Here is a 144,179-nt window from a genome sequence, read left to right on the forward strand (position 1 = left end):
GTAGATCTCATCAGAGTAGTGAAGCAACTTAAATCACTTAACAACAGCAAGTCTCCCAGATCAGATTGTATACCAGTTAGGATTCTTTCAGTGTATGCTGATGCAATAGCTCCATACTTGACAATCATACACAACCACTCGCTCGACAAAAGATCCATTTCTAAAGACTGGAAAGCTGCACAGGTCACATCAATATTCAAGAAAGGCAATAGGAGTAACCCACTAAATTACAGGCCCATATCATCAATATCAATATGCCACAGGATTTTGGAACATATATTGTGTTTGAACATTATGAATTAACTCTAAGAGAATGGTCTATTAACATACAGTCCACACAGATTTAGAAAACATCATTCTTGTGAAACGCAACTAGCTCTTTACTCACACGAAGTGTTCAGTGCTATCGACTGGAGATTTAAATTTGATTCTGTATTTCTAGATTTTCAGAAGGCTTTTGACACTGTAACTAACAAGCAGCTTGTAATCAAATTGCATGCTTATGGAATATTGTCTCAGATATGTGACCGGATTGGTGATTTCATGTGCATGGAAAGTCATCGAGTCAAACAGAAGTGATTTCCAGTGTTCACAAAGGTAGTATTATAGGTTCTCTGTAGTTCCTTATCTACATATATTATTTACGAGACAATCTGAGCAGCCATCTTAGGTTGCTTGCAGATGATGATGTTGTTTATCGTCTCGTAAAATCGTTAGGAGATCAAAACAAATTGCAACATATTTAGAAAAGATAGCTGTATGATGCGAAAATTGGCAGCTGACCCTAAATAATGCAACATGCGAGGTCATTCACATGAGTGCTAAAAGGAATGCGTTAAAACTTTGGATATATGGTAAATCGACCAAATCTAAAGGCTGTTCATTCAACTAAATACCTAGAAATTACAAACAACTTAAATTGGAAACAACTTAAACTGGAAAGAATGCAAGAAAATACTACAAGGAAGGTGAACTGAAGACTGCATTTTATTGGCAGAACATTTAGAAAATGCAACACATATGTTAGAGAGACTGGCTGTACTACGCTTGTCTGTCCTCTTTTGGAGCACTGCTGCATGGTGTGGTATCCTTACCAGATAGAATTAACACAGTACATTGTGAAACGTCCTGGCAGATTCTGGATACATTGTGAAAGTTCACAGAAAGGCAGCATATTTTGTATTATCGAGGAGTAGAGCAGAGAGTGTCATGATACAGGATTTCAGGTGGACATAATTAAAACTAAGGCTTTTCTCATTGCTGTGTGACCTTCTCACCACATTTCAGTCACCAACTTTCTCCTTCGAATGTGAAAATATTTTGTTGATGCCAACCTATGTAGGAAGAAACGATCATCATAATAAAATAAGGGAAATCAGAGCTGGCATGGGAAGAGATAGGTGTTTGTTTTTTCCGTGCACTTTTCGAGAATGTGATAATAGAAAATTATTATTATGGTGGTTCAATGAACCATTGGTCAGGCACTTAAGTGTGATTTGGAGAGTATCCATGTAGGTTTAGATAACACAGAATTTAAAGGAAAGCTATAAGGTCCAAGAAGTAACAAAATTAGCCACGTTGGCAAGATGAGCCTTAAAAAACTCCCCAGATCATTAATTTAAACCTTAAAGTAAATATCCTTACAACATTTTAGCAGGTACCTATGACAGGGTAATTCTGCAATATTACAGAAAAGTCAGTGAATCATGTTGCACAAAATTGTTTTGAAAGCACTGAGTTCGACAAACCATACAAAAAATTTTGTTCATGTATAACATGTTCAGAAATATTAGGTGTAACAAAGAATACACTTACACAAAAGAGCACACAAGAGTAATGAGTCATCATATCAAAATACAATAAAAATATAATTACCAAATAACTTAATATGTGAAGTATTTCAGGTGGAGTTACAAAGTTAAGACTGTAACAAAATACATTCTTTTCATTTAATAAACAATTAATACACACAACACAGCTCATGTAATATTTATATTTCTATACATCAAACTTAATTTGTGTAGCATTTATTTAACAAATATTTCACAAGCAATATATTTTATCTGGCGTTGTACACTTTATACATAAATTACATTTCAGTGAAATTAGGACATACAGTTACACATTTATCTGTGTATAACTTTGCCTACATAATAGTCTGATTTCAAAACACCAGTCAGTAGAGTTTAAAACAACTCTCTTAAAGAAATAACACAGCATTCACAACAAATGCAATTAACATATTTTGTCATATATCACATTCTTTCATTAAATGAGAAGAACATTCATAACTCACAGTTAAAACAGTTATGTATGCACAGTACAGCAACCACTCACTACCGTTACTGGCTATCACCTCCCACAGTATCCTCGGTATGAGTCTGTATATCGAGGGGTAGGCTACGATAGGAACACGAGTGGGGAACATCGGCAGCAGTAGATTCTCTACCAAAAGGAGCCGACCACCTCTGTGAGGAATTTGCGCTCACTTCCTTTGAATCTTGTGGCCTGTCATGATCAGTACGGTGCAACAAGCTGTGCAGCAGCAATGCACCACTCATTCCTTGTATAGCACAATTTGGCAGCAGAGAATTCGTGACACTTTCGTGCTCACTCACTTCTGGGAATGGAGAAGATATTTTTAAGCAATTAGTAGTCCAGTGTTACAGCAATAATTAATTATCTTACTATAGTATGACTAATAAGGTTGAAATCATTGGTTGAAAATTTATTTTATTGTGTTGTATCCACATATGGTTAAAATAAGATTCATTAAATTAGTGGCTAACAATATCACACAAAAATGATTTCTTGCCAGTCAAGCTCAGTCATTGCCTCCATCTGCTATGTTTTTAAAACATGACTAAAACTGGATCAAGCACAAAAAGCCTTAATTTTAAGTTACTATGCCAACAACACTCATGAAATCTATCAACAAAATTTAAAACAATACAACATATGGTAAATATGCTGCTGTGCCTATCTTTACATTTATTAACACAATGGTAAAATCTAAAATTTATTTTGAACTACTTTTCTATGTATCAAACAATATGTATTCTTACTTGTCACATTCATTTCGTGTATGTCACTCAATTCTGATGATAGCTAATTGTGCACCATAGCTACTAAACACATTAAATTGGTCTACTTGGCAGTTAAATCTATGACTATTATAAAACTAGCCTTTTCCCCATGGCTCCATTCATATACGAACGCAACGCACATATTGCAATCTTCTTCTGACCCCCGCTCCCCTCCTGGTGTTCGCCTCTCCTCCTCCTGCTGTCTGTCCACCTCATCCTCCTACCTCGATCTGTTCATCTCCTACTCCCCACTCTCTTTGTCCATCTCCTCCACCCCCTCTCTGGCCATACATTCCTCACCCCTTCCTCTGTCCATCTTCTCCCCCTTCTTCCACTTTCACCTGCCTCTACACCTTGCACTTGTCTACTGCATCTCTCTCTCCTGCCCCTATCTCTGTCCTCCTCCTCCTCCCCACTACTATCCATCTGCTCACCCCACCCCCTCTGCTCAGCTGTGCCCATATGCTCCCGCAAGGCATGCAGACACTAACAGCACAATATGCCTGTCATGAAGGGCAGCCTACATGTCAGGGAGTAGAAAACCCCATTTTGGCTGCATCTCTACTCCTATGACAGCTAGGACACCCACAGTGCTGATTCTCATACAGCAAGTAGTATGTGCAACAAATTTGGTTGAAATCAATGTAGTGGTTTAGAAGGAAATGCTGGACACACACACACACTCACTCTCTCTCTCTCTCTCTCTCTCTCTCTCTCTCTCTCTCTCTCTCTATTTCCTGCAACTTCAATTGTGTATGCATTCGTCACATCTATTGCCCCCTACTTCCTCCACTGTGTGTGTGTGTGTGTGTGTGTGTGTGTGTGTGTGTGTGTGTGTGTGTGTGTGTGTGTCCACCTCTCCTCCCACCGTTTCTATCCACCCGATTCTGCCACCTCTATCTATCTACTCCTTTCCCTCTCTTTGTCCATCTCTTCTGCCCCTCCCTCTGTCCATATCCTCCTCCACACACTCTTATCATCCCCCTTCTCTCTGCTCAGCAGTGCCCATCCTTGTGTGTAGCCCCTACAAGGTGTGCCATTACTGCATGCACATGCCACTCCCCTTTATCTCTGACCATCACCTCCTACCTGCTTTCTCTGTCCATTGCATTCTCTCCTTTTTTTTCTCTGTCTCTCCTCCCTGTCTGTCTATTTCCTCCTCCCCCTTTACTGTCTACATCATCCTTACCCCCTCTCTCACTCTCCATCACTCCCACCGCCAAGCTCCGCACGTGTAGCTCCTGCAAGGCATGTCGATACAACACTTACAACATGCAGGGCAGCCTACATGTCTGTGATTTGTGTACCACCCTGGCCCGTGCTGATGGCTACCTCCATGCGGCAGCATTACTCAATCACTGCTGGAGTACTGATTATTCTTTGTATTTTACAGTCCCTGTTATGACATGTCGATAAAATGAATATTGCACTAAACTATTTTGGGACTGCTCTATTGAATGGACATATAACACTCTCCTTTAAAAACTCTTTGTTTGTGATGGTAAATAAACTAATGCTTTCTGTTGACACTGTGAGTTGCATGATACACATGACAAGCAGTATTTGTTTGAGCAGTTTCCATCTACACATTGCAAAACTGAAATCGCAAATATCTAAAGGATAACTTTTAGAAGAGACACACTGTACAGAAGGCTGCATATTAGGAGTTTTTAATGCCCTGAATGCAAAATAAACACCACCGTGGGGGCCATTTTGGCAATAACAAAATCATGTCAGCTGAGGGAAAAAATACAGGTAGAGGAAAGAGAACAGTCAGAGAATACAGTAGGAAACTATTTTGCAAATTTCTGATCTACATATACTACCGCAAAGAGGGCAAAAGCAACTACCAAAGTGTTTTAAGAATTTTAATCACATACTCATACTTGAGAGCAACATTTCAGCTACTAACTGTAGTCCACAAAATGTACACTATATTCTGAATACAGTATGTACAATGACCAATTTCTGATTAGGGCACTCTATTTGTATTTAGTGTAATTTTTTTTTTATCCTTCCATTTTGCTTAAGTTATGAAGGGAGGAAGATCCAGGATTTAATGGCCCATTAAAAATTAATCATTGCATTCAGATTGGAAAAGGATGAAGCAAGACACATTGAAGCATTTGCCTGAAGTGATTTAAGGAAATCACAGAAAACCTGAATCTGGACAGAAATGCAGATAGATAGATATTTGACCCCTAGTCTCCAGATAGTGAGTCCAGCATCTTAACCACTGGGCTGCTTGTGTTACAACTTTCCACTGACAATCGGTATATGAGAGACAGATCCACACTGAGTGAAGTTACGAAATGTAGTTGGCAATGATTGATTCGAATGATTTTTGGTGGTATGGGAATTTGCTTGTGGTGAGCAAATTGTTATTAACTGAGAATTATTTATCAACAGTTTATTACAGAATCACTGCATTTATTGTTCCTGATCTTAAAGTCTTAGAAGTAACAAATAAAAGTCAAAGGGCTTTATGAAACCATAATATTGCACTGAGATGTTCTCTGTGATTCTCCACCATTACTGTTGTAGAACACTTGAGAACAGTGTCCAGAAAAGAAGTATGATGCCACATTTTGCATTATTTCAAAAGTAACAGTATTTCTACAACTTCATCAGCAATTTACATCTAATGGAGTGGACAATGGAAGAATAATGGAGCAGGGAAAAAAATGCTGATTGGAATAGCATGAAATGAAGTGAGCACATTGCTGAACAAGAATGCTGTTTCTGCTATCAATGTCACCTTCATACATGAAAATACAATTCAAGCCAATACAAATGCTACAAAAAAGGTTTTATTTGCCCAGTTGTTCTCTGACAAGGGTGTAGTCAGTCGTGAAAATAAAGGTTTCAGAAACCTTAAACATGAAATATGAGACAGTAATTGCTCAATAACTTGGGATATGATTTTATATTTTTTCCCAGCCAGAAACTTCTTTCACAATACCCTTTTGACCAAACAACATCAATATGTACAACCATCCATGCACTGGAGGTATATGTAAATTTGCATTTTCAGTGCAACGTGTCTTCAATCATGAATGAGACAATGAAGCTTGTATACAAAATCCAGAGTGTCACAACAACATCATTAGAACATTCTAATACTGTGATGAGACACAAAATGTTGAACATTTGTCTGTTAGTGACCAATCACTCAAAACCACCACCAGATTGCTGTCACCTACATATTACGAGTTGTAGTTATCTTGAGGAAAATGCAACAGAACAGCAAACTATTTTCTTAGAGGCAACTGGGAGGTTTATGTCAACCTGGACAGTAAGCAACCATCTCCACATGATCAATTTGACCTCCAGGCATCCATCTCAACCAACAATAAAAAGGCAACACCATGGTGAGGTTGGTTGGTTTAAAAAAAGGGGGAAGGGACGAAAGGTGCGTGAGGAGGGTGGGCAAATGAACACGTGAAATGGAACCCGAATCAATGACATATGGCATCACTTACAAGTACATGACTGGAGATCATCTGATGATCATTATAGAAGCGTGGAGAGGGAGCAGCTACCGATGGATATCTCAGGCATGCAGTATGCAGCTGCATAGTCTCAGCAGGGAAGTACGTCAGATGCCTCTCAATGCTATAGAGGCCAATCTGAGGGCTGTGCACATTGAGACAGGATCATCTAGCTGATTGTTCAGGCCTACAGTCAGCATTTTGGAGACAAGACAATAGTATGCAGACATGCCATGCTCACCTCCCACTTCACACACACATTCAACAGAAGGTAGGAATCAAGCAAATAGAAAAGTTTGTCATATCTGCTGACATAAACCCAACTGAATATCCATCAGGAAAGTTGGGGCTTGCAATGCAAAGTCGCAGAAACCCTCCTCAAACTTCAGGAGGGCTACCACCGAAGAGCAGGACAATATGAGGAGCAACTAATTATCGCCTTCTGGACAGCATGACGAGGAGAATCTAAGCATGTTACAGTGTACAAGGTGGAGCAATACAGTACTGAATGTTATCCAGATGCACAAAGATGTGCAGTTTAGTTCTTATTTCACCAAAGTTATGTTTTTAGTTTAAGAAGTTTTGAATCTAAGCTCACACACTTTCGCAGATATGCAGGTGGTATAAAATTTCTTTTTTACTATAGAAGTTAAAGTCAAATGTGTTACATTGAATAATGCCACAATGAAAACCAGCTGAAAGCTGACTATGTCCCATTCACTGAAACACGAGAGGGCCTGTAAGCACATCAAGGCACATCATCATAGTACTGCCACTGAGGGGTGAACAAGTCATGGTGAGCTTGCTCAGTGTGGCAATGTCCTTTGCAGGTATAAGCTTGTCAGTGTGTGTTGTTATACATCAGTAATTTTAGAATCTGATTGTAAAGTTCATCTTAAAAGACATATCAAAGACCAGTTGTTGATTATTAGCATATGTACCAGTGTTTGTAATTACACTCAGCACTCACTGTTTCTGTTCCCATTCAATAGCATCACACAGTGTTTCCACTCCCCCCCAAAATTAGTAGCACATAAAAGTAAACTCATTACGTCATCCTCCACACAGATACAGCAATCGAGATCAACATGTCAGTCAAACCAAGAAGCTTAAAAAAAAATCATTACATCCTTCAGAGAAACATGTGGTCCTTAATGTGTGTAAAATTGAGCTGTTGTATCCAGAGCAGCCAGTGACAAATACTCTTTTGAAAACAACTGCATCTACAAGTATTGGTCACTCTCTTTGAAGTCTCCCAAAACAGAAAAATCACGACAAAAGCTTTCCATGTCTTCGACAGAAGTGAGATACAAAGGGAAGAACATGTATTTTTTTTTTTTTTTTTAATGAATTGCCAATGACTGACAAAATGCTAGCTGCCACAAATGAAGATCCAGATAACTAGGCTCTACAGATTATTAAGAGGCATTTACTAGTTGGACGAGACATTGTTGAACACAGGGCATACCCAAAGTAACATTTGGGTAGATAACATCATAAAATCCTCAAAACAAGTGTTTCCATCCAGAAACAAGGGTCCATCGGGTAAAGTAAACTGACTGATTAGCACACACATTGGGAGCAAAACGGGTATGGTTGAAAGCTGTTTGTCGATTTTTGAATCCAAGAAGAGTGGAGATTTTCATGAGGAGAGGTGTGTCAATACGTTGAAGACGGGGTTTTGAGATGTCCTTCCTCCGCTACAGGAAAACACAGTTATGGCACTAGATGACGCCCCATAGCATTCTCATAGAAAAAAAAGTTCATAATTTGAATTCTAACACTCAAGATACATAATAATGGCTAAAATCCTAAAATAAAAGTTCATAATTTGAATTCTAACACTCAAGATACATAAGAATGACTAAAATCCTAAAATGTCACTTTTGAAGATAGTGTATTGATGAAAGGACTAATAGGTATCATTAAAGAAACACAAAGTTGTGCACAAAAAATACACTATAGATGAAATGGCTAATAACAGGGAAAACTGTTCTTCAAATTCTTCCCTACCACTGCAATTAAATGCTGCAGAGTTAGTTTGGGCCAGAAACAAACATTAACGACATACAAAATGTCAGAGATTAAAGAACTATTATAACAAGCAGTAAGAACACTGACTCCAGAAGAGTGGAACAAGTGTGTCCTTAATGTGATGAAAAAAGCTGGAACTCAAATGTGGAAATTAGTCAGCATTATAGAGGAGAGAGAAGAGCATTTTGTAATAAACTTGAATGACAATATTTCAAGTCTGACCGAATGAACTTAGTGTTTTTCTTCTCTAATATTATTGTAACTGGTACTGTTACCAAAATTGCTTGTATCTGAATCTGCTATGCCACTTGTAGGTGTTTTATGCTTTATTTAATTACATTGCAGCCCAAGTTAATAATACAGGGTTTTTCATGAGCGACACATGCTCCGCTGTGACGTCAGCCTGGTGGCGAACTGCACATTGAGCGCGAAGGATTTTTGACCCCACTACACATCATGTGAACACTGAATGCTTTCACTAGAACAGGTAGTGGCTGGTCACACGAAACTGTTTTGGCTTCGTCCCAGCTCTCAATAAACTGACTATATAAATGCAGCAGAAATGGAATACCTAAGACAGTATCAAATCCTCTGTCAAGTGACAAATTTATTCAAAGAAAAAAAGAGACAGGTAAATTATCCCTGTGTGTGTGTGTGTGTGTGTGTGTGTGTGTGGTGACCAAAGAAATTATAAATTTAAAACAGTTACAAAAACAGAATAATACGTTGACTATAAATTGAAGACATTATCAATACTATTATAGCCCAGAAAGAACCGGAAAGAAAAATTCTGAGAACTGGAAAAAGTTATTTAATGGCAACTACCAATATGACCATGGAGCTGCAGCTGTTGACGAGTAGGGAAATTAGGACTTGTAGCGACAGGCGGAAGGAGGAAAGTTGGCAGGAGTTGAGATAACAGCAAACATTGTAGAAGACACTTACTTTGTGAACTCTAGAAGAGATATTGAGAGTCTTACGATTGGGGGGAAATTATAAAATTACTGTTCAAACATAGGCATTACCTATGGAGGAACTGACTTACTGTTGCATGTTGTTAACTTAATGCTAGACTTGTTTCAAACAACTTACAAGAATAAAGCTGCTCATATTTCAATAGGTAATCACCCAGTCATTTTCAAGGCACAAATACAAAAATAGAGTGCTGTGCAAGGAAATTTAAACCCTCATCAGGCGGGGCCTTGCCGACCAAGAATCATAGTACAGCGTAAGTGGAAGTACAATAAACACACCATAAAAAAGACTGGCCTCACCACACAACCAAAGATGACCAATGACAGAAGTTACTGATTGTGAATGTTAATTACCAACAGATGAGCAAGTAGCATTAACTCAGTCATTTGTAGTTTGGCCAGGGAGAGTGCAGAATTCCTCGCAGAATTTAAGAAAACACCTCCATTTCTATAAGGCCACTTGCTAATTTAATCTCAACTGATTCATTAACAACACTATCTCAATAGTTTGAAGTGTACACCAGAACCTCTGTGTTGTTATACTACATAGGATGACTGATACCAAGGTAGTGTTCTGTAATAGCAGATTTGCTCTGCCGTTTCAAGTGTGTGAGATGATTATGCTCAGCAAACTGGTCCTCTGCCCTCCTTATGGTCTGACCAAAATATGATACGCCCAAGTTCATAGGATTCAGTAGACACCCACCTCACACAAACCAAGATAATACTTTACAAAACCTAAAAGGGTCCTAATCTTAGGTGGAGGTCAAATAACACACATCACTGTTTTTCTGCAAAATAAGACCAATCCTGTTGGAAATGCTAATTGCATATGGCAAAAAGGCTATAGATTTTAAGTGTCATCTTGTTGTTTTCATCACTTATCCATTTCACGGGTGGTCAATAGCACAAGCCGCATCTGATGTGTGTTTCGTATAACCATCTGGAGAAAGGTGAATTGGAGTGGGCTAACTCTGCTGCAAAATCTCGGAGTCTGAGATGATGTGGGTCCTGTGAACCAAGGTATGAAGTACCCCTCATGCTGAGCCAGATGGTGGCAACTATCATCCTGAAGGGGGTAGGAGGGGGGGGGGGGGAGAGGAGGAGGAGGAGGAGGAGGAGGAGACAGCGAGAGTGGTCTTCATATAAATATTATGCCCCAAACACCACCAACCTTTCTCCTGATAAACACATAAAGGAAAGGAGGGCCGCCATCCTTTTTCACCTCTATAGGGAGCCAAACAACAAATGTATTGTTCATGTATATTTAAAAAAGCATGGAACTGTTAGTGCCACCAACTCCAGAGCATGTTCCTTGATATCTTCTATGAACATATTAGCAATAATAGGTGACAGAGGGCTCCCCATCACAATTGCACCTGCCCTTGGTCACTGAATAAAAAGTAAGAAGAGGTCAACACAATGACAATTACCCATGACAACTCAGGCAGAGGAATGTGAGTGAAGAGAAAGACGACCAAACCAACATAGAAAATTCACCGAGTTCCTAATGTGATGAACACACTGGGCTACTAGTGGTCTCAACAGAGTAGCAATATGCGTTTCACTATGAAGGTGGAAAAGAACTGTTGCTTTCCCTTCCTTGATGTGTTAGTCCCAGGGGAGGTTGCTGATATGTTGGGACATACTTTTTATAGGAACCCAACTCACACTAATTTGTATCTTCAGGTCATTAGTTGTCAGCATCTGGCTCATGTAAAGGGGTACCTCCTACTTTGGTACATAGGGCCCATGTCATCCCATACTGACAGTTTGTCAGTTGAGTTAACCCATCTCAAAGTAACTTTTCACCAGAATAGTTGTAGTGAAAGACATTGGATGAGCATTGCACTATCGAGCAACTGTGAACTGCGTGAGTGATGAAAATAGTGAGGTGGCATCTAAATCTATGGTCTCTTTGCCTTATGCAACTACCATTTCCAACAGAATCTACTCTACATACATACTCTGCAAGTCACCGTATGCTGCGTGGTGGAGGGTACCTTGCACCACAGCTAATCAGTTCCTTTCCTGTTTCACTCAAAAATAGAGCAAGAGAAGAACGACTGTCTATACGCCTCCTTACAAACTCTAATTTCTCTTATCTTACCTTTTTGGTCCATATGCAAAATGTACGTTGGTAGCAGTAGAATTGTTCTGCAGTCAGCTTCAAATGCCAGTTCTCTCAATTTGCTCAATTGTATTTCTTGAAAAGATCACCGTCCCTCCAGGGATTCCCATTTGAGTTCCCAAAGCACCTCCGCAATCGAACCCACTAGTAACAAATCTAGCAGTACGCCTCTGTATTGCTTTAGGGTCTTCCTTTAATCCGACCTAGTTGGGCTCCCAAACACTCAAACAGTACTCCAGAATGGAGTCACATTAGTGTTCTATATGCTGTCTCCTTTACAAATGACTCACACTTTCCCAAAATTCTCCCAATATATCAAAGTCTACCATTTGCCTTCCCTACTATAGTGTTTGCATGCTCGTTTCATTTCCTATCACTTTGCAACATTACACCTAGATATTTAATCAATGTGACTGGGTCGAGAAGCACATTACTAATACTGTATTCACACATTACAGAATTGTTTCTCCTACTCATATAAATTAACATATATTTTCCTACATTTAGAGCAAGCTGCCACTCATCACACAAACTAGAAATTTTGTTGTGTCATCATGCATCCTCCTACAGTCACTCAATTATGACATCTTCTGGTACACCACATCATCATCAGCAAACAGCTGCAGACTGCTGCTCACCCTGCCCATCAAATCATTTATGTATATAGAGAATAATAGCATTTATCACATTTCAAAGGGGCAGTCCTGACAATACCCTTGTCTCTGATGAACACTCACTGTCGAGGACAATGTCCTGGGTTCTATTACTTAAAAAGTTTTAAAACCACTCTCATATCTGCGAATCTATTCCATATGTTCATACCTTCATTAACAGTCTGCAGTGAGGCATCATGTCACATGCATTTCAGAAATCTAGGAACACGGAATTTGCCAGATGCCCTATATCCATGGTTCACATGATATCATGTAAGAAAAGGGCAAGCTGAGTCATGCGTGAGTGATGCATTCTAAATCCGTGATGATTTTTGAACAAAGACTTTTCCACCTCCAGGAAATTTATTATACTTCAACTGAGAATATGTTCAAGAATTCTACAAAACAAATCTATGTTAAGAATATTGGCCTGTAATTTTGTGGGTCCATTCTTTTACCTTTATTATGTACAGGATTCAGCTGCACTTTTTTCCCCGTCTCTTGGGACTTTTTGCTGGGTGAGAGATTCATGTTATGCAAGCTAAGTAAGGGGCCAATGCTGTAGAGTACTCTTTGTAAAATTTGATTTGGATTCCATCCTGACCTGGTGACTTATTCATTATCAGCTCCTTCAGTTGCTTCTCTATGCCAGGGTTTCCATTACAGTGTCCTCCATATGGGAATCTGTGCAATGACCAACTGACTAAGTTTGTATGACCCTCCTGTGCGAACGATTTCTTAAATACAAAATTTAAAACTTCATCTTTCCTTATGCTATCTTCTATTACCACACCAGACTGGCCAATGAGTGACTGTATAGAAGCCTTTGGACTGCTAAGTGATTTTAAGTAGGACCAGAACATTCTTGTGTACTCCGCTAGATCCTTTACTAAGGTATGATGGTGTAATTGTTGTACGCTTTGCGCATCCATCTTTTTGAAGATGCATGAATCTCTACTAAGACTTTGGTTGAGACTCTCTACTCGGCTCTAAACCAAAGAACCCCAATCAACTATGGGAAAAATGCTGTAAATTGTGAGCTCTACTTGCACCCTGCATGTGAGACCAGCAGCCTTCACTACTTCTGCCAGATACTCGTATGAACTGAGAATGGCCTCAGTACCCAAGTGACAGGTGTCACTGGTGCTGAAATGAGCCACAACTTATAAGGCCTCCGCCACATTTTGCACGAATCCCCCCCCCCCCCCCCCCCCCCCTCCCTCCAATCCCAGCAGACATACTGAGTGTACATTGTCTTTCTTTCTGGCCCTGAACACATGGGGCTCCATTACACACTGAACACTAGAGCTTCTAATAACTAATACTCTTGATACTAATTGGTTATATTCTGCAGAAACATGGTGTTAAGTGCATTTCCTGACTACCACCTAAGATTAGCAATCTTTTAGGGTCTGTAATGGATGATATGAGCCTTGTTTACATAAGGTGGGTGTCTATTGTATTCTGTGTAGGAGTAGCATGTAATACATTGGTCAGACCATCAAGATCATGAAGGACAGTGTATAGAGCATAAAGGTCACAACACTAACAACTGCTCAGCAAAACTTATATTACAGAACACTGCCTTGGTATCTGTCATCTATGTGCACATTTTATATGTCTGGAAAAAGAACAAGTTTCACAATGCAAAACAAGCTGACAGTAATACTGAAGAGCTGAGCTAACATAAAAGAGAGAGAGACAGAGAGACAGAGAGAGAGAGAGAGAGAGAGAGAGAGAGAGAGAGAGAGAGAGAGAGAGAGAGAGAGAGAGGGGGGGGGGGGGGAGGGAAGAGAGGTGGTAGGAAGAGAGGTGGAAGGAACAGGGGGAGGGAAGAGTGGGTGGGCCGAGAGAGAGAGTGTGGGGGGGCCGAGAGAGAGAGAGAGTGGGGGGATAGAGCGAGAGTGGTGGGGGGTAGGGCGAGAGTGGTGGTGGCGGGGGGTAGGGCGAGAGTGGTGGGGGGTAGGGCGAGAGTGGTGGTGGCGGGGGGTAGGGCGAGAGTGGTGGGGGGTAGGGCGAGAGTGGTGGTGGCGGGGGGTAGGGCGAGAGTGGTGGTGGCGGGGGGTAGGGCGAGAGTGGTGGTGGCGGGGGGTAGGGCGAGAGTGGTGGTGGCGGGGGGTAGGGCGAGAGTGGTGGTGGCGGGGGTAGGGCGAGAGTGGTGGTGGCGGGGGTAGGGCGAGAGTGGTGGTGGCGGGGGTAGGGCGAGAGTGGTGGTGGCGGGGGTAGGGCGAGAGTGGTGGTGGCGGGGGTAGGGCGAGAGTGGTGGTGGCGGGGGGTAGGGCGAGAGTGGTGGTGGCGGGGGTAGGGCGAGAGTGGCGGGGGGTAGGGCGAGAGTGGCGGGGGTAGGGCGAGAGTGGCGGGGGTAGGGCGAGAGTGGCGGGGGTAGGGCGAGAGTGGGGGGGGGGGGTAGGGCGAGAGTGGTGAGGGGTAGAGCGAGAGGGGGAGAGGAGGAGAGGGGGAGAGGGGGATAGGAGGAGAGGGGGAGGTGGAGGGTGAGATGGGGAGAGGGAGGGAGGGAGAAAGAGGAGGGCGAAAGAGGGAGGGAGGGAGGGAGGGAGGGAGGGAGGGAGGGAGATAGGGAGAGAGGGATGGAGAGAGGGAGGGGGAGAGGGGGAGGGAGGAAGAGAGGGAGGGAGGGGGAGAGGGAGGGTGGGAGGGTGGGAGGGAGGGAGGGAGGGAGGGAGGGAGGGAAGCAGGCAGGGAGGGAGGGAGGGAGGGAAGCAGGCAGGGAGGGAGGGAGGGAAGCAGGCAGGGAGGGAGGGAGGGAGGGAAGCAGGCAGGGAGGGAGGGAGGGAGGGAAGCAGGCAGGGAGGGAGGGAGGGAGGGAGGGAAGCAGGCACGGAGGGAGGGAGGGAGGGAAGCAGGCAGGGAGGGAGGGAGGGAAGCAGGCACGGAGGGAGGGAGGGAGGGAGGGAGGGAGGGAAGCAGGCACGGAGGGAGGGAGGGAGGGAGGGAGGGAAGCAGGCACGGAGGGAGGGAGGGAGGGAAGCAGGCACGGAGGGAGGGAGGGAGGGAAGCAGGCAGGGAGGGAGGGAGGGAGGGAGGGAGGGAGGGAGGGAGGGAGGGAGGGGGGGAGGGGGCAGGTTTAGAAATGATTCAGTAATGACTGAGTAACTACGGTATAGAGGTACAAAAGTTGTCTGTGGCCTTCTGAACAAGTCTTAATTTCATTAAGTTTGCCACTTAACAGACCTCAAGATTAAAAAAATACACTTCTGAGAGTTGACCAAGTAGCAAAGACTGCTGTTTTACTGCCCCCCATGTTTAAGATTGTTGAGAGAGGAATGATACCTTTTGAACCCATAGTAAAACTAACTAAATAGCCCCCAATATTGTAGAACATAGGTTAGATGATAGTGCTAGTACCTTTCACACACAGCAGCTGATGGTAATACTCTAGCTGGTATGGTTCATTCCTTGTCAGAGTAGGTGTGACCAAAACTGCTTCTGTGTACGAACCACAACAATTACCACTCGGGAACATTCTATTAAAAGTATTTCTCAATTCTCATTTTTCAGGAGTTGTACCCTGCAAGAAAATGCAGTACCTAGCTCCCACATGAAGAATGGCTAGTTGTTTCTTTTCAGTGTTGGAGCGAGAGTGGGGGGGTAGAGAGAGAGTGGGGGGGGGGAGAGAGCGGGGGGGGGAGAGAGCGGGGGGGGGGGGAGAGAGCGGGGGGGGGGGAAGAGAGCGGGGAGGGAAGAGAGCGGGGGGGGTGGGAAGAGAGCGGGGGGGGTGGGAAGAGAGCGGGGGGGGTGGGGTGGGAAGAGAGTGGGGGGGGGAAGAGAGCGGGGGAGAAGAGAGCGGGGGGGGAAGAGAGCGGGGGGAGAGAGAGCGGGGGGGGGAGAGAGCGGGGGGAGAGAGAGCGGGGGGAGAGAGAGCGGGGGGGAGAGAGCGGGGGGGAGAGAGCGGGGGGGAGAGAGTGGGGGGGAGAGAGTGGGGGGGTAGAGAGTGTGGGGGGGTAGAGAGTGTGGGGGGGTAGAGAGTGTGGGGGTAGAGAGTGGGGGGGGGTAGAGAGTGGGGGGTAGAGAGTGGGGGGGTAGAGAGTGGGGGGAGAGAGGGGGGGGAGAGAGGGGGGGGAGAGAGAGTGGGGGGGAGAGAGTGGGGGGGGAGAGTGGGGAGGAGGAGAGCGGGGGGAGAGTTTTATTCTATCTTTGCAGCTTGCTTTTATGTGGAAATATCTGTCTTTACAACTAGATTTTTCATAAGTGATGCAAATTACGTGGCAAATGTTGGAAGCTATTTTGACTTACTCATTTTCTATGTCTCAAAGTCGTGCAATTTCCTATTAACTACAGAATCTTTTTCTCTTCTAGAGCTAGTAAAAATTTCTGGCTCTGCACTAGGTGTTTTGTAGGACAATATTTGCTATAAATGAAATGTACGCTGATCACGGCATCTGTGCCGAAATTCTCCCAATTCGTATTTTACAAGTCTTTTTGTGTTGTTATACTTAACATTTCCATTGTCACACAGAATTTCAAGAAAAATGAACATATTTAGCATGATAAATCAAGATTTTAAAGTATTACCGGACAATCATACAGATGAAGGTTCTTCTTGAAGTAGCTGTTTTCACTAGTTCATCACTGAGCAGCTTCATTATGTCTTGCGCAAACCACTTAATCTCTTACATTTATTGGAGATCTAATATTACAGAACCATGCACTTGAGAATGATCAGTACAGTCAAAGATTTTCTGTTTGGTTCTTGAGTACTAATGTGCATGTCTTAAGTCTAAAGGGTTGAGCCACAGACTATAGGAGGAGCTGTGATGAACTTTCCTATCAAGATACTGCATACTCATTGTGTGCCAGTTTCTATGATCCACAAACACGATATCCAATCTTCACAACTTCACATATCTATCTTCTTTATTCAAACTATCGATTACCATGTATTACCGCAGTATTTGAATGGTCCAATTAGTAAAATATTTGTATATTACCTTTCAGCATTTTGGCCAGTATGCTGTGAACGGGAATATAAGTTGTGTTTGGCCATTAAATGGAATTTACCATTTAAAGGGATAATGTAAATTTTATACTTCACTTGATAATGGTCTGTTGTTGAACCACATATTTCTTACATCAAGTGAAGCATTAGTATTATATTAAATGTAGTGTAACTGTTAACATCTATATTTATAGTCACGAAATGTACATGTTTACAACTTACCTTCTAGAGCTACAGCGTGCCCATTCTCTAACAGGAAATCATCACTACTGCGCTTTGCAGAATCACCTGTGCCACTATCTTTATCACTTGACTGTTCTGATGTTACATCAATATAGAGATTGGGAACAGAACCTCTGCAGTCCGGATGTGACCGCAAAAGTGTGCTCGGATAAGGACAGGCATCATTTCCGGCTTCCATTAAACCCATTCTTTTACGTGTATGATAGATAATGACAACCCAAATCACCGAAGTCCCAACTGCACAACACACTACAGTTATGATGATGATTCCTGTTATATCACCATCTGTCACACCAACAGCAGATGCTAAAAAGAGATGTATATATCAATTCATTGTATGAAACAATAAAAAATCACATTACCTAAAATTTTCTGGTTCTTGTACCACAAAATACATTATATATCCAAAAAATTACAGCTAATGAGAAACATGTGATGCATTTATTATAAAACACTTTGGCAAAAAACAGTAAAAAAAGAAGGAAAAGAAGAGGGAGGGCTCTTTCAATTGTTAGTATTTTGGTATCCCACAGGTTCTAGTGGTAAAATTAAATTCTGCAGTATTGTTATAAAACCCTTCCACCTTTCTGGCCAAAAAAAGGTGATTTAAATTATCCGAAGATCAGCTGAAAGATATTTCATTCAAAAAATTTAGTAAATATAATTTGAAAGAATAAAACCTTACTATTTATGAATAGCTAATTACATGACCTATTTCAGTAAGAGAAATCAGAAAACAATCAATAGTAATGTGGGTGAGCACTGACAAATGAACAGAACAGAATAAATCAGTAAGGCAAAATATTCTGATTAAACTATTTGAGAACTACTATCATATTTTTACAAAGCACTTACAATACAACAGTTCATTTTTCTAGGCAACATACACTTTTTACTAACATACCACTGGCCATTCAATTCGCAACACTACAAATGCAGCATGCACCAAAAATCAAATTGGCAGGAACTGTAAGCTTGGCTACGCAAATGATTAGCATTTCAGTGCACAAAGTAGATACAAGTAATGTCATTTACATTCTGTATTTTACATACGATTACGTGTCAGGTTTCTCACTGAGGAATCACATTAAAATGTTGTTTGTTAGTGAGAAGATCATTTCATGCAATATATAAGAAAGAAATGTCTACTAACATCTGCTGGAATTCAACAATGGCAGGATTGTGGCCTATTGAGCCTGTGGTTTATCATTTTGTAATACTGCTATTCACAACAGTCGGGATCCCACAACTATCACGTGAACACGGAATCGAAGAGGTCAGGAGGGACATACTTAATGTCATGGAGGATCAGAATGGCCCCATGCTGATAGCGTCCATGAAGAAAAACAAATAATTTGCTCGGTCACGATGTATCACACAGCTACGTCATATACCTCGAGTCAGAAATGGGCTTCTTTGCAGCAAGATAAATATCCAGATGAACAGTGCAAAAATGTCTGAAGCACCACAGACTGTCAGTACGGTGACCATTTTCATGGCTTCTCTCAATGCAGCAGCAGAGAGGTGCCAACAGGGGTGCACTCAATGACAACAGTAGACAATGGAAGTGTCAGTGTATGGAGGCTATGAGGAGAGCGAACATGGTGATTCTATTCATCATCACGATCATAAAGGCATCTAGTTCTCACCGTCAGTAATCTGGACAATAACCAGTGGATGCACCCTATTTTGAAAGTCTCCACGATGTTACCTTGCAACAAGAAAATACAAAATCACAAATTGCCCATGCTGTCCCAATCTACCTCGATACAGAGTGTCTTCAACTGGGGCCCTGGCCAACCTGTTTTCGAGATTTCTCAAGTCCCTACAATTGATGAACTCTGGCATAGTGTTGGAGCAGCATGGAATGATGTGCCCATATCTATCATCCAAGCTCTGTTTCACTTGATGCCCAGCCAGTTAGAGCTACTGTTGGTACCAGAGGTGGCAGATCTGTGTACTACAACTCACAAGCTGTGTACCACAAAATCACCTACATGTTTTATTCCTATATACTGTGTATATAATGTAAATAAAATTTCTTTATTTCCTATCCTTCCTTGTGATGTAATTTCAATGACCAGCAGTGAACTTGCAAATCACATGTGAAACTAAATTGCTGCTGTGATCCATGAATTAACCACACTTAGGATTTCTCCAATTGAAACATAATCATAAACTACAATGGCCAAAATTTGTATTCTGTAACTCTGAACTAAATGGCCATACATAACCTTCAAGCAAATGAGCACACGATCTGCATTTAATCTACATCTGATTCAAAGCTCACTTGTGTGTACTTTAACATTACTACTTTCATAAGTATTATTGTGAAGTTGCCAAACTTACCTGGAACAACAGTCAGCTTGGAGTAACCCCTTTCGGTTCCCAGAGTATTGGACATCTCGCACTCATAGGTTCCTGCATCAGAAGGTATTGTGTTAACAATCACCAACAGCTGATCTTCAGCAGTAAAAAAATGTCTTTCTGTTGTAATCAAATTTCCTCCATCTTTTTTCCAAACCAGTTTTGGTTTTGGTGAGCCCGATGCCATGCACTCTATAACAATTGGTTCTCCTGCTGTTATTTCCTTGCTCTCCATTGGCTTCACAAATGATGGAGGTTCTAAATTATAAACAAACACAAAACTTTAAGTCAAAATTATGCAATAAAATAATATATAATTGTACAATATATTAAAATGTAACATGAATATTGTAAACATGATTTCGAATCATTTGGACTACAGGTACCTGACCACTTAACGTATATGAACAGGTAACAAAACTGGCACCGTAGAAGTTAAATTGTGACTCTCAACAGCGCAGTTTCACCACGCTCACTCCATTTTTAGGGGATGAATGCGGTTAAAAGGTAAATATTTAAAAAGTTCCTATGATAAAAGTTCAGTTAAAATCTCATCCACTCTCACTCATTTACACTGATCATCATTTAATCACTCACAATCATCCATAATTTAAAACTACAAACAATGCCTGTCTGTCAAATCTGTTTAAAATGGGTAGAGTAAGTAAGAAATACCTAAAATAGCAGCTCAGGAAAATGTGGCTGGCCAATTACCTACAAAAACAATGGAAGAAACAGCCACAGCTAAAAAAAGACATTTTCCAAAAGCATAGCTACAAGTTTGATCTTGTTTATGTACCTGTCTACCAATCAATGCCTCAACTACACTGTTTAAGCTTTTGTGTCTCTGTATCTTCAGAATCCAGACCTCATTGTATAAATCCTCATCTGAAATGGCACTTTCACCTTACGTAAATGTTCTGCAGAATTATTCCTCGCTTTATTAGCCCATATTTGTACATAATTGAAAGCAAGCTTTTGCAGTGGATTTTTACTGGGCAGTTACAGTTTTTCAGAAAACCACTTAAAGGATTCATCCGATTATATTTATGAGTTCTTCTCAAATGACATCTCACAGCATGAAAAAATGAAGTTCTTCTTTAGGACATTACCATTTATCACATTTTATTTTCTATCAATAAAGCTGTTAGTGAGTTTCCAACCTATTTCAGGACACAGGAAGGAAGGAAGGAAGGAAGGAAGGAAGGTAGCTTAGGGTTTAACATCACATTGACAACAAATCATTAGAGACAAATGACAAGCTTAGATTGGGGATGGCAAGGAGTGAAATCAATTATTTATATTTCAAAGAAACCACTCCATCATTTGCTTTAAGTGGTTTAGGGAAACCATGAAAAACCTAAACCTGGATGGTCAGACAGGGATCTGAACACTGTCATACTGAATGCAAGTTCAGAGTCACTGCATCACCCTGTTCAGTTATTCAGCGTACATCTGATTTTTGCTACCTAAGCAAGTTATTAAGATAATTTTTCCAACTTTCTCCAGTTCTATTTTTTACGACCAATTACACAATTGTCTCTTAAATATTGTTTATCTGTGTGTCGGTCACATGATCAAATGATTTTAAATTGACTGAACAGTTTTCCCTCTCTAGTTTCCCATCCTGTCTGAAAACATGAAACCTTTAGGTAAGAGTAAAATTAATAAATATCTTTAAAGTAATGTAAGTACATTTTTATTATGTGTATTGGAACACCTGTCAAGAATTTGTTAACAAGCAAGGTTTGTACTCACCCAAAACACTTAAGGTAGCATTTGCGACAATGAATCCAGCCGTGTTCTTGGCAGTGCAAGTGTATACTCCCATATCAGATGCCTTAACATTAACAATGAAAAAGACATCATCTGTAGGCATTACATGCATGCGGCGTTCTCTTGCTGCTGGAAAGTCATTTCCACCATCTTTCTGCCACACTATTTCAGGAAGAGGCAGGCCAGTGGCTGCACATTCCAAACGGGCTGTACTCCCAGCCTTTGTAGTTACATCAGTAGGAATTTTTGTAAAACTAGGAAAGGCTGTGGAAAAAGAAGAAAGAGTAACTTTTGTCTTTGTGATGTAAAGTAACATTGGTGTAAAGTTTCTTCACACACCCCAAAAAGAAAAAAAATACCAGTGAATTAATACCAGTATTTCTGGAAAACAATTCAGTTTGTGAACTATGTTATCACAATATTTATTGCAACAAAAAGTCTGGAACAACATCTTCAACTGGTTAGACAAACCACACTGTAAACTCCTTATGCAACAAACCTCATAATTCCCTACACAAATAAAGTCTATCTCTGAGATTAGTTACTGTGTTGGAGAAAATGGTTATTTGCATATAGTTATGAGAAATGTTAATACAACTTTAATGGAATCCTCAGATCTGATGGAATATACAGGGTGTCCGAGGAGGAATGCTCAATATTCAAAGGTATGACAGGAATAATCATTCAAAGCAAAAAAGCCTAGTCAACATGGATTCTAAAAGGTATACCTTAAGAGCTACAAGCTCTTCTTCATCTTTGCTACTTTGAAACATCTCTCCTACTGAACAAGTGCTCATAGCTCTTACGGTATGCAGTTTACCATGTTTACTATACTTTTTTGCTCTGGATGGTAGTTCCTGTCATATCCCTGAATACTGACCCTTCCTCCTGGGACACCCTGTATACAGGAAAGACACTCTGAACTCAAGTGATGATGGCATACTATTTCCACCAAAACCACTGTCAACTACAAGAAGTTAAACAACAAAAATAAGCATTAAATATATACAAGAAAGCAGCTGATCAATTATATCAAACCAAGTAACAAAACAGCACAACGTAATTGTCAAGACTTTCACTGTCATTTCTCGATGTTTTGTCTATTTTGCAGTCTTGGGCTGACGACTGTTCTATCTATTATCTTTAGTTTTGTCAACAGAAGTGGCTGGTAATCTCAAAGAATCATCCTCCATCAGATGGGGCAAAATGTTTCAAAAATATTTATAGAATACCAAATATACATTTCCTGATCAAGCAAATTGTCAGGAAGTATTTTTTTTTATTTGTTAACAAATTACAGAGAGATGCATGTATTTGTAGACGTGGCAAAGAAAGAGATCTATGTGACACTGTATTTAAAATGCTTGTTAATTAATTATATAATCCACTAACAAGGACACTGTTCATTTTTTCATCAAAAACCTTTATCTCACACAACCTAGAATTTGAGGAACAACAGAAAACTGTTCCCAAGCTTATGCAGTCATTTGTAACCCCTGAAAACAAAATGGCATCAGGTGTTCTGATTGGGGCATTGGAATTTTTTCAGTCATTCCACAGAATGCATAATAACCTCTAAGACTTCATGAATGGGACATCAGTGAAGAGTGTTTCATGGCTTTGGTAGCAGCACTGAACACGTGTCAGAACTCACAGTGTTCACTTGACAATGATTTAACACCACACTAGAGTACTTAGGTCCTTATTCTGAAGTAAAATCATCCAAACAGTACTGACTGGTCTGCTGACCACACATCTATAAGAGCTGCATAAAGACCTGCTGTTTTCCTCACAACATAAGATGGAGCTACTTGACAGGGAACAACCACTGTAACTCCAGGGAAGAATGTTTGCACTCGGCAGTATAAAGGTTCTGGATGTTATAGCTACAATAATTGAACAAATGCCAAGTTTGCTTTGTACTACAAAATGCGCAGGTGTTTCTAAATAACACTGTGAAGTGTTATTATAAGAACGATTAACTGCAAGAGTTACATTCACAGTCAATGAAATGGGAAAATCCATCTAAATGTCTTGATCTATATCTGTTAAAAATTATGTTGCACTCCACATGACGGCTCACAATTATCGGCAGATCAAGCATACTAGCAAAGTAGTTCTACAGCAGTTTCTTCCAATCTGTCATTGCATGTTTACACACAACTCCTGTAAATAGCAGGTGTAGAGCTTATGCCAATAATGTCCTATATGAATTTAGATCGGATGATTTTGATGGCTAGGACCACAGTAGCATGATTTGAGACTTATACCGTCAATTAAAGGATGCTTGTGCAAGAAAATGCACTATAATAGTTCACACAGATGTGCGGTCAGTGTGGTGCAGCTTGTAGAGAACTTGTGGACGTTGTAGCAGCACGTTCATTCCATAGAGTCAGACAGTATATCCCATGGAAAATTAAGTAAGGTAGTTGCAGCAGATTCATAGTATAGTTTCAAATAGGTTCCCCACTAACTGTAGTAGTAGTAGTAGTAGTAGAAGAAGAAGATTCATACCATAGATTTTAAGCTAAGTGTACCACAATGGCCATACACTTATTTGTTAGAGAACAGTATTATTCTTCAACTAATACTGATTTTTGTTGTGGGTACGCCTTGATGTGGTGGAAATTTGATACTGATGTATACGAAATGTTAATCTCCAATCATCCTTGATATAAACTGAAAGTGACCTAACATCCATGCTAGCATCACATTCTTATGAGATTTTTACTTGATTCCTCACATCACTTGTGTTTTATGTTACACAAAAGACTTGTAAAACTTGCAGCAGATTCCTAAATAGCAACAGATGAGGAATCGGATGGTGTGAGCAATACATCCAAGGTTTTATTGATTGGTGGGGCAGTGAGGCTTCTATTTGCAAACTTCCACAGGATTTCTAAATCACTATCTTTGACAGTATCAGCGCATCCATTGTCAACATGTCTGGAGGTGATATGATGAGATTAATATCTCAAGACTCAAAACAGTGACTATATTTAAAGCATCCAAGTGTCGTGAACCCGCGCAGCTTATACGCTGCAATATGGATCGCCATGGACAGACAAAATCTATAATAACGCATGTTAAACCACTGTTTGATGATTATGTCAAGTACGTGTTGGAACATAGAGTTTAAAAAGAGGCATTAGAGAAGTGTGTAGGTGTGAGTACGTCTGCTAGTATTACTCCTATAAACAGAAATTCTAATCACACTTAAGTCTATTGGTGCTCCAATTGATTTCCATCCAATAGAAGCTAAATTTAAAGGATATAAAAACAGGAGTTATTTGGATCATGTAGTCTTTGATACATTTATGGAAGTGACTACCATGATGGGCAATCTGCTCCCATGGACCAACATCCCATGCAGTTATTCTGTGAAATGACATTTTTTTTTACAAACTGCACTTTCTTCTTATTATCACACAAAGTAAAATGTGCATTTAACAGTTTAAAGCTTCTTATACATGCTCCAAAATCCATGACGGTAACACCACCTGTGGCAGACAGTTGATCCCGTATATACTAGTCTAACATATGCCATATACCATGTGATAAGATGAATCACAATTGTGCGTAACTGGAATTATATGTATTGAACTGACTGGAATTGAAGTATGTACAGGTGAACTATACAAGATGTATATGGGAGGGAGATTGCTCAGTATCTCACCATATTCACACTTGGTACAAAATATTCAATGTCCAATCTTCATCCAAAATATTTCAGGGTAGCCTTCACAAAATCCAGCTCCCCACAGCCTAGAACAACTGTAAGTTCAATGATTTTCAGAAATATTTTACTACAGTCACACATATTTCAATGCCCTAAAACCTAGAAGGCTTATAGAATTTCTCCAAGCTTGCACTCACATCACATCTACTGACCATTGCTATTATGACCAGCAAAAGATCTCCTGCACGAAGTCTCTTGTTGAAGGAATCATACTGACATTCATCAAAAAATGATTTAGAAATCACGTGGAAGTTTGCAAACAGAGGTTCCACTATCCAATCAGTGTAATGGTATGAGCAATACATGAAAGGTTTTCATTATCATAATTGTACGATAATGAAAACCTTTCATGTATTGCTCATACCATTAGATTCCTAAACTGTCCCATTTGGAAATCTACTGGAAGCATTACATGCCTTATGTATAACATAAAACACTTACAATTTAAGTGAGGAATCGGCTTAAAATCACTTAAAATTGCAAAGCTGGCCTGGACATTAGACTGCTATTTGTTTAAAGGAAGGAATGGAGTTTACCATTTTGTCTACATCAATAACAAATTTCCATCACAGCAAGGCATAACAACAGTGGAAACCAGTGTTAGTCAAAGAACAATACAGTAGTGTCATCCATTAAAAACCATTTGCTCAATCCAGTAGGGCTGCTGCTGCTGCTGCTGCTGCTGCTGCTGCTGCTGCTACTACTACTACTACTACTACTACTACAACTACTACTGCAGCTAGTGGGCAACCTATTTGAATCACTAGTATAAATCAAATGCTACCATCTCATTGAATTCATCACAGGATCTGCTATTTGAATCTATGGGATGACTGTGCTCCTGCAACAACCACTAGTACTCTTATCAACTGCATCACACTGACCACACACCTGCATGAACTATTGTAGCGAGTTTTCCTGCATAAGCATCCTTTACCTGACTGTAGTATAAGGTGGTTTGAGGAGCACTCACAATGATGGCTTAACCATCAGATTCATGTAATATGAATGCTTCATGGATGTTATTGGATGTCAGCTCTACACCAGCAATTTACAGGACTTGTGTGTAAACATGCAATGACAGATTGGAAGCAACCACTGTAAAACTGCATCACTAGCATGCTTGATCTGCCACCACTCTAAGTCATCATCTGGAGTGTGATGTATGTTGTAACAACAGTAGATAGAGACAATGAGTTATATTTTCATTTGAATATATTTTGATTGACTGTGAATGTAACTCTTATAGGTAATCATTCTTACGATGACACTTCACAGTGATATCTAGAAAGAACTGTACATTTTGTAATTTGAAGCAAAAATGGCATTGGTTAAACATTATTGTAGCCATAACATCCAGAACCTTTATACCGCTGTGTGCAAACATTCTTATATGGAGTTACATTGCACTTTCTCTGTCAAGTAGCTCAGTCTACACTGCTGGCCACTGTAAATGCAACACCCTGAAGGAAGCATCCGAATCAAGTGAAATTTACACCATGGGTTTACAGCAATGAGATATGCAACTGATTAGAATTTCAGCGCAGACGCACATCACGCGCGCCTGTGGCGCCACCTCATAACGTCATTTAAGGCTTGGCGATTTCGACGAGTGTATGTTTGGCACGTGTGTTTACCTTGTGGTTGTTTCACAAGACGATCAGTTATGCCTCTTAGACAACAGCGAACATTGTTTGATCAAGTATCTGAGTTCGACAGAGGAAGGATAGTGGCTTACCGAGATTGTGGATTATCATACAGAGAAATCGCTAGTCGTGTTGGATGAAACCAAACAACTGTAATGCGGATATGTGACCGTTGGATGCAGGAGGGTACGACGGACCGACGTGGTCGATCGCATTCACCTTGGTGCACCACTGCACGTGCTGATAGGCAAATTGTGCACATGGCAGTGACGATCGCTCAGTGACATCCCGAACCATAGCACAGCACATTGCGTCTGTAACACATCATCCAGTGTCTGCGCGTACCATTCGACGCCGTTTACAGCAGAGTGGTCTGTCCGCAAGATGTCCATTGCTTCGTCTACCATTGACGCAGAACCACAGACGTCTCCGTCGCCAATGGTGTGATGACAGACGGATGTGGACGGCAGAATGGAATGACGTTGTCTTTACTGACGAGGCACGCTTCTGTCTGCAGCACCACGATGGTCGGAATCGAGTGTGGAGACACCATGGAGAGAGGATGCTGGACAGCTGCATTATGCACCGCCACACTGGTCTTGCACCGGGTATTATGGTATGGGGCGGTATTGGATATTACTCTCGCACGCCTCTAGTACGCATTGCCGGTACTTTAAATAGCCGGCGCTACATATCCGAGGTGCTGGAGCCAGTTGTCCTTCCTTACCTTCAGGGCTCGGCCACAGCCATATTTCAACAGGATAATGCGCGACCACACGTGGCACGCATTGTCCAAAGATTCTTCGTCAATAACCAGATTGAACTGCTTCCCTGGCCGGCTCGCTCTCCGGATCTTTCGCCGATAGAAAACATGTGGTCCATGGTTGCTCAACGAGTGACCCAGATTACACCTCCAGCTGCCACACCAGATGATCTTTGGCAACGTGTGGAAGCTACTTGGGCTGCTGTACCCCAGGAACACATCCAACGTCTCTTTGACTCAATGCCGAGACGTGTGGCAGTGGTGATCTCCAACAATGGCGGCTACTCTGGCTACTGATTCTGGCAGGAACCACATGTCACAGACGTCTGTAAACGTAATCATTTGATACTTGGTCAACATGTTATCTACAAAATAAATTTTGTTGTGCTACCTCTTGTCTTTCTTGGTGTTGCATTTACGGTGGCCAGCAGTGTATATCATGAGGAAAAGTCACACGTTTATACAGCGTTTAGAGCTGTGTCTCCAGCAGACCAAACAGTACTTCTTGGATGATTTTACTTTAAAATAAGGACATAAGTACTGTAACATGGTGTCAAAACATTGCCAAGTTAATGTTGTGTTCAGTTGTTGTTGTTGTGGTCTTCAGTCCTGTGACTGGTTTGATGCAGCTCTCCATGCTACTCTATCCTGTGCAAGCTTTTTCATCTCCCAGTACCTACTGCAACCTACATCCTTCTGAATCTGCTTAGTGTATTCATCTCTTGGTCTCCCTCTACGATTTTTACCCTCCATGCTGCCCTCCAATACTAAATTGGTGATCCCTTGATGCCTCAGAACATGTCCTACCAACCGATCCCTTCTTCTGGTCAAGTTGTGCCACAAACTTCTCTTCTCCCCAATCCTATTCAGTACTTCCTCATTAGTTATGTGATCTACCCATCTAATCTTCAGCATTCTTCTGTAGCACCACATTTCGAAAGCTTCTATTCTCTTCTTGTCCAAACTATTTATCGTCCATGTTTCACTTCCATACATGGCTACACTCCATACGAATACTTTCAGAAATGACTTCCTGACACTTAAATCAATACTGGATGTTAACAAATTTCTCTTCTTCAGAAACGCTTTCCTTGCCATTGCCAGCCTACATTTTATATCCTCTCTACTTCGACCATCATCAGTTATTTTGCTCCCCAAATAGCAGAACTCCTTTACTACTTTAAGTGCCTCATTTCCTAATCTAATTCCCTCAGCATCACCCGACTTAATTAGACTACATTCCATTATCCTTGTTTTGCTTTTGTTGATGTTCATCTTATATCCTCCTTTCAAGACACTGTCCATTCCATTCAACTGCTCTTCCAAGTCCTTTGCTGTCTCTGACAGAATTACAATGTCATCGGCGAACCTCAAAGTTTTTATTTCTTCTCCATGAATTTTAATACCTATTCCGAATTTTTCTTTTGTTTCCTTTACTGCTTGCTCAATATACAGATTGAACAACATCGGGGAGAGGCTACAACCCTGTCTTACTCCCTTCCCAACCACTGCTTCCCTTTCATGTCCCTCGACTCTTATAACTGCCATCTGGTTTCTGTACAAATTGTAAATAGCCTTTCGCTCCCTGTATTTTACCCCTGCCACCTTTAGAATTTGAAAGAGAGTATTCCAGTCAACATTGTCAAAAGCTTTCTCTAAGTCTACAAATGCTAGAAACGTAGGTTTGCCTTTCCTTAATCTTTCTTCTAAGATAAGTCGTAAGGTCAGTATTGCCTCACGTGTTCCAGTGTTTCTACGGAATCCAAACTGATCTTCCCCGAGGTTGGCTTCTACTAGTTTTTCCATTCGTCTGTATAGAATTCGTGTTAGTATTTTGCAGCTGTGACTTATTAAGCTGATAGTTCGGTAATTTTCACATCTGTCAACACCTGCTTTCTTTGGGATTGGAATTATTATATTCTTCTTGAAGTCTGAGGGTATTTCGCCTGTTTCATACATCTTGCTCACAAGATGGTAGAGTTTTGTCAGGACTGGCTCTCCCGCGGCCGTCAGAAGTTCCAATGGAATATTGTCTACTCCGGGGGCCTTGTTTCGACTCAGGTCTTTCAGTGCTCTGTCAAACTCTTCACGCAGTATCGTATCTCCCATTTCATCTTCATCTACATCCTCTTCCATTTCCATAATATTGTCCTCAAGTACATCGCCCTTGTATAAACCCTCTATATACTTTCCAGAATGAGATTTTCACTCTGCAGCGGAGTGTGCGCTGATATGAAACTTCCTGGCAGATTAAAACTGTGTGCCCGACCGAGACTCGAACTCGGGACCTTTGCCTTTCGCGGGCAAGTGCTCTACCAACTGAGCTACCGAAGCACGACTCACGACCGGTACTCACAGCTTTACTTCTGCCAGTACCGCGTCTCCTACCTTCCAAACTTTACAGAAGCTCTCCTGCGAACCTTGCAGAACTAGCACTCCTGAAAGAAAGGATATTGCGGAGACATGGCTTAGCCACAGCCCGGGGGATGTTTCCAGAATGAGATTTTCACTCTGCAGCGGAGTGTGCGCTGATATGAAACTTCCTGGCAGATTAAAACTGTGTGCCCGACCGAGACTCGAGCTCGGGACCTTTGCCTTTCGCGGGCAAGTGCTCTACCAACTGAGCTACCGAAGCACGACTCACGACCGGTACTCACAGCTTTACTTCTGCCAGTACCTCGTCTCCTACCTTCCAAACTTTACAGAAGCTCTCCTGCGAACCTTGCAGAACTAGCACTCCTGAAAGAAAGGATATTGCGGAGACATGGCTTAGCCACAGCCTGGGGGATGTTTCCAGAATGAGATTTTCACTCTGCAGCGGAGTGTGCGCTGATATGAAACTTCCTGGCAGATTAAAACTGTGTGCCCGACCGAGACTCGAACTCGGGACCTTTGCCTTTCGCGGGCAAGTGCTCTACCAACTGAGCTACCGAAGCACGACTCACGACCGGTACTCACAGCTTTACTTCTGCCAGTACCTCGTCTCCTACCTTCCAAACTTTACAGAAGCTCTCCTGCGAACCTTGCAGAACTAGCACTCCTGAAAGAAAGGATATTGCGGAGACATGGCTTAGCCACAGCCTGGGGGATGTTTCCAGAATGAGATTTTCACTCTGCAGCGGAGTGTGCGCTGATATGAAACTTCCTGGCAGATTAAAACTGTGTGCCCGACCGAGACTCGAACTCGGGACCTTTGCCTTTCGCGGGCAAGTGCTCTACCAACTGAGCTACCGAAGCACGACTCACGACCGGTACTCACAGCTTTACTTCTGCCAGTACCTCGTCTCCTACCTTCCAAACTTTACAGAAGCTCTCCTGCGAACCTTGCAGAACTAGCACTCCTGAAAGAAAGGATATTGCGGAGACATGGCTTAGCCACAGCCTGGGGGATGTTTCCAGAATGAGATTTTCACTCTGCAGCGGAGTGTGCGCTGATATGAAACTTCCTGGCAGATTAAAACTGTGTGCCCGACCGAGACTCGAACTCGGGACCTTTGCCTTTCGCGGGCAAGTGCTCTACCAACTGAGCTACCGAAGCACGACTCACGACCGGTACTCACAGCTTTACTTCTGCCAGTACCTCGTCTCCTACCTTCCAAACTTTACAGAAGCTCTCCTGCGAACCTTGCAGAACTAGCACTCCTGAGAGAAAGGATATTGCGGAGACATGGCTTAGCCGAGTCCCGAGTTCGAGTCTCGGTCGGGCACCTCTATATACTCCTTCCACCTTTCTGCTTTCCCTTCTTTGCTTAGAACTGGGTTTCCATCTGAGCTCTTGATATTCATACAAGTCGTTCTCTTATCTCCAAAGGTCTCTTTAATTTTCCTGTACGCGGTATCTATCTTACCCCTAGTGAGACAGGCCTCTACATCCTTACATTTGTCCTCTAGCCATCCCTGCTTAGCCATTTTGCACTTCCTGTCGATCTCATTTTTGAGACGTTTGTATTCCTTTTTGCCTGTTTCACTTACTGCACTTTTATATTTTCTCCTTTCATCAATTAAATTCAATATTTCTTCTGTTACCCAAGGATTTCTACTAGCCCTCGTCTTTTTACCTACTTGATCCTCTGCTGCCTTCACTACTTCATCCCTCAAAGCTACCCATTCTTCTTCTACTGTATTTATTTCCCCCATTCCTGTCAATTGCTCCCTTATGCTCTCCCTGAATCTCTGTACAACCTCTGGTTCTTTTAGTTTATCCAAGTCCCATCTCCTTAAATTCCCACCTTTTTGCAGTTTCTTCAGTTTTAATCTACAGGTCATAACCAATAGATTGTGGTCAGAGTCCACGTCTGCCCCTGGAAATGTCTTACAATTTAAAACCTGGTTCCTAAATCTCTGTCTTACCATTATATAATCTATCTGATACCTTTTAGTATCTCCAGGGTTCTTCCAGGTATACAACCTTCTTTCATGATTCTTAAACCAAGTGTTAGTTATGATTATGTTGTGCTCTGTGCAAAATTCTACCAGGCGGCTTCCTCTTTCATTTCTGTCCCCCAATCCATATTCACCTACTATGTTTCCTTCTCTCCCTTTTCCTACACTCGAATTCCAGTCACCCATGACTATTAAATTTTCGTCTCCCTTCACAATCTGGATAATTTCTTTTATTTCATCATACATTTCTTCAATTTCTTCGTCATCTGCAGAGCTAGTTGGCATATAAACTTGTACTACTGTAGTAGGTGTGGGCTTCGTATCTATCTTGGCCACAATAATGCATTCACTATGCTGTTTGTAGTAGCTTACCCGCATTCCTATTTTCCTATTCATTATTAAACCTACTCCTGCAATACCCCTATTTGATTTTGTGTTTATAACCCTGTAGTCACCTGACCAGAAGTCTTGTTCCTCCTGCCACCGAACTTCACTAATTCCCACTATATCTAACTTCAACCTATCCATTTCCCTTTTTAAATTTTCTAACCTACCTGCCCGATTAAGGGATCTGACATTCCACGCTCCGATCCGTAGAATGCCAGTTTTCTTTCTCCTGATAACGACATCCTCTTGAGTAGTCCCCGCCCGGAGATCCGAATGGGGGACTATTTTACCTCCGGAATATTTTACCCAAGAGGACGCCATCATCATTTAATCATACAGTAAAGCTGCATGCCCTCGGGAAAAATTACGGCTGTAGTTTCCCCTTGCTTTCAGCCGTTCGCAGTACCAGCACAGCAAGGCCGTTTTGGTTATTGTTACAAGGCCAGATCAGTCAGTCATCCAGACTGTTGCCCCTGCAACTACTGAAAAGGCTGCTGCCCCTCTTCAGGAACCACACGTTTGTCTGGCCTCTCAACAGATACCCCACCATTGTGGTTGCACCTACGGTACGGCTATCTGTATCGCTGAGGCACGCAAGCCTCCCCACCAACGGCAAGGTCCATGGTTCATGGGGGGGGGGGGGGGGTTGTGTTCAGTATGACTACCAAAACCATAAAAAACATTTCACTGATGTCCCATTCCTCAAATCTTTGATAATATTATGCATTCTGTCATAATGATTGAGAAGATCGGAACTGCCCAATCGGAGTTGTCTACTGGTTTTCCACAGATTTCTAAGACTCTCTTGTACGAGATAGTGACAGCAAGATTGGGTTACCATAAGTTCTGTGCACGATGGGTGCCCAAAATTCTTACCGACCACCACAAAACTCAAAGAATGGCCTCTGCATTAGACTTTCTGTCACGTTATGAGGACGAAGGAGAACCATTGTTAAACAGAATCGTGACTGGTGACGAAACCTGGATTAAGTACGTGAACCCTGAGACAAAAGAACAATCAAAGATGTGGGCACATTCAAATTCATCTACCAAACCAAGAAAAGCCTCGCAAGATTTTTCTGCCAGAAAACTGATGGCAACGGTGTTTTGGGACGCCAAAGGGGTGTTTTTGGTTGAATTCATGGAACGTGGTACGACCATTAATCAAGACGTGTACTGTGAAACAATAAAAAAGTTACGACGGGCTATACAGAACAAACGCCGTGGTATGCTGACTTCCGGTATCGTTTTTTTGCACAATAACACCCGTCCTCACTCTGCTCGCAGAACAACGGCCCTTCTTGAGTCCTTCAAGTGGGACGTTATCAACCATCCACCTTACAGCCCAGACCTGGCACCAAGTGATTATCACCTCTTCATGCATTTGAAGAAATGGCTCGGGTCACAGCGGTTTGATGACGACGAAGAGCTCAAAGATGCAGTCACAGGCTGGCTCCAGGCACAAGCGGGTGATTTTTATGCAGAAGGAATTTCAAAGCTTGTGAAGAGATACGATAAGTGCCTCAATCGCTATGGAGACTATGTAGAAAAATAGTGCAAAGATGTAGTTGTAAGATGTATATATTAAAATATTTTTATTTAACTTGGTGTATTTTTTTAAATCAACCGGAGGTTACTTTCTGAACGGCCCTCGTATACTTGGTTTTTGAATGTACAGGTTGAATGGTAGGGGAGCAGGTCTGACACACAAAAATGAGATGATCTTATAAAAATAGTATTAGGAAGAGCTAATGAAAGACAGACTTCTTGGAGTAAAAAAATTGTCATGTACCATAATGGAGATGGCACTGAAGATGCCAGTAGAATCAAGTGTACAAATTTGTTTGGTATGCTTATGAAGTATGTATGACAACAGAGACCAAACAAAATGAGAGACATTCTTCAAGGATCATAAAAGATACATTCTTCAAGGATCATAAAAGATACATGTAATCCAGACGAAACTGTACTGGTAGGGAGCTGGTTAGAAGTACCAATATATTGATTTAAGTAGAAAATTTCATTAATTTTCGTACAGTATTTGTTGACTTTGGAATAAAATTGACACAAAGATTCAATGATTTGCTGTATGGACTATACTGTATATATCCCACCTTTCTAGCAAATAGAAGTATCACTCCCAAGCGATCACTTATGGGCACGACGTTTCACAATTCAGCAGCACTGGACTGAAACTTGAGTCCCTCCAGGCCAATAGGGGATGCACAATTCTATAAATGGGCAGATGACTGCAGCAGCATTGTGAAGTGGTGATTGGAGCACCTGCGTCATACCTATGGAATGTGTTTATGAATGATGGTGCTCTTTCCTGGACAGCATGTAGTGTTCAGCATCCATCAAACAGGGGGCACTGGAGTCTTGCCCATATCACTATTGGTACTTTTTAATGTTGAGATGCAGAGTGCACAACAACTGACTGCCACTGTTGTAAAATGATGGTATTTTCCTGTCACATGGATTTGCCACACTTTTGACAGTTGCAAATGAAGTTGTAAACACATGTAAATGTGTGGGAAAAAGTACCACCACAGCTGTATATTTAGAAAGACTTTGTCTCACACGACTAGCTTCGGCGGCACATTACCACCATCCTCAGGCCCCACCACTGCCAAATGATTATTAGATTTTCTTGGTGCATTTATTGTGGCTCAATACAAGTACACATGTGCTAGCTTTCCTCAGGAGTCTCTACTCACAACTGTGTTGTCTCCAATGCAACAGAGACAACACAGTGTTGAGTAGAGACTCCTGAGGAAAGCTAGCCCATGTATAGTGGTAGTAATGAGGAATCCACAATAAATGCACCATGGAAATCTAATACTCTTTTGGCAGTGGTGAGGCCTGAGGGTGGTGGTAATGTGCCACCAAAAATAGTCATGTGAGACAATAATGTCATCCTCAAGATAGAGCGTAAGTCCCTCATTGATGCAATAAGACAGACATCCATAAATTATATTTTGCTTTAAAATGTCCCTAAGACACAGCAGGTGTAAGTAAGTTTGAGGTGTTTCGAGAGAGTCTGGGCATGTCTATGTACAAGGCAAGTTACTGCCTGTTTTAGTAGTTGCCATCCACCACACACATGAATGTTTTGTGGTGAATTTTACAAACACAGTACCTGATTTTTTTTTCTTTTTTTTTTTTGCTCCTGAGCCACTGTACAAGTTCTCACCACGCAACAAATATGCTTGAATTTTTTTTAATTTCCCTGCAGAAGGTCTGTGTGGGATATCAATCATTTTAAACTTAGAACATGTTGGTTCTTTGGTTCTAAGCTACCAGGACCAGTTGAGTGGCGGGTGAGATGCTGCCAGCACACAGCTCCACTCCTCCGATACCAGTACAGTACAGTGACTTGGCTTGGTGAGGTAGGTGATGGAATGGCGGCCTTATCGTACTCGGTTGGTATGGAAGCCCAGCACGGTGGTGGTAGCACGGTGTTTGTGAACTTTGGAATGTGCATGGAAGGGACTCTTCCCGTATTTTTTGTTTAAAGAGAGACACAATTGTTCCTATCCTATTCCTACTACACAGCACAAGCGAGCAGAAAACTGGGATGGGAGAAACTGTTTACACATAGCAAAAGCAGAATTAAACTTTGATACAGTTTACCATAATATAACACTTAAGATAGGACTCTACACTCAGAAGACATAATATCTGACAACCATGCAGCCTGCACCCGTATTCCCAGGTCCTCCATCTTGGATTCTAATGTCATAGGGCTGCACAAATATTGCCAAGTCAACCATCTTGGAATTTTTTAATTTCACACAAACAGGATAATGTTCCATCATAGATTTTTTTTTTAAATTTGCCACCATTTTACACTTAGGACAATTACCCTACTTCCACATCTACATCAATACTCCACAAGCTGCCTGACAGTGAGTTGTGGAGGGTACTTCTGGTACCACTAACTGATCCCCCCTTCCCTTTTCCATTCGTGAATGGGATATGGGAAGAATGATTATTGGTACACCTCTGTATCAGCTCTAATTTATTGAATTTAAAGTCATTTCACAAGACATATCTCAGAGGAGGTAATATGCTGTCTGAATCTTCTCGAAAAGCACTCTTTCGAAATTTCAATAGCAAACCTCTCCGTAACACCTCTTTTGCAGTGTATGGCAATGGAGTTTATTGAGTGTCTCAGTGAAGCTCTAGCACCAAGTAAATGATCTTGTGTCAACACACACCATCCTTCATTGGATCTACTCTCTCTCTCTGCTTTCAGTCCCACCTGGTATGGGTCCCAAATTGATGAACAATGCTCAATAATCAGTCACACAAACACACTCCAAACCACTCCTTTCATGGATGAGTTACATTTCCTGAACATTCCTCCTATGAATCTTAGTTTGGCATCTGGTTTTCCCACTATTTGTTTTATGTGGCATTCCACGTAGGTACTCCTACATATTTTTTGGTATATACTATTTCCAGCAATTTGGAGGAGGAGGGGATTAGTGTTTAACGTTCCATCAACAACGAGGTCATTAGAGATGGAGCACAAGCTCGGGTTAGGGAAGGATGGGGAAGGAAATCGGCCGTGCCCTTTTGAAGGAACCATCCCTGCATTTGCCTGAAAGGCTTTAGGGAAATCACGGAAAACCTAAATCAGGATGGTCGGAGATGGGATTGAACCGTCGTCCTCCCAAATGCGAGTCCAGTGTGCTAACCACTGCGCCACTTCACTCGGTCAACAATTTGGCATCAGTAGTGTGGTTGCACAGTAGTGTATTTCTTTTCCTGTGTATGCACAATATATTACATTTAATCTCTATTAATGTTCAGTCTCAATTGAAAGACATCGTTCATCAATCCTCTGTAGATCATTTTGTAAATCGATTCTGTCTTCTGGCATTGCTACTTTTTTTTACATATGACCACATCATCTGCGAATAGTCTTAAAGAGCTTCTAACACTTTCTACTGTATCGTATATATATACACACTGTAAACAATAACTGTCCAATTACACTTCCGCAGGGTACATCTACATATATATCTACGTGATTACTCTGATGTTCACAATTAAGTGCCTGGTAGAGGGTTCAATGAACCATCTTCAAGCTTTCTCTACCGTTCCCCTCTCTAACAGCGCGGGACAAATGAGCACTTAAATTTTTCTGTGTGAGCCCTGATTTCTCTTATTTTATTGTGATGATCATTTCTCCCTATGTAGGTGGGTACCAGCAGAATGTTTTCACAATCTGAGGAGAAATCTGGTGATGGAAATTTCATGAGAAGATCCCGTCGCAACAAAAAATGCCTTTGTTTTAATGATTGCCACTCCAATTCAAGTATCATGTCTGTGGCACTATCTCCCCTATTTCGCGATAATACAAAATGAGGCGCCCTTCTTTGAACTTTTTCAATATCACCTGTCAGTCCCACCTGATACGGATCCTACATCGCACAGCAATACTCCAGAATTGGGCGGACAAGCGTGGTGTAAGCAGTCTCTTTAGTAGATCTGTTGCACCTTCTAAGTGTTCTGCAATGAATCACAGTCTTTGGTTTGCTCTACCCACATCACCTATGCGAGCGTTCCAATTTAGGGTAATTGTAATCCCTAAGTATTTAGTTGAATTTACAGCTTTCAGATTTGTGGGACTTATCGCGTAATCGAAATTCAGCAAATTTCTTTTAGTACTCATGTGAATAACTTCACACTTTTCTTTATTCAGGGTCAATTGCCACTTGCTGTACCACACAGATATCTTATCTAATCATTTTGCAATTCATTTTGGTCATCTGATGATTTTACAAGATGGCAAATGACAGCATCATCAGCAAATAATCTAAGAGTGCTACTCAGATTGTCTCCTACGTCATTAACATAGATCAGGAACAATAGAGGGCCTATAACACTTCCTTGAGGAATGCTGGATATTACATTTGTTCTACTCGATGACTTTCCATCTATTACTATGAACTGTGACCTTTCTGACAGGAAATCATGAATCCAGTCGCACAACTGAGGTGATATTCCATAGGCACACAGATTGGTTAGAAGACGCTTGTGAGGAACGGTGTAGAAAGCCTTCTAAAAATCTAAAAATATGGAGTCAATTTGACATCCCCTGCCAATAGCACTCATTACTTCGTAAGTATAAAGAGCTAGTTGTGTTCCGCAAGAACACTATTTTCTGAATCCGTGCTGACTATGTGTCAGTAAATCGTTTTCTTCGAGGTACTTTATAATGTTCGAATACAGTATATGTTCCAAAACCTTACAGGAAATTGACATTAGTTATATGGGCCTTCTCCTATTTCCCTTTTGGGGTATTGGTGTGACTTGAGCAACTTTCCAGTCTTTAGGTACTGAAATTTCTGTCAGCGAGTGGTTGTACATAATTGCCAAATATGGAGCTATTGCTTCTGCATACTCTGAAAGGAACCTGACTGGTATACAATCTGGACCAGAAGCCTTGCCTTTATTAAGTGATTTAAGCTGCTTTGCTACACCGAGGATATCTACTTCTATGTTTCTCATCTTCGCAGTTGCTCTTGATTGGAATTCAGGAATATTTATTTCGACTTCTTTGGTGGAGGAGTTTCGGAAAACAGTGTCTAATAACTCTGCTTTGGTGGCACTGTCATCAGTGACTTCACTGTTGCTATCGTGCAGTGAAGGTATTGATTGTGTCTTGCCACTGGTGTGCTTTATATGTGACCACAATTTCTTTGGGTATTCTGCCAGATTCTGAGACAGAGTTTCGTTGCGGAAATTATTAGCATCTCGCGTTGAAGCACGTGCTATATTTCAAACTTCTACAAAACTTTGCCAATCTTCGGGATTTTGTGTTCTTTTAAATTTGGCATGCTTTTCTCGTTGCTTCTGCAACAGCGATCTGGCCCATTTTGTATACCATGGGGGATCAATACCATCACTTATTAATTTATGTGGTATATATCTCTCAATTGCCGTTGATACTACCTTTTTGAAATCATTCCACATCTTTTCTATGCTTACGTGATCAGATCAGAAGGAGTGGAGACTGTCTCTTAAAAAGGCATTAAGAGCATTTTTATCAGCTTTTTTAAATATATGTACTTTGCGTTTCTTTTTGATGGTTGCGGGTGTTAAGGTATTCAGCTTAGCAGCAACTGCCTTGTGGTCATCAATCCCTATATACTCCCTATTTGTCCAGGATTATTTGTTGCTAAGAGGTCAAGTATGCCTTTGCAACCATTTACGCTTCGAGTAGGCTCATGAACTAATTGTTCAAAATAATTTTCTAAGAAAACATTCAGTACAATTTCGGATGACGTTTTATGCCTGCCACTAGCTTTAAACATATAATTTTTCAGCATATCAAGGGTAGATTGAAGTCGCCACCAACTATAATTGTGTGAGTGGGGTACCTATTTGAAATGAAACTCAAGTTTTCTTTGAAATGTTCAGCAACTGTATCTTCTGAGTCCTGGGGGGGGGGGGGGGGGGGGGGGTCCAGTAAAACAATCAAATTAATAGTTTAGGCCAATTGTCAAGTATAACCTCTACCCATACTATTTCGCAGGAACTATCTACTTCAATTTCACTACAAGGCAAGTTACTTCTGACAGCAATAAATACTCCACCACCAACTGTATTTAATTTATCCTTTCTGGACACTTAGATCATTTGAAAAAAATTTTGGCTGAACTTATTTCCGGCTTTAGCCAGCTTTCTGTACCTATAACCATTTGAGCTTCAGTGATTTATATTAGGGCTTGAAGCTCTGGTTCTTTCCCAACACAGCTACGACAGTTTACAACTACAATACCGATTGTTTCTACAACTACCTTACTGTGTTTTACCTGCCCCCTTTTAGATGGACACCCTTTCTGTGGTTTCCTGAGACCCTCTAACCTAAAAAAACTGCCCAGTCCCTTCCACCCCCCCCCCCCCCTTACCCGTGTAGCTGCTTCCTGTGTGTAGTGGACTCCTGACCTATTCAGCAGAACCCAGAAACCCACCACCCGATGGCGCAAGTCAAGGAATCTGCAGCCTACACGGTCACAGAACCGTCTGAGCCTCTGATTCACACACTCCACTCGACTCTACATCAAAGAACCACAGTCTGTTCTGTCGACAATGCTGCAGATGGTGAGCTCCGCTTTAATCTCGGAAATTACCTTTACAGTTGTTGATTTTGTTCTGTTAAGAGCGACATGTTGATTTCTATCTGCAAGGATGTCGCAAATCAGGTCCGATACTCAGTAAGCTCATATTTTTTTCATTAAATGGTAGTATGAGACGGTGTCAAATGCCTACCTGAAGTCAACAAACATGAGTTGAGCTTTTCAAGATCTTTGTTTGCAGAATCCATGTTTATTTTTATGCAGGAGATTTAATTTCTCCAAAAAAAGTCATAATTCTTGATCATTACATGTGTTCCATAAATCTACAACACACTGATATTGACGATACAGGCTTATAATTATGTGCATCTGTCCTATGGCCCTTCTCAAAAAACGGGAATGGCCTGCGCTTTTTTTCCAGCCACTAGGTACTCTTGATTGCTTCAGCGAACTACGATAACCAGCTGCTAGAAGAGGAGCACATTCTTTCACATCTTTGTAGAATCTTATATGTATCTCATCATGTCCGGATGCCTTTCCACTACTAAGCAGCTGTAATTGCTTTTCTATTCCATAATTGGTTATCCCAATATCTGCTATTTCAACGTTTGTATGATGATTGAAAGGAGGGACAATATTACAATCTTCTGCGGTGAAACAATTTTGAAAGGCCAAATTCAGTATTTAGACTGTCTCTCTGTTACCTTCTGTTTCAGTGCCTGTATATTAAATGACTTACTGAATAGATAATTTTGAACTGCTTACTGGTTTTACATATGAACAAAATGTCTTAGGGTTTCTAGTCAGATCAGCTGACAAAATTTTACTTTCAAAGTCACTGAATGCTTCTCTCATTGGTTTCCTTATGGTTATTTTTCCTTTTTTGCCTTGTTCAGTTTTTGTTTGTTTGCTAGGTTTTGACTTCTCTTGAAACTGTGATGAAACTCTTTGTTTATGTATCAGTTTTCTAACATACCTATTAACCCACACTGGGTCCTTCCCATTGCTCAAGACCTTCCTCAAAACATACTTGTCTAAGGCATATTGAACGACACTTTTGAAATTTTTCCATTTGTTCTCCACATGTTCATCCTCAGCATGGAGTATTTGATGTTGACTACTCAGATATTTGGCAATTTTTATTCTCTCAGCCTTGCTAATTTTCCTACTTTTATTAACATTGCTTGTAATAAATGTAGTCATAGTTACTATCATAGCCTTATGATACCTTCTTACAGAGTAACTGATTGGGCAAGTACAGATCTTTTCATTGCTAGGCTTAGAAGTTTCCTTCTCGAGTTGATTCTCTAATTATCTGCTTGAAGTAATTTTCAGACAAAACATACAGAATAATGTCACACGAATCTGTTTCTGGCACCAATTTTGACAGCATGACTCTCTCAATCTATGCCTGGAAAGTTGGAGTCATCCCCTATTACAACAGCATGATCAGGAAAGTTATTAATTATATTTTGCAAGTTTTCTCTGAAGTGCTCTAATACTACAACCCCTGACTCATGCAGTCTATAAAAGCATCTGATTATCGATTTTGGCTGACCTTTGATGCTTAACTTCACCCAGATTAATTCGCTTTCAGAATCCGTGATGACCGCATTAGATATTATTGAATTCTTTAGTGCAATAAATATGCCGCCACTCTCGATGACTAACTTATTCCTAACATAAATATTCCAATTTGATATTAGGATGTTGTTGCTATTCCCTTCCACTTACAACCAACTTTCTGGGCATTATAATCTCCAATTAGCAGCACCAATTCTAGGACCTTTCCTTGGATACTTCTGCAGTTTACTAATATCATATTAATCTTCCACCACCAAATCAGCTATCCACTGAAAGTAGCCTCCATGTCTCAGACAAGCCCCCTCCCCTCCCCCTGCCAACATACCAAGTGCACACCGGCATTCCCCCCACCAAGGGGCCCCATTACCTGCCTTAACTTGGGAACTCCCAATTACTAGCATACCCCTCATCTGCACTCGTCCGGATTGGGGAGGAAAATAGGTTGGGTTGTTTTGGGGAAGAAGACCACACAGCGAGGTCATCGGTCTCATCGGATTAGGTAAGGATGGGGAAGGAAATCGGCCATGTCCTTTCAGAGGAACCATCCCGGCATTTGCCTGGACTGATTTAGGGAAATACGGAAAACCTAAATCAGGATGGAGGAAAATAGGCTGCTGGGCCAGCAGGAGAGGCATCCCGCATTGATTCAGAAGTATTATCAACACTGGGTAGCACTTCCGTGTCTGTTGCTAAGGTGTAAGGAAGCAGCCATGTGGTCTGTTCCCTCTTTTGCCTTCCACTTTGACTTACACAGCAACATCATATGAGTGGACAAAAACCCTGCAACATAATTGGGTTACTTTTGAATTCCCTGCCTTTTATAAGTTTCTGCCATTTTTATACAAAGGGCAATTGGCCAACAGTATTATAGGAGTGGGAGGAGGAGAAATCTGGTAACGATGCATGATGTCTTAATGATGTCATGAGGGGGGGGGGGAGGATGAGAGGGAGGGGATCTGGCAACAATGCAGATTGCACTCTAACCAGTGTAGCCCTACTACTGCTGCCTACACTCAACATTTTGTGTAGTCCATGGCACGTCTATCTGCAGCTGTTACTCAGGCACATGGTGGAGTTACATAATGTTACAAGTGGACTATTTGTGTGTCAGGTGAACTTAATTATATGTGTACACCAACACAGAATTAAAATTTTACTGTAAGGGTTGACAAGCTTGTTTGACAGATGGAACAATATCCTGTGACTTTACAACAATGCACATAGAAAAATTTTGAATTTAATCTGTATCACGTTTTATGCCACCACTTATTACCAAAACTCCGATAATTAAAATTTCTTATACTATTATGAATTGAGGCAGTTACCTCTGGGTTACTATTACCCACACCACTGTTACTTATTAATCTTGACAAATGATGGAATGTACAACAGGAGTCATGCCATTAAACTAAAATAACAAGAAAATTACATAAATACCTAAAACAGTTATCCTGGACTTGTTCGAGTATGTAGATCCAAAATTGTTTGAAACCACACACTGGTATCGGCCAGTTTCACGCAGACTTATATTGAATATCACTAGCTCTGAAGTCTGTTCACAACCTTTATCTCCTAAACTTTTTGCTGTCTGCTTTGTACTTGCGGCATTAAGATTAACATTGTCCTTCTTCCAGTGAAAAGCCATTGGATGTAGAGAAGAAGAAGATGCCTTGCAGTGCAATGTAATGTTATCTCCCTTCAATGCTACAAGGCTCTGTGGACTTTCAATTATATTGGGTTTAGGAAATTCATCTGAAACAAACCGAACATTGAGGTCATGTTTAAATATCTTATTCCAGGTCATAAAATCACTGTGTGTCACAGTTGGAGTACATTCACACAATTAATCATTATGGAACACTTAAAAATATAGAATTAGCACATTCTATGATTTTACACTAACCAAATAGGACGTTACAGGTGCACTGATGGTCACTTTAGGTCATAACAAACTTGAGTTTATATATATAAAATGTGTGACACACAACAAAGTAAAATTTTGAAAACAAACTGAAAAAGTTTCTCCTTGACAACTCTTATTCCATAAAGGAATTTCTATTATTGTAATGTGTAAGAGGTGGTGGGTAAGAATTACCAACTCACATCTGTATTTTTATAAAGATGAAAAGCAAAAAAACCTTATAAATGTTCAGCATGTAAAATGCCTTATTCCACATCATTACAATTTCTGTGTTAACTGATTCATGGAACATGAAACTAACTAACTAACTACTTTCAGAAAATATATACATACTATCTGCCTTGTCAAGAACTACATATACAGGTCAAATAATTTGCTATTAGACAAATCAATGCAAGCTATTAAACACTTTTTTGTGCTAACTAATGCCATGTACATCCAAATTTGAGACAGATTTGCTTTGTGCAAAGCCTCTTATTTGAAACTGTTGGGTATTATGACTGCACATAATGAAGTTAAAAGCAATCAGTTGATTATTAACAGTAGATAATACAATGTTCAAACCCCTCAACCCTCCTCAACAAGTAACATTTCGTGTACAAGCAGAACTTCAAGTTTCAAAGTTTATATGTTGAAGATCCATCTCCTCTTATTCCAAATCAGTGATGTTATTTCATAACAACAGTTTGAGATGAGGCAACTGCATATTACCTTTATCAATAACATGTTCTGTAGAGAGACACAGAAATTATTTTCGCATAATAACCCACACTTCATGATGAGTATGTATACTTAGTACTGCCAGTAATTGCTGGCACAGTGCATAATAATACTTTAAACTTGGTAACCCTGATTTTTGATATCACATAATACAAAATTTGAATGCTGTAATAACTTGTACTTACCACAAGTAAAATCATTTATAGAAACTTGCAAAACTGGTACACCTCTCAGCCTTTCAGGAAATGCACAAACAGCCATCACTGACTTGTTAACACTAAACTGTTTCAGCCAAATAGCAAACCATTTCATTTTACAATCACATAACATATCACTCGTATTCATGCGAACTTCTTTCAGATGTTGAAGAGCACTGAAGCTATTTTCTTGAATGGATACAATACTATTGTTTCTGAGATCCAGTCGAGTGATTCGGTCAAGACCTATAAATGCTTTCTTGTTGATAGTCTTTATTTCATTAGAACATAAGCTCAATTCTGTTAACTGTCGTAAGCTACTGTATACACCATCGATATAATCATCTTCAACTGTCCATGCAATTCTGTTACTACTTAGTTCTCTGAAATCAAAAAGAAAATTTTCCAGTTAAAAAAGGATAAGAAGATTTCATTTTTATTTCTTTAGTTAGCAAACAAAATCTGTACACCCATTACGACACGCCACACATTTGAAATAATAAATGTGTCATCTGATCCAATGTGAGAAGCAAGGGAAAAGAAAACTCAAAATAGCAATAACAGTGGTGATGACACTATTTGTAAATAACCTCAGTCACTGAGGAAACAAGAATATTGTCCTGACATTTCTATTCAATTTTCTAAGCAAAGCAATGTTTGCTGCAGATTACTCTTCCACTACTGATTGTCATCCATGTTACTCATCATAGTGAACACTATCACATCTTGATGAACATTTACACATCCTCATATGAATTACTGACTCTCTCCCTGTCTTGTTCCCATACACAGAACAGCTTTAACATTGGTTATAATGCTTCACACATCCAAAAACTGAATCTCAGGGGCAGTTGTTGCTATTCTGTTCCCCCATTATACATACCACCACCATGGTATATATTCATGAGTTTACATTCACATTGGAAGTAACACAGCAGATAAGGAGAAAATTACAGAAACTTGTGAAAGAAGTATAAGTAGTATGAATGTGTAACAACGAATACAAAAGTTTCAATGTGTGTTTCTGAAATAATTTAAAACCAAGCTCTAGATCATAATGTATGCGGCCTATCTAATGCAAATACAAACATTGCACTGTGCTGTTAACAGAAGCACTATGATGACATAAATCCTACGAACATAATGAAAGTTAAAACAATTTTAGATTTCCACACGTAGTTAAGTCATGATTTACATGTTTTTGGGTTTTCAGATGAGTTAACTGTTATTTTCCTTTCACAACATTTCATCAACTTCCCTATCTGTCTTCAGCAAGTGTCTAGCTAAGAACTGAACACTGTAGTGGCCCAGGGTTGAGGGGCCACTATGGTGTAGAGGTCGAGCTGCGGTGGGAAGCTAGAGATGGCAGTGCTGGCCAGCCATAGCAGTCAGAGACATTGGTCATGCGTTTATGGGCTGTGCTTGTGTGAATTTGTGTATATTTTCTACTTTGGAAGAAGGCCTTTTGATCAAAAGCTTAAATGTGTAACTGTTTTTGTTGTGCCTGTCTGCAGCTCAACATCTCCTCTATTTAGTGAGTAGCAATCTATCCTTTTCATAACCTTGTCGTTATTACATTCTAGACTCTTCATTGTTTGATCTGGTCATAGGCTGGTGAGAGATTGGCATGCCTCCACCCACCGACCACTAAGATCAATGGGATAGCAGCATGGAGTTACATGCCCGAATCAATCATCCAAGTTCAGTTTGACTCATTGCCCAGCCATGTTAGACTCAACACTGCTGCCAGAGACAGCTGTGCTGCATACTAAATTCCACAGCCCGTATACCCACAAATCATCTTCCTACTATACTGTGTTCACACGATAAGTAAAATTTCGTTGTTTTCCATCATTCCTGGTGCTGCAGCTTTAATGGCTAGCAGTGGACTTTATTTTCAATGATTCATAATTATTTCTTACAATTTTATTTTTACTACTGGTGTCACAGCAGGAATGATTTCAAGTAAACTGCAATAACAATTTTTGTATACTACAAATTTATATACTGTTTTTGGTATGCTAACTACTTGTCATTACATGTATCTTCATACAATGAAATTATTTTCTCTGCTGTTATACAGTTGCCTGATGATGATCAGATAGACTGAAACAAATAGTAAATAAAAGGTTTGTTTATTAGCAGCTCATGATGTTATATAAAAATGACCTGCTTCAAATGCCTACAAGGTATTTTTTCTGAAAACTTTGGGTAAGGATGCTGAGGGAAAGAGCTCTACAGTCTATGCTTTGATTTTTATCAAAAAGGTCTTTACTCTGATGCTGCAAGGTTTTAACTAGGCAAAACTTCACAGTATCAATGACCACAGACAGACACACAAATAATGAGAAAACCTACAATGAAAATATGTGGTATAAGATGTCTAAGAGAACACAAAACCAAATAAATTAAAGTTTATCACAAAAGGTACAGAAACACAATTTTTCAGTTTCTTCTGGGAATCTTAAGAAATCCATGAAACAAAAATGTTTAAATGTTAATCATATACTTACAGAACTTCGAGTGATATCAGGCCATCAAAAGCGCCATCAGCAATATATTCAATTATATTGCCATTCAAGCGAAGAACTTGTAATCTTGTTAACTGTTCGAACATTCCCTTTGTAACAGCTTGAAGGCGGTTCTGAGAAAGATCCCTTGAAGATGAAAGAGAAAATAATAACAATTAAAACTAATGTCATACAATCCCATAAATATAAAATACTTCACAGTCTTACAAATTAAAATCTTATTTATTACACTCACTGTAATGATAAAGTAGTTGACTCAGAATGAGAACTGACACTGAGTTACCAAAACAATGCAAAATAACGAGAGAGTAAAAAACTTCAGTATGTACATTAACTATGATACGTATATATTAGAAATTTATTATTGCAGATGAAAAATTTGTAGCGACCAGTCACTATTTACGTTAACAAATTTATTTTATTACTTTTTAGTAGTTTCAGATAGTTTTTCATTTGTTGAGTGTAGCTATCAAACTATTAATTGAGGTTAAAGAATGAGAACATGTATCCAACACTAACCAGAACTTGACTTCATTATCAACTTGCGCAGAATTTTATCCACAGACTGCATTGTCTGTTACGAGGACTATTACAGATTTATCTTACATTGGAGTCCATACATATATCAAAAATTTAATTTAAATATACTATGGCAAATACTAATCTCTACTAGCTGGTATGATATTACTGACATACATTCTTTGGATATACAACATTTCTTCTACTGGCAGTAACACATACAATTTATTTAATATTTTTATCAGATATTATAAAATAGAAATGGAAATGTCGTGTGGCTAGGGCCTCCCGTCGGGTAGACCGTTCGCCTGGTGCAGGTCTTTCGATTTGACGCCACTTCGGCGACCTGCGCGTCGATGGGGATGAAATGATGATGATTAGGACAACACAACACCCAGTCCCTGAGCGGAGAAAATTTCCGACCCAGCCGGGAATCGAACCCGGGCCCTTAGGATTGACGGTCTGTCACGCTGACCACTCAGCTACCGGGGCGGACATCAGATATTATGAATTCATTATATATTTACTATTTTGATATGAGAGTAATGATGGTCTTTGTACAAGCAAAAAAGTTTCTTAACCTATTAAAAATCAGGTGCGAATGAAAGTTTTTCTAAATATTTGTGGATCACTGTGATTGTCTGTCCTCCCCCTCCCCTCCCCTCCCTCCAGCACGCACACGCACACACAACACATTCTGTTTAATCAAAATCACAAGTTAAGTTACTCATCCAAATACACCTTAACAAAAATGATGCACCACGAAGAAATTATACAAATGGGTTGAAAATCAGTAGATGTGATGTACATGTACAGACAAACAAATTATTGCAATTTCAGGAAAATTGGATGATTGATTCAAGAGCTGAAGCTTCACAAACTGAGAAAGTCAATAGCATGCTCTTCTATTTCTGGCCTTTATGCACGTAATTATTCAGTTTGGCATTGATTGACAGAGTTGGTGGATGTCCTCCTCTGGGATTTTGTGTCAAATTCTGTCCAAATTGTACCTTAGATTGTCAAAATCCAGTCCTGGTTGGCTGGCCATAACCATAATGCTCCAAACATTCTCAACTTGGGAGAGATCCGGCGATCTTGCTAGCCACGGTAGGGTTTCGCAATCACAAAGACATGTGGTAGGTACTCTCGACACATGTGGGTGAGTATTATGTTGGTGAAGTATAAGCCCAGTATGGCTTCTCATGAAAGGCAACAAATCAGGGCGGAGAATATCGTTGACATACTGCTGTGCTATAAGGGTGCCATGGATGACAACCAAAGGAATCCTTGCTGTGAAATGAAATGGCACTCCTTGTTGTTGGGCTGTATGGCAAGCAACAATCAGGCTGGTATCACAGTGCTCCAGGACGCCTCCTGGCATGTCTTCACTGGTCATTGGGGCTCAGTTTAAAGTGGGAGTCATCACTGATGACAATTCTACTACAGCCAACGAGATTCCAAGCCAAATGTGCCTGACACCACAGCAAACAGGCTTGTTGGAGTACAGAAATCAATTGCAGTTGGCACTAGGGGCACTGTGAGCTCAATCCCATTTCTGTGAGCCACCTATTAATCGTCCATGTGGTCACTGAAACACTGAAGCACCAGTGTTGGATCGATGATAATGATGAATCTGTGGCTCCAAGAGTCCCTCTGATTGTTGCTCGGTCCTCTCATTCTGTCTTACCTCTATGTCGAATGCTTCGTTCTTGACGCTGTGCTTGGCCATGGTTCACCCATTCCTACCAACATTGTCGAGCAATGGCATCATTCCTATACAAATGGTGAGTGATAAACTGATTACTCCAACCAGATTCTTTGAGCCCAACTATGCATCCCCTCTCAAATGCTGACATCATATACTGTTCACACGCCAGCCTATGGGGTATAATTATTGTCCAACTGAGTATACGGAATGAAATTCGCATAGATTTTATGCCCTGCTATTGACACATCCCCTTGTTGACTGTCACTGCCAGCTGCACAGTGAAACTGCGCTGCAGCATCACACATTCATCCACTGGCTGCTAAAGTTTACAGAGCTGCATTTTAGGTCGATACCTGTACGAATATAAATTTGTGAAGAATTTGGACAACTCTCTCATGGTGTGTCTTTTGTTTTACAGTGTATCTTAAGATCCACAAACAAGTTAAAACTATTTATTGTAAACTAATGTCAATTACTCGTACCTAAATTACCTACTACGAGAACATGTATTTTGATGTGGCATCTAATGTTACAGCTGTACTGAAGAGCAATAAAAGTGCCCTTGTCAGAAGGTTCATGTTATTCCATTAGGCAGATTAGACAATGCTGAAATTTAACTAAAATTTCATAGCAAATCATTGGAAGTGGCTGACATAGCTTTGTTCTCTCTCCTTTTTTTTCCACATACTGTATATCTGCTGCTCTAGTTCAATTTCACGTATAGAACAGGCATTCACTATCTGATGCACCAACTAGCATCCACTTCTGTGGCACCAAGTTTCCACATTTTCATCTTGTCATACAGTCATTAATGGTTCAAATTAATTAATAATGATTTACTTTAAAGTTAGTACTGCAGTATCTGCACAGATAAATTGTAAACTGTAAAGTTGTAGGCAGAGTATTTTGACAGAGTAACACACATGATTTACATTCATTACTGACTTTTACAATTTTCCTCACTCCACCAATTAGGGACCTTGTTACGATGGGCTGGCTTGCATGTTACAATGATACAGATAATATTACCATCAAGATTTTGTGGAGAAGCCACACTAACATATCGTTCCTGAAGAGGGACAATAGCCTTTCTAGTACACACATGGGCAACTGTCTGGGTGACTCATTTTCCTTGTAAGATTAGCTATGATGATTGTCTTTTGTTGGTACTGTGCATGGCTGAAAGCACATAGAAACTACAGCTGTAATGTTTCTACAGGACATGACGTTCTACGGCATGGTTTAATGACAATGGCATCCCCTTGAGCAAAATACTCCAGAGGTAAAAGAGTTCCCCACTCGGATCTCCAGGCGGGGCCTACTGATGGTGACATTGTCATCTATGGGAGGAGGGGAAAAAACCTTAGCTTTTTATGGGCTGAAGCATGGACTGTTAGACCCCTTAATCAGGTAGGTAAACTATAAAATTTAAAATGAGGAATGGATATATTGAAGTTAGTTATACAGTGGAATTTATTGAAATGCAGTACCAGGAAGAATAGGATTTTTGGTGTTGCGAGTACAGATGTAACAACACAAAATCTAATAGGTGTAATGCAGCAGTATGACTAATAATGAATAAGAAGACCAGAGTGCATGTTGTAATGTCTCTTGCAGCGGTCTCTCCGCGATATTTTCAGAAATTTTATAAATTATATAACTCAGTACATATCTCGAAATATCTCTTCTTATCTTACCAATTATCAATGCAAAGTAGTTTCAAGCCCAATTATTCCTTGGAGCGTCCATTTACTCCATGGAATAGCTTCTCTGCTATCTATGTTTTCTCTTATAAAAAGAATAGGGGACTTTTTGCCGATTAGTCGTGAAAGAAGGATGTATATGTATGTATTGTTGAGCTAGTCGCCATCTTGATGAGATTCTGTATGAGAAGGAATTTAATACATGAACTAAACTAAAGTAAGTGTGTTCGCGTATTATTTAACTTATTATTATTGACAGTGTCTGCTTACTACGCTGCTGCGGGATCAGTGGGGAACGCCTTATTTACACTGGACGAACCTGCCGTTTTGTATGCTCAAGATATCCAGTTACTTCAAATAAATAGGCTAACATGGTCTTACCAGCAGATCTCCGGTCTTCCCCATGTGATCACCGAAAGTTAATAATTATTACAAATGTTTCCAGGAGATCGACTGACAATTTTCGTCGCACCGAGACTTCGAAATTGCTTCACTGCCTTAAGGAATTTAAGTTAAGCTCAATTTAATCAGGATAGAACAGTATTGAACTGTGTGAATGTGATAAGCCTGCTTTGTGAATGAAAATTCCCTTAACATATGCATGTTTTTACTATCCTGATCAGTGAAGCTAAATCAGGCCGGTGTGAGAGAGGTTTTAAAATTTTTGATCCCACACAAAATATATTAAATTTGGCGACCGTGACAGGACTCATTTTTGAGCATTACTTAAACATTGTGTGAATTTTATGTTGCATGTGCACGAGAGAAAAGAAGACGAGGCCTGTTCCAGAAGTCACAATTTCGCCACAACCTACGAGAACGTCGTTCAGGCCAGACAATATACAATTAAATTTTTGTAGATAGAAATTTATAATAACTATTTAATTGTCTATCGGTTTGAATCAGATTGATTGGGTTGAACTTTAGGTAGGAAGTGTTTATTATAAGTGAGTATTATGCAAAGTTTAGGTCAGTGACATTATTAACTCAGATGCGAGTGACTTTATATATTTGTTGTTCTGTGTATTAATGGTTCTTACTAGGGCGGCTTATAAAATGGCAATGCAACAGCAGAGCGAATCACAACAGCCCTCAGCTGTTTCTGAGGTTAGTGAAACACTAGACGCTAGCTTAACTGAAGTAGTGCCTAGCGGCAGCATTAGTCAGGCACCCCAACAAAGCTTAAGTGTTTTGATGTCATCTGAGCAGGACGAAATAAACCCATTGACTGTAATCATGCAGTAGTTAACACTGTTAGCCAAAAATGTAACAGACTTAACTAAAGCGCAAATAGAGACTAAAAGGGAATTAACTAAAGCGCAAATAGAGACTAAAAGGGAATTAACTAAAGCGCAAATAGAGACTAAAAGGGAATTAACTAAAGCGCAAATAGAGACTAAAAGGGAAATAACTAAAGCGCAAATAGAGATTAAAAGGGAAATGAATGAACAATTAGCAGCCAATCAAGTGAAAGTCCAGGAGCAATTAGAAGCTAATCAAGCGGAATTAAATAATAAATTAGTAGAGAGTTTTCAGAAACTTGATGATAAATTAAATAAAACGGCGGAAGAATTGAAAATTCAGAATGAAAAGACAGAATTAAAATTAGCTGCTCAAATTGAGCAAGTCACTCAGCAGTGTAATGAAAATGCGAAGAAGTTACGCCTAGAGCTAACTGAGTATGTTGCTACTAAGTGTGATACTATTAAAGAGCAGGTCGAGTCAATACCACAGATAGTTCAAGCACAAGAACAGATGCAATGTTCTATCACGGTAATTCCGGTATTAGTTGAAGTTCAAGATGAATTAAAGCAACAAGTAAATGAGATGTCAGCAGATATGCAGGATTTGAGACAATCACAAGACAAGATCCCAAAGGACATCCAAAATTTGGATAAATCCATAAATAACATAAAGGAGAGACAAGACGAAGTTGATCATAAGGTAAACATTCTCGCGGGAAAATTCTCGCAGTTAAGTTTAGAAAGGCAAAGCATTTCTTCAGACAATATTGAACATACGGTCAGAGCAGCTATACAATCTATGACTGAGAGTTCTGAAGAAAATTTATTTAATAAAGGTTTTCGAGAAGCCAAAGAACAACTAGGCGAAGAACTTCAACAATGGAAAGAAAACATTGAGAGATCTTTAAATCTATCTCGAGAAGATTTGTGTTCCACGCAAAGAAATGAACCCATAACAAGATCTATCAATGAAGCTACATTATTTACCCAACCAAGTACAGACAGGGACATTAATGCACACGTTTGTTTTTGCAATCAACATCAATCACAACACTATGAGGGTAGTCATAATGACTAATTGTAAAAGCAATACTGAGGAGAAAATGTTGAAACGTCAATTCCAGATCTACAACCCAGACAAGAAAAATGTTCATCCCGTAGTGTTTATAAGAAGTTTTAGGGGAGTATTGGCAAAAAATTGGAGTGAATGGCAAAAGGTTAGTTTTGTGACCGGTTATATTAAGGGGTCAGGAACTATATGGGCATCTGATATGATATCAACTTGGGACACTTATGAAGATTTTGAACGAGCATTTTTATCCAAATACTGGTCTGAAGGAGTACAAGAACGTTTAAGGCAGGAGGTATGATACCCGGAACCTTTTTCCTTTTCACGTGGGTCTTTAAAGAAATACTTTGAGAAATATATAAACAAATCGCGGTATTGGGATAAGGCTATGCCTCTACAAGACGTGATTGGCATATTAAAATCTCGACTTCCGGCCAGCATCAGAAATAGAATGCTGTATATTAATGAGCATGACCTTGACTCTTTCATGACTACGCTTGACACTATAAATATGATCGAGGAAGATGAACATCGGCCAAGACAACCGGTTATGCAGAGGAGAGCGATTGAGGTGCGAAACGCAAACCAGAATGGAAACGGATTTAATAATTATTATACTAGGAATAGTCAGAGATTCAACGGAAATGGAAATTTCAATAACTGTGCTGCGAGGGGCAGATTCAGAGACAATCGAACAGGTCGCAGATACAACCCAATGTTTGGAACTGCAAGAGATTATCAGAACCAGCAGTCTTCAAATAATAATAATAATGCGTACAGAAATTACAGAAATTCTGACCCTCGATTTGAAGCAAATAACACAACCAGTCATCAACAACAACCAGTCATAACAGAAGTAGTAGATGATTCAAGAGGAAATAATAATAGACATTTAAACTGAAGAGGGCCGCTTTATGCTCCGTAAAGTCGGCCGGGGAATACAAAAGGGGCAAACCTGTTTTAAACGAAATTAATTCCGTGGCAATGTTGAGATATAATGAAGGCGAATTAATGACAGATGAATTGACGAGAGAATTAGAGGCCTGTGTAGTCGAAGATAAAAGGGTTCCTGTGTCTGAGATCATCACAGAAGTGGGAGGAATTTTAACCAATGTTGTATTGGACACAGCTTCATCTACAGACGTAGTACCTGGAAATTTGTTTCGCAGAATTAGTAAAATTAAGAAAATCCCTGTCCTACCAGTACAAAATTGCCGAGTTATAGCGCTTATAGAGATAAAATTGGGAAATGTAGCTAAACAATGCACATTCCTTGTGGTGGAAAAGTTGTTAGTAGATTGTATTCTTGGCATTGGAACTTTGCAAGCCTGCAGTTGCAAGTTGGACTTGGTAGAAGGAAAGGTGCATTTTAAAATCGAAGATCAATTTGTTACACTGATCTTACTGAGAAAGGAGGCAGTGTATGAGCGATATTTCCGTGGTGCTGCTATGCAGTTGATTTGTGCTGAAAATAATAATATGTGCTGACTACCGATCAAGTCAATTCAAGAAGAGGATTTCAGACAAACAGTCGAACAGAAGATTGCTGAGTCAGATTGCCTAACGAATAGTCAGAGGGAACAATTATTCAATATATTAACAGAATATGAGTCAGTTTTCGATGAAAAGCCCGGAATTATTAGAGGATATGTTTGTACATTACAGATTAAGCCCCATAAGACATTTTGCCGCACACACTATCCCATTCCCTGGCGATTAAAACAACCAGTTCAGGAAGAGATACAAAAAATGTTAAACTGGAATCTTATTGAACCGTCGAACAGCCCATATTGTTCTCCGTTGATTGTTGTACCAAAGCCAGGAGGAAAAGTTCGATTGGTATTAGATGCAAGGGAAATTAACAAAATTATAGTACCTGTGCGCACACATCCGGAGAACATCGATGAGTTAATACAGAAATTTCAAGATGTATCCTATTTAACCAGTATTGATTTGAGAAGTTCGTTCTGGCAAGTCCAGTTAGACAAGGACTCAAGAAAATATACTGCTTTTATATATGGAGGGAGAAGCTATCAGTTCAAGGTCGTTCCGTTTGGTCTCAATATCAGCTCTGGAGTTTTATTTCTGCGTTGGACTATGCCCTAGGACCAGAACTACGTAATCGAATAACAATTTTTGTGGGCGATCTATTAATTGCCTCTAAAACTTGGGAGGAACATGTACAACTTATTAGGAGAATTTTTGCTGTGTTCAAACAAACTGGTGTAACTGCAAATCTAAAAAAATCCCAATTTTCTCTACAGAGAATTAAATTCTTAGGACATATGATTAATGCAAAAGGCATTATTCCAACAGAAGCGAAGATCAGTGCGATAAAAAATTTTCCAACTCCAAGAAACAGAAGACAACTGAAAGGCTTTATAGGCTTAGCTTCATTTTTTCATCGATTTATTAAAACTCAAGCAATGAACTCCGAAGCATTAAACCGGCTCCTGAGGAAAGATGTACCATGGCAATGGTCTAATGATTGTGAAAAGGCTTTTTGTGAAATTAAGGATCAACCGATAAATGCTCCGTTATTATACCACCCTGATATGAATGTCGGATTCTGTTTAGCCACTGATTCATCAGATGTCGGATTAGGATCTTGTTTATTTCAAATTAGGTACATCGATGGTGTAAAAACCTTTTGTCCAATTGCATTTGCTAGCAGAGTTTTATCCACCTGTGAAAGAGCATATACCACTACGGAATTGGAAGCTTTAGCAGTTATTTGGTCTTTGAAAAGGTTTAATTATTATGTATATGGCTCAAGGATAGCCGTTTATTGTAACCATCAATCACTAGCCTTTTTACAAACTTGTAAGTTGCTGCATCCTCGCTTGTCAAGGTGGACGCTGGCGCTGCAAGAATATCAGTTTCAAATTATTCATGTACCTGGAAAAGAAAATATTATAGCTGACGCGTTGTCAAGATCTCCAGAAGGAATAACACCTGAACTGGATGTAAATAATAAGGCAGAATTTCCAGTGCTTCTTCTTCAAGAAAATAATTACAAGTTATATTATATTCATTTATGTAAGACAATGGCTCAGCTTCAGAAGAAGGATCGATGATGGAATGCTATAATACGACAATTCAATCAACAAAATCCTATGGTCAATTTGGAATACTACCGGCTTGTGAACAATATTTTATTTTTTAAATCTGGGAAGGCTGAGAATCCAAAGTGGTGTGTCTGCATACCCGAAGAATATGAAGAACGATTAATTTGGTTTACACATTTGACCTGGGGTCATGTTGGTGTTGTAAAGTGTGCTAATAAGATTAGATATTATTGTTACTTCCCAAATATAAGGTGAAAAGTGCACAAAGTCATACAGAAATGTATTCTCTGTCAAAAGGCTAAGCCGGACAACAAGGGAAATAAAATTGTGCTTCACTCAATAATACCTGAAGCACCAAGATCACTTATATCATGTGATATTTGTGGACCACTTCCTAGAGCCAGAGGTGGTGTTAAGTACATTATTGGATTCCGTGATGTGTTTACAAAATATGTTAAACTATATCCTATAAAATCAGCAACTGCAAGAGCTGCCGCAGTAAAGTTTGTAAATGACTACATTCCTCATGCAGGGATTCCAAAATCTATAATCTCCGACAATGCGAAGATATTTACAGGATATTTATGGAGAAAATTAGTGTCACAACTAGGAATAAAACAGATATTTACATCTTGCTATCATCCACAAGGGAATTTAATTGAACAGGTTTTTCGAGAACTAAACAGATTCATGAGAACGTACTGTCATGATAAACAAACTACCTGGATAAACTATTTGACCGAGTTTGAGCAGATTTATAATAATTTACCTCATAGTTCTACAAACTTTACCCCGAATGAACTGATGTTCAGAGATAACGAAAGAAACTTTTGGGTAGATAACTTGCCTAAACTCGAGGACACCAAAATGTCATGGGAAGAAAAAATTCGCAATGCTCTCATTAATATTACGGAGAAAGCAAGACAGCGAAAGGAAATCCATGACAGAAACATCAAACGGATTCAGACTTTCAATATCGGACAGAAAATTCTTTTAAGAAGACACATCAAGTCATCAAGGTTGAAGAAGACCATCAAAAAATGGAATCTAATTTATACAGGTCCATATATAATAGTTGATATACCGAATCCTGGTGTGTATTTATTAGCATATCTGGATTCTGGAAGAATAAAAGGATTATTTCCCCATGTAGACCTAAAGAGGTACTTTTAAGGAAAGTGTTTCAAATTAAATGAAAAGTCTGTATGAAGTATTTGAGTGTAAAAAACAAAAAAAATATATAATAATAATAATAATTGAAGTGCAAAGGACAGTATGCCTCAGCTACTGCGATAGGTTAAATGACAGCATGCCAAGCATCTGTGATAGTTTAATGAACAGTAAGCGGTTGCTTCTGTGATAGTATAGGAATATTTAGAAAAGTAAGTGGAACTGTAGCTATTGCTGCTGTGAAGACTTACGGATTATCTGTCTACAGGATGATCACCAAAGAAGCTTGTGCGTGTGAAATAATATACATTCAGGGAGTGTTAATCTCCAGTGAGAATAAGTTTACTGAAACTATATGGTCGAATACGGCGCTTGCGTGTGAAGTTAGTGTTTGTAAACTGACAGTTCACAGGAGAACAAATGAACTGCGTTAGGAAATTAGAATCGATTGCTACTGTCCACAGATATAAAGACTCGCTTTTTTTTTTTTTTTTTTTTTTTTTTGTGCGAGCTAAATTCTATTCAAGAGAATTTAATTAACCAGCTTAGTGTGTGATTATAAAATTAGAGTTAATAAGAAAGTTCTTCATTGAATTTATAATAATGTGTCATTTTCCAGTTGGATTTGTTTACTGTTATATTGCATTCATATATGTTCATGAGAAAATGCGGCATTTGGAGTATAAAAGAGAAAAATTAATTTCAGCTGGAGAGGTCATGCAGCAAGACTTAATTAAACGTTCTCTTTCAGCAAAATTTCATTTTAATCATGTATGAGTAAGATATAATTTTTTTTGGAAATTGTCTCAAATAATAAAGTTTTTAACATTCTGACATGCTATCCACATTCGTACTTGAAACCAAATTAGGAAAGATTCAGATCTACTTCCACCTGGAAAAGCCAACAAAAAATAAATAAATAAATAAATAAATAATTAAAACCAGGATTAGAACCTTTCGGCTTACTCAAGAAGATGGATGAACTTATTCATGTTTTCAAAATTGTTTTCCGATCTGGAGTTGTGATATTGTGCAACTACAGTATCGATTAAGACACCTAGGTGTGGAAAGTATAAGATGAATGGATTTTCCCATTCCTCAGATGGAAGATTGGATGGATCAGGTCCATATTTGAGTTCAAAATGAATCTGGAGAAATTCAACTAACCATTCTCTTCCAGGAAACTTTAATAGTTGACCATTCCTTAGACGAATTTCGATTGTTTCATGCCACAATCCTGAGTACCTGTTCCTGAGGTTCCTTCTGGTCTCTCAAATCCGTTACGTCTCCTGTCCGGTACGCCAATGCGACGCCTGTCCTCCGTGCAGTGTCCCATGTTCCTGTTCGATCACTTTCACCGCAGTTCAGCAAGACATCGATGAAGAAAATTTTTCAGAATATTGTAAAAAAAAAAATTAAAAAAAAATTTGCATGTGTAAAGTTTTCTTTTTTTTTTTTTTTTTTTGCTATGAGGCAGATTTTATCTTTCCTATGAATTCTAGATAACTCTCAAATTTCTACATTATTCTGTCTTTCCTATCATCTGTGATACCTAGTAGTTGGGGTCTAAGCCTCCAGGTTTTCCGGGGTTTCCCTGTGAAGGCCAGTTCCTGAATAGGTAGACCTGATTAACAACTACATAAGTCCATCTTCCCTGGTTGTGTACGTGGGATGCGGGTATGCCCCAGTACACGTGAAAGCAACAACTAGGTATCTAGTAACGAAGATACAAAATCTCTTTCAATTCTTGTAAAAAAAAAAAAAAAAATCTTACTAACTTCTTAAAATTTATAGGAACGTATGTTCCACAAATTGTAACGAGTTAGCTAAGCCAATAGTTAGCTCGCAAAGTGGATACATATCAACTTCGCTCGCTGCGAGGAGCGATGAAATGTCTCTTGCAGCGGTCTCTCCGCGATATTTTCAGAAATTTTATAACTCAGTACATATCTCGAATTATCTCTTCTTATCTTACCAATTATCAATGCAAAGTAGTTTCAAGCCCAATTATTCCTTGGAGCGTCCATTTACTCCATGGAATAGCTTCTCTGCTATCTATGTTTTCTCTTATAAAAAGAATAGGGGACTTCTTGCCGATTAGTCGTGAAAGAAGGATGTATATGTATGTATTGTTGAGCTAGTCGCCATCTTGATGAGATTCTGTATGAGAAGGAATTTAATACATGAACTAAACTAAAGTAAGTGTGTTCGCGTATTATTTAACTTATTATTATTATTGACAGTGTCTGCTTACTACGCTGTGTTGCACAGGATCAGTGGCGAATGTCTTATTTACACTGGACGAACCTGCCGTTTTGTATGCTCAAGATATCCAGTTACTTCAAATAAATAGGCTAACACGGTCTTACCAGCAGATCTCTGGTCTTCCCCATGTGATCACCAAAAGATAATAATTATTACAAATGTTTCCAGGAGATCGACCGACAATTTTCGTCGCACCGAGACTTCGAAATTGCTTCAATGCCTTATGGAATTTAAGTTAAGCTCAATTTAATCAGGATAGAACAGTATTGAACTGTGTGAATGTGATAAGCCTGCTTTGTGAATGAAAATTCCCTTAACATACGCATGTTTTTACTATCCTGATCAGTGAAGCTAAATCAGGCCAGTGTGAGAGAGGTTTTAAAATTTTTGATCCCACACAAAATATATTAAAATGTCAATTACTGCGAACAGCATATGGAACCCATTAGCATAGCCATGATACACACAAAGCCAAGGCCTACCACAGTACATTTACAGGGTGACAATTATTGAATTATATGAAATAAATTTGTCTTAACTTCTGAACGGTTTGTGTTACGACATTCAAACTGCACAGTTGGCTGCGGGGCATCATGGGGATTAGCATGCGTATGTACCTTGTTGTTGTCGGCCATTTGCACATGAAAAATGTCACGGTTCAGTGTGCCTGAGCATATAGCGCTAGTGAAGGCTTACTATGCGAGCAATAACAGCCCAACTGCGGCTCAAAGGAAGTTTGTGACTTAGTTCAAGCTGAAGGCAATTCATCAAAGTATGCTAACAATCAAGAATTTGATTCACAAGTTTGAGAGAACAGATAGTGATCGTGATGACAGTGTTGGCAATGTTGGTCATCCTAAAAGGGTGACAACACCAAAAACATCGAGAAGATACGTGCTGTGTTTCAAACCAGCCCCAGGAAATCAATCAGAGGAGCTGAACAACAGGTGGGAATCTACTGGGAGACACTGTGACAAATTGTTGTTGAAGACCTGCACCTCTTCCTATACAAAATTCAAACCTATCAGCCGTTAAACCTAAGGGTCACGGGACAAAGGTCGTGTGTCGCCAACACTATTGTTCACAGAATTGACGAACAGGACTTTGATGTGAACTGGGTTTGGTTTAGTGACGAATGCCACTTTCATATCGATGGGTGCGTCAATAAGCAAAACTGGCACATTTGGAGGACTCACAATCCGCATTTTGCGATTGAGAAGTCTCTTCGCCCTCAACGAGTGATCGTGTGGTGTGCAATGTCCAGTCATGGAATAATTGGTGCGATATTCCTTGATGGCAAAGTGACAACTGAATGGTATGTAAAGGTTTTGGAAGATGATTTCATCCCCATTATCCAAAGTGGTCCAGCTTTCGACAAGATGTGGTTCATGCAAGACGGAGCTTGACCCCATCTTAGCAGGAGAGTGTTTGATGTTCTGGAGGAGCACTTTGGGGACAGCATTCTGGCTCTGAGGTACCCCGTGAACACTGTCATGGGTCTCAATTGGCTGCCATATTCTCCGGATCTGAACACATGTGATCCCTTTTTGTGGGGCCATATTAAATTCAAGGTGTACAGCAACAATCCCAAAACCATTGCTGAGCTGAAAACAGCCATTCATGAGGACACTGACAGCATCAATGTTCCGAGAACTTCAGTGGGTCATGCAGAATTTCGCTATATGTCCGTGCCACTTCATAGCCAATGTTGACAGGCATATCAAACATGTCATAACCTAAATCCAAATATCTGTAGTAACATTACGTGTTGAATAAACAGTGTGCACACCATAGTTTGTAACTAATTTATGTTTTTTTCATATAGTTCAACAATTGCCACCCTATACATTTACATCTACATCAATGCTCCACAAGCCTCTGTACAGTGCACAACAGATTATATTCGTGGTCCTTACACGAAACGAACATCAGTGGCAGTAGAATCATTCTACAGTTACCCTCAAATGTAGGTTCCTTAAATTTCCTCAACAGTGTCTTTCCTCCAGGAAGAGTAGTACAAGTGTAAAAGAATACTAGTTCCACAGACAATGAAGAGATTGAAAAAGTATGATGAGATAAAAGAAATTATTCAGAATTAAGGGAGGTGAAAATTTAATTATGATGGGCAACTGTAATTCAATAGTAGGAGAAGGAAGAAAACGAAAAACAGAATGGGGACAAATGAATGAATGAAAAGTCATATGATAAAATTTTGCACAGAGCATAATTTACTCACTGCTAATACTTGGTTCCAAGAATCACAAAAGAAAGTTGCATACACGGAAAGACAGTACACATACCGTAAGGTTCAGAAAGAATATATAATGGTAAGGAAGAGATTCTGAAACCAAATTTTCAACTGCAAAACATTTCCAGCCACAGAAGTAGACACTGACCATAATTCATTGGTTATAAACTGTATAAATTGCACAAATGCAAGAAATAAAGGAGATGGGACCTCGATAAGTTTAAGAGCCTAGATGCTGTTGGGAGTTTCAAAGGGAGCATTAGGATACTATTGACTGAGAAAGGGAGAAAGGAATACAATAGAAAACAAACAGGTAGCACTGGGATATGAAGTATTGAAGGCAGTAGAGGATCTAGTGGGCCCAGTCAAAAATCCTTGGATACACATGAGGTACCAAATGTAATTAATGAAAGAACAAAATACAACAATATAGAAATGAAACAGGCAAAACAGAATACAGACAATTAGAAAAGGATATTCACAGAAACCACAAAACAGCAAAGCGGGAGTGACTAGACGAGAAATGGAGAGCTGTACAAGTATGCTTGAGTATGAGAAAGATAGATGCAGCATATAAGACATTTATAGAAATTTTTGGAGGAAAGTGAATCCTGTGTATGAATACGAAGTGCTCATATGGCAAGCCAGTACTAAGCAAGGGAGAGAAGACTGAAAAGTGCTAGGAATATACAGAAGGATTACACACAGAGCAGAAACTTGAATACAATATTATGGGAAGAGATGAAGATAAAATGGCAGAAGTATGGTATGAGAAGAGTTTGACAGAGCACTGATGGACCTAGATCAAAACAAAGCACCCAGAGTAGACAACATTTCCTCAAAATTGTTAGTGTGATCCTTGGGAGAGCCAGTCACAACAGAGCTATTTTACAAGATACACGTGACAGATGAAATACCACCCGATTTCAAGATGACTGTACGAATCATAATTCCAAAGAAGAAAGGTACTGACAGGTGTGAATGTCAACAAACCATCAGTTTAACAAGTCATTGTTGCAAAAAACAGAAAAAATTGGTTTACAGAAGAACAGAAAATGTAGAAGCAGAACTCGGGGAAAGCCTGTTTGGATTCTGGATAGATGCAGGAACACGTAAGGCAATACTGACCCTGTGACTTACCTCAGAAGATAGGTTAAGGGAAAGCAAACCTACATTTATAACATTTGTAGATTTAGAGAAAGCTTTTGGCAATGTTGATTGGAATACACTCTTTGAAGGTAGCAGTGTTAAAATACAGGAACTGAAATGTTACTCACAACTTGTACTGGAACCAGGCTGCAGTTGTTAGAGTTGAAGGATATGAACAGGAGACAGTATTTGAAGAGTGAGAGAGACAGGATTGTAGCCTAACCATCATATTATTCACTACGTACATTTAGGGCAATATTATAGTAAGGAAAGATGAAGTTGTGTGCATCACAACTTGACTACTCTCGTATTATTTGTACCATTGCTTCCTATGACAATTCTTGAATTTTTGCCACAGTGAAGCTTTTCTTATTTGTTGTCACATATTAGCTGAACTTTGCAAAAATCATTTCGATGATGTTAATGCATCAGTGATATGGTAGAAACCAAACAACCCAACGACGGTGTTCTTTTGCAACCATGTCAATGAGACACTGTTGAAACTGTGACTAACTTTGTTTCATAAATTTCAAGAGCTCTAACTTAATACAAATCATTCAGAACTTGCAGAGTGTGATGGTTTCATCATTCAATTGAGTCAGCTTTTTTTGTTAGCATCGTTGGAGCTCTATCTTTGATAACTGAATGATATATAACATTATCCATTATACTGACAGACAGCCGACAAAGTTTTCTAGCGGCTGTCCCTGAACCATTTATGAAAAAACTTTTTAATTCATTTCGTCATGGTGGTCACTCATTTTCCTCAATTTGTAACACAGGAGACAGTTCAATATGAAACCAGAGGAAGTTCCTGCATACAAGACAGTAATTACTGTCAGCACGGGAACAGCAATGCTTCAATATATGCTGTCACATATCCATTCTTTCCTGACACAATGACCAGCTTTTACTAAAGTTTCATCCCATCACACAATGTCTTAACAATGCCAACTGACAGCTTTGACAACTGTCGACAAAGTTGGTCTTTTTACTGTCGTGTGCTCTTTGCTCTTGCAAGAACAACATAATGACAACAAACATTTTGCTGTAGGTTTTTGATCTAATAAGAGTGAACATAATTGGTAATAGAAGTTAATTATTTCTGTAGTTATAGTGATATGGAACACAAAACGAAAGTTGAGTTGCAAAGCAGAGTTATGACAGTCAGCACAAACAGTGGATCAATAAATCATTGGAACATACTTATTCACTTATTTATTCAATTTAATATAAAAAAATTTTCCACTAGGCAGATCAGTCTTTAGGCTGAACTGAGAAAACAATATCTTACTAGTCAATAGCTAGCACGAAATGGATGACTTTTTCCAACACAATGACCTTGGTACACTTAACTAGCATCCCAATTAAAAATATCTTAATTAAATCTGTACTTACATAACTGTCAACTGTTGACAGAACTGCCATCCATCAGCTTCAATGGCTGAAATTTGATTGTTACTTAGGTTCAAATGATTCAGTAACACCAGACCATATAACCATCCTTTTCTAATGGCACTTATATTGTTGAAATCAAGATACCTACAAAAAAAGATGACATTCATAGTAAATACATTATCTGTTTGTTAACTTCATGTTCCATATAGATGTATGATTTATATCACAAAATGTAGAATAAGTCAGTATACATGTTACATGAAAATTACTAAATAGCACAATTACTTAAATTTAACACAAATTTGTATATTAATCTTTGATCCGACATGTCATAATATATACACCTTTACACTACATATTATGTTTTTCAATACAGATGTGAGTAATCCCTACCCACGCTCTGTTACAAATTGCAGAAACTGAAATTCTTCTACAGAATAAGAGGAACTGTGAAGGAGAAACTGTTTCAGTGTCTTTTCAAATTTACTTTTGCTGACTGCCAGACATTTTCTATCACTGTGCAAGTGATCAAAAATTTTTGTTGTAGTACTGCGTGTCTCATTATATACTAAACACAATCTTAATGTGGACTAACGAAAATCATTTTCTCTTGTTGGATTTTAATTAAGTACATCATTGTTCCTTTTGAGCTGCAGTGGATTCTTTATAACAAACTTTATGAAAGAATAAATATATTATGAGGCAGTAGTCATAATGCCCGACTACTTAAACAGATGTCTTCAAATGGCTCTCAGCACTATGGGACTTAACATCTGAGGTCATCAGTCCCCTAGAACTTAGAACTACTTAAACCTAACTAACCTAAGGACATCACACACATCCATGCCCAAGGCAGGATTCGAACCTGCGACCGTAGCGGTCACGCAGTTCCAGACTGAAGCGCCTAGAACCGCTCGGGCACACCAGCCGGCAAACAGATGTCTACAAGATGATCAGTATGAGCATCACATATTACTGTTACAGCAGATTTTTGAGCAATTGTAACATAATGCATATGGTAGTGAGTTATCACCCAGATGGAAAATTTAAGAGTTGGCTCGGCTGAAGGAGCCGGGGCAAAGAACAATGGCTAAGGCTTTCACAGCAGGCTGTGCAGTCACTGGCAAAGCTAGTGCTCAGATACGTCTAATCTGTGGGTTTTTCGAAGAAGCAGGAAGTGGCTGGACGATAGCAAGGCTGGTCTGCTGTGAGTGGTTTTTACAATAGCAACAACATGATGGAAGATAGCTACCTTCAAACACTTTATAATTCAGTAGTAAAGTGATACCCCACTTTCACACTTTTCAAGGGACTTCAAAAACATGATGTAAAATGCAGGAAAATATAAAATGTGGGAAATAGCGTTTTAAGCTGTAAAAGTTACATATAGAATACCCCCTTGCATTTTCGCACTTTATGTATGATATATGTACATAACAGGCATCAAAAGACTTGTCAGGGACTTTTTATTATCTAATAAAGGTTTATTATCTTATAAAAAACGCTGATGTAACTGGAATTGATAACTGTCTGGGAAGTAGAAACTTTTGACTTAATTTCAAACGTCATAGTCGATGTCTTTCGAAAGACTGCAGCTGTCACTCATTATTTAAATAATGAAATACTGCACTAGGTACGTATTTTTCATGCTTAGTGATGTGTTTCAAGAATTTTTTCTTGTTGTCAGGTGCAAATATGTACAAGTATTTTGTGTGGTGTTTGAATACATGTTATTCTGCATCTCAAGCATTGCAGTCATCTTTTTGAGGTTATCAGGTTCTGTGCCTCCTCAGTTATGTAGAAAACCACACACACTCAGACTATCACTCACACTGTTTGTGTAACAGCACAAAAAATGAAACGAAAATACTGCATCTGACAACAAGAATAAATTCTTGAAACACACTTTGCTCAGCATGAAAAAATTTCACAACTGGCACTGTGCTTAAACTAAGAAAATTTGAGCAACGCAAAGTGAATGATGGTTTCAACTAGCGCTACATGGGGGCCAATGACGAAACACACTAAATATGGTTCGACAAAGGTGTCACAATGATCACAACAATCACGAAACTGCATTTGCACGGTAGAGAGTTTGGAAATGGTTGTGAATGGTCATGACATCTTTATTCGAACGAACCTAGTTACGCCCACCAGCCATCATGCCAAGTAGTGCTTGGCAGTGGCGGGAGGTACAGCATGAACTGTTCCAACTTTTACACATTTACCGGTTCAAATCCGCTGAGCACCCTGGTGTCAAGAAACTTAACTACATAATATTTGTAAATACTACTGGACACCCAACATCATTCCAGCGTCATTTTTTTCTCGACAAATCTTTTTTCATAATGCGTAAATCGCATGAAAATTATAAATATGTTGATGCAAAATCGGGTGCAAATTAACATTATGGTCATAGGAAAACTGACGGGAATGACAAAAAAAAAATGTCGTAAACGACAGGAAAATGTTAATGCTGGGAACGTAAAAGTGGGGTTATACTGTATTTTAATGTCTAATTGTAGCGCAAATCCAGTCATATCAACTTATCCACAGCACTGATTTATTAAGACTTAAGTGACTACAGTAATTGAACACATTTACAATAATCACTGAAAACTATTAAGTATAGAACAATTAATACAACTGTGCCATACAAGATGTTAGATGATAGCTTATCAACGCAGCTATCATTGCAGAAAGCCACAAATTTGTACGTACTTTATTTACTGCAATTTTATGTAGTTTAAATATTTTTAATTACGCAAATGTGTCACATCATATTCTCCACAGACATGCAACACACGAACGCAGTAGAGCATTTCTCATCTCTTTCCACACATAACCACATTACATTTGTCTAGATTTATAATTTTTTCTGATTTATTTAATTAACAGTTAATTCAGCCACTATTAAAATTGGTAAAATGTTCATAAGATCTGATAGCATCACTAAATTTAGCATGAAAAGACGCATCAATTGAGGAGGCCAAGTTTATTATGGCATACCTTTTAACACACATACTTTGTTACGGATCATAAGCACATATGCACTACATCTATGATTAATTATTTATATATTAACTTTTATATATAGACTATTGTCTTTGGTCTCAATATAACTGAATGAGAAAGAACCATTATTTCAGTAATAAGTCAATTTGTAATATTATTATTATTCAAATGGTGATTCATTTTATGTATCTTAAGCAAGTTGTGGAATTTCGGTGGAGGAACGCAAGTTCTCACAGACATGACCAAAGAGACGCTCAGGCATTCTGTGTCATGGAAAAAATCTTGGGACCAAGGAAGGATTCAGGAGCGAGTTGAGTTTGGAACAGTGTGTCAAGTCAGCAGAGGATTAACTAGTCAAGTTTGATGCAGGGCAGACTTTAGGTAATGCATTAAGAATCTAGCAGTGGGTTAAAGTGTTAGTTTTTGGATGGCAGACAGCCATGTGAATACGCTAAAATTCATTCTCACTTAGATAAAATGCCAAATGGGACTTTGATTCGAGGAGTTATAGGGAATCATCATCATACGGTGTCCATTATACACTGAAGCACCAAAGAAACTGGGACAGGCATGCATATTCAAATACAGAGGTATGTAAACAGGCAGAATACAGCGCTGAGGTCGTCAACGCCCATACAAAATAACAAGTGTCTGGCGCAATTGTTAGATCAGTTACTGCTGATACAATGGCAGGTTATCAAGGTTTAAATGAGTTTGAACATGGTGTTATAGTCGGCACACGAGCAATGGGACACAGCATCTCCGAGGTAGTGATGAAGTGGGGATTTTCCCGTATGACTGTTTCATGAGTGTACCGTGAATATCAGAAATCCAGTAAAACATCAAATCTCTGAAATTGCTGCAGCCGGAAAAAGATCCTGCAAGAATGGGACTAACAACGACTGAAGAGACTCATTCAACGTGACATAACTGCAACCCTTCCACAAATTGCTGCAGATTTCAACGCTGGGACATCAACATCTTTGGTGTGACGTCATAAGCGAGTGACTGCATTTGAGATCGCTCTCCAAGTTTTCATATATTTTTAGGTTTCAGATACATATTTTAACGGTTTTTGTGATAATATTTACTATATAAGTGACATATTAGTGGTTTCTTCATTCACCTCTGCCTTTCTTGTGTTGTGACCTGATATTTGTGAGTGTTTTGTATCGAGCAACTTAACCTCTTGCCTGCGTTTACATTCCGCGCTGACCAGTTGCAGCTGTAGCGGCGCATCGAAAGCTAAGTACTAATTAATTGTTTGTGTATAGTGGTTTATTTAGAAACTTTAGTAGTCTTCAACCGGTGTTCTTGGTGTTTTCTGGTGAAATAATTTCAGAAGAACGTTTTGGGAACTGTTTTCAGCTTTGTTACTGTGTCATTAGACGTTTGATTCTCTTTCTGTATTAGTCTTTTGTTATATTCACATTTTTTGTTTATTAATACTGTTAATAATAGTAGTTACTTCCCTTGTAGAGTAAGTTTGTGATTATTGTAGTCAGGTTTTTAACATCATCTTACTGTAGTAGCGGAACTTAGAAAAAGTAAAATTTTACCATGAGTGACAAGTGTGGGCTTTGCCGTAGGTTCGTGAGTAGTGGATTGCGGTGTGAGACTTGTTCGAAGTATTTTCACTGGGGGGAATGCAGTGGGAAAGCTAGTGGGCATTCTGGTGAGATCCTCTCCTGGAACTGCAGGTTATGTAGCAAGAGTAAGTTGATAGAGGAGCAGGAGCGTAAGATCTGTGCCCTTCAGGTGCAGTTGAAAAACGCACAGGGACAGCTAGATAGGATGAGGAGGGACAAGGGGTTTGGGGAATGGGAGCTGGCTGTTGGCAAGAGATCTGCTAGGAAAAGAAGATTTTCAGATAGTTTTACTATTGGTGTTTAAAATAGATATGACCAACTGTCAGAGTCTAGTGGAGAGGAATCTCTAGTAGCTGTAGATGTAGGAAGTATGCAGCAAACCTCAGTAGTTACGGTGCCTAGAACAGTTGCAAAGTCGAAGAGGAAGAAGAAGGTTCTGTTGCTAGGTAGTTCTCATGGCAGAGGTGTAGGCCAGCAGTTGCAGGAAGTGCTGGGGAGTGAGTACCAGGTCACCAGCATTGTAAAGCCTAATGCAGGATTGGCTCAGATGACTGTTAACATAGGGGGGTTATGTAGGGATTTTACTAAAGCGGATCAGGTAGTGATTGTGGGTGGGGCTGGTAACAGTATTGATAGGGATGGGGAGTAAGACATAGATGGTGACCTGGAAAAGATAGCCACTCAGACCGGCAACATGAATGTGCATTTCGTGGAACTGTTTCAGCGCCACAACCCGCCTCATCTTAATACAGCCGTCAGGCGTAATAACATGAGACTTGGGGGTGCGCTGATGACAGAAAGCATGGGTCACATTTCAGTGATGTCGGTGGAGTCTATCAGCAGGACGGGTTTCACTAGACATGGCCTGCACCTCAACAGGTATGGGAAAGGGGGGGGGGGGGTTGTAGTAGAGGGGTTTTGGGGGCGCACGACAGCAAGGTCTTCAGCGCCCGTGCAGTATCATAGTGAGATGGAGGTATGGGAAGGGGAGGTTGGCAAAGCTTATAGGTGACAGCATAGGTGGGGTTGGTGGGATCACTCACGGGAAAATTCCTGCAGTAGTGGGTGTCACAGCTGCACCTTTTTTAGATTGAAGTCAGCTGATAGGTATTCCTGCTTAATGGAAGTCTCTCTAACAAGTGAATCACTTTTGACAAAGCTTAGGTATCCGAGTAATGAGGGAATTAGTATATTTCATTAAAATATACAAGGTATTAGAGATAAAGTTTGTGAACTGCTTATAGATGTTGACTCTGAAATTATTGGTATATCTGAACACTTCTTAAATAAGGAGATAATTCAGAGGCTTCCTTTACCAGGATACAGGTTGGCTGGCAGCTTTTCGAGGAGCTCTTTGCGGTGTGGGGGAGTAGCCATGTATGTGAAAAACGGCATCCCATTTATTTGAGTCAATTGATGTTTCAAAGTACTGCACTGAAAAGGTGTTTGAATGTTGTGCAGGTGTGGTTAAATTTAATGGAGCTAAACTTCTAACTGTTGTTATTTATAGATCCCCAGACTCCGATTTCACAACATTTTTGCTAAAGCTAGAGGAGGTTCTTGGTTCACTTTATAGAAAATACAAAAAGTTAGTTATATGTGGTGACTTCAATATTAATTGTACAAGTGATTGTGCAAGGAAGAGGATGCTGGTAGACCTCTTTAATTCATATAATCTTATGCAAACCGTATTCTTTCCAACGAGAGTGCAAGGTAACAGTAGAACAACCATAGACAACATTTTTGTTCATTCCTCATTACTAGAAGGGCATTCTGTTAGCAAAAAGGTGAATGGCCTTTCAGATCATGATGCACAAATTTTAACTTTAAAAGATTTTTGTGCTGCAACACGTGTTAAATATAGTCATCAGCTCTTCAGGAAAGCTGATCCAGTTGCTGTAGAGACCTTTGTAAACCTTATAAAGGAACAAGGGTGGCAAGATGTTTATAGCGCTGATACAGTAGACGATAAATATAATGCTTTTCTCAAGACTTTTCTTGTGCTCTTTGAAAGTTGCTTTCCTTTAGAACGTTTAAAACAGGGTACTAGCACAAACAGGCAGCCTGGGTGGCTGACTAGAGGGATAAGAATATCTTGTAGAACAAAGTGGCAATTATATCAAAATGTTAGAAACAGTCAAAATCTAAATGCAGCAGCCCATTACAAACAGTATTGTAAGGTGCTTAAAAATGTTATTAGGAAGGCAAAAAGTATGTGGTATGCAGATAGAATAGCTAAATCTCAGGATAAAATTAAAACCATATGGTCAGTCGTAAAGGAAGTTGCTGGTCTGCAGAGACAAGTCGAGGATGTAGAATCAGTGCGTAGTGGGAATGTCCGTGTTACTGATAAGTCGCATATACGTACAGTATTTAATAATCACTTTCTGAATATAGCAGGTGAACTAAATAGAAACCTAGCCCCAACAGGGAATCATATAGCGCTCTTAGAAAAAAGTGTTCCGAGACTGTTACCTGAAATGCTCCTCCATGATACTGACAAGAGGGAGATTGAGTTAATAATTAAATCACTAAAGACCAAGAACTCTCATGGATATGACGGGGTATCTAGCAGAATACTGAAGTATTGTTCTATGTATGTTAGCCCAGTTCTCAGCCATATCTGTAACTTTTCCTTTAGGAGTGGTCGGTTTCCTGACCGATTAAAGTACTCTGTAGTGAAGCCACTTTATAAAAAGGGAGACATTGATAATGTTGACAATTTTAGACCTATTTCTATGCCATCAGTATTTGCTAAAGTTATCGAGAAAGTTGTATATACAAGGTTACTGGAGCATTTAAATTCACATAATTTGCTGTCAAATGTTCAGTTTGATTTTAGAAATGGTTTAACAACTGAAAATGCTATATTCTCTTTTCTCTGTGAGGTTTTGGACGGATTAAATAAAAGGTTGTGAATGCTAGGTGTTTTCTTTGATTTAACGAAGGCTTTTGACTGTGTTGACCACAAAATATTACTGCAGAAGTTGGACCATTATGGAGTAAGGGGAGTAGCTTACAATTGGTTCGCCTCTTACTTTAAGAACAGAAAGCAGAGGGTGATTCTCCACAATATTGAGAGTGGTAGTGATGTTCAGTCCCAATCGGGCACTGTTAAGTGGGGCGTTCCCCAAGGGTCGGTGCTGGGGCCACTGCTGTTTCTTATTTATATAAATGATATGCCTTCTAGTATTACAGGTGATTCAAAAATATTTCTGTTTGCTGATGACACCAGCTTGATAGTGAAGGATCTTGTGTGTAGTATTGAAACAGTAACAAATAATGTACACTCCTGGAAATTGAAATAAGAACACCGTGAATTCATTGTCCCAGGAAGGGGAAATTTTATTGACGCATTCCTGGGGTCAGATACATCACATGATCACACTGACAGAACCACAGGCACATAGACACAGGCAACAGAGCATGCACAATGTCGGCACTAGTACAGTGTATATCCACCTTTTGCAGCAATGCAGGCTGCTATTCTCCCATGGAGACGATCATAGAGATGCTGGATGTAGTCCTGTGGAACGGCTTGCCATGCCATTTCCACCTGGCGCCTCAGTTGGACCAGCGTTCGTGCTGGACGTGCAGACCGCGTGAGACGACGCTTCATCCAGTCCCAAACATGCTCAATGGGGGACAGATCCGGAGATCTTGCTGGCCAGGGTAGTTGACTTACACCTTCTAGAGCACGTTGGGTGGCACGGGATACATGCGGACGTGCATTGTCCTGTTGGAACAGCAAGTTCCCTTGCCGGTCTAGGAATGGTAGAACGATGGGTTCGATGACGGTTTGGATGTACCGTGCACTATTCAGTGTCCCCTCGACAATCACCAGTGGTGTACGGCCAGTGTAGGAGATCGCTCCCCACACACCATGATGCCGGGTGTTGCCCTGTGTGCCTCGGTCGTATGCAGTCCTGATTGTGGTGCTCACATGCACGGCGCCAAACACGCATACGACCATCATTAGCACCAAGGCAGAAGCGACTCTCATCGCTGAAGACGACACGTCTCCATTCGTCCCTCCATTCACGCCTGTCGCGACACCACTGGAGGTGGGCTGCACGATGTTGGGGCGTGAGCGGAAGACGGCCTAACGGTGTGCGGGACCGTAGCCCAGCTTCATGGAGACGGTTGCGAATGGTCCTCGCCGATACCCCAGGAGCAACAGTGTCCCTAATTTGCTGGGAAGTGGCGGTGCGGTCCCCTACGGCACTGCGTAGGATCCTACGGTCTTGGCGTGCATCCGTGCGTCGCTGCAGTCCGGTCCCAGGTGCACCTTCCGCCGACCACTGGCGACAACATCGATGTACTGTGGAGACCTCACGCCCCACGTGTTGAGCAATTCGGCGGTACGTCCACCCGGCCTCCCGCATGCCCACTATACGCCCTCGCTCAAAGTCCGTCAACTGCACATACGGTTCACGTCCACGCTGTTGGGGCATGCTACCAGTGTTAAAGACTGCGATGGAGCTCCGTATGCCACGGCAAACAGGCTGACACTGACGGCCAACACCGCGGTTCCTGGTGTGTCCGCTGTGCCGTGCGTGTGATCATTGCTTGTACAGCCCTCTCGCAGTGTCCGGAGCAAGTATGGTGGGCCTGACACACCGGTGTCAATGTGTTCTTTTTTCCATTTCCAGGAGTGTAGTTCATGAAATAAGTTCGTGGCTTGTGGAAATTAATTTGATGCTAAATCACGGTAAGACTCAGTTTTTACAGTTTCTAACTCACAATTCAACAAGAACCGATATTTTGATCAGACAGAATAGGCATATTATAAGTGAGACGGAACAGTTCAAGTTCCTAGGCGTTCAGATAGATAGTAAGCTGTTGTGGAAAGCCCATGTCCAGGATCTTGTTCAGAAGCTAAATGCTGCTTTATTTACCATTAGAACAGTATCTGAAATAAGTGACACTTCAATACGAAAAGTAGTCTACTTCGCATATTTTCATACGCTTATGTCGTATGGTATAATTTTTTGGGGTAATTCTTCTGATTCAAAAAGGGTATTTTTCGCTCAAAAACGGGCTGTTCGAGGTATATGTGGTGTAAGTTCGAGAACCTCTTGTCGACCCCTATTCAAAAATCTGGGAATTCTGACATTGCCCTCACAGTATATATTTTCTTTAATGTCATTTGTTGTTAGCAATATTAGCCTATTCCCAAGAGTTAGCAGCTTTCACTCAGTTAATACAAGGCAGAAATCAAATCTGCATGTAGACTGCACTTCCTTGACTCTTGTGCAGAAAGGAGTGCAGTATTCTGCTGCATCCATTTTCAATAAGCTACCACAAGAACTCAAAAATCTTAGCAGTAGCCCAAACTCTTTTAAGTCTAAACTGAAGAGTTTCCTCATGGCTCACTCCTTCTATTCTGTCGAGGAGCTCCTGGAAGAGCTAAAAAACTAAGCAAATTCCAGTGTTACGTTGTTGATTTTCTTCATTTAAACTTACGACTTGTCACCTGAATACGTTTTTTTATATTTCATTTTATCTGTTTCTAATATCGTGTTATAATTTCATGTATCAACTCGTTCCATGACCATGGAGACTTCTCCTTAATTTGGTCCCATGGAACAATAAATAAATAAATAAATAAACAAGTGTCAGCATGCGAACTGATCAACAACAGATCGATACAGGCTTCAGGCCCACTCGTGTAACTTTGACGACTGCACTTCACAAAGCTTTACGCCTCGCCTCAGTCCATGAACACTGACATTGGACTGTTGATGACTGGAAACATGTTGCCTGGTTGGACGAGTCTCGTTTCAAATTGTATAGAGCAGATGGACATGTATGGGTATGGAGACAACCTCATGAATCCACGGACGCTGCATGTCGGCAAGGGACTGTTAAAGCTGGTGGAGGCTCTGCAATGATGTAGGGCATGTGCAGTTAAGAGTGATATGGGACCCCTGATACATCTAGATACGACTGACGGGTGACACGTACGTAAGCATCTTATCTGATCGCCTGCATCCATTCATGCCCATCGTGCATTCTGACGGGCCTGGGAAATTCCAGCAGGACAATGCGACACCCCACAGGTCCAGAATTGATACAGAGTGGCTCCAGGAACACACTTCTGAGTTTAAACACTTTCATGGGCCACCAAACTCCCCACACATGAACATTATTGAGCATATCTGGGCTGCCTTGCAACATGCTGTTCAGAAGAGATCTTCACCTCCTTGTACTCATATGGGTTTATAGACAGCCTACCGGGTTCATGGTGCCAATTCCCTCCAGCACTACTTCAGACATTAGTCGACTCCATGCCACGTCGTGTTGCGACACTTCTGCATACTCACAGGGACTTTACACGATATTAATCAGGTGTACCAGTTTCTTTGGCTCTTCAGTGTAGAATTTAATGTAATTTACTTTCTGTTCAAACGGAAGTGAATTTACTTATAATGTCACAAAAATTAATACTGTGATTGATAAAGGTTACTATATACATTGATAAGTTTGGTGATTATGTGTGCCTAGTTAAATATGGGACTATTCTTTTTGGGAACCAGCAAGTTTAACCGCAAATTAATATTGTATTAATTTATTTCTAGCTAATTGGATTATTGTAAGACCACCATGTCTGCATTTTCTTTCTAATGATTACATGAATAAACTATCAATTTGTCCAACACAAATTTTGTGGTGTTATCTAGCAATTATAAGTTGATAGTTATCCTCTTTTTGTTTATTTTATTATTATTACATTTCATTGTAATTTAATCTTTAAATTTTGAACTTGCCAATGATTAGACTATTTGACTGAACAATCAGAAACTATGTAGCTACTTCTTCAGCTATCTTACCTAATGGGCATGAAAGCACACTTGTAACGCTTGACCCTATGACTACATCGAGCAAAAGTTTCAAATAGAGCCATATAGCACTCAACCACGTTTATTGCTAATTCTCACCTCATGGATTTATTTTATAAGAAAACAATAAATACTGGCAACTTACACAATGAAGACTTTTATCAAAGGTTGAGTTACTTCAGAACATTATTCCATAATTATTTGCACTGAACTAAGTTGTTTCAGGAGTCCCAAAATATTGTTCTCCCCCCCCCCCCCCCAGTTTAATTTGTCATTGATACGACACTTAAAATTTTTGAGTTTCCACCTTAGTGTTTTCTTACCATGTGTTAGACATATCACCTTTTGATGTGCAGAACTGAATATAGTGTTCCTATTTAAATTGAGAGTGAGACTATTTGCTGAAAACCACTCAGTAATACTTTTAAGAACATTATTTACTGTTTATTATGTGGCTTTATGTAGGTATGGATACATTTCAATATTAGTGTTACCTGCAAAAAGAACTAATTCTGCTTGCTGTATACTACACAGAAGATCATTTACATATAAATGAGAATCAATAGTGGACCTAACACAGGGCCTTGTGTAACCCCTTCAGTGATTTCTCGGTCAGAAGAATCTCCCCTGCTTAATGTAGTGCCACCACATTGTGAGCCAGGGGCCAGCACTTGCAGTATCGACAACAGCAGAAAGGTGACAGCAGGCCAGTTACCACACCTTATGGCTGCGCCTCCATTTTGTGAATGTGATTGGAAGCGTTGCATCAGCAAAAGAAGTGGGCACTGGACCTGTACAAATACTGATCGTTTTCAGCCACAGGCCTGGCAGTATGAACTCTGTGGGGAGGTGGAGTTCAGCATCTGCAATGGCACCCTGCCCTGAGCTGCAGATTCATGACGGGACAGTGCACGTGCCACTTACTGTGCCTCGAATTAGCATTTTGGACGACCTGCCAGTGGACCGGCTACTGGCTGCCCATTGCCTCAGCAACATCAGCTCTATGCTGTCAGCACACACCGAAGGGGCGTTGCTACTATGGGACAACACTACAAGTGCTATGCACTGTAGGGAGGCTTGTATAGTACCTATGTAGATGTAGATATAGTTTAAGTGCATTTTGACAACCTCATAGATCATGTGACCTAAAAGTAATTGTGCTAATACCAGTCCTAAACAATTCTGTGCACATATTCAGAAGATTCCCTATATCATAGGCCCAGCAAGTAGTTGTAGTATTCTACAACACAACGTTTCAGTGAATCTCAATCAAATGATGAGAAGTCTTCATGGCACAAAAGTTGGTTAACTGGATGGTACACTATTTCAAAACATTATTATATGGCTGTTCTGATACATCTGGAACACACTGGCCACACATTTATCTAATTTCACTGATGTGGGTGTTTTCTCCTTTTCTTTGGACCCACAGTCTTTGTGAAGATGTCATGACTGTGATGTCATTTGATGTTCAGATGAGTCCATGTAATGTCTCACTTCAAAATTTTGGAACTGGCCAACAGTCCTCCCTTCTCTGCTCCCATTTTTACATATATTTTGTGCTATTATCAATAGAACTTGCTTTGAGTTCTTGTAGGTATGATCCTTGAACAAACATAAAATAATTTTTTGCATTGACACTGAGGCTATAATACTTTGAAAGTGATCTGTAAACTAAACATATCTAGCAGCTACATGGTGGAAGTTCTTTTCTCTATACATTGGGTACTGAAGCTATGGCCTTTCTATTAAATATTAGCTATGGCAGTTCTCAGTGGAGTTGTTAAAAGTGAATATTTCAGGTCATAACCACATTTTAAATACTTACAGTGTATGCAAATTTTCCAATTTGAAAAACGCGCCATCCCCCAGCATGCTGATGAAATTTCTTCTGAGTTTTAGCACACTTAATTTATTTGATCCTTCAAACGAAAGTCCTTCAATTTCAGTTATGTTGTTTCTGTTTAATTCCCTGAAATAAAAACAAGAAATCAGAATGTATTGGGTATTGTATGGTATTTGAACTGAAAGTGTCTTTATTGTAGCGCGTTGTTTTATTGAAATTCTTATCATTGACAATGACAATCTACATGTCAGTAAAACAGATTTGTCTACAGCTACAAGTGAATTTTTAGTTCATTAACTGCAATAAGAGAATGTTTACAAATCCAAAGTCACAATTATGAGGATGTCAATTTCCCAAAGACACAATATGACAAGAAGCCATATACATAAATTTGAATTTGCAAGTAACAAAAACAGAAGTAGTAATTTTGGGAGTTTGTCCAAATAAAAGAATTGACACTCAGTTTATTATATCTCTCAGTGAAAAATACTGCATATGTCAAAAATGAACTAGTTCTTGTGTGCGTGTGCGTGTGTGTGTGTGGAGAGAGAGAGAGAGAGAGAGAGAGAGAGAGAGAGAGAGAGAGAGAGAGAGAGAGTTGGTGGTGGTGGTGGTGGTGGTGGTGGTGGTTGCTGTTGAGACTACAACACATTTACTCACACAAAAGCTAGCCTTTGGCTCTGATACTAAAATTTTATGAGAGAGTTGTAGTAAAAGTGATAAAACATTAAAAGACTAATCTTACTGGGGAAAGAGAATCTATAGTTTATAATGAGGAATCTGGACCATGTGCCTTTCCTGGCTGCTTCAACTGACTGTAGTGGTTCCTTGGCTTACAATTACATTTCGTGCAGCATACGTGCACAAAGGTAAAAGCAAACAGGGATTGCACCTGTTTGGGTGCTGCAGAAATTAATCATTGACTGTAAACAGTTGGGGTTTCAATGGCCCTGGTCAGAAGACTTCAGGATGCTGCCCTGGGCATGATGGTATTGGGAGCACCTGCAGCTGACTCTAGCATCATCTGAGACCGTGTTATCACTGAGCCTCCTAAAGTGTCTGATCTGGGCAGTTCAAACTCACCTTGGGGCGAATAATAAAGGACTATGGGATCACGAATGCCTCGGCAGAAAGTGGAAGCGGCTACTGGCCACATATATGCCCCCTTATGCCTTCAAAACAGATTTGAGGTTTTGTCCATTGTTACCATAGTTAAGAGAAGATCAAAGTCAGCACAGAATGCTACGTCTGCTGGGAGATGTGCTTAATCTCCCTGAACAGTCTAGCCAAGCATAAGAGAAGGTGGGTTTGCTGGTTATTGGGAGCTCCTAAATTAGATGGGTGATGAACCTCTCAGGGAAATAGTAAGCAGGTAAACAGGTCAGAAGATAGAAGGCAAGCGTCTACTGAGTATGTTTGCAACGGGGTTGGGGAATGGGGGGTCTCATTCTACATGTGGAGGGGACTCTGCTGGCACCTACTGAGCATACTGGGTAAAGCCAGATCAAATCAAGGCTCATGTCAGCCTGAATGACATCTGCTACCTGGAGCTGTGTCATTTTCAGGTCCTGATGAAGCATGTGGAGTGAAAAGCATCACTCAATGAGTGCTCACTCCCCCTGGCTTGGAGCCAAGCAGAAGGTCTAATACAGACTCTAAAGCAATTCTGTGTGGTTTCAGTTGCCTGTAACTACATGCGTGCATGTGAGTTGCGTTTACACGTGCGCGCGCGGTCTGTTGTTGACGGAGGCCTTAATGGCCAAAAGCTTTATTTGTGACAGTCTTTTTGTTGTGCCTATGTGCACCTCCACTATATGGTGAGTAGCAACATTCCTTTTCATAATATTGTTACATTCCATCCTGGATGTTTCAGTGTTTGAATTTTGTGACAATCTTCGATGCAAATTTCTTGGCCACTGCTATCTAGTGGAAAACCACGGGAGACAACCATCAAAATGTGAGGAAATAAAGTATGCCGTCATATTCGCCTTTTAAATTACTCAAATATCATCTGAGCTCTCAATGATTCATGCTATACCATAGAATCTGAGACATTCCACTACAGTTTTCAATTCTTTAGCTGAATTTCACTCTTTGGCATACAGTGCCACTTAATAAAAAATACTGAAATAGGTGTTCACAAATGTACTATTAAGACTAAATATGTACTCATGTTGAGTTGCATCAATAGGGTTAGAACAGTCTATGAGAAATATAAAGTTTTCCCCAAGATGATGATCCAACCATTCATTTTCTCTCCTTACAAACATTTTCTAAAAAAAGTTATTTACTTCTTTCTGTGAATAATGATGAAAGGTGGAATTTTTAGATTCTGAAAGAAACTTGTGTGTATTACTAGGGGGAAAAAAGAAAGAATATCTATAGGAATGTTTGCGAGACACATCTCTCATGCTGAAATTATATGAATCAGTATGCTGCCTTGAAAGAAATGTCTAATTGTTAGAATTATCCGAAAAAGTGCTCTACAGCACACATCTATTAATCAGGTTGTTGAAGAAATTATTAACTTAGTCTTAATAAAAGTTAATAGGTTTAGATGATTCACTCTGTACAGCAACAATAAATCAAATTATTAATAGTTTTCAGTTTGCAGATGAGCAAAAAAACATATAATTTCTACCTCATAATAAACAAATGAAATTTTAATTAAGGTACACTTACAATACTTTTAAGTTGACTAAGTTTTTGAATAGCTCCTTAACTGATCCTGTCAAATGGTTCCTGTTGATCTTCAATTCGTGCAAGGCTGAGAGCTTCTCAAATGTCCCTTCCTCAATATCAGATATTTTGTTGCTACTAAGATTTCTGAAAAGTGAAACATTATCATTGTCTCCTTATGCTCTGGTGTACACACACACACACACACACACACACACACACACACACACACACACAAAAACCAGAAAAAACTACCAAAAGCATTTTGTTATCCAGGTATTTCACTCACAAGCAATGTTTAGTGAAGTTTGTGCAAAACAGGAAAATAAAAATTTAAGTTAGAAGCAACAAATTAGTTTGCAGAGTACAAGAGAGAGATAAGACAGAACAAAAGGAGGAATGTAGGTTCAAAAGTTTTCACTGACTTTTTTTTATTTTTCTATGACAGAAAAATCTTAGTTAAATTAAATATTACATTAATCATTTTCAAAATGAAAATCAACACCTTTCCTCATTAAAGTCCTGATACTCTTGAATACAAATTATGGATCAACTCAAGCATCTGATACCACTCACCTGCTTCGACCCATGACATAACTGTGTTCTGCTGTGTGATGTCATGGTGGTGCAACATATTTGAAATGTAACAGGTCTGCAAAGGGCATATAGGAGTGTGTGATGGTGCACTCTAGTGGGGATGTCTATATTTCTAAATTGTTTGTGAGAGTTGTTTGTGAAATTTGATTTCTTGAGTGCTGTCTGCGATAATATTATTGGAAGTATTTCTGACAGTTTGTTAGTGAGTTATTTTGATATTGGCAGCTATGGGCAATAGATTCGATTTTGGGTTTGGAATTATTAGTGTGGTGTGTTGTTTATGGTTGTGGATTTAATAGTATGTTTCATCTTTTGTTAGTTGTGGGTGTGACAATGAAGTTCAGGAGTAGGTTGCTGCATATCACAATGAGGGACAACATGTTGAATATGATAAAATTCCTACTGTTATTTGGTTTAATTACTAATTATGTGAAGTGTTATGTTCCTAGAGGAGGTATGACAATGACCAAAGTTGCTGCACCTCCGACCAGGGACCAGTATATGTATGTTTGAAATTGGTATTAATGCATGTTCCTTTTTAATTTTTTGGGTTGTTTGATAGTTGTTGGTAATTATGTTGGATTGAGTGATCCTCACAGACGAATTGCTCTGAAAGTAACTTGAGCACGATTTATTATATTTGCGATACACTTCTAGCCAACATAGGTGTGTAATGCAATTTTTTTTATTGGTATTGGTCTCTCAACGTGAGCCACAGGGGCAGAACTTAAGCTGTTGATACCCCTTTCTGTTAGTTTTCACGATTTTTTTGCTATTTATTGTTTCTGTTGTTGTGATGTTTTGCGCACTGTACTATTAATGTGATTTTGCAGTTGTTTTTCCTCGGTTGTCCCAATAGTTCCAATATTTGTTATTAAAAATTTGGATAATTCTATACTTTGTGATTAAATTGTGGTGCCATGGAAACTTTTAGGAGTATCGGTCACTATTTTGAAATCATATATGTGTTGCAGGTTGGGGCCTGGATGACGGGTGGTATTGTATGCACTGGTTTACCCCAAATTACTTACCAGTTTTCCCATGAATAATATTTAACGTCATTAATTTTTCTGACAGCTAGCTAGATATAAAAAGTCTCATTTGTATTGTAGATGCAACATTTGTACATGAAGTGTAAACCGTTTGGAACGAAGCAGGAGCCAAAGTGACACAGTAAAGAGCAGCAATGGGGTTGGTACTGTTATACAGGTCTTAATCTATTGTCAAGTTGAGTAAAACTAAGTACTTTAAGCTACTGTGAAGACAGGACATACTGCTGTTGCTTCTTGCAAAGGACAAACCATGAGAATGAATAAAAACATTGAGAAAATGATCAATTCACACCCACAGACTGTAGTAACAAAAAATTTTCTGAAAACGAAAATCCAAAATCTTATAGCCAATTTTAGTACAGGTATAATGTTTTTACTTCCATACAGATGCTTCAAAAGTGTGATCTAAAGGCATATTAAATTTTTTACTAATGTCTAAAAATCTAATATGTACTTTCAATTTCCCATCTATAAATACTGTTGTCAACACAACAACACCTAGAAGCTACAAAATTTACAAATAAATTTGATGCAGAATGTGTTGTTACTGGCTGGTTGATAAGCAATAACATCATTTGGTAATTAATCAGCTATATGCTTTGCTCAGAAATCTGTCTTAGTATTTGGAGAAATTTCGCTGATCATCACATACTTATTTTTCATAACACTGCAAAGATGAAGGGAAGACAATTTGCTACAGTGAGATGCCTCTACAAAATAAATAAGAGCAAACATTCCTGAGAAGGCTAAAATATTATGTCTTTCAGGTGTTTGCTGTGAATTAACGACTAAAACTATTTTGTCTGTCATCCAGTCAACAATGTGAGTGACAGTTATCCTACTGCACATATTTATTTCTCCCTTCCATGCTCACAGACGAATTGCTCTGAAAGTAACTTGAGCACGATTTATTATATTTGCGATACACATCTAGCCAACATAATACAACTGAAATTCTTACAATAAATTAACTTGCCTCTCTAAAAAGTATAATACGCTAAATTCTGTTCAAGTACTAGTTACAAATTTATGTCTTCTTACTTGTGAGCAGCACTATCTCAGTTAACTATAATTTTTGCATACAGTCTCACTACATTTGACCTGTATCATGAACAGTTATAACACTATTACCTTACTCAGTGGACAATTTTTTAGAGTATTTCTGAATATGAAAGCAACAAAATCACACCCTGTGCCCTTTATTTTAAATACAGAGTGTGTGGGAAAGCTTATCCACTTTTATAAGATGCACGATACACTTGTGTGCTTTAATTTTGGCAAAATAATAAATCCAAGCAAGGACCTCAATAATTTTCCTGAAGGATTTTGCCTCATTTCAAAATTAAATAAATAAATCCAAAAGTGAACATGTGATGTGTCTCAGTTATTTCACCAGATTTATCGGGCTGGTATTCCTGTTAAATACACTGATAGGTACACTATTTCCATTCTAAGAAAAGCATTTTTTCTTCTTCTAAATAATAAGTTTGGGGTTAATACTTTGATGAATCATAGCAGACAAGGTAGATGAGGAAATCAGCCACAGCCACGAAAGGAAAAATTTCACAGTTTACAATCAGTAATGCAGATAAGGATTGTCGGATGTAGATTTGGCTACTGCTCCTGCTACCCACAGGAAATCACAAATAAATTCAACTTGCAACTATTTTCCATAATCTGACTGTTGCCATAAGATTATTCTAAACACAGATTTGGAAGTGTGTACAAATCTAAATACGCTAATCAAACCTTTTTTACATAATGAATGACAACACACAAATATACAAATATAGTGTAAATAAAATTATTTTAAACAAATAAACTGCATTCTGTGAATGTTACTTGCTCAAATTCGCAGATGAGGTACCATTTGGATATTTTCACTCAGCTGATGATAAAAAATTTCATCATTATCAAAGTATATCCTTTTTGATTTTTTGACAGGTGGAAGAGCCCTACAGAGCAACTTCTTGCCTCTGACTTGAATTCTTCCAACTGGAGCTCTCAACATTACATGTAAACTGTTCAACATTCACTTTTAGTTTAGAGTAGTGTGGTTTATCCATTTAATTCATTATCAGGCACTGCTGACAGTCCATTTAATTGCCTCTTGCTGCAGTAAATAAAAAAGCACTTTACCTGTGTTGATGACCCTCTCCCTATTGTCAAAGCCTTAAACAAGACCCACCTAATGTGATAATGTTGTAGCATCACATGATAATCATAAAAAACAAGTAGTTTTAATCAAGTGCAATGTCTGATGAAGTTAAACTAAGAAAATAATCTCACATAATTTATTCTTGAGACATAACAACGGGGGCAGAGGGGGAGGGGGTAGGGCGGTAACCAGTTCTGCAGTCATACCAATAAAAGAAGAAGATGATATGGTGGTCTGGGTGCATGACAACAAGGCCTTCAGCACCTGTACGAGTGTTGATAAAATACAATTCATGGAATTATAAAACTTCAGCTACAACTAACAATAATGAAAACTCACGTGCATGCCCCCCCCCCCCCCCCCCACACACACACACACATGAGAGATTCTAGAATTTTGACTAAATACAAGCATATATTTCAATACTTACATAATTTCAATTGATGAGTTGTCCGGAAAGCTTTCCAATGTAACTTCTCTTATATTATTATAACTTACATCCAATGACTTAAGGGTGGGAAGATTGTGAAGTGCATTTGCATCAATTTTTCTAATTTGATTGTGAGCCCTGTGAACAGTCACAAATCCGGGTTAAGTACATAACAGGGTAAGGAGCAATTTGCAAGCCACATAACCCTCAATCAAACACTGCATTTGTTGAACAGATAGATGAAAATATACCCCTCAATGTTCATATGTTAATGACTAATGAAGTTTTTTGCCACTCTAGCCTCTGAATAGCAACAGATCCATCTAAAAACATATATGGCAGCAGAACACACACATAAAAGACATTTGTAATTGGCAAGCTTTCGGAGCCAATGCCGGCTCCTTCAAGCAGAAGGGTTGAAGGGAGAGGGGTGAAGGAAAAGGGGCAGATTTTTGGGGAAGTCACCCTATGGTAGCTTAAAGGTAACACATACACTTGATAAATCGCAATGAAAATTCACAAGACAGAATTGATGACCAATTTTTACCTTCATGAGGTGACATTCTGGTACTGCCACTAGACAAATGTAAAAGCACATACACTATCCTTGCTTTTAAAACTAGTAGTTCATTCCTCGAGGAAGACAGAGGGACAGGTCAGGGAAGATTGAAAAGGAAGGGCAGGTCACTTGGACCCCAACTTCATAGGGCTCACAACATATGATGCCTAGCATGGATTAGGAAATGTACTGTCAGCCTTTCCCTCTCCCTTTGCCAAAGAATGAACTATTAGTTGAGAAACCTAGGATATTGTATGTCCATTTATATGTGTCAACTGAAAGTAAATATTGGCCATAAATCCTGTCTCATAGTTTTAAAAACAAAAATCAGAAAGACACTGTAACAAAACAGAGAGAATACTAGTAACTCTTAATGTTACGCTAGTATTAGACATCTCTACTGACATTTTTTCCTACTATTTTGAATTTGTTGCCTCTTTTTTTCAATACATGTTTCATCTCCAATTGTTTCACTGCACTTTCCCAGCTAGTTATAAGTAGTCCTATAGTTTAATGTTGACTCTTAATCACAGTGCAATTTGGTAGTTTTTTCACACATACAAATTGTTGTAAAATGTGAAAGGAGGAACTGCTTTTAACATTAGTAATTTATTTGCCTAAGTATCATTTTATAATGATATAGGATTTAGCAACTTAATACAAGGAAAACGTAAGTAATATACACAGGCATATAAATATACACACGTGTTTAATGGGGTCAGGGCAAAACAGGTGACAAAAAAATCTTAGGACCAACTTAAGCCACAAACAGATGTGTCCTATGCCTGAAAATTCACGACTCATACATAGTAACAGCCAGCAACAGGTAGCAGGCCTTACTCCTCAAGCAAAAGTTTTGACCATTTTGCAACATTCATACTTTCAGTTTTGTTTTAGTATGAGAGATGATGCTGTATTTTCAATTCTTTTATGATACTAACAATGACTAGCCAAGACTCATTATGAACCTATGACATGTTCTGTAACAGTTTACCTAATTCCACAACATGTTTCAGAGGTTTAAACTACCACAATTACTGTGTCAAATGTGAAGGTGTATGTGATATAACACGAGAGAAAAAGAAGGAGCAAATAATCATTGGAGACAGTGTCAAGGGTTCCCCAGAGGCATGACATGGCACATATATGTCCTATCAGTCTACACAACTCCACCTGATGATAGAGGTTTAAAATTATGAAACGTAACATACAAATAAATTGTAACTACTAGTAGTAAACTTGTTGTAGCATTTGATATCAATTATAGTCACAGTAAAGCTGAACCAATAATGTTTTTATTATAAGTTCTTTAACATATTTTATCTGTTACTATTCATGAAAACATACCTAAACAGTTTCGGGGTACAGCACACGCTGGCTTTGACAGTAGTGATGGAGTTTACTAGTGGTAAGATAACATACACTACAGACTTTTAAGGTTTAACATTCAGTCAGCACTGAATGAATTGGATAAATATGTCCACTTGTATTCGACAATCTTTCAGAGTATATTAGGCATAGTCCATATCTATTCAGGCAGGCTACGAAAAAATCTTACCTTCATAGTCTCGGATGTTAAAATGAAGGTCTAAGTAAAGGAACATGTATTTTTTTGTTTCATTCAAAAAAATTTCTGCTCCGAGATACAGCCCTTCATAGTCTCGGATGTTAAAATGAAGGTCTAAGTAAAGGAACATGTATTTTTTTGTTTCATTCAAAAAAAATTCTGCTCCGAGATACAGCCCTCCAAAGATGACACTGCACATACCATTTTGAAGATGCGAATTTTGGAAAAAATTTTCAAATGTTGTATCTTTGGAACAGTTCTAGATATTTTTTTTTTTTTTTTGAAAAATAATTGTTTCATGATTACAAAGAAATCGTCCATTTGGACTTATCTGTCAAAGTCCTTTTACAAGGTGTACACCTTAGTTTCCACCGTTTTTCCCCCCAACGTTTGAGGCTTTAATGAAACAAACTGGTTACCCATGTATCATTCAAAGTATTTTCTATCGCTGGCCACTACTTCCTCCCATCTTTTGGGCAGTGTACGAATCCTGCGTCGAGAAAATTGTTCATCTTTTGAAGCGATCCACGAATCAATCCAATTTGTGACTACTTCATGAGATCTGAAGTGTTGGTCAGCCAGGCCATGGGCCACTGATCTCAACAGGTAATAGTCAGAGGGAGCAATGTCTGGAGAACACGACGGGTGGGCTAGGACTTCCCATTTTAACGTTTCCAAGAACGTTTTGACCTCTTTTGAAACGTGGGGTCAAGGGTTGTCGTGCTGCAAAATCACTTTATCGTGCCTCTCGCTGTATTGCAGCCGTTTGTGTTTTAATTCTCTGTGCAAACACATTAATTGCATTCAATAACAAGCACCTGTGATTGTTTCACTTGGTTTTAACACCTCATAGCACACGATGCTGAGCTGGTCCCACCAAATGCAGAGCATGATCTTGGAGTCGTGAATATTCGGTTTGGCCGTCGACGTGGAAGCATGGCCAAGATATCCCCATGATTTTTTGTGTTTAGGGTTATCGAAATGAACCCATTTTTCGTCCCTGGTCACATTGCCATGCAGAAATCCCTTCCATTTTTGCCACTGAAGCAACTGTTCACGAACACACAAATGCCGTTCAACGTCTCTTGGTTTCAGCCCACACGGAACCCAAGTTCCTTCTTTCTGAATCATGCCCATTGCCTAGGGATGTTTTGAAATGGCTTGCTGTGTCACTCTCACTCATCCTGCCAATTCTTCTTGAATTTGATGTGAGCATTCACTCAGCAATGTCTCCTATTCTGCATCTTCAAAAACATTCTCTCTCCCACCTCTATGAGGCTCGTAAACTGACATTTTCAATCAAGAACAACTTTATGAGGCAGACACAAATCTACTAATGTTTGAATGATGTTATGTTGACCGAGGTCCAAGCTAGCTGCCTGACATCTGCGACCTGTTTTTTTTTTTTTGATCGCTACATACTGCTTTTGCCACCTATGAGCAAACGGCGGAAGCAAAGTTGTACACCTTGTACTATAGTGTTCTGAACTTAATTTTACAATTTAAGAATTTTTTTTTCAAAAATGCCAATCCATAAAATTTTGATTTTTTTTCTGTTGATTAGTACCATAGAGTTCTACATTCCCTAAAAAAGAGAGCTTCCACTTTTAGGCTGAACATGTTTTATAAACAATTGAAATTTTTGCCACATGTAAAAGCTGTTTTATTACCACTTGTCACATAACGGGCTCATAAAAATAAAAACCTAGCCTTATTTAACATAATTTTAGTTTTCAAAGAAAGATTTTTCAAGCATTTTAAATGGGTCCAAAACGTATGTGAAAGCTGCAAAGACTTTCAATTTATACAACTTCTGTGCAATCTGTTTTGTACTGAAATTAGCCAGTCAATGATCTAAAAATGTGTTCCACTGCTTCAGTATCTTCCTTCTGATGCCTTCCTGCTGTACCAATAGGAACTGGAGCACTTACAATCTTCAAAACATTATGAACAGGAAGTGAGCATTGATGGTGATGTTGCTGTCCTTCATCCAGCAGCTGGTCCATGCGGTAGCATAAAGTTCACTACAATTCTGTTTAAATCATAACTGGTGTCTATAATCTCTGCAATCCACCAGACACAATCATATACACACACCACAAATGTCCCCCTTCTCAGGTTGTGAATCTGAATATTATTCTGCTGTTTCTGAGGCGCTGGCCGAACGAATGAAATTTCTTCTTTCTTGCCCTTTCAAGTGAGTGCAATATGAGTTTGCCCATCACTTGAGTCCAAAAATGTGTCTTCTGAATTTCTTTCACAGGAGTAGTTTGTTTGGACCATTCTCCTTTTTTCTGCACACAGAGTTCTTCGATTTCCTCTTTGGACAAAAGAATGAGGGCTCTGGATGTGTAAGATTTCACGACTCTTGTAAAAGCCTCAGCATTCTTAATCACAGCTATATTTGATCTGGATAGATTACATTTTGTAGCATGGTGCTTCAGCAGGCCTCCTACACCATCACAAGGCCCCTTCTCGTAACCAGTAGCACTGTATACCCAAACAGTTGGCAAAAGTGACTCACTCAATTGAAACAGCTGGTAACGATTTTTAAAATGACTAGGAGCATGATCAGAAATAATAATAATCTTCTCTGCCCCTGTTTGCATTTGAATTTTGCGCATTGGTAGCAAAGTATGTGCTGAGTTATGTCCCGTGTGATCACTTATAACTGCAACACTTGTGGTCTTGTTTTGAAAATATGTCACTCCTGTAAAAATTGAAACCTGGTCATTACTCCAATGATACCCTTGCACTTCTTGTGGGAGAATTACAGACCAGTTTTCAGCAAAATCACAGTGAAGCACTAAATGTAGCTCTTCGGCCTGTACAAACCCTTTCACTTCTGCAATGTGTTGTTGTTGCAATTTCTTCATATGCTGGTGTGTTACTGCTTTCACTGACCATTCACCAAGTTCATCAATGGAACTGTCAAAAGCAACAGTTCTCTTAATTAGTTTATTTTCTTCCCATGTCATATATAAAATTTCTGCAGAGTTATCTGCTACGTCTTCCAGGCCAAGTGTCTGTAAAGACAGTCCTCCCTTTCCAGGGCAGTTACCACATTCTTGACACAAACAAGTCTCTTGCTTTACGACACAGACTACTAATGACTTCACACGCTCAATCAAGTTGTCCTATGTCACCCAGTAAGTTCTTCAAAGTTACCACACAAAGTTCAAAATTCGTGCAATACACACATAAACAGCCATCTCTAGGTGGATGTGGAACTACCCACTTATGTCGTAGCGCATAAAATTTTGATCTTCCAATTTGTGACGTTGTATAGTTGCTCTCATAAACTGCAAAAGTTTCTTTAACACTGCGAGTAATGTACCTCTTCACTTTCACAACTTTCCGACCTTCAACTGTTACAGTTGTAGTGTCTCTTTTGTTAGCACTCTGCGAGAACAGTCTCATTTATCTTCCAAATAAAATAACTGCAGTATTTGAACTCAAGCTGCTTCTACAGGATGACCATAATAGGGATCTGGTCTTCCAAAGACTCCTTTTACAGACGTCACATTTCTTGATTTGCCTACCATGTACTTTGATACTGATGGGACGTGGCATAATAGTTAAAACTTGCACCTTTTCACTGTCGGATGCACAATATTCAATAGCTGAATTGATATTTGTGAAAAATTCCTGGCAAGAGGTCCAAGAGTGCTCTGGTACATTTTCTTCTGAAGACTGAATTCCTACTTTGAAGAGTGTGGTCAGTTTTGCTGTAGTGTAATCAACTATAGCTTTAGTAATTTTTCTGTGCTTTCTTGATGCACAGAGCTTATGATTCAACTTCACTGACCACAGTTTCTTAACATGACTAACAACTACCTCTGTAGTTGACTGATTCAGGGTATTTAATTCTTACTCTATTGATGCAAAATCTACATCATCCGTACCGCAGGAGGCTTCACCTTGCTTAGATACGATCATTGTTGTTATTCTGCCAAAACATTTAGAACATAAAAATGTCATCACTGGAAACATCTTCACTTTGAAACACAGTCTTCAAATGAGAACACTTATTACCAACTTAAACAACATCTATTTTTGTTTGTCTTCTATATCACTCTCTTATGAATATGCAAATACCTCACGAAAACACAGAACTCACTGGATGGTCTCAGATTTCTTAGAAGCCTCTTCAGTAAAAAAATTAGCACTGGACAACTACAATACAGAAATCTACAATGAACAACCACGACAAAGAAACTGACAAGAAACTACAACAAAGTGTACGAAATATCTGCACCAATGAAAGTGAAAAGAAATAACTGCAACAAAGAAAGTGATAAGAAATAAAAAAATAAAAAGATATTTTCTAAAATAAAACCTGTCCAACTTAAAAGTGGAAGCTCTCCTTTACAGAGAATATAGAACTACATGGTACTAAGCAACAGGAAAAACCTAACTTTTCTGGATCGGCATTTTTGAAGGAAAAAATCTGTAAATTATAAAAAAAATTCAAAACTCAGCATTAAAAGAACTTTAACAGATTTTTCTAAATGGAGGACACCATTGTAATCACAAAGCAGTTATCTTTCAAATAAAGAAAACTCTAACAAAATATCTAGAACTGTTACAGAGATACAGCATTTTAACATTTTTTTCCAAAATTCACATCTTCAAAATGGTGTTCACAGTGTCATCTTTGGAGGCCTTTATCTTGGGGCAGGATTATTTTTTTTTTTTTGGAGAGGAAAAAAAAAGTGTGTTTCTTACTTACTCCTGAATTTTAACATATGCTAAATTCATTAACATCTGAGACTGTGAAGGTAACCCCCCAGCCTGAAGTGATACGGATTATGCCATTAAATGTACTGTGGACAGTGTGGCATAGTTTAATATGTTCATCCAGCCAAAAAGATCACAATTACTGTACTGTACTAACAGTTTCAGTTGTCATGACAACTGAAAAGAGTAATGTAGTGCAATAACTGTCATTCTGTCAGTTAAATATAGGTAAACCATGTCTAAAAGACTTTCAGTTCAGTAACTCGTATTCTCAATGAGCATCTCTTCAGAAACACTTAAAAACTAATTGTAATGTAAATAAATATTGGAATTTTTTCACAATACAAGCTCTCTAAATGTTATTTCATGCTGGACTCAAGGATAAAATGTACACTCTCAATATCTTTCCGCATCCCGAAAGCACCCTGGGAATAATTTATGTGATGTAATGTAATATTCACAACACTTGCTTTTTAGTAAGTTTTGTCACAACGATTTATTCAGCACACTGTTACATTTCACTAAATGCATTATGAGCAACTTGTGTCTACCTACTCTTGAGAAAAGCAAAGCTACTTGCTAAAATAATTGTACTTACAGGCTCAGAGTTGTGAGATTCAACTGAGCATCCACAGCTGGTATTTCAGTTAAGTAGTTTTTATTCAAATTCCTGCAAAAAAATTGATTTTTATTAAAAGCAGCACATACAAAGTTGTTGTTATAAACAGATTCACCACTGGTGCCACTAGTGGCACATTTCTGTCAAAATACTGGTGTTTTATGAGATGATTCCACATTATTGTCCTCCCACTATCCCTGGAGCTGAGTATTGTTAGATATGGTAGCCTACCTTATAAGATCCACTTTGGATTTCAATAATACTGTCATCTCCCCCTTCCTTTAATATTGCTTGTACCAAGCATAACAAACCTGCCAAAGATTTGTGCTTAGTCTTGCAGCTAGTACCCCGTGGGAGGAAGTTTGGCTGAAGCGGTACTTTGTATAGCCTATATGTTTTTCAAGTTGTCATGAATTTGGCCAGGTGTCAGTTTTGGTATTATAATTAGGGAGAGCAGGCACCACATCTAGTGTGGTGGTTACACTGAGATTGTTGAATTCATCAACATCAATGTGACAGTACTGAAGTTACAATTGTACTTCGTCAGAACCTTTTTGCCAGATCATCACTCATCTGGTTGCAACATTTACGTAAGCTGCTGACTATAAGACGTAGATGACAGCTGTCAAGCAAATGTAAAGGTTTCAATTAAGTATAGCCATTACCAGCACACACAAAAAAATGTGTGACTATAAGACGTAGATGACAGCTGTCAAGCAAATGTAAAGGTTTCAATTAAGTATAGCCATTACCAGCACACATAAAAAAATCTAAGTGCCTGTAAGAAAACAGAAGGACTCATTACAGCAGTAGCAGCTGGTTCAGCAAGTGGCAGATCATATTCTTAGAGACAATATACTACCAGAATGTTATAGCTTTGGCCATGTTCTGATCTGCATTTATCAAATCCCCAACATTAATTAGAAAAGTTACATTGTGACAAATTCTTTTAAATCATTAACCTACAATGGCATACTTGTATTTTTTGTTTGTCTGTATCTGGTACCTTTGATTTAGCAATATAATCGTCTCTCCCTTCAACATGTTAACATTCTATTCAAAATTACAAACAGATTCACTGAATCCATATACTTAGGCTATGAAATATGTCACTACTAAAAATTGAACTTCAGAGGCCAGAACTGCCAAAAGGCAAAATAAATCAAAAGGATGCAAAATTAAGTGGTACACAGCTACAACACTAGAAGAAGGGATGATGATCACTATTCTGGGTTAAATCTGACTTTGGTACAGAAAGGGGTGAATTATGCTGCCAGAGATATCTTTGGACATCTGCAAAATATCATTAAAAGTCTGACAGATAGCCAAACAACAATTTAAAAAAATTAAAAGAATTTCTGAATGACAACTCCTTCTACTCAATAGATGAATTTTTAGATATGAAGTAGAAAATGTAAAACATAAATAAATAAATAAGTAAAAATTATACTGTGATATGAAAACTTATGTTAAACTGACATGTTCTACATCATTACGAAATGTTGTATTCATAACCTATGGAACAAGTATTAATGAAATGAACACACAAAAGATTTTTAAGTCCAGTTGAACCTACTGAAACCAGGCATCAGCATTGACTATTGATGTAATGAGGTGCCGTGTCATGCAAATTCAAACAACCAGAGGTAGATCAGAACACCGACAATATTTGTTTTGCTTCTATACAATTTTCGACATGTAGAGTGTGAAGAAAATGTGATATGCAGTGTGGCCAAAGGTCTAGTTTAAAATGGAACAGGGCAACATGGCTGTGAACTGGTGAAGCCAATGAATGTGACCTCATGATCATAAACATAATAATGTTACATGGCACGTAGTCTATGTGTATCAGATTTTGATAAGTATTTCATGTCCATCATTTTACTGTTATCGGTCAAAGGAAATGGATGGTATCAGTAGGTTCAATACTTACACGGATTTTGTTCAAATCTCACTTTGAGGAACTTTGTGAATACTAACCTACATTCTTGAATAGGTCCCACTGTGCTTGCTGACAATAACACACAGCCTTCACTGATATTTATTATGCTTTACAGGAATGTTCCCCAAATTTCTTGTTCCCAATGCAGACAGATCAGTTGTACAGAAATTTTAATTCACTTATTATGATAACAATGTTACAATTTAAACATAATGAATAGGAAGTTTTATGCTAATAGGTGTTGTGGCAGAAAAACGTGTCATCTGATACGTCATACATATAAACATTTTAGTTGAGATGTTCTCACTGCATCCAGTCAAACGTGAAGTTTATAAATTTTAAACTGTTTTTTCCTTTACAAAAATGGGTGTGGCGCAACATAAGCTCAAACAAAAATATTTGGTAATGGAAAGAGGCATATAACTGACAATCATTATGTCACTTAAAGGCAAAGGTGTGTCTAACCTTCCTGACCCCCAGAATGATTTAGTTATCCACATGAAAGACTGAAATTTACTATGGAAATATACATGGCTCCAGCCAGATAAGTGAAACATTTACAACTTAAAAACTTCACCCCAATGTTAACATACATGATATTTAAGCATACCGATCATATGCAAGAACGTGACCTCTTCACCACAAAAGAACTAAAAGTTTAATTTTTTTCGCATATACAGCTTTCCACTTCAACAAGTGACCTGCCATTTGATGGATTCTGAATTCATTACAGTTACTCAACATCTATCAGTTAGTGTCATAAAATATTAATATATTACTCACAGTTCTTCTGTCCAGGTTGGCAAATCGGCTGGTATGTGTTGCAACTTTTTCCTACTACAGTCAATAAACCGACCCAAGCAGGAACATGAAGATGAACAAGGATCATTATTAGAAGCTTCCAACTGTATCACAGTGAACATAATATGGCAAGTAAACAATAGTATTAAGTTTGCCATATTTTACAATACTCATTCCACTGAGGGAACACAATAACAACTCAGGTGTTCGCCACCATTTTCACTCAATTCCTACATTGCAAATATACAATCGCCGAACGAAAAACAATACCACAAAAACAGGTACTTTATCTATGAGTATGTCCATTACGAAGCAATACTTTATAGCATAAACTGAAAGTTAAAGTAAAACCTCCAGATCACGGTATATACATAATCAAACATAACACCACCACATACATCAAGTACCTTCACCAATGATATACATCCAATCACAGATGTTATGCATTACAATGAAATGTAAAGCCAGAGATGTTACAACATAATACTTACTGGACTACAAACGCTGACTCAATTAAGCCTGGTTTCCACATGCAACAAAAGTGACGCCACTTGGCCTTCATTCTCTCAGCTCACCGAACCTGCGTGAGGAAACACCCAAAATCCTGTGGCGGCACTGGAGTAATGCCACTTTTAGCCATGTCACAAAAGTTAAAGTCACTCTAACTCTATGACGACACTTTCCTTCTCCCACCAACGATTATCGTCACAAGAAAAAAAAAAAAAAAAAAAAAAAAACAGCCACCATTTTGATAGCGAGGCTTCCGAAGCTATTGTATCTGGCATTTTTCTGGTATTTATGCCTGCATTTTACGAAATTTTGCAGTTTCAATCACACACAGCGTTAAAGATCTCTATCTAGCTAACTCTCCAAAATGCGTAGTTTTAACTAGGCTTTGTTGTGGTACAGTGGCAGGAAGTGCGACTTTAGTACGTACGTACAATCTTCATGAGCCCATCATGATTAATTTACATATTTTAACACATAATGTTCGGAAAAGCTTTATGTAAGTAAGCAAGTATTATATAATTATTAGTGGAAGTTTGCTTGTTGTTGCATAGTCGCTTACTTATTTCTTCAAGTGGTGCGAGTTAATGCAGTGTTGCCAGTATATTCACATTCTGTTATATTAACACTTGCCCAGTGGATCTGAGAAAGGAAATAACAAGGTTTCAGATTGAATGCAAGTTTAATAAAGGAAATAAATTATATTACGGCGTCTTTTAGCGCACTTGTACGAAACGGAACTCCAAAATTCAGTAGATTATTAGTATTTCGTCCTTTTTAAGTGATGAGTGGAGCAAGAGTGAAAATATAAGCTTTCAAATGAATCTTCATGGCATTGTAAATAGCGTCCAACACATCGCACAAGAACATTGAAATTGTAATTTTGAGGACGTGGTATAAATATTACAGAGATGATGGGTAATCACCAGATGTCAAATGTCAAAATGTCATTTATAGTGTTACTGCAGCAAGTACTGACTCCGAAATGAGAGCACCTGATTTTGTAATAGAGCTCTATATGGAGATCAAAAGTTACTCGAAATTTACTTTTCTTATCTGAAAGTTGCACACGAATGGATTTTCGTGTATGAACGCTACTTTGTTTATAAGTAGATCTGAGGCCTCTGTGTTGCTGCTGCACAAAATCCACTTTCAAATCCAACAGTTATGCTCTCTCTCCTTCTTATTGGATTCTAGGCTCAACTCTAATGCAATTACCTAAATGACAACAAAAATGTCTGTTCAAGTAATCTCAGATGATGCCACTTTGAATGTCGTGCAATTAGAATTTCGACAGGAGTGTGTGGAAACAGCAGTACATGGCGTCACTGCCATATCAGGTGTTGTGTAACTTGCTGCGGTGCCATCTTAGTTGCATGTGGAAAGCTGGATTAAGGAGATGGTGGTTCTATTGGAGATGGTACAGGTAGTGGACAGAAATATGAAAACACCACAAACACATCACATTATCATGCCTCATATGCTATAGGAATCCGGTTGTCATTGAAAATAGCTTCCAGTCGTCTTGGACTGAATAATATGTAAGATAGCAAGAACTATGCCCCTTACATGAAGTCATTAAAGATCACCTAACTCACGTTGAGAGAACAGTAGGGCTGAACAAAAATGACTGACAAGGCACAATGCATCTTGTAGAGGGTATAGTATGGACGTATTGGAATAATTAACGTCGGGTGATGGATTAAAAGCAATTCACACGATATGAAAACTTTGTGGAAACGCGTCGATTTACTGGGGGCTAGTTTACCCCAGGGAAGTACTCAGAACTGACCCTGGCCGCCAGGGGAGCGACTAAGGGAAGCGACAATAGGCAGCTTAGGGCGGCTCAAGCTCTGAGAAAGCGGTAATGGGGCGCGGGCTCCAGCCACCTTAAGATGAGTGACAGTGACTGGGTGGTTGACCCCGACTCCATGCTGGTGTACTGGGAAACAGATGGAGAGCTTGTACACCTGTTGATAAATGTCCGTCGTCCCGTTTTCTGTGAAACATGCGAGAAAGCGGCGCAAAGCTACGGTGGAGAGGTCAAAAGAGGTCAAAATATGCGTGTTCGTGACTATAGCAACTTCATGCTGAATTCACAGTCAACAGAGTCTGAAGTAAATCAGGTGAAGAGCGACAGAATGAAATACGCCGACCTCTGATGGGAACGTAGGACCGAGGAATTTAAAGTACTCTCCTGGGAGTCAGAATTCCGGAAAAAATGGTGTTTGTGCAGATGCTAACCTTGATGGGTGGCCTGGGAGGAGCTAAATAGAAGAAGTTGAGAGGAAGGGAAATTTTGTGGGAATTTGTTCACTTCCCAGAGCAGGCATTGGTCGGCGATGGGAAGCAACGCATAATTAACGCGATTTGCGCTGCAATTGGCGTAAGTGAGTTTGCTGGAGGGGAAACCGATGCGAAGAGCGGACTGGGAGAAGTCCCTGTAGAGGTCTTCTGTTCCCAGCTTGCCTAGAGTGCGGACGTGGCGTTCTTGACTCAGCTTGCCTGAGAAAGAGTGAGCATCTCTGCTGTTTAGGACTTAGCAAAGGGAACGATTGAGCTTGGAGATAGGAAGTTTTGGTTCAGCTATGTACTGAGCAAGATAGCTAGGAGTGAGTAGATGAGCGCAGCCTTGCAGCACCATGAGGACGGCCGACATCCACACAACGACGACGCACCTCCATGCTGTATTCGCAGATATTGCATCCGCTCCGGCCACTGATTAATTTGTTGGATCACGTCAGCAAAGTTTCCATGAGGGTTTCATGGGCCATGTATTGTAGAATTCTTCTCGCACTTCGCATTACACCTGGGTCAGTCGATAGGAATTACTTTTAAGTATCGCACTTTACTCCACGCAAACGCAATTTATTACCACTGCCTGATAGGAGAGTCTTGTAATGTCATGATTGAAGGTCTTGAGTTAAAATAAATTTGTGCTAATCAACTGCATCTGTTTTCAATCAAGTAGTTGTAATCCCAAGTCACTTTCTTAATACATTTTATGTTCAACATTTGCATCTGGTGTTCAATAGCGGAATATAACATCAATGTGCACCCCTTTTTAATTAAAAGTGATCAATTCTGAATAAATTCATGTCAACACTGCCACTGCAGTTCAATCAGGAGTCACAGGGCCATATTACTCTTTTGCGTTATCCGATATTGCGGCAGTTTTGCACTCTCTGTTGGTCAATTAGTTGGGGTGAACACACGCCAAAAACCAGCTAAGTGACGGGTGGGGTGTTACATATGGCTGACCCATGCCAGGATACGATACTTCGGGATTTGCTAGGAAGTAGTCTTGAAATAGGAAATTTTTCCACGTGATCCATTGCTTAGCCATTTTAATTGAAAACAGGTAGCATTAGTTACAATAAGTTACATTGTCTTCTTCCTGTGTTGTCCTTTCAAATTGACATTTATAGGTGGTTGTTACTTGTATTTGTGATTTGTTGGAGTACTTATGATGTGCAGTGCCGTAATCAGCTGATGCTGAGCACACAGAACACAATCATTGATACAAGCCTTTTTTGGGGGAATGCTTCATGAACTGTTTGTCAGGTCACTGCTCACGCCCAGTGTATCAATTTGTGTCCTGATATATGTTTTACGTTATCTAATTATTGAGAGTATGGGGTACCTGGGATTTCAGTTTTCGTGTAACATAAAAGAGCAAATGATAACGAGGGGAAAAGCCAAGACAGCGGCAGAATATAATCAGACTGTTACTCGGGAGAACATGGGTGATAGTAGGGAAAGCTCTACCGATGAGCGTGACGAACGCGAGTTGCAACTTCCTGAAGCTGCATCTCACGACTGAATAGCAAGGACGTTGATTCAGGCAGTGATACTGAGAGCTCGGGGGACGCAGGGAGTACAGGATTAATCCATAAGTATGGAAGAGCCAGCCTAAGAAGCCAGAGTGTGTTGGAACAAAACGGTGTCTGGCCATTATCAAACGATTCATTCACAAGTGATCCGACGGGGGTGTGGAGACGGTACTTGCCTAGATATCGAAGGGTTCCTCAGAACAGAGGAGAAGAGTCGCATTTTCAACCACAAAAGAACGAGGATCAAAATGCGGCTACTCTCAAAAACATTACGGTCCTGTTGCAACAGATGCAAACGGTGAACTTAGAACAGAGCGCCAACCTTAATGCCGAAATTAAAAAGGCGAATTCGGAGCTGAACTATAGGCTCACAGAAGTTCATAGGGAAGTAAAAGAGGAGGTAAAGAATCTCGGCGTCAAAATAGAGAAAGAGATTGCCATCATCAAACGAATGGCAATTGAAGCCAAATTAATTGCGAAAGGTGCAAGGAAAATAGCGAGGGGAACTCGGGACTCCACGCAAAGCACGGCAAAAGTAGGAAAGGTCATATTATCAAGGCTACAAAGCCGGATAAAACGTGTCGAAGAAAAGCAACAAGAACAACCGGACATAGGGCATAACGAGATGTTGAAAGAGGAGGTGGCGATATTAAAAGAAATTTAGAGGATGAGGTAAAACGTCTCATTACAGAGACATCAGGAAAGGAGAAGGGTGTAATTAATGCGTCAACTGAACCGTCACTTGCCGGAACACAGATAACCGCTTCACGGTGTGACAAAGTTGACACTATAAGCAACGGGAGCCACGCTTTGATTCACAACTCTGAGGCAACGACCGAGGTAAACACGGACAGTGCGCAGCAGTCCAGTGAGCACAATTGCTGTCAGCTGCTTAGATGTACCGAACAACTGTCGAACATACAGGGGGGGAGAGATGACGATAGCGTGTCGGAACGAATTAGTGCACGTCCTGAAGTTCATACGAATCGTAAGAACGGGCGAAACGATAACTGGAATGATGACCGGTTTGACTACAAGCATTTTGTATCAGTCCGAAAGTTCCATCACTACAAGGACGAAGGTAACTGCTTGCATCCAAAAACTTTTATGGGACGATTCGAGTTATCTTTGCCCCCACACTGGCCATTGATGTACCAGCTGGATTTTGTGTGCTCCCATATGGAGGGCGCGACCGCTGAGTACATGAGAAAAGTAGCGAAGACGAGCGTCTCGTTCGAAGAATTCAAGAATGCCTTCTTGGGCAAGTATTGGTCTAAAGAAACCCAAGAAAGGACCAAACAAGAAATTATGATGTCCAGAGATATGGAAGGAGCAGGGTACTGGAGTCCGTTCAAATTTTTTGAAAATATGACAAAATGGAACCACTACCTAGACAACCCATGTAGCGGAGCGGAAATCATCAGATTATGCTACATGAAACTTCCCATCTCGTATCAACAATCACTTGCCGGTCGTTGTGGTAGCGGTACTGAAGTATTTAAGGGCATTTTGCGCGAACTGGAATTCGCATTTCAGGAGGAACAGGCGCGGGAGAAACGCCGACAGCGTGAACAAAATAACAACCGTCGCAATAATGGACCCTAGTGGGATAGTAGGCCAGTACCGAACTACAACGGCCACAATCAAGATAAGAGTAATGACAACTCGAAAAGAAGGTACAAGGAAGAAGAGCGACACTCTCCGGTGCAACATAATAAAATACAAAGGACTTGAGGCGGTAACCAGCAATCGGGAAGGAACAGGAATAATGGTTACCAAAAATAACAACCAGGAAGAGGTCGAAGTCCGCCCTCTGAAGCCTGGTCCATCCCACCTTAACGGGCAGGATTACGAATGACTAGACCAGAGCGCGGGCATAGTAAATATAGGCTTAGAATAAGGATTTTGTTAAAGTGTCTTGTTTGTTTGTGTATATACTGATCTTAGTGGTAGAATTTCTCATTTATATGTGCCTATATTTTGTGTTTTATTATTAATAATGATATCTCGCTTCTCGATATTGTGAAAGTGAACCACTAGATTATTTTGTAAAAACACATGACTAAACAATGGAATACAAGTATTTCTGGGCATACTCCTAGAAAAAGATAGCTTAGGAACTCTGTAAATTACAGAAAAGTTCCCGTAATTGTATCTCCGTCATTGGAGAACATATTTAAGGTGGCCAGTCCCGTCGGTCATTACGAGGACGCACCGACGCATCTCGTATGCCCCTGGATACGTAAGAGGTGGACAGCTGTGCGCAGTTGCGTGAATTAGCTCACCCAGTGTATGTTAAAATGAACCGGATGTAATCATCTACAGAGCGAACAGCAGCATTGATACGCCAGAAATACTTGTTGATACCAAGATAGTGTAACAACTGTGAGTGTGAGCAGTGAGCTATATTTGTGTTGTGCCATTATGACATTGCTAATCTGAAACATATTCATAGGCCTTATAAAACCATTCGTGACAAAAGGAGAAAACGGGAAGAAAATAGAGGAGAGAAGAAGTGTCGCAATAGAACACGATTAAGGACGCTATCCAAACTTCCAACAAAAATCTTGGTAAGACTGACACATGTCTAAGTTTGTTGTGTTTTATACATGTTCGCAGGCACAATAAGAGGGACGTCTGCCACATAGGGAACTCAGAAGAAAAAACAAGATTAGAGATAAAACGTAGTAAATAGTAAATATGTAGTCGGGTTGGCCAACACCGTGTTAGTCAAAGGAATTAGTAGTTAGGAATGGTGATGGGATCCTGTCCAGATTATCTTGATTCCCTATCCCTTGATTGTGTGTGTGTGAATGACTGTGAGGCAAGTTGTCTTGTACATTTTTTATGTTTATGTATACAAAAAAGTTCTGTTACATTTCAATTTTAATTGATCCTGAAGTTGATTTACAAACAAGAAAATCATTCCTTTTGTAATGAGACAATGTCATTGTCTTAAAAAAAGTATGGTACTGATGGTTAAACATCAGCACTTTCCATGCACTAAAATTAGTTGTCTTAGTTTGTTAAGGTGGCGTAACTGAGCGAGAGGAAGTTGAAGCGACGACGCCTGGCACACCACACACGAGCTGACAAGGAACGAGGACGACATCAATGAGGGGAGCACACAGTTGACGATGATGATGGCATGCAGACCACGCCCTGAATCGATGGGGCCGGTGGTCAACTTAGCAGCCAAGGAGAGGTGAGATCCAGCATCTGTGTGTACAACAAAGAGGTCAGTCCTGGTCTCTGTACACAGTGCGGATCGGGGGCAGTAATGAAGAGGTCCAAGAAGCTTTCTATATTTGTTGCTCGCCACGACAGGCGGAGCGACAGCCCAGCTGACCTTTTGTACCTAATGACACCAACTTTGAGGGCCTGAGCAAAAAATAGGCTCTCGTCTGATCACGATCCCTCCCTCGCCCTAAAGCGTCTATAGAAGGAGCAATGATGGCATGCAGACCACGCCAGAGCTGCGAGAGGTCACTGGTCATAGATGCACCGATGGGATCTTGGGCCTGTCGGACAAGATGTCAACAATGAGCTCTTAGGTGTGAGCCATCCTGCCTCAAGAAGATGCGGGTGCCTGTGGCGCCATCTCCGTAATCGATGTTGCTCTCTTCTCAGCCGTTAGCCATCCCTGATTTTCTTGTTTGTAAATCAACTTCAGGATCAATTAAAATTGAAATGTAACAGAACTTTTTTGTATACATAAACATAAAAAATGTACAAGCCATCCCTCAACTTGCTAGTCAGAACTAATGTCACTACCGTTCCTGCAAGAAACTTGTGCCGTGTGTGTGGATTCAAATGAATAACATGCACCTCAACGAACGTACTCATTTGTTCTGTTTATGAATATGTTATAAGAAGGTTATGATTTTATAAACGTGTCTTTTGTTAAAACGTCATATATTTGTCATGCCAAGTCTCTTTGTGTTAGAATAAGATTTCATACTTATACCTTGCTACAAATACACAACAGTGGTTGCTCAATACGCAATGATTCTTGTCATTTTGGTTGTCCAGACACTGGACTGAGCCAGACCTTGTTCAACTGTCAACTAAAGATGACACTTACACCATGCCCAATATAAACGTCCAGAGACAGTGAGTCACAAAAAAAAAAAAAAAACCTTTATTTAGAAAATGTCAAACGGGTGTTCACATATAATTGAATGAGAGCAACCACTATCAACTTCACAAAATGTTACACAATTATTGTTCATGTATGTTTTTAGTAATTTAATTCGAGCAGGGATGGATAACTGAGAGTGAATGGACCTTAAGTTATAATTGTGGGTCTTGCCATTCAAATGACAAGCACAGAGATGCTTAAACATGTGTATTTGCCCTTTGCGATGTGTGTCCTTGTAATATAATTGTAGTTTTCTTTTGAGTACTCTGACCAATAATTGTCTCAGGAATTGGCAGAGATTAAAGTAAAATTAGACTAAATAATGACCACGTCTTTAACAGTAAATCCAGTCAATGAAGGCAGGTACCCTAGGAATGAGTGGGATTGTGCATCAGAGAGGAGGCAATGGTAATCAATCGCCCGTAACCAACCACGCGAACAGATTAAAATAACAGGTATGGGTTGCGTTGTTGGGTTGGGTCGTTTTGGGGGAGGAGGTGGTAACACCATAGGAGTCATCACCTGTACTACAAAATTGATTTTAAGAGAGAGGCTATGTAAGATGGCAAGAACTATGCCCCTTACATGAAGTCATTAAAGACACCTAATTCACGTTGAGCGAACAATAGGGCTGAACAAAAATGACTGACAAGGCACAATGCATCTTGTAGAGGGTATAGTATGGACGTATTGGAATAATTAACGGCGGGTGATGGATTTAAAGTAATTCACAAGACATGAAAACTTTGTGGAAAAGCGTTGATATACTGGAGGCTAGTTTACCCCAGAGAAGTACTCAGAATTGACCATGGCCGCTGGGAGAATAGCTAAGGGAAGCAACAATAGGCAGCTTAGGGCGGCTCAAGCTCTGAGAAAGCGGTAATGGGGCGTGGCCTCCAGCCACCTTAAGATGAGTTACAGTGAGTGGGTGGTTGACGCCGACTCCATGCTGGTGTACTGGGAAACAGACGGAGAACTTGCACGCCTGTTGATAAATGTCCGTCGTCCCGTTTTCTGTGAAACATGCGAGAAAGCGGCGCAAAGCTACGGTGGAGAGGTCAAAAGAGGTCAAAATATGCGTGTTCGTGACTATAGCAACTTCATGCTGAATTCACAGTCAACAGAGTCTGAAGTAAATCAGGTGAAGAGCGACAGAATGAAATACGCCGACCTCTGATGGGAACGTAGGACCGAGGAATTTGAAGTACTCTCCTGGGAGTCAGAATTCCGGAAAAATTGGTGTTTGTGCAGATGCTAACCTTGATGGGTGGTCTGGGAGGAGCTAAATAGAAGAAGTTGAGAGGAAGGGAAATTTTGTGGGAATTTGTTCACTTCCCAGAGCAGGCATTGGTCGGCGATGGGAAGCAACGCATAATTAACGCGATTTGCGCTGCAATTGGCGTAAGTGAGTTTGCTGGAGGGGAAACCGATGCAAAGAGCGGACTGGGAGAAGTCCCTGTAGAGGTCTTCTGTTCCCAGCTTGCCTAGAGTGCGGACGTGGCGTTCTTGACTCAGCTTGCCTGAGAAAGAGTGAGCATCTCTGCTGTTTAGGACTTAGCAAAGGGAACGATTGAGCTTGGAGATAGAAAGTTTTGGTTCAGCTATGTACGGAGCAAGATAGCTAGGAGTGAATAGATGAGCGCAGCCTTGCAGCACCATGAGGTCGGCCGACGTCCACACAACGACGACGCTCCTCCACGCTGTATTCGCTGATATTGCATCCGCTCCGGCCACTGATTAATTTGTTGGATCACGTCAGCAAAGTTTCCACGAGGGTTTCATGGGCCATGTACTGTAGAATTCTTCTCGCACTTCGCATTACACCTGAGTCAGTCGATAGGAATTACTTTTGAGTATCGTGCGTTACTCCATGCAAACGCAATTTATTACCACTGCCTGATAGGAGAGTCTTGTAATGTCATGATTGAAGGTCTTGAGTTAAAATAAATTTGTGCTAATCGACTGCAATTGTTTTCAATCAAGTAGTTGTAATCCCAAGTCACTTTCTTAATACATTTTATGTTCAACATTTGCATCTGGTGTTCAATAGCGGAATATAACATCAATGTGCACCCCTTTTTAATTAAAAGTGATCAATTCTGAATAAATTCATGTCAACACTGCCACTGCAGTTCAATCAGGAGTCACAGGGCCATATTACTCTTTTGCGTTATCCGATATTGCGGCAGTTTTGCACTCTCTGTTGATCTGTTAGTCAATTAGTTGGAGTGAACACACGCCAAAACCAGCTAAGTGATGGGTGGGGTGTTACAAAATACAGGGCCTATACGCCTTTCAAAAGAATCTTATGCCATTCTTCCTGCAAAACAGTGGCAATCTCAGGTAATGATGACACAGGGTGATAACGACCACGCACAGTTCTCTCAAAAGTAGAACACAAAGGCTCAATAATACTGAGATCTAGTGACCATGTTGACTACAGTGATGCAACAATTCAACCCTGCGCTCACAACATTGTGCCGTGGGATGGACCTGATCAGATAAAATCGCCACACAATCCTTGGCAGTAATGCAAACTTGTAGAGTAACCATGATGAACATGGAATGCCACAATATGGCTGCCAAAATCATCACTGAACCCTCACCATGTTTCACCCTTGGGATTTAGACTTGGCCAGGATTTGGAAACAGTGTGAAACAAGACTCATCTGACCAAGTGACATTCTTCCAATGCACCATAGTTTAGTGAGCCATGAGGAAACTCTTCAGTTTCGATTTGAAAGCGCGTGGATTACTGCTAAGATTTTTGAATTCCAGTGGTAGCTCATTGAAAATGGATGTAGCAGTACGTTGCACACCTTTTTGCCCAAGAGTTAAGGGAGTCCGATCCAAATGCAGGTTTGATTTCTGCCGAGTATTAACCGAGTGAAAGCTGCTCATTCTTGGGAATAAGCTAATATTGTTAAAGAAAGTGACAGTAAGGAATATATATATTGAGGGGCCAGTGTCAAAATACCCAGACTCGTGAACAGGGGTCGACAAGAGGTTCATGAACTTACACCTCATATGCCCGAACTGCCCATTTGTGAGCCAAGAATATCTTTTTAGAATGGGAAGAGTTACGCCAAAATATAATACCCTACGATATAAGGGAATGAAAATAAGCAAAGTAGACTAACTTTCATGTCAAACGATCACTCACTTTTGATACCATTAGAATAGTAAAAATGGCACTATTAAGTCTTTGAAAAAGATCCTGAACGTGGGCTTTCCACAACAGCTTACTATCTATCTGAACACCTAGAAATTTGAACTGTTCAGTTTCACTAATCATATGCCCGTTCTGTGAAATTAATGTGGCAGATTTTGTTGAATTGTGTGTTAGAAACTGTAAAGACTGAGTCTTACTGTGATTTAGCGTTAGTTTATTTTCTACAAGCCATGAACTAAGGTCATGTACTGCACTATTTGAAACCAAGCCAATGTTGCATACAACAACCTTTACTACCAAGCTAGTGTAATCAGCAAACAGAAACATTTTAGAGTTACCCGTAATACTAGAGGGCATATCATTTATATAAATAAGGGACAGGAGTGGCCCCAACACTGATCCCTGAGGCACCCCCCACTTGACACTACCCCACTCAGACCCCACATCACAACCGTTATCAACATTGTGAATAATGACTTTTGCTGTCTGTTGCTAAAGTAAAAGGTGAACCAGTTGTGAGCTACTCCCCATATTCTGTAATGGTCCAACTTCTGGAGCAATGTTTTGTGATCAACACAATCGAATAACTTAGTTAAATCAAAAAATATGCCAAGCGTTCGAAACCTTTTGTTTAGCCCATCCAGTACCTCACAGAGAAAAGATAATATAGCATTTTCAGTTGTTAAACGACTCCTAAAGCCGAACTGTACATTTGATAGCAAATCGTGTGATATAAAATGATCAATTATCCTTAAATAAACAGCCTTTTCAATAACTTTTGGAAATACTGAGGGCATAGCAATAAGTCTAAAATTATCTACATTATTACTTTCTCCCTTTTATAAAGCGGCTTTACTACCGGGTACTTTAATTGCTCAGCAAACTGACCATTCCTAAAGGAAAAATTACAAATATGGCTAAATATAGGGCTTACATGGGGAAGCACAGTACTTTAATATTCTGCTAGACACTCCATCATAACCATAATTATTGATTCAATCTCCCTCTTGTCTGTATCACGGAGGAGTATTTCAGACATCAGTCTCGGAAAGGCATTTGCCAAAAAAGTTATATGATTTCCTGTACAAACTATATTTTTATTTAATTCACCAGCAATGCTCAGAAAATGATTGTTAAGTACTGTACATATATATCATTTATTAGTAACAGAAATATTTTTACTGCGAACTGACTTTATATTGTCATCCTTGTGCTGCTGCCCAGAGACTTCCTTCACAACTGACCAAATGGTTTTAATTTTATCCTGTGAATTAGCTATTATATTTGCATACCACATACTGTTTGCCTTCCTAATAACATTTTTAAGCACCTTAAAATACTGTTTGTAATGGGCTACTGTAGCTTTATTGTGACTGCTTCTAACATTTTGATATAATTCCCACTTTGTTCTACATGATATCCTTATCCCACTAGTCAGCCACCCGGGCTGCCTGTTACTGCTAGTACCCCATTTAGAAGGTTCTAATGGAAAGCAACTCTCAAAGAGCATGCGAAATGAGTTAAGGAAAGCATTGCATTTATCATCTATGTTATTGGCACTATAAACATCCTGCCACTCTTGTTCCTTGACAAGGTTTAAAAAACTTTCCTTTGCTGTTGGATTAACTTTCCTACATGGTTTGTAATTAAATATGGCATTTGTTTGAGTACAAAAGCTTTTTAGTGTCAAAATTTGTACATCATGGTCTGTGAAATTTGATTAATGATAGGATGTTTCTATCAACCATATTTAGACACAATAGTCGAATAGTCATTCAAAGACAGACTAAACTCTATGGGATGGAAGCACACCATGAGCATCCTGTAATACTAGGTGGAGATTTTAAATTGACTGGTATCGCTCAGAAAGCTATGCATATGTTATGAGTAGTAAGGACAAATGGACATGTCAGATAAATGACTCAAGCAGCTTGTCCAACAGTAACAGTGTGAAACAAACACTTAACATCTCCTGGCTGCAATCGAAACTGATCTTTTCGAGGATGTTACCAATGGGAGATGCATTAGCAACTATGAGGGTTAGTCAAAAGAAAACCTTAAATTTTTTAAAATATTATTTATTGTGCAGAAGTGGTACAAAACTGTATCACTTTTCAACACAATCTCCCCCACGCTCAATGCAATTCCTCCAGCGCTTACAAAGTGCATAAATTCCTTTAGAGAAAAGTTCTTTTGGTAGTCAGCACCACCACTCATGCACTGTGTGGCGTAGCTCTTCATCAGAACGGAACTTCTTTCCCCCAATTGCGTCTTTGAGTGGTCCAAACATATGGAAATCACTTGGGGAAAGGTCTGGTGAGTATGATGGATAAGGAAGACCTCAAAATGCATGTCTGTGATTGTTGCAACTGTTGTACGCACAATGTGGGGCCTTGCATTGTCATGTTGCAAAAGGACACCTGCTGACAGCAATCCATGTCACTTTGATTTGACTGCAGGCTGCAGACAATTTTTTTAAGAGATCTGTGTATGATGCACTGGTGACAGTGGTCCCTCTAGGCATGTAATGCTCCCAAAAGAGAGTCAGCATAACATTCCCTGCTGATGGTTCTGTTCAAAACTTCTTTGGTTTTGGTGATGAGGAATGGCGCCAGTCCTTGCTCGCTCTCTTCATTTCCGATTGGTGGAAGTGAACCCAGGTTTCGTCCCCAGTAACGATTCTTGAAAGGAAGCCACCACCTTCTCATTCAAAGTGCCGAAGAAGTTCTTCAGAAGCATCAACAAGTCGTTCTCTCATTTCAAGAGGTAGCTGCCGTGGCACCCATCTTGCAGATACTTTGTGAAATTGGAGCACATCATGCACAGTGTGGTGTGCTGACCCACGACTAATCTGTAAACATGCTGCAATGTCATTCAGTGTCACTTGGCGGTTTTACTTCACTATGGCTTCAACTGCTGCAATGTTCTGTGGAGTCACAACTCGATGTGCCTGACCTGGTCAAGGAGCATCTTCCACTGAAGTCACGCTACTTGCGAACTTCCTACTCAATTCGTAGACTTGCTGCTGTGACAAACATGCATCACCGTACTGAACCTTCATTCGTCTATGAATTTTAATATATTTCACACCTTCACTACGCAAAAACCGAATAATAGAACGCTGTTCTTCCCTGGTCCAAGTCTCAAGTAGGGCGGCCATCTTTATACTGATACTGCGACAGTATGTGTGTATCTGCACTATGCTGCCACCTACAGGTCATTCTGCATGCTATTTGTAGCACGCTTAGCAACTTATGGGATAACGGCGTGAAATTTCGATTTGTTATTACAGATTTAAGGTTTTCATTTGACACACCCTCGTATGTTGCTATTACAGGATGAATGGTTACCAAAGTCATCAAGAAAACTAGGAGGATTATTTTGTTTGATCAATCTTGTATAATAGTAACTAACAATAAATTAGTAGACAAACTGACAACATTTAGTTTAAATCCGAGAAACCCTAAACAGTTGTGATTAATTTCAAAGGCATTATAAAGGATAGTCTCGAAAAGTAACTAACAGATAAAGCAATAAAAGATGGCAAAGACCCACCTTGGTTGAATGGTACCAACTGTAGAAAGTTGAGAAAACCTGGTCGATTGTACTCTCACTACAAACGAGACTGTAGGACAAAACTTAATAGCATCTCATACACCCATAACAAGGGATATGTCTAAAATGTGCATTATTTTCCTCAAACAGAACTCAGTGAAAGATTTATCTCATGAGACAGTGTTATGGAAATGCCAAAATACCTAAACTGACAGCATTAACTGTCCTCTGAAGACCTTCTTACAAAGTTATTCAGAACCAGTGTTAATGGAGGTATCTGAAAATATACTACAAACATCAATGACCTATCCTACAAAAGCCTATTTACAGAGTTTCAAGAACTAGTACTGAGAGAGAAATCTAGTAATATACTACAGTCCCCAACATATTATTCCCATAAGGACTGTGATGAGCAGATTACACTACTTACAGTACACACAGCCAGAGGCATTTAAGCAATCATTCCTCCCATGCTCGGTATGTGGATAGAATGGAAAGAAATCCTAATAAATGGCACAGTTGTGAGAACTATATTCTGTGCACTTGACAGTGATGTGAAGAGTAAGAGTGGTGGGTTACGGGGCATTCTGGCAGCATTAGTTATGCATCCATCAGCACTTTATTATCGGCTTCAGCACTTTCTTATCATCAAGGCCACCCCCAGTGCCCACACACCTGCCCTCTACAACCCTGTGCTCCTGTCCCTGCATCCCAATACCAAATGTCCCTGGTCAACATCATGCTTCCAAATGGCATGCATGCTCAATGAAGCAATTTTGCATACTGTCAGCCAGCTGCACACAACCTCCCCACTCTTGAAGCAAATTTAATTTGACTGCATGTGAGCTGGAGGAACTGCCGCCAGCAGCAGCAGCACCAGCGCTCAGGTGGGAAAAATAAGACTATGAGTATGTATTTTGTCTGTCAGTATCTAATTATTATTATTATTATGTGTGTATATCATTGAACTTATGGCTTTGTTATTATTGTTACAGATAAGGACATGCAGACATTGCCCATGTCACAGCAGTAGCCACAGTCTGCAGGATGTCTTCCTGACCTAGTGTTGTTCAACTATGCAGTAGCAACAGCAACTAGCCCCTGATCCAATGCTGAACGAGGACGTGCAGATGTGACTGAACCACAACAGTAGCAGCAGTCACTACCTACAGCATGTCTTCCCAACCTTTCAGACCTGGTAACACTAGACTATCGTGTAGCACAGCCACAGCAGGCAAGTCCTGCACGAGTAATATTATTTGATAGCACATACAATGTGACTACTAGTGGTTCTAAACACTTGAATATAGGTCTAGCACACTCCAAAGACTTTGAAGTACTAGGAGCATTCAATAAGAATGCAACACATTTCTTTCTCGGTCAGTTTCGGTTGAAAAAACGCGGAATTTCTTGTGGGTCGTCGTGTAATATCTCCGTTTCAGGCCCTATAGTTTCGTGACGTTATGATTGCTGCAGCGCTATACATAGCTTTCAAAATGGCGTCTGTAACAGAGATGCGTTCCAAGCAAGGAGCGATCATTGAGTGTCTTTTGTCAGAAAACCAGAACACCACAGCTACTCATAGGTGCTTGCTGAATATCAGTGGAGACTTGGCAGTGAACAAAAACAACGTTTCACCCAGTGAAGGATGCTCTCCATGGGAAGCAATTCATGGACGCTGGGGAGGTTATCGACACGCCAAGCCACTGGCACCAGGGTCGACCCGTAGAGTAGTACCATGCAAGCCCACAGGCGCTCCTAGTAAGGTGGGGTAAGGCTCTTGCATTGAATGGAGATTATGTTGAAAAATAGGGCTTTATAACCAAAAGAGTTGGGAATAATATGGTGTATTGGAATCTTGAATAAAAAAGACCTGCTTTCAGAAATAAATGTGTTGCATTACTTATTGAACACGCATCACCGTTATGGAGGTAGAAAATGCATGATGTGTGTTTTCTGGGGAGCAGTATTCATGGTATGAGAGTAACAATTTGTCCAGCATGATGGAATTTATAGACAGGAAGATAATGGGTGAGCATGAAGCATCTAATACCCCTATAACATTCATATATTTGGTCTTTAAGTGTTTGTAGTAGGTATGTATTGTTGCTTTCCAACTTTGTACAAGGCAGCAAACGGTTAAAATTTTCTAAGTACCAGAGTGAAACGACCATACTTCCATTATGGCGGTACTGACACAAGGTGGGCATGAAGAATAACATTTCACCATTGAGAGCAGGTCAGGGAAAAACATAACATCGATGTTTCTACCGAGCTAGATGGCTGACCTTAGCACAAATGCAGTAGGCAGTGGAACTAGACACAATCACATCACCTTCATTATGTGATGAAAGAAACGGTACTGCTAATGCAACAACACATGACAAGAGCTTTTACGCACCCTACATAACGTTCGCTCTCGGTTCCCTGATTACAATAAAGTGACGTCTGAATCAAATCTGTCGTAGATATCCTGTATGCTACTGAGCAACAATAGCCACTACTGTGAGAGGTGGTTACCTCACCATGATCACCAGCCTCAGAGGTCACTGTAGTGTCACAGTCTACTGTTGTTGTAGATGGGTGGACTTGGGGGTCTTCCCTAAGTCCCCAGATCAGGACATCAGTGTTCCTGATATTTCAGCGGACACGCCAGAGCCTATCTGAATGGCAGGCCAGGATCACCTTATTCCACGGCTACACAGTAACCATCATTACGTTTCGACAAATGAAGAAGGGTGCCAGTGAGCGAGAGGGGACAGAGCACCTCTCAAGCTAGTGTAAGTCCAACATAGCCGCTGCCTTCACTCCTGATGCAGCATTGTGGTATGGGCAGTGACAGCCATATCAGCAGCCAGCTAGGAATGGTGCTTGCGGTGTCAGCTACTCTGAGCAGACTGAAGGTCGTTTACAACATGATTCCACAATGAGCATAAACAGTCGACATCAACAGCGAGTCAAGACATGGATTGTAATTTGTGGAAATAGATAGCGCATTCTGATTTTCTTTCACAGTCCATACCGGCGGCAACAGGTCACTGCCATCCTTCTGAGGAAAACTGGAAAAGAGTGAACAGGGAGACTGCCACCTGACACAGAACCAACTCTACTTCCACCCTCACAACAGTCACTGCTTGCAAATTTTGTGTCAGGAATTGGTTGTGCTTCTCACTCTTGCAGCATCAGAAATCAGAGTGAGTCTCTGAAAAGCTTTGTTGCTCACATGGTTATGTTTTTGTTGTGATTGGGTACAGAGTAAGATGCAGTGAGTTAAGAGTTACTTCTGTCAAGCCTAGTGGACCTATAGATATATCTGAATTTAAGGGAAATTATAGAGCTGTACCAGTAGATTGTAAAATTTAGAATTTGTCTGGCCACAGCCCATCTTGTGATAAATTTGTCGCTGTGACAGGTTCCACTAGTGGGAAGTATGGACATGCAAAAGAGGACTGCGTTAAGTGTCGGTGGGAGCCGATAAGACGAAGAAATATGTGATATTTGGTATTCATGACAGTGTGTATTGTGTGTAGGGCAGAAAGCTGACTGGGATGGAAAAGGAAATTGCACAAATATGGCACACATGGGAGCAAGTAACGCAGAAGACATGGTATCAGCTCTGATAGCGCAGGTTAAATTGTTAAAGGAACACAGTGGGCAAATGGCTCAGCAATTGCATAGTTGAACAGGAGATCCTTCATAGTCAGGTGCCAGTGAAATTAAGTTAACACTGACAATTCCTGACCATCTGTGTGTCTTGTAGCCACTAGTATTATTTCCCTGTTTGCTGGCAGAACATCAGAGGATGTCACTATTTTTTTCAGGATGTGTTATCCATAGCCAGCTTGTGCAACTGGTCTCAACAAACATCATTACAGACGGCCAAATTTCGGTACCATGAGGGAGTTTGAGTATGGTACCGCATTAGCAGAATTGGCAAATGATACAGAAAATAATGCTCGTTTCTTTCGAGAAAATTCTAAGTAATTTGAGACAAATACCAAGTGAGACTGTAGAAGCATTTTCGGACAGGGTACGCAAGTTGAACGTCCAAACTTAGTAGTTGGGTATCGAACTGGACGCAGTCTTGCTGAGAGAGGCTGAGGATAAGGCATTAGATGTTTTCCTAAGGGGGATATCTCCAGAATTTTCTCGCTGAGTGAGAATGGAAAATCCATAATACATATCAACAGCACTGTGTGTAGTCACTTATATGCAAGAGAAAGAGAGTGCATCTACGTCCCAGAATAATGAGAAAATGTTTGTGTTAAGCAAAGAATGTTACTGTTGTGGAGGAAAGGGTCATTTAAAAGCACAGTTTTACCAGTCACAATGTTTTAGTTGTCAGTGGGTTGGCCATAAGGCACAGCAGTGTAGAGCAAAGAAACAGGGTAACTATAATGGGAAAAATAAGTCGTCAAACGACAGCAGGAATGTTATTTCCATCGAGAAGTGCTTCCATTAAATAGAAGTACATTAAAAGTAAATGCAGAGAGGGACTGTTCATTAGTGGCTTGGTCAAAAAAAGGGTTTTTGGTAGATACAGGGACATGTGTATTCGTTGCCACTCTGGATCTCGTGGATAAGAGGAGATTACAAGAACCAAGGTACAGGTTGCACACGATAGGTGGCAACACAGATGAGTAAATCGGGACAACATGGCTCGAGCTTAAGACAGGAAACACAATGTTTCATGAACCAATGGAAGTGTTGCCAGCTGTGGGTCAAGGGCTTGCTGTGATATTTTCTGTTTAGGCATCATGCTAGTTTCAACATTTAGCAAGAGACAGCTGAATTCGGTAGTAAATTATTTCTATGGGTACAACAGTTGAACATATTTCTATATCAAAACATGTACCCATTGCAAAAGTGGCGTCCATTAGAACGTTTTGCATGAGAGATTACCAGCAGGTACAGAAAAACTAATGTGGGTATCAGCAGATGTTAACGTTCTATGGGATATGGCGCATTTGGTACAACCTCTAACAAGTAATGACATGTTGGACGAACAGCTTTGTTTTGTATGTGAGTGTCTAATGCATACAAGGGATGTAAAGGGTCAAGTTATGGTACCAATAAGCCTTGATAATTTTAGGAAAGATGAAGTCAGTCTTCCAAAGGGATTACTGATACCCACATAAGAAGGTATTTAATAGTAAGATATTCTAGGGTACAAGGTAGAACAGAATGAACCCTTGTCATATCTGTGTTGTGAGGAAAAGTGAAGCATGGAAGCATATTAAGGGTGATGAAAGCCCATTAATAGAATGAGTGTCAATATGATATAAGGATTTGTTCATTCCACAAGGAGTGTTACTTGCTACACCAATCATACAGCATAGAATACCAAAAGGTAAGCAGCTGCCAGTATTTAGAAAACAGTATAGGTTACTTAAGCATTTACTGCCTTTAGTAGAGCAATTCGTGGATCAGCAGTTACCAGATGGAATTGTAGAAAATAGTAATAACCCATGGTTAATGAGCATAGTAATTGTACCAATAAAGTCACTGGCTAGAACAAAGAAATATAGGTTTTGTTGTGAGTACAGATTCTGAGTAGAAGAAAATGGTAACAGATCGGTATCCCGTCCCTAACATTACTGACACATTACACAATTAAGGTCAGTGCAAGTTCTTTTAAACTCTAAATTTAAGAAGTGGATATCATCAAATTGAGGTACACCCTGAGGATAGACCTAAAACGGCATTTACCACATCTTCAGTTCACTATAAATTTTGTAGGATGCCTTTTGGGATGGAAAACTCGCCAGCTACGTTTCACTATTTATTAAATAGTGTCCTCAGAGGTTTAAAACCAAACAAATGCATGGCCTATTTAGATTATATAACTGAATTCGCCAAAAGTCCAGAAGAGTGTGTTCAGCATTGGGAGACAGTTATTGACAGGTTGGAAAAGGATCAACTTACGCTTAGAGTTGGAAAGTGTCACCTTGCATAGTCACAGGCAAACTATCTGGAGCATATAATTAGCCAAGATGAAATAAGGACAGATCTGCACCTTACATCAGCAGTACATGACTTTCTGGTCCCTCAGACAGTTAAATGAAAATAATCTTTTCTTGGGTTAGCAAATTACTATAGAAAAATCGTGAAGGTGTTTGTTGAAGTGGCACAACTATTAACAAAATTATTGTAGAAAAGTATTACGTTTAGCTGGACACCTATGTGTCAGAAAGCGTTTCAAAATTTGAAAGAAATATTAACTTTGGATCCAGTTTCGATTTTCCCAGATTTCACAACAGAATTCATATTTTTGTGTGATGCAAGTGGTACCGCTTTAGGAGTAATTTATGGCAAATCATTAATGGGAAATAACACTCAATCGTGTATGCATCACTTCAGCTTAATAAGGCTGGGCAAATTATTCTACCACTAAAAAGGTGATGTTGGTATTAACACATGGTATTTCTTATTTTAGAGGTTATCTATAGGGATGTAAGTTCACAGTGATTACTGCTCATGCAGCTTTAAAATAGTTTACTTATACTAAAAGATCATTCAAGTCGTTTAACGAGATGGGCTTTGAAACTTAGTGAATTTCAGTTTGATGCACTCCACTAACCAGGTGTTCAGCACGCAATTGATGGCACTCTTAGGAGTAAGATTGGGGCATTACAAGTCTCTGAGTTCGACTAAAAGATCTGAAGAAAGCGCTAGCAAGTGATAGAGAGTGTAAGATGCGATGCAAACAACCACAATTTTGTCATATAGAAAATGGGATATTGCATAGATCAATCATGTGTGGACCACACGTTATGTTCCAGCAGTTTTGCAGACAGAAGTATTATGGTAAGCACATGATTATATATTATTGGGTCATACATGTAAGAGATCAGTGGATAGAAGAATAGCAGAAAGGTTCTGGTGGAGAACAAGATCTGCTGATGTTGAACAGTGCATCAAGAACTATATTCCATGTGCAAAATGTTATGATTTATACCACCAAACGACACAATTACAAAGACTATCCAAAGACTATCAAAGATCAGTAATCCATTTCAGGTGCCAGGAGCCGATATTTTGGGACCGTTTCACTGGGGTCAGTTGGGTAAAAGGTAAATAATAACGGTTATCTATCACTTATCATGGTATTAGTAATGGTAGCGAAAGCAGATCAGAAAGCGAGCACAGTAGCTCATGCTACGCTAAATCACTGGATACTTAAATTCACAGTACTGTAAACAATTATTACACACCAAGGGACAAATTTCATATCTGATCTCTTTAAGCAGTCATGCTGCGTACTAAAATATAAGAAATTATGGATGAGTCCATTCTACCTGCAGGTAAACTGTCACACCAGAAGAGTTCATAGGACTATATCAAAGATGATAAGCCATCGTGTGAATTCTCAACACCTAGAATGGGATGTATATTTAGATTTTGTGGTTAGAACCTACAATTCAAAAACTCATACAGCAACAGGGTTATCATCTTATGAGGTTGTATATGGATGCAAAATGTCATCTCCATTTGATGTAGTTCAGCCAAAGTTAGGAAAAGAATGTGAACATGTTGAAGTATTTGCAAAAACTCTAAAGGGAGTACAGCAAAAAGTAAAATGGGCCAAAACAAAAGCACTACAATGTCAAGAGCGTGTGGGGTTAACCAAGTGGAATTTATTATTTTATTCATGGTTTTAACTTTCAGCAACTGTAGTATATATTTTACAGTAAAAAATTTAGTCATCAGTTGCAAATATATTTTTTATTATCCTTTGTCAGTTCAAACAAATTAATTGGTCATCTTCATTATGGCTACTGCAAATCTTTAGACCTTTGCTACACATTTATGTACAGTATTAGTAGTATATTCCAATAACTTGGTATTGGTTTGGCAAATGTTGGTATCTTCTTCAAAGAAGTATAATGCAGTGATATCTCCAGATATTGTAAGTGATTATTGTAAACTGAAGTATTGAGGTGCCCCTAGCCCCTTCTGCAACTTCTGAAGAACTTCATAATTTAAAGTATATAGTGGTCAAAAAGAAATCCTTGTACAAGACTTTATAATAATAAAAGCAACAAGAACATAAATTGCTCCACACTCAATAAAATGGCCTTACTGTAAAGAAATGCACTACAGTACCATTTCTAGGTGACATTTTGTATCAAATAGCTAATTTATTTAAAAAACTCTGTGTCCTTTACCATCAATCCATGAAGTTATTCTTAATACATAATGATAAATCTCCAACTGACAAATTTCTCGAATCTGGTGTATGTAAAATACAATGTAATACATGTCTAAGTTTTTATATAGTACTTTTGGACAACATCTCAAAATAAAGAAATGCTCTCTTCCTCCTTGATCCTTGCTTAAATTAGCCCATTCCTTTCATATATTAGAACTATATGGCATGTTTTTTTCAAATGTATTATATATAACTTCTTTATACATCTTGGTTATATTTTTATATGCTTTTATATACATTCCTTGCTGCTAGCACAACAGCTTGACATATACATGGATGTGATTCAGTTACTGTAGATTGTCAATCTGTGTTTACAATAATCACATGAAATAGTACATTTATGGAAATATCATGGCAGTATGCTTCTCTGAAGAAGATATCGACATCTGCTAAACCAATACCAACTAAATGTATGTCATATACTACTTACTCTTCACATAAATGTATAGCCAAGGTCTAACGATTTACGACATCCCTACTTTTGTAGGCTTCTAAAGATGACAAATTAATTGATCAAAACTGGTAAAGAGTAATAAAAAATATATTTGTAACTGAGGACTAAGTCTTATTCTGAAACATAAGAGGAATTTACTACAGTATCAGACATATCAGACAGGTCAGTGAGTATTGCTTGTGAACCCTTACACTCTGAAGGGTAACACAAAAAAGTTTTTGATGAAATTTCAGGGTCCTTAACAGGTGATCACGGTAAAGTCGCCTGTAAATGTTAAATTATGATTACCAGGACGAACTTCAGTAGTTCTCAACAGTTGAATTAAATCTTTCCAAGGGGCCATAGATTCCTTTTCTCAAGTAGCAGTGGAAATGCCATGTACTGAAATTAAAAAAGCAAAAGAGTTGAGAAATATTACAGAATAGGCTATACAGGTTGAGAGCAATGAATATGTAGTTGGAGTTGTAGAGATACATGGGTTATAGTAGGATTTTTTCTTCTTTTCCATTGGTTCATGTAGTGTACTTAGGAATGTAGATATTTTTTCTTGGATTCCCACCTTTTCCTAAGGAGGGAGGGAGTACATGTAACTTATTTCTTCTAGATGATGGAGTTAGGGGGTGTTATGATCTTGCTCATCTTTGGAATGGAAAAAATTGTCAACTAGACTTTCTGGAATGTGGTTTTGTTCGGACAGTAGTTGGACGTAGTCCTCACGAATCACAGATGGTCATTGAGAATGACGTTTGACGTAATTACGATTTATACACATGTTCATTTGGTGACATTCCATGTAATCTCCTAAATTAATCATTTCATTCAGTGCTCACCTGTGCTCTTTCGATGATGATGCAATGTTTATGAAGAAATAAATGGTTTGTGGAATGTACACAACATGTAAATACTAACTTATTTAATAATGTGCGTTTCTTTCATGACTGACCGTTTGATTAATCTGTAGCATTTGACTTATGCACCAATATACAATCAAGCCTACTGAATCTTAGTTTGGCCATTCCAATGAGCCTAAATAAGGCGTAAGGCCAAACATTGGCGGTATCTGGATTGAATCTGGAAAATCCATGTCTCTCACACGAATAATTGCATGCTGCATGTTCACGGGTTCACAAAGCACCAGACCTGTACAATTTCCACCACCAGTAGAAGGAATAACTAAAAATACTGCAACGCACTGCCATGAAAATAAATTCATTCCAACATTTACTATTACTTAAGTTAGATTTCAAAGACAAACAACATTCATTATCTAGATTTAAGAGATCCATTTTTCTTAATTTTATTCTTCATTACCTAATTACAGTAATGTATTTGAGATAATTCAATTACACTGAATAAAAATTTTAGTTCAAGAGATACATTTTACTAGTGAGGTGTGGCAGGACAACATCTGCCTACTAGCTGCTGCAGTTGAACTATTAAAATTAAAGTGGCATGGAAGATGGAGGCAAGCTTGCGTGTCGTTGGTCATCTCGCGTTTTTACGAAACGTGTAACACCATTGGCTACAGCGGTGAGGAGGAGGTGGAGCAAATTCTGGGAATAATTTCATTGTCCCCACAGCCAAATGCCGGCGTCAACTGCAGTACAGCTGATGCTGATGTCAGCAATTTTCTGCCCAGAACTGGCACTTATTCTCTATCACTCCCACAACAAGGAACTTCGGTTCAAAATGGCTCTGAGCACTATGGGACTTAACATCTGAGGTCATCAGTCCCCTAGAACTTAGACCTACTTAAACTTAACTAACCTAAGGACATCACACACATCCATACCCGAGGCAGGATTCGAACCTGCGACCGTAGCGGTCGCGCGGTTCCAGACTGTAGCGCCTATAACCGCTCGGCCACTCCAGCCGGCAGGAACATCGGTCTCTTTGCCGTATACACTTACTTTGAGTGGTTACTACTTCCTGTAGCTCGTTGTGAAGGTGATCTCAATGCCTCTCACACCACTTTCGCAGAACGACATATATCATATGTGGCGCTGTATCAAGTTCTATGCTCAAATGGCTACAATCGCAACAAATCTGGGTCGTATATTGCGGATAATGGGGTAAAGTGGTTGGTCTCTGAGCTCGAAAAATTCACACAGTGTTTTAATTTCTTTATAGCAACAACATTACAATGGCCAACTCACACGAGAATAATGCCTTATACAAACAGGCAGTTAACTATCATATTTGTGGGCTGCACTGTCATATAAGTGTGAAGTTCTGCGGTGCATCTCATAATGCATGCAACTTGAAGCACAAATTGCCGTACCTGTCTTCTTCCGTAATTTGAGTGGTTATGATGCTCACTTTGTGGAGCACTTGAGTGATTTTGGCCTAGAGAACGATACGGTTAGTATCATACCTGACAATGTAGAAAAATACATTTCATTCTTCAAGCAGTTGACACAAAAAATAGCGCTCTACTTCCTCTGCTTCTTACAATTTACACTAGCGCCTCTTCAGAAAATGCTGAGACTGTGCATCATGAGGATGCACATAACAAACTAGTCAGATATGCCAACTCTGCAAAGCTTCAGCTTGTGACGAAGTTGGACTGAATGGAGAGACTTAGCGAAACCATCTTGCTTGATATAACAGCGTCCACTAGCAGGCTTACAGGCACTGACTGTATAACGGATGAAGAGTATAGGCACTTGTTGAAACGTCTCTGATTTATAGAGATATGCTAAACTGAAGATGGAGACAAATGTGTGATTACTCACAGACGTTTTTTGAGAAATTCTGGAGTGTATGCCTGGCCACATACATTTTGGATCCCATGTCAGGGCTTCCTTGGGTCGCAGCACTAGGAAAGGCATGCATCAACATTGAACTGTTGACTGATGTTGATTTTTTTTTTCGATCACGGGATTAGGTAAGGGGTTTGTCAGTGCATCCACAGGTACATCAAGGCGAATAGTCCATGACTGAGTGAGGAGCAGTACAGGCCATCTGACGATTTGAGTTACATACTTCTGTATTTGGAGGCAGACCTGAAGAATCCTACTAATATGTATGACAAGCACAGCGACATCTATATCTACATCGATACTCTGCAAATCACTTTTAAGTGCCTGGCAGAGGGTTCAACGATCCACCTTCACAGTTCTCTATTATTCCAATTTCGTATAGTTGGCGGAAAGAAGAATACCTATATCTTTCCATACGAACTCTGATTTCCCTTATTGTATCGAGGTGATCGTTACTCCCTATGTAGGTCGGTGTCAACAAAATATTTTCGCATTCGGAGGAGAAAGTTGGTGATTGGAATTTCGTTAGAAGATTCCGTCGCAACGAAAAACGCCTTTCTTTTAATGATGTCCAGCTAAAATCCTGTATCATTTCTGTGACACTCTCCCTCATATTTCGCGATAATACAAACAGTGCTTCCTTCCTTTGAACTTTTTCCATCAATCCTATCTGGTAAGGATCCCACACTGAGCAGCAGTATTCTAAAAGAGGACGGACAAATGTTGTCTAGGCGGTCTCCTTAGTAGATCTGTTACATTTTCCAAGTGTCCTGCCAACAAAACGCAGTCTTTGTTTAGCCTTCCCCACAACATTTTCTGTGTGTTCCTTCCAATTTAAGTTATTCGTAATTGTAGAACCTAGGTATTTAGTTGAATTTACAGCTTTTAGATTAGACTGATTTATCGTGTAACCAAAGTTTAACGAATTCCTTTTAGCACTCATATGGATGACCTCACACTTTTCGTTATTTAGGGTCAACTGCCAATTTTCGCACCATTCAGATATCTTTTCTAAACTGTTTTGCAATTTGTTTTGATCTCCTGATGACTTTATTAGTTGATAAACGACAGCATCATCTGCAAGCAACCGAAGACGGCTGCTCAGATTGTCTCCCAAATCATTTATATAGATAAGGAACAGCAAAGGGCCTATAACACTACCTTGGGGAACGCCAGAAATCACTTCTGTTTTACTCGATGACTTTCCGTCAGTTACTACGAACTGTGACTTCTCTGACAGGAAATCACAAATCCAGTCACATAACTGAGTTGATATTCCATAAGCACGCAATTTCAGTACAAGCTGCTTGTGTAGATCAGTGTCAAAAGCCTTCCGGAAATCCAGAAATACGGAATCGATCTGAATTTATCATAAAATACACATGTTAGTTTCTGTGCTATCGTTTGCAAAATACCTCCTTTCAATATGATGAACTGTTCATGAAATGTTGACTATGTGTCAGTAGACAGTATTCTTCAGGGAAAATAGATCAAATGGGCTACGTCCACTAACATAACTCCACCCGCTTCCCCTCCCCTCCCCCGTCAGGAAATTGGCGGGAAATGGACTCATTCAGTGCTGCACTACTGGATGGGATGGAATTAAGTTTTCATTTTGTATACATTGTAGCATATTGTTTATTTAGGAGTCGAAGACTGTACCAGTCAGTCTGACCTGTGAGCATTGTTTACAATTCCTGTAAAAGATCTCGTTCCCTCTCTCTCTTTACATTTTACTTTATTTAATGGAAAAGTGGCCATATTTTAGTTTCCGTTCTCTGTTATTACGCTGTTGTGCTCTGCAGAAGTTGAGCGCTCCTCCTCATTATTATGGCGTATCATTGTCTTTGTTCAGATGAAGATTTACTGCATTATGTGAGCAGTTTACCAGAAGAAGGTTTTTGAATTTGATGAGTTAGGTGATAAATATGACAAAGATTAAATAGATGACACAGAATATCAGCCCAATGAAGCAGAACAAGGCTAATCATCAGAGTTGGGAGATGAGTATTCAGAACCTGTACAACAATATACGAATAACCCAGTGATTACACATTAAATTCCAGTGGCCCCACAAATTCCCATTCGCAGTCAAGGAAAAAAAGGAAAAAATAACTCAGCATCCAGAATTTGGAAATGCAGAGACTGCAGCCGACAGAACAGTGTGGACTTGAATTGCACTAGGGCATGCACCTGGAAGATTAGGGCATCACAACATGTTGGTAGAAACTCTTGGGCCAACTTGTAACGCTAAGAAACTTATTGTTATAGACAGTTACTTGAGTGCATGGTGAGAGCTGATAGACAATAATATTCTACAGAACATAAAAATCTTTACAGAAATTAAAGGGCAAGAACTTCTCCAGGATGACACATAGGTATTTCATATTGCCCAATCAGAAGCTGCCATAGCTATAATGTATGCACTTGGGGTGTATAGCCCAAAGAATTCCCCTTGGAACTTCTGTGGTCTCAAGTGTGGGCGCTGGCCTTTCTTTCACATACTATGGGAAGAAATAAGTTCATAGAAGTCATGTGATTTTTAAAATTTGATGACAAGCACACTCATACCAAAAGACTCAAGACCGATGGTTTAGCAGCAGCTACCGCAGCCTGGAATTCATTTATAGCTAACTGTATCCAGAACTACAAACCAGGTGCATGTATAACCATAGATGAGGAGCTCTGTCCATGAAAAGCACAGTGCCACTATATACAGTACATGAGTAACAAACCAGACAAATTTGTTTGGAAGTTCTGGTTTGCAGCAGATATCAGTAGTGAATACATGGTGAATGGATTTCCTTACTTGGGTAAACAAAGTGAAAGACCCATTTACATACCTGTTACAGAGCATGTTGTACCACATCTCATGCAACCATATACTTCGAAAGGAAGAAATGTAGTATGTGAAATTTCTTCACAGTCAAACATCTTGCAGGGCAGCTGAAGTAGGGGGAAAACAACCATGGTGGGTACGCTGAAGAAACCCAGAGAGATGTTCCTCCATCAGCGAAGTCTATTGCTGGATCTTTGTACGATACTATTTTATACCAATCTGGTGACGCAACAGTTACTTCCCATCGGGGGAAGACCAAGAAAAATGTCCTCCTCTTCATCACAATGCACCAGTTAGTTGCAGTGGACGAACAAATACAGAAGAAACTCCCTGAAATTGTGACTTTCTACAATTCCACTAAATTTGGAGGTGATATTCTCGACCAGATGTCTTGTCTGTACACTGTCAAGTTCGGCTAGTGCAGATGGCCTTGTCCTAGATCTTGCTGGAATCAACACTTCGATACTTCACAGAGAGACAACCAGAGAAAAACTTAGCTGTGAGATGTTTACATTTTCCCTCCTCCGCGTTGCAAATGTTTTGAGTGAAATGCCCAGTCGTTGCGCTGTTGTTTTCACGTCAATTCTACCAACATTGAGAGTTGTTTAGTTTCCGGGGCTTTGTAAAATTCCTGGATTCATGTCTCGTCGCTGTGCAGCCTATGAAAAGGATTGCGGGAGACTCCCAAATAAATTCCAAAGTACAGTGCAGTTTTAAAACCAATATATTTCCAGGACTCTGGTGTCCGAACCTGGTGAACTGTACCAGTTACATCACATGTACCCAAAGTTGACATTAAACGACACAAGAGTTCACCCCAAGGCACCTGCGTGACTTCTATTTATACTTTTGTTAACAACTACCTACAATGAAAATTACAATTTTATATAAAATCACAATTAAAACTTAAACAGAATATGAGCTACACATTGCTAAAAATTTGGAATCTCAGTGCTGAACAAGGTGAACCTATTTCCAACTTAGTTACGAGTTAATATAACATTTTCTGACTAATTATGTTACAGGTAACAATTAAATTTCTAAATCTGCTTATAACAAATCAACTAGTGCCTGAATTTTAGTGCTAACATATATTGGAGATTCAATTAATGTGCTTTTTTTATATGTTCTATTTAATTTGCTGTAGTAATTTTATAATGATAAATTTACCGGTACATCCTGACCATGTGCTACATTTCTTTCGATTAGTTACAGTATTAATTACACATTTATATTGTTTTTCTCACATAAAACAATGTTAATCAGCAAAGCATCGTTTTCGAATTATATGTATTCTGAAATAGTGGTTATTTTTGTATGTAATTTGGAAACAGGTCACTTTACAATTGGACAATTAGGACTGGTGTTAATCTTTAATGCTCTTCAAGGGATTCTGATAGGTAGCAATGAGATACAGTAATATTTCAATACCCCGCAAAGAGTTTTGCCTAGCCTTATAGACGAAACTCTTCTCACAGAAATAATAGTGTGATTGATGTGATACAGTACTAGTTGGACAAAATAACACAAACTGAATATATTTTAAAAGGTACAAAACTGGATCATGAAACTTTACATACAGATAAATTTTCCAAATAGCTACAAACATAACATCAAGAAAACAAGAATTGGAAATATGAGATTACAAAGAAATTTCCAAACGTTTACAAAATCAATATTTACATCAAATTTTCTGAATGAACGTTTTTCCGAAACTATCACTTCTAGAGCGTCCTTTTTTTTGTCACTTCTAGAACGTCCATTAATTGTCCCTCCTTCAAACACTCAAACACAACTAAGCTAACAAATCACAAATTTGATTGGATTGATTACGTTGCATTTTAAAGTGTCCATATGACATTTTCTAGAATAATATTATCATATAAAAGAGAGAAGAATAAAATTTATCCTAACAGTTTGCAATACCATAAAAATCTTGTCAAACATGAATATTCAAAATTATATATGTATATTTATATTGTGACAGTATAGAAACTGTTCATTTATATTCAATCCGTGTTGTTGTCACAAGTATCTGAATATACTATGTATAGTCAATATTTCTTGGCTTTTTACATCAAATGCAATGACGTTTCAAAATGTTTACCAGACATCCAGAAAGTCAGATCAAATTAACACCGTGAAACAGCTTCAAGATTTTATAAATTGTGACAAAATAAGTATTACGTCAATAAAATTCCTGAAAGTGGCAAGATACACTTAAGCAAGTGAAAATGTAATTGTGCTATAGTCAGCAACCTTGTAGTAAGGAGATTTTGTAAAAAAAATCCAGAATCTTGTCACATGGCATCTTATATTTCATTTCGTCAAAGTCCTCAGTCTGTCTATTACAGTAGTCATTTCCTACCCCTCAATACCAAACCAGTCTCCAGATTGTGTCTTGTGAGATGTGAGTAGTGTAAAATAATAGTTTTTCAATGTGATTTGTGTGCTATGTGTTGTCATAGTTGTTCAAAATAACTCTCAAGTTTAATTTCACAGCGGCATTTCCTTCAATCAAAATGTGTAAGAGTTCTACTTCATGCTATTCAAATGATACATTAGTTCTGTTATGTGTGACTGCACAGTACCATCATCATCATAATCGTCTCAATTAAACGAATCATCAAAACCATTAATAAATGAGGGTTGAATACCACCAACCACCTCAGCAGCATTGCATATCATATAACCTAAACCTATCATCATCATCATCATCATCATCATCATCATCATCATCATCATCATCATCCTCATCCAAATACCCCTACGATATCAAATCAAACCACTTCCATCAATTAACCGTAAACATCAATTCATGTGAATCAGAAACAGGAATGAGTCTGCAACCTCAAATCCTTAATACAAATGGAAATCCCAACATCACTTACCTTATTTCAAGACAATCCTCAACAATTCAGCAATTTCAACATCTCTCTTGTGTGTACATAACTGAGAGAAACATGTATATAGTATATCATGGCGATAGTCCCTTCTTAACAGCATAAATCACTTCAACCCTTTCATAAATCATAACGTCTTTCAACATCTCATGCGTTCTTATATACAGTAACACACAAATTCAGTTGTCAATCATATAATGGCATGAGAAGCAAAACATAGTAATTCCTTCCATGTGAATAATATATATAAGATAAAAACAGTGAAAAGATGTGTATAGTTCTTCTTAACTGCACAAATGTACCATAAAATCTGTAAGTATATATTAATAAGCTTAGTGTATCTTCACACAATTCATCTATAATTTCTGGATAAGCTGATATAAATACAGATGTGTAACTGTTCCTCACTAGAAAATACATATTGGTTTTTCCTGGGAACATAAGTTCAAATCATAGTCCTCACATATCAGTAATAGTCACAATCGGTAGGATGTAAATGTCAAATTATCAATACATCTGATGATGCAGATTACTCAATCAAAACATAATGTATCTTGTACTACAAATTAAATCACATGAAAATATCTTACACAACAAATATAAGCAAACATAGGTACAAAAAATTAACATATATATTGTTGGAAGTTTGTGTGTCAGAAAGGTATTGTAGAATATAGCATCAGTGTTTTCAAGGTGTAAATGCCACATTAGCTGGGACACCTTGCATAAGCCACATGCATAGTACACAAAGATTGTGTACCCCCCTGAGGGAGTGCAATTATTGCACATAAGGTTTCAACTGAGTGACATTTCTTAAACCAAATAGCTTTTTTGATTTGGGATTGATAGGTCGGTAGGCGTTTGGCTGCGATTTCTCATAAACTTCAAATGGATCAATGTAAAATCGAAAAATTTATTGATTTCTCTATTAATTGCCTTGGATTTCTCATAACTTTTGGTTAAGACTAAATCACCTACATTGTACTGTGTAAACTTTCCTTTTCAATCATATTTCAGCTTTTTCTTGGTACAGCGTGTTTCAATATTTTTCTTTACTATTTCCATTCTCTCGTCCGGTGTTAACTCATTACAGACAGGAAAATTGATCAATTCATACAAGATGTTTGGTGGGTGTTTGTTAAAATGGACTTCATAAGGCGTAAAGCCAGTTGTTGTATGTTGTAAGGTGTTGAAAACATCTTCAAAATCACATATGTAACTTGACCAATTTGTATGATCTTTAGAGCAGTAAATTCTACAAAGCCTGCCTATTTCACGCAGATAGCGCTCAGTCGGGTTACAAGACGGAGAATAAACAAAAATAAGGACGTGCTTAATGTCTTCATTTTTCAAGAAATCTTTCCAAACGTTAGATGTAAATTGGCTCCAATTGTCTGAAAGAATGGCTTTTGGTTTTCCAATTTGTGTGAAGTAATCATTACAGAAACAGTTTAAAATTGTCCTGCTTGTTCCCTTCTGTAGTGGATACAATTTTACTAGTTTAGTGAATAAGTCAACAACTACAAACAAATATGTATAACCCTCTTTTGTTCTCGGCAATTGGCCAAACATATCAATTCCTATCAGTTCCAATTTGCCTTGTGGCACAATACTTTGTAAATAACCTTGGTATTTCTGATTTGTGACTTTTACTCTTTGACACCGATCACATTTTTGTATAACCTGTCTTATTCTTCTGAACATATTATTAAAGTAGACATTTTCCTTAAGTTTGTCAGTGCATTTCATGATTCCACAGTGTCCATAGCTCTCATGTGTGTACTTAATTAAAACGTCAACACATTGCATAGGCCAACAAACCTTCCAGATGTCAGAGTCAGTGTTATATCTCCTGAATAAAATACCTTTAAAATTTGATAATACATGCCAACCTTCTCATAACCCTTTTTACCAATAAGGCTTTTCACAAGTTTCAAATCATCATCCTGGTTCTGGTATCTCCTAAGCTGACTGCAAATGTTAGTAATTTCCTTTTCACCCATAATCCCTCTCATGTACATTATTTTAAACACTTTGTTATCCCATAGTTCTTCTTCCAGACCACCCCCCCACAGGCAATCTAGACAAAGCATCAGCAATTACATTCTGATCACCGTCTATATACTGAATGCTATAATCAAATTGTTGCAAAAATATGGCCCACCTGGTTAATCTACTATTGAAACGTTTACAGTCTTGAATATAACATAGAGCTTTGTTATCCGTGAAAACTATGACTTTATGGCCTCCTAGATAGTTCCTGTATTTAGTGAAACCCCATACAATGGCAAGTAGTTCCTTCTCAGTCACCGTGTAATTATGTTCATGTTTCTGCAGACCTCGGTTGGCAAAACTGATTGAAAGATGTTCTATTTTTCCATCAATTTCCTTCTGTTGAAACAAATGTACACCCAATCCGTAATCTGAACTATCTGTCATTAGGCAAAATGGTAGTGAAAAGTCAGGTCTGTGGAGTAATTGACTGTTATTTAGTTGTTGTTTGATCTCATCGAATGCTGCTTAACACTGATCTGTCCATTCCCATATGGTGTTCTTTTTTAATAGCTCTCTCGATCACGGTGCATTTAAAGCTTGTGTGCTGACATACATACGATAAAAATTACATAAACCATAAAATGACCTCAGCTGTTTCTTGTTCTTTGGACATGGGAACTGGACAATTGCAGAAATTTTATCACTGTTAGGTAGAATTCCTTCTCTGTTAATTATATGGCCTAAAAACTTCAAGTCTGATACTCCAAAATTGCATTACTTAATTTAAGGGTCATACCGCCTTGCCTGAACTTATTGACTAATTTGTATAAAGTATCAAGGTGTTCCTCCCAAGTTTTGCTGGTTATTAATATATCATCCATGTAAATAATTAGTTTAGATAGTAGTTCACTTCCAATCACATGATCCGAAGCTCGAATAAACTCAGCTACAGACACATTCAGCCTGAACAGAACAACACAATAACGAAAACATTTACCATTATATAAAAATGCTGTGTACTGCCTTGAATCCTGTGCTAATGTGATTTGATGAAAATCTGAGGTCAAATCCAGGCTAGAAAAATATTTTGTATCATTGAATTTGTACAAGGGTTGCTCCATGGATTCAGGATGATCTGTTTCTCTTTCCATAAACTTATTCAGGTGACGTGAATCCAATACCAGCCTAACACCACCATCCTTTTTTGATATACTGGCTATCGGGCTGTTACATGGACTGTGACTTCTCTCTATTATTCTCCATTTTTGCATTTTCTGGAGTTCCCTCTACACTTCATTCCTTTTAAAGATAGGTACCCCATAAGGCTTAATGAAAAAGGGTTTGTGTGGCTTTAATTTCAAATGGCATTCATAATCTTTGACCCTACCAGGTTGATCACTAAAAATGTTACAGTTTTCCCAGAGAAAATTTTCTAATTCCTGCTTTTCAGACTCAGACAAGTCATTTACTTCTTTTACCTTCTCTGATATGATTAGGGAGTAACAATCATCAACCAAATTCTGGTTATTGTGATCCCTATTTTCCTCTTCCTTCATGTAGTGGCTACACTCTAGATAAATTATTTCCCTAATATGGTTACTACTGTTTGTACTTGAATTTAACTGGATCACTACTTTTCCTTGAATACTGGCCTTTGGTTCAGTGAACAGTAATTCTGAATTTTGCCAATCAAAACTCATCTTTGCTTTAACTATCCAGTCCATTCCTAAAATCATTTGCTCATTGAGATCTGGAATAACTAAACATTCGTGTTCAGAATTAATGTTGGCAACAGAAAATGTAATTAAAATCTTGTTTATTTATTAACTTACTAAACTTGCCAGTGGCACCTTTAATCCGTACACCTGTGATTGGAAATTCGATGTAACTTTCAGTGTCTTTTATCCTGTTCCTCATCTTGTCTGAGATACTACTAATGGGACTGCCAGTGTCAATCAAACAAAGTCCTGACCTATTGTTAATGCTTATTTCTACGTAAGGGCTACCTAAGGTAATATTTGGGTCACTATTCACATTCTCTGCCAGCAAGTCACTTTCTAATTCAGTTGTATCGATGTTGTTACATACTTCTTCACCACAGGTTTCAATGCCAGAATCAACATAAGATTGAGTGTCATTATGACTTGAATCAAATACACATGAAACAGATACCTTACTTTCACTAGACTTAAAATTATCTTTCATGAATGGATCTGATTTGATGACTTAACTTTCCTTATTATTATCTAAACAAACTTCATTTTCACTGATAATAGATTCCAAAATCTTCTCACCTATCAACTTAGCTTGTTCCTTCTTATTAGTAGATTTACTTAAAATTTCTTTTATACAAATTGGTACCAATACATTGTTTGCACTCTTAATATCTTCCCATGAACCAACTTCGCTTTCAGAGTTACTTTCAGCTGCAACACCATTATCAATAACTTCAACATAAATAATGCCATCTAATTCCTCTTGTGTACATATATCATCAAATGCATCATCCTTCACAACACTATCTTCACCAAAATCATCATCAAAATAATCTGTGGGTGATACCACTGCATGCACATCTGCCGCAACTACTAAGTGTTCAACATCTGAAGTTACACTACTGAAATTGCTATCTGTTTCATTATCAGAGTCAGGTGTAATTTCCTCATTTTGGCTACCAATTTCTACTAATATAGACACCTCATTATCCTTACCTTCGTCAGAAAACTAGCTAGTGATACCATACATATCATAAGTTCTTCCTACATCAGGTGTTAATGTGTCATCGATTAATGGTAAGTCATGTTCATTAAGTTCAAACTGTGGTTCTGCTTGAGTATGTGCATTATTCAATTCACTCAACATGTGATTCCAAAAGTTTCGCTTATAACTAGTATCATCTAAAAAGTAGTCCCTATTTACATTACATTTATGATTGCTTTTACGTTTCTGTCTCTTTAACCTCCTATTTGCCTGGTTTGTGCCATAACTATTCACCTCAAATTGACAGGCTCCCAACGACGTGGTTACCTGTTTCCCTGGTTGATATTGCTGTTGTGAAGCTGGTTACTGTTTCTCTGTTCTTGGTGGTTTTCATGTCTGTTGTAACTACTGTTTTGGTTACCGTGCCAGTTATTATTTCTGTGTCCATTATATTGTTGTGACCCCCCATTCCTATTGTGAGTGTTTCTGATGTTTTGATTGTACTGTCTGTCATCATTCTGCCATGCACGGTCAATTTTGTCTACACAACGTAAAAATTCGTCAACACTGTCATCTGGTCCATATACAAGTCCCCACTGAAAACGGTGTGGTAGGCGTCGTTTCAGTGCGTCAATCTGTATAAGTTCATCCAAAGGTTTGCTCAAACGTGAAAATTTCCCTAATTGTTTTTCACAAAATTCTCACATGCTAATTGCAAGACCTGTGTGATATTTGCTACCGTTAAGAAATTCGGATTTTAATCTTGCCTGTTTGATTACCGACGAAAACTTTGCCAAGAATTGGCATTCAAAATCGGCAAAAGACGTACTATTTGTATTAATGTTTTGGTTCGCCCATGTAACGGCTTCACCATCCAAAAAACGTTTCGCAAATTTAACTTTAGCAGACTCTGGCATGTTATGTCGGAAACTGTCTTTGCACTGATGCACAAAGTCAACTGGATGCAATTTCGCATCACCTGGGTAACATTTTAAACTAACCTTGTTACAACTATGCACAAACATCTGGTTTGAATCAAAATTGGACATTATATTATTTTGCAGTTTTGATACTTCAGAGCTGACTGTTTGCAGTTCTATTGTTACACTTTCTACTTTCTCGTCAATACGAAATATCTTATCAGAAACAACTCCAGAATTTAATTTCAATCTTTCCCCTACGAATTCTTTTTCTGAAACAAAGACTTCCTGCAACATTTCTAACTCGTCTTTTCGGTTCACTAATTCATTTAAAATGACTACTTCTGTGTTTTGACACGTTCGTTAACTTGTTCAATGCTTTTGTTTGTTTCTTTAAATTCGGAGATTGTGAAAGCCTCCAAACAGTCAACTTTGGTTTCTATACTTTCTATGTCACATGCAACAATTTGTGGCTGGCTCTGAGCACTATGGGACTTAGTATCTATGGTCATCAGTCCCCTAGAACTTAGAACTACTTAAACCTAACTAACCTAAGGACATCACACAACACCCAGTCATCACAAGGCAGAGAAAATCCCTGACCCCACCGGGAATCGAACCCGGGCGTGGGAAGCGAGAGCGCTACCGCACGACCACGAGCTGCGGACAACAATTTGTACTTTGTTATTTGTTACATTGATTTCTTCTCTCAATGATTCCAAATTTTCGTCCGGCTTCTCTGTGACCTCTTTAATGTTGCTACCTAAGTGGTTATTTTGAGTTACCAATTGTTCTAGTTTATTATTTAACAATTGAGATATCTGATCAATTAAATTTGGTTGCTGATTTGTTCCCGAAAAACCATGAAAAGGCGAACAACTACTGCTCGCGGAATTTGCTTCACTGTTTAAGTGTACATATGGAGTTGAAGCATGAAATTGACGGCCTGACAGCGTGGTCATGCCTATTCGATTAAACTGAGTTTCGCTCATGTTGATCAAAGTGGCTAAACACTAGACAAAACACTTTCCTGCCTATCAGGTGAAGTTGTCAGACGCACACAATGAAACAAAAACAGAAAATTGTAGGACACTCTCTGCGACTGAAATGAATACAATTAAAAAGGGTACTTATCTGATTGATTTGCGATGTCATTCCAGCATTTCACTTTTGCTCCTGGGGACGTCCGTGGCGCAGTCTGCAACGTACAAGATTACGGTTCCTGCCTCTTGTACATGGAATTCTTGCAAGTCATGTTCTGCACAGTCTTCCACTTGATCCCAGCTCCTCCACCATGTTGAGATGTTTCAATTTTCCCTCCTCTGCGTTGCAATGTTTTGAGTGAAATGCCCAGTCGTTACGCTGTTGTTTTCACGTCAATTCTACCAACATTGAGAGTTGTTTAGTTTCCGGGGCTTTATAAAATTCCTGGATTCATGTCTCGTCGCTGTGCAGCCTATGAAAAGGATTGCGGAAGACTCCCAAATAAATTCCAAAGTACAGTGCAGTTTTAATACCAATATATTTCCAGGACTCTGGTGTCCGAACCTGGTGAACTGTACCAGTTACATCACATGTACCCATAGTTGACATCAAACGACACAAGAGTTCACAGCAATCAACAAATGAGTGAGCCTACAATACATTTGCTCGCAACCCTAGCCAAAAAACGAGTGCCCCAAGGTGCCTGCGAGACTTCTATTTATACTTTTGTTAACAATTACCTACAATGAAAATTACAATTTTATATAAAATCACAATTAAAACTTAAACAGAATATGAGCTACACATTGCTAAAAATTTAGAATCTCAGTGCTGAACAAGGTGAACCTATTTCCAACTTAGTTACAAGTTAATATAACATTTTCTGACTAATTATGTTACAGGTAACAATTACATTTCTAAATCTGTTTATAACAAATCAACTAGTGCCTGAGTTTTAGTGCTAACATATATCAGAGATTCAATTAATGTGCTTTATTTATATGTTCTATTTAATTTGCTGTAGTAATTTTATAATGATAGATTTACTGGTACATCCTGGCCATGTGCTACATTTCTTTCGATTAGTTACAGTATTAATTTCACATTTATATTGTGTTTCTCACATAAGAACAATGTTAATCTGCAAAGCATCGTTTTCGAATTATATGTATTCTGAAATAGTGGTTATTTTTTAATGTAATTTGGAAACAGGTCACTTTACAATTGGACAATTAGGACTGGTGTTTATCTTTAATGCTCTTCAAGGGGTTCTGATACGTAGCAATGAGATATAGTAATATTTCAGCCGGCAAATGTTTCTTTTCTAATTAGTCAAACAACTTTCCCCTATGTATGTACAATCAAGGAAAGGACCTGTTCATACATTCTTTGTCACCGCTGAAATAATAATGTACCAGTACGAAACACCTGCCAGATAAGAGGAAGGAAAAATTCAAACAAGACTAAAAATTTGTGTATGCAGTGCAAGAAATACGTATATGGGCCATGTGTTGGAAGTGATCAGCATATGTCTACAAACTGTTTTGACGAAGATGGTGGCTTTGACTGAATAGATGTCATAGAATGAAAAAAATTTATTTTCTCGTTATTGCTACAGCAATTTGTGCCCATTTTTCTTTATTTTTCGTACTAAATATATGTTTAAAACCTATTTGGGACTTTGCCTCAGTAGAAGTCGTGCAGAAGAGAAGTTATTGTATAATTATATGTTTGCTTGAATTTGTAAGTTTAGTTTAAACTGATTTTGTATTTAAAATGTATTCCTTACTGCGATTTTTTTGTTTAATTAAATATACTTTCTATAGAAATTTTCAAGCAAAATGCATTTATATGGGAAGCGTAATTCAGTGCCATACTGAAGTAACTTAAGAGGTAAAACTGAAAATAAAGAAGAAAATTTTCTCTTGTCAACATGGTTGGTAGCAGTCCTTTTGGGTTATTCGCTAATGCCGGCTCTCCTAGTGTTAAGCAATTTGAGTTGTCATAGACAGTAGCTCCATATTCAGACATCTTCGTCGCTATGTTATTTGTTCACTTCTTCGCCATATTGTTGTGTCTAGAAACACTGCATACTTGGTTCACAAGACAAACAATCAAACAACTTATATTAATGAGTGTTATTATAATAAGACAATTACAATACTTAACTTTGATAAATGTGTCACAAGCAAATGTAGACATATTAAATAATCAGTCTTCTTCAGAATAGACAAACACAAGTCTGCGCTACATAGAGATATCATGATAGAGGCTACGATGCGTCGGCTAATGAAGTGACTAACGATGAAGCTGCTATAAAAGTGGGCTGCCATCAGTCGGCGTGGTGCTTGTGTCCTCTTCACCTAGGGGCCGCTGCCGTCGCGTTGTTGACCTAGAGGGAGGTCGGACAGTGTGCGATTGGCTGGCCTCTTCTCACAGCTTTCTCTTCTCTGTCGTTCCCGACTGGCTTGCCGCGGCCGACTTTACGTCGTAACATCATCAAGTGTGTTCACCTTGACGTCCAGAGTCTAACTGACTTGGTTAACAACACCACCGCCAAAGGGCGCTGTTAGACCTCCTCCCTCCCTTCCCCATCCCCTCCCCCTCCCCACCTGTGCGATAATCTAAGATGGTGATTGAAGAAAGAATGGCAGGAAATTCGCTCAGTAGGTGCTGAACTACTCAGGTGGATGGACGTAATTGTTTACTGTGTACTATGTGTTCAACGAATAAGATGTCTGCGAAGGAGAAGGAGTTTAACGGGTATATTAATTGTATTCATGCAGGTGAGGATGACGTCCATAGAGACCTGAACGATACTTGGAAAGCAGTGATATTTTGTACATGCATGAAGAAGACGAATATGCTTCATCAAATAATGAAGATGCAGCAGGATGTGGATAAGATACACTTCACAACTCATGCTGATATATGTGTGTTCTGTAACTGTAAATCATTTGATGAAAGTACAGTCAGTCTTCCGAAGCACAAGAGGCATGACATTCACCCATTGCAGCGCACGCGCTCCCTGTCCCAGAGTCTCAGCGCCCTCTGGAAGAGGCTACGCGATAGCTACAGGGCGGCTGCGTGCTAAGTACTTCCTGCCGCTTTGGAAATTCCCACAGCCTCCCACCTCACCTTTGGCGCACGTATACCCTTTGTCGTAGAACACGAACTGCTTCAGGAGCTATTATATTTGGTGTTTAAGCAATGTGCGGAATCTTGTCATATACATATCTTGAAGATGTGACAGTGTATAAACGTACCACTGCGCGAAGAGAGAGAGAGAGAGAGAGCTTTGCAGATGACGCAAGAATATTTAAACAATTTCCGATGTAAATACATTTTTTATTCCGAGGAATAAAACCACCGCACTTGAATACGGACTCTAAAAAATGATCGCGACACTCTTGTGAAACCACACTTGAGACACATCGCGCGCTTTGAGGGAAATACCACATCCTTCCCTTGTCTTTCAGCACGATCTGCTTCAGGAGTTACTAAATCCTATTCAATATGTCTCTAAATATACTTTCAAAAAGGCCGCTGCACTGTACTTAGTTTCAATTTTGCGATGTATACCGCCACACTTGAAAACCGACTCTAAAAAGATCGCGGCACACTTATAAAACCTCCCAGTTTTCATCCCAGAGACACTTCACACGCTATTGTGGGAAATAGATCCCGAAACCGATATCATTTGCAATATCCGATTTTAAACGCCAAGAGGACGATATTTAGAAGTCGAAATAAATATCTCTGTAACTCTAACCAGGACGCTCACCACTTTCCGAGCTTTAGCTGTTTTTTGAAGGTACTGCGAGAGAGAGAGAGAAAGCTTTCTCAGTCTTACAGCTGCTGTGGTGTTCACTACTTTTCTGAAACGCTGAGTGGGCATAATTTATATTTGCTGCTGCTGGAGTCAGGGACGTTATTTTCCTCACTTATCGAAGCACACTGTTGTCTAAGCACTGGGAAAATCAGAACAATTACAAGTTCATAACATATTTCGAATTCGACAACAGATCGCGAAAAAAAAGGAAACAGAATTCGAAGCACTGTCCGACAGACGAGAAAAATGGCTGGAATTTTCGGTGAATTTTCGATTTCCTACAGCTGCTGGTTAGGAGGTGCTCTAAAGCCACAACTGCGGGTGGGGGAGAGCATCCCGCCTGTCCAAACCAGAGGAGGATGGTCTGCTTAGACTTGTCTCTGAATACCCAGACGAGGAAGATATCATGTGACTCTGAGACGTCACAGACCAGTCCGCAGATACCTTGCCCCTGTCTTGTTCGAACCGATGTGTAGAGGCTCGCTCCTACATCCAGCACAAAGGATGTCTTGTGACTCTCTGACGTCATGGAACTTCTTGTGAATCGAGCGTTCTGATTGGTTCTTGTTGTATTTATCCGCCAAACTGCTGATGCCGGGCTGGCCGTGGGGCCGAGTGGTTCTAAGAGCTTCAGTCTGGAACTGCGCCACCGCTACGGTCGCAGGTTCGAATCCTGCCTCGGGCCTGGATGTGTGTGATGTCGTTAGGTTAGTTAGATTTAAGTAGTTCTAAGTTCTAGGGGACTGATGACCTCAGATGTTAAGTCCCATAGTGTTCAGAGCCATTTGAGCCATTTTGATGATGCCGGTGTGGGAACACAGCCCGCTATACTGTCTGTTATCGAGTTCCCCTAAATGGCAGGCAGCACCGTATAACAGCCACGCTATGAGGGAAACAAACCAACAGCCAAACAGGCGAAGACATCAGGTAAACACGCCGAAGATTCCAGTCGATTAATAGGAACCTTTCCTTGCAGAGGTCGCCGCGACATATCCGGCCACGGATTCCTATGCCGGGTTTCTATTGGCTCCAGCTCACTATATAGGCCCAGCCGGTCGAAGGCAAGACTCGTCCTTCTCTTCCGACGACCTTCTCCTTCACCTCACTCATCTCCTTTCCGAACAGCTTAATTCCCGCCGCTCCGCAATCTTCCTCTCCCTGGACCTCGAACGTGCATATGACCGCGTATGGCATTCCGGTCTCCTCTTCAAGCTCCAAACCTTCGCCCTTCCCATTAACTACGTCCGTCTGATCGGCTCCTTTCTCTCCCGCCGTCCTTCCTATGTCACCATCCATAACACCGATTCCTACACCTTTTTCCCCTCCGCCGGTGTGCCTCAAGGCTCCGTCCTCTCCCCCCTTCTGTACCTGTTGTACACGGCGGACATGCCGCCGCCGTCACCCCCCGTCCACCTTCTCCAGTTTGCCGATGACACCGCCCTCCTTGCCCTTGCCCCCACCCTACAGCGCTCCCAACGCCTTCTCCAATCCCATCTTGACCGGTTCACCACTTGGTGCAACCAGTGGTTGCTCAAGGTCAATCCCTCCAAAACCCAGGCGATCATTGTAGGCAAAACCACCCCTTCCTTCCGCCTCCTTGATTTCTATCTCACCGTCTATGGCCGTCCTATCGCCCTCACTCCCACCCTTAAGTACCTTGGCGTCACCCCCGACCGTCGCCTCTCCTGGACTCCCCATCTCCAGACAATCCAAGCCAAGGCACGTTCCCGACTCCGTCTCCTCAAGCTCCTTTCCGGCCACACGTGGGGTCTGGACCCCTCCACAATCCTCCACACCTATAAATCCCTCATCCGCCCTATCCTTTGTTACGCCCATCCAGCCTGGATCTCCGCACCCCCTACCTTCTATAAATCCCTCCAAATCCTTGAACGCCATGCTCTCCGCCTTGCCTATCGCATCCGTCTCCCCTCCCCCATGCGGATCCTGTATGATCTCATCCCCTTCCCCCACCTCCTCCTTTTCCTTGAAAGGATACGTATCCTGTACACCTCACGTAAACTTGATCCTCCTCACCCGCTCGTTTCCCCGATCCTCTCCCACCCCCGCCCGCTGCCGCGCCTGTATTCCCACGTCCCACCCGGTCTCCATCTCTCCACCCTCCTTATCCTCTCCCAAGGTGGCTTCCGCCAGCTCCCCCTCCCTGATGATGTCCTCGTCCCCTCCATCTACCCCTCTTATCAACTTTGATCCTCCCCCCTTACCTCCTATGTCCTCTCCTTTAGGCACCCTCCCTCCCTCCCTTCCCTTCCCTCCTCTTTCCTATCCCCCCTCCCTCCTCCCCTCTCCACCGGGCTTCCCCTCCCCCTTCCTCCCTCCCCCTCTCTCCTTTGCCCATGGCATCTCTGCTCCCCCCTCTCCCATTCCCCTTCCCATTCCTCCTCCTCCACCTCCTCTCTTGGCAGGTCCCCGGACTCGTACACGCTCAGTGAACATTCGCGCGCCGGAGATCATCGCCGTCAGTGTTTCGTGTGTGTGCCTTCGTTTGTGTGTAGTGTTGTTCGCCGTCACGCCCCCACCGTTCACGTGCCGTCGCCATCATCCATGTTCTGTGCATCGTGTCGCCCAGTGTTAGTGATGTTTCTCGTCCAGCGTGAACGGCTACATGTTTTTTCGATTTTTAGTGTCTACATTTTTTTTTGCCCACCGTTATTACTGTCTACTCTGTGCCACCTTTCTGTACTACTTGTTGTAACACTCAAGGGTGAAGAGCGGCGTATTGTGCTGCTGCCAGCCCGCCTTTGTATAAGGTGTTAAAATCACAATAAAGAAAAAAAAAAAAAAAAAAAAAGAAGGCAAGACTAGTCTTCGTCCGCTGCTAATGGCAACCGCTATAGCAGAGTCTCCGAGAAGATATCACCGAAGCCGCTGTACTGCACCGCCGATCAAACTACTAGCCAACCGAGAGGAGCCACATCTCCGGCTAGATCGACGGACGTCTACATCTATTGTACAGCCAGCTATTGTATTGTAGAAGAAGTTACGTTCAATAAACTGTTGGAGAATACAACACCCGCCACTTTCTGCAGACGGACAGATTACGAGACTTTCAAAGGCAAAATATATTGTACAGATCGAATGAAACATACAGCAGTCATACTGCAGTCAGTTAAACCCTGCAAAAGTGGTCCACATGTCATAAAATACGGAAACTACCGCCAAAGACTCTTCCTAAATTATACTGTTCCGCTGCTGTCAAGGAAAGCTTGACTTTCTCGGTATAAAACCGATCTCTAACCAGGCTACATCACCACAAACAATTGTACCGCCATTCCATATCGATGCCGTAAAACAAACCTCATATCCTACACCACAGAAAATCAGAACCTCTGCATCCTGATATAGCTATCGACCAACAGACATTCGTACACACACCGCGAAGACAGACAGGCTCCAAAAAACATTAGCACATGCAGTGTATAAAGCCGTAGCACCAGATATTTCCCGCGAGGTCGTTCTGTCATCTACCGCGGCCAATGGTCGCGAGTCAATTGCCCACCGCACGCGCTGGCCTGATGCGCGAAGTTTTATTATTTCCGGCCCCGACCTGCTTGTTTCCTGCCATACTTTCTACAGCTATCTCCAAATTCTGGGGTTACAAGAACATACGTATTTTCTCATGGTTTGCCAAAATATCATACCATTTACGCGAGAGTTCACGATATCAAGCCATAACCCAATGCTACCGAACGCTTGCACAGTGTAATTCCCAAAATAAAGAGTGAAAATTATGTATCTAGACACCCGGAATTTTAGCGAGGTGCAGCGAGGTGGGACGCTCTGCAAACGACTGAGTAACCGGAAACTTATCTCGTCTCCGAAGATCTTTATGTGAAAACTCGAAAAACTAGAGGCAACTGGTGGTTCCACTCGCATTTTTTTGACGAATACGATGTCAATCATATAACAGATTCCAAATTATTCTTGTAGTATACAAAGTCAACTAAGGCGTTTCTCATGTCTAGAGAACTTGCAAATGTTTGTTACACCTGTTTTTCACTATACTGGTGCACACAATACACATAACAATCGACCTTCTCTCAACCAAATAAAGACACAAATGTGTGGAATGATACTACAAGCACTCAACCAGTCAGTCTACATGGGAGTGAATAACTGTCCAGCACAAACGCTTGCTGATGTTGAATTTTCTCAAATTTTCGTGCACAATACTCGCACCACACGCAGACACGAAGGCTGCCCACTTGATACTGAGTATTACTTCGCTTTTCACCCACCTAGAGGGCGACATGGTTAGGTCAGGTGCATTCCTGTGCCCCAGCCTGTCTAGGTGGGACGGCTACTACCGTAATCCAGAAATGTCAGTCATTCCGACCACAGGCTAACTCGGTCTTGCGCCCTCCACACACCGTACACAATCATCCTAGGAAATCATTACCACTGTACTTAGGATTAAATATTACGATTGCAGCCTCAGTCTGATGACATTCGACAATGAGCAAGGTGTTGGAAATATCCCGTCCTGACAACTGTGGCTCTGGAAATAGAAATATCTATATTGTCATTATGGCCTGACTGCATTTTCCACGTAAAATCTTTTATCCTCCTTACAACTGTCGATGTGTTGAAATCGCAGTTTTCCGTGCAGAGTCGCCGAGTGGCTAGATGTGCTATGTGACGGATTGTGCGCCCCTCTTGTCAGATATTTGAGTCCTCCCTTGGGCATGCATGTGTGTGTTGTTCATAGTATAAGTTAGTTAATGTAGTGTGTAAGTCTAGGGAGCGATGATCTTAGCAGCTTGTTCCCTTAGGACTTCACACATATTTGAACATTTGAAATCACAGTTTTCTGTGTCAGGGCCATACCTTCCTTATGAGACAAGAAGGTCATTTCCTTTGCTCCTGGTGGAATACCGCCCACAGTAACTTTACACCTCAACACATACTTTATAAGCCTGCTGTTCACAGTGAATCTATCACACATTCCCTACTACGTATAATACATCGCCAATAACTGAATGCTGGTGACACCAAACAAAACTGAGCCTAAATCCCCAATGGATGGACGTGCCTCATTTGTTTTTGTTGCGAGTGGTATCAGTGTATCTTAGGAAGAGAGACGTAATCATCTTATAAGCGACCAGCTATTAAAAACGCAATCGCAACGACTGTGTTACTGTCACCCTGCATAAAATACGGTCTTGCTTCTACAGTCATACACAAGTATGGCTAACGATATTCATGTTAAAAACTATACAAGGTTTATAAATCGAGGTATGGTATTGCTTCTGAATGAAGTGCTCTTCGACGCAAATACATAGACTTTGAATGTGGACAGTGATCGCTGGTGTATTAACAGACCGAAAGCGTGGGTGCACGTCAGCGGCGGTGTAAGCTCGTAATAAAATTACCAAATTTAGAAAGTGATTCGGCTGAGGAATGTGATATTAAGCCGATATTTGCAACGCCCTGTTGCCACTGCTAGATATTTCTCACGCTAACAAACAATATTTGTAATGCATTGTGTTTCGATACTATGTCAGAGGTCTGCGATATACCCACTCGGTTATAGGCGAGGGATGATGATGAATGATTGGGAATGATCACATACAGTAGATGGTGTACTTTGTGACGAATCACTGAAAAAAATCAAAACTAGATTGAGGTCATAAGAAAAGTACAAAATCAAAGTCCAATACACAGACTTTACAGAGATTTTCAGATGTATAGTGACACAC

General features: G+C 39.7%; 1 protein-coding gene across 1 annotated transcript; it reads right to left on the reverse strand.

Moving 5' to 3' along the window:
• Positions 1–1,974: 1,974 nt before the first annotated feature.
• LOC124721522 (leucine-rich repeats and immunoglobulin-like domains protein 3) lies at positions 1,975–96,065 on the reverse strand. Its single transcript, XM_047246540.1, has 13 exons — positions 95,636–96,065; positions 92,890–92,961; positions 85,426–85,563; positions 81,192–81,335; positions 78,492–78,635; positions 65,218–65,361; positions 47,659–47,802; positions 45,134–45,528; positions 43,745–44,059; positions 21,695–21,976; positions 19,919–20,194; positions 17,549–17,875; positions 1,975–2,620 (listed from the first exon to the last, which is right to left on the reverse strand). The coding sequence occupies exons 1-13, from the start codon at positions 95,809–95,811 to the stop codon at positions 2,343–2,345; spliced, it is 2,835 nt and encodes a 944-aa protein (XP_047102496.1). The 5' UTR covers positions 95,812–96,065; the 3' UTR covers positions 1,975–2,342.
• Between the last annotated feature and the right edge of the window lie 48,114 nt (positions 96,066–144,179).

This window comes from Schistocerca piceifrons, chromosome X (genome assembly GCF_021461385.2).
Source record: "Schistocerca piceifrons isolate TAMUIC-IGC-003096 chromosome X, iqSchPice1.1, whole genome shotgun sequence".
NCBI classification, from domain to species: Eukaryota; Metazoa; Arthropoda; class Insecta; order Orthoptera; family Acrididae; genus Schistocerca; species Schistocerca piceifrons.

Excerpts from the sequence above, each read along its gene's own strand:
- LOC124721522 (XM_047246540.1), bottom strand. The coding sequence starts at position 95,811 with ATGGCAAACTTAATACTATTGTTTACTTGCCATATTATGTTCACTGTG. Across the intron at positions 21,977-43,744 it reads GTCCAGGATAACTGTTTTAG|CCTTTCCTAGTTTTACAAAA; the intron begins GTATTTATGTAA and ends CTTTTTCCACAG. Across the intron at positions 2,621-17,548 it reads GCACGCTGTAGCTCTAGAAG|AAGTGAGTGAGCACGAAAGT; the intron begins GTAAGTTGTAAA and ends CTCCATTCCCAG.